This window comes from Parasteatoda tepidariorum, chromosome 1, assembly GCF_982258835.1.
Source record: "Parasteatoda tepidariorum strain Cologne lab strain chromosome 1, Ptep-v5.0, whole genome shotgun sequence".
NCBI lineage: Eukaryota > Metazoa > Arthropoda > Arachnida > Araneae > Theridiidae > Parasteatoda > Parasteatoda tepidariorum.
Genome location: NC_141755.1, coordinates 62,838,389 through 62,952,134, shown reverse-complemented (window position 1 = coordinate 62,952,134; position 113,746 = coordinate 62,838,389). Strand labels below are relative to the sequence as shown.

Genomic DNA, 113,746 nt, shown 5'->3' with positions numbered 1-113,746 from the left:
TTCAATGACTTCAGGATGTGAACCTGTGATATTTCTGTATCTGTCCGGGGATGTGTTACTATATGAAGTTTGTCTTGCATCAATGTTGTTGCTGTTGTTGCTTTTCACGGTGTTATCAGACGTTACATTAAATCAATGTACCTTGATGCCTTAGAAATGATTTTCAGCAATTGTTTTTTCTATGTGCACTGATTGTTTTATTAAGAATAGAAGTTCTTCTGATGAACTTACGAAGCTCTATGTCATAGTCGAAGTTTTGCTCTCTCAGCTATACTGGCTTAACCAGGGGTCTTTGATTTTAGGATGATCTGCTTGCTTATTTACTTATTATTCCTTATTTTGTTTGTTTATTTACTCATTACAAAGATGACTTATAGGGCCTTGACATTTTCAAAAAAAAAGCTGTAACACAAATTCGAGAAGGATATTGCAATGACATATTCAGGGTTACGGTATGGTTCGAGCACTATACGGAGCGTTTAACGGATCGGATCAGTGGGATTGACACCGCTCGTTTAGTTGTTATTTCTGTTGTTGCAGACTAGAAGGTAGGTAGGTAGGTATTTTATTTACTTCGCACTGAAACTGAGCAACGGGCTATTTGGGAAGGTTTGTGCAACTTACCTCAGGATGATCCAAAGACATGCTTTCATAATTTGTATGGTCACTTCTTCAATTTAGACATAGATCTGAAGAGGAAGGAAATTTTCTCTAGATCCCTGGTCCCATGGTACTGCTCAGCGACCGACAATAGGACTTTCTATTCTACAGATTTTACGAGCACGTACATCGCATGTACTCTGTGGGTCTTAAAGCAGTCGAGGATTGAACCCCGGTCCTCCGGATTGGAGTCCGATTCTCTAACCCCTGGGCTACCACAGTCCATCGTTTAAGACTTGACAAGTGACTAAAATTTTAGACTGGGACTCACGCAGAAGATAAATTGTTTGGGCCTCGAAGTTACTAAAGAACTTTAGCGCTAACAAAAGAACATACAGGAACTTATACAAACTATATATAGTGATGTAAGCAAACTAAGAAATATGAATGTGAATGCAGTAGCATAAGTTCAATTTTCTTCCTTTCTTTCTTTTATTTATGTCACACCAGCGTTGCACAATGAGCTATTAGCGACGGTCTGGGATACCTCTCTGAGGATTATCCGGAGACAACATACACACGTTACATCCCGTTTCACAGAAAGGACACATTCACACACCACCCATACATCCGCAGATCATAATTTTAACCTGATCCAGAGCACGATCAATCTTCCCCCAGAGGTATTGATTTGTTTTGGAAACTTTAAAGGCCTTGTGACTTCGACAGATTTAACGGGCACCAGTCACCATTTTGCACATGGCGGAGATCAAACTCACGACCTCTCGGAAATTGGCCCAACGTCTTACCAGCAACGCCATCTCGGGCCCACTGAAGCTTATAAAATTGATCCTTGATTATGGGCATGATCAAATATACGATTCATATATGTAAAAAGAAAAAAAAGGAAAAATTTGATGCAATAATTGTCAGTGCTGTATGTAATAATTCATGTAAGTTGTTGTTGTTGTAGGTCATTTACGTCGCACTAGATCTGCACAATGGGCTATTGGCGATGGTCTGGGAAACATCCCTGAGGATGATCCGAAGACATGCCATCACAATTTTGATCCTCTGCAGAGGGAATGGCACCCCCGCTTCGGTAGCCCAACGACCTGCACGCGAAGTCGGGCACTTTACGGTAGAACAGTTTAACGAGGACCAATACCGCACACCCTCGGCCCCCACGCAGGTTGATCCAAGTGGTCACCCACCCGCACACTGACCGCAGCCAGTGATGCTTGACTTCGGTAATCTGTTGGGAACCGTGTCTTAACGATCAGTCCACTGCGGGACTCATGTAAGTTGAATGGTTTACTTTTGATGTGATTTGGAAACTTTGAAAGCATGAGAAGGGTTATTAACTCAGACGCGATCGTTTGACCACTTCATTTGATCGGAATCAAAATTATCTATTGCAACGGCAGTGTAAAACGATAATAAGTTTAACAGTAATAAGCAGCCAGAAATGTGTCCAAATAACATAAAAATGCACCCACAGGAAAGATTGTGTGTTTTGCAAAAGTGATATAATGGGTTAGTACAAAACTTTTCCGACTTTTCAGTTCTATTTGTTCTTTTACGAATGTACAGACTTTCCACCTCTTGACGAACCCACTGAATATAACACAGTGAAAAAAATATTTCTCCCTGAATGCGGTTTCTCCCTGTTAGTGGTTCGTAAAAATCTTTTCAAATTTTTCAGTTTAATTCGTTCTCATATAATCTTATGAATTTTTCCACTTCTTAACAAACTTTTGGTGATTTGTAACTTCGTACTTAATTTTCCTACCATTTCTGCTAAAACACCCATGGTCAAATTGTCATTGGAAGATCAACAAAACATCTTCGAAAATTTAAGTACGTCATCAAATTATTGACAATAGGATTTGGAAATATCTACTTTTTCATAAAGCAAAGAATTTTTTACAACTCTGTTAAGATTACAAAGGCATTTTGCGAAAAAACATTGCTCATAATTCGGGAATTTGAAATATGAAAATCATTAATGAACAGTACAGAAAAGTAAGTTCAATTTTGATCATAAAAAGCCTTAGTTTTTATAATATAACAAAATATTTAGAATTTTATGAAAAATTTCTTCGTGCAAAAAAGATTCTTATCTTTTATTGTTAAATGAAATCAAAATATGGTACCATTAATTTTTATTTATTAAAGCCATTCAAAATAGAAAGAAAAAATTTCGCTACTGATTTTAAAGTTTATTGTCCGAAATTTGTGGTTCTAAAGTTTCTAATTAATTTTCAGTCAATTCTGGATTTCTCTATCAATTATTAAATTGCAAATGAAAGTATAGTAACAATAAATAACCTACTTTTAAAAAGGCAATTACAAATCTTCATGCTAAATACTGTAACATAATTCCAACTAATAACAAGGGTATCTATAAAAAAATTTTTCTTTCGTTAATTTATAGAATTGGGGAAAAAATAAGATACGGATATTTATAAATCTTGCTATTAACGATTTCTTTTTGATGTGTATAGACATTAAGAATTGTGTATAGATATTAGATGTAGTTATTAATATTTTTATGAACAAGTAGTGCTCCTTTTAAAAAATCGTCCAAATGAATATTTCATTTTATTTTCTTGTAGTTTCAAAACAACTTTGGTTGTTCGAAACAAACAAATTATCGCAATCATGCATCACCGCAATCAATAATCGCAATAACTTTTGATCTGATTTTTTTCTAATTATTAGGACCAATCTTAATGGTTCAAAATTGTAACCTCAAATATGCTAACTAATTATTAGTGTTGACTGTTGAGTTAGGGAAACAGATACAAAAACGCAATTTCTCTAAATGAATGTGTCTTTTTTTTCAAGATTTCTTCCTTTTTTAGATTTTCTGAGATGGATTTGTTTTGGATTTTTGTTTTGAATGGAGATGGTCAAGCCTTTTGGCTAGACCAGTTAAGATAATCACCATGAAAAATTACAACCTTTTTTTCAACGGAATGTGATTTTTTTTTTAATATCAAAATATGGGGAATGACTGCAATTTTTGTTCCAAAAGTGTTAAAAAAACAAATCACCCTTAATAACTTTTGATCTAACGATTGGATCTTCGCAAATTAGGACTCAATCATAAGGTTCAAGGTGGTGACTTCAAATATGCTAATTAATCACTGCAGACGATATTTTAAGTTACGAAATCAGACACAAAAATGGACTTTCTCTGAATAAACATAACTTTTTTTTTTATGGATTTCTAACTCTCAAAATGTAGGAGATCGACGCAATGTAGGAAATATAGTCCCAATAGTTTAGTCAAGAGGGCGGTTCAAAGTTTGGACCTCTCAATGCTAATTTTGCTTTTTACGTATTTCACCAAATCTCGAAAATTTCTTAAGCTAGTCTAAATTTTTTTTGCCCACAATTATAAAATTTGTTTATCCAAAGATATTTTCATGCAATAATAATAATAGTTTTAGTTATTATTATTTTATTTAATAATAGTCAAAAAAAATTTGAATTATAAGGTATATAAATTTTTGCATCATTTTAAGGAATGTAATTTTATACATCAAAATAAATAGTTGGAACGAAATTGGTTGAATGGTTCGTGAGAAATGAATTTTAAAAATACAACTTCTTTAACTCAACCTTAATTCGAAACCTTAAAAAAGGAGGTGGTTTCTGTAATTTGAAAAATATGGTGACAATACTTTTGTCTCATTCTTATTAATTTTACTTCTTTCGTTTTTAGCATAACTACGGAATTATAAGAACTATTTCAGAAATTGTTTTTTCTTTTGCACAGAATAATAACTCTTTTCAGCGATATTTCCATGTTAAATATATATCCTCTTTCAAAATAATTGCTATTTTTCTTATTTTATTTTAAATAGTGATCGAAAAGGAAAATTGGATTTTAAGGAATGAAATTTCCTACCTAAATGAAATTTATGCTATTTTGGATGAAAAAATACAATTATTTTGAACAGAATCGGTTAAATAATTTAATATTCTTGGGAATCATTCGACTGATTTTACTTAAATTTTAGATTTTGTCGTCTCAAAATTACATAATTCGGAGAAATTTTTTTTTATTCGTTAAAATAATCCAAATATACAATGAAACATGCAAAAAGTAAAATTAACATTTAGAAGATCAAGCTTTCGACCGTTCTTTTGACTATATATTTGTATATTTAGATACTTGGAAATATTGTGGCAATAGTTTCCAAATAGGTATGCTTATTCAGAGCGAGTACGTTTCTGCGGTTAATTTCTTAAATTAAAATATTTTCTGCGTAAATTAGTATATTTAAGGTTAATCATTAATAATTAAGATTGCACAGAAAAAAAGCATTTCCGCTACAGCCTATTATGGGGGGGGGGGGGGGATAATGGATGTTATAGCTTTGAAATTTCGTGATCAACATGATTGTGGTTTTGTGGTAAGCATTCCGCACCGGCTACTTTTAATTCTCAGAATAGCTGGGTGAGTTTCAAGCCACGGCTGAGGAGCGAAACTCCAGTTCTAAAAATGCCTCTAAGTAGCTTAAAATCCCATCATTAAATCAAAAGCTATAACGACGTTTCATATTTAATCTCCGCTCTATTCAATAAATTTTAGTAGATGTTACTCCACAGTTACATTTAAAAGAAGTTCATTACTTAAAGGTTTTGCCAATTAAATTTTCTTATTTTCTAGAACTTCTTTTATCACAAAAAAAAAGAGGCTTAATCACTGTCAAACCAAAGAATAAAAACGTTTTTCTTTTATTTTTAGATTTACTTCTCTCTAGGATTGCTCATGATGATTGTTTTAAGAGTTACACCAGAGGCCATATTTAACCAACGAACAAACAAATATATGGATAGTAAAAACAGAGATTTCTCCTTAAAAGTACAGAAAATAATGGAAAAATCACAAATCCGTCCAGTACGAGAGGTTAAAAAACAATATGAAAGTAAGTTTTAGAATTTAAAAGTGTCAAAATTTTTTTATTTTCATATATTTTTTAGGATTTAAAGTGAACTTAATGATAATATAAAATAAGATAATTAAACTACTTTCGTCTAGCGAAAGAAAAATTGAGATACCAACATCAATATGGAGTAGTTGTTATCTTAAAAACATATATGGCAACGTTACTTTTAAAAAGTAACGAGTAAAAGTACAAGTATTTTTAAAAAAAGTAACGAGTAAAAAGTAAAAAGTTCTTATTTTAAAAAGTAACGAGTAAAAAGTACAAGTAAAAGTACAAGTACTAAACCAAAAAAGTAACGATTTAAAAGTACATTTCTGGGAAATCGAAAATTCAAAGTAACCTAAAATTTTATTGAATAATATTGTTATGTTCTTTAATGTTTTTGCAAAATTGTTGTTATTTATTTAATTATTTTTAATTTTGAAAGTTATGGACATTAATTTATTTTTAAATTCGGAAGAATATTATAATATAATTTTATAATATAATCGTATAATATAATTTAAAATCAAATATAATTTTAATATCAAACTTTTTATGGAATTGCACGGAAAAAAAATTTTTACTATTGATTTAAATTTTTAGTTTATTATTCTTATTTATTTAAATTACCATTGATTTAAAATTGTTTTACTCTATAGAAACGCGTTTTAAAAGCACAAACATAAACAAAGCAAACACGGGGTTTCAGAGAGCTTTGTGATCTTTGAGCTAGTTTTATTTGTAACAATGGCTAATGCTGAAGTCGTGCGAGAAAATCATTTTCCGAACATTTCTGCCCAACGGAATAATTAAAATTTGTAAACGAATTTTAGTATCAGCGGCTAAACTAATACCTTCGAGCTTTCAAGAGTTAAAATAGTAATTATAATAGTTTTCAATAGCACAAATAGTTCTGAAGTTCTTAGAGATCTGACTGGGCGTTGTTTGACAAGGTCGGGCATAAACATAATTTTAGTAAAAAATGTACTAGGTAAAAATGTATTTAGTAAAAAATGTATTAAGACAAAAATGTATTATTAGTGAGTTCAAAAAGAAAATTGAAAAACGTAATAACAAAATCCAACATTTTTTATTTAAAATGTATTAAATATATGCATAAAACTCAAAAATGAATGAAAATAACTTGTAGCAATAAAGGAAACGAAGGAAATAAAAATAAAAATATGACCACCGAAGCCGACGTCTTCAGGGGGTACCAGCCCCGGTAGCCATAAAACAAAACCTTTTCTATTGAGGGGGAGGCAATTGTCTAAAGTAACACCATAAGTACCCCGAAGGTTTTGTATAGAAGTCCAAGAAAAAACATGAAATACAAAGAACCAATTAATTTAGAAAAGAAACTCAAACAAATTCATCAGAAAATAAAATTATTGACAATCCAAAAAAATTCACCATAAATACTAAAAATTAATTATTTAAAATTAAATAATGAACTTATATTTGGAAAAGATCTATTAACATCAATTGTCATCCACTACAAGTTAAATAAAATGTATTTGAGCTTGATTGGATAAATAGAAAGAATTATTATCTGTCACAATAAACCAGAAGGGAAAGTAATAACTTTATTTAAAAGAATGCGTCGATTTTAAATGCTTAATTTCTTTTAAATGGTATTTTTTTTCTAAGCATAATACAACTGTATTCTTTATAAATTGAAGTCGAATAAATTTTTTTTAATTTCTACTTTTGATACATTTGTTTTGTTTTTCGTTAGAGGAACTTGGAAAAAATATCTTTCTTTTTTTTAACGATAAATTTCAACAAAAAATTTTTTTTATAAGTTTCATCTTTAGTCAGTGTTACACTCATGTTATTTAAAAATCTTTTTCAATTCTAGTGCATAAATTTTCAATGCCAGTTTGATAAAAATCAATTTATTTTAAAACAAAATTTCTTGAGATGACATATTGGACATCTCCCATATTTTCTATTCTATATGGAATAAAGTAAAGTAAGGTGGAAATCCTATAGCGCAATATCGGTTGAGTATGGAGGCTAGTACAATACCTCCATCCCAAATCCATTGCTTTTTTACAAGGTTCATCTTCCCCATCAATGCTAATCAGAAAGATTAAAATTATTGAATCTAAAATTTGAAAAGTGCTTCAAAGAAAAGAAATGAACTGATTAAATATTTACAAACAAGCAAGTCCCTCTAACTTTAAAATATCGTTGGCGCGACTTATAGTACACAATTATAATTAATAAACCTCAATAATGTTGATTAATGAGAAACGAATATCAAAATTTACGGAAACGACAGTTCTTTATTCTTTCCCTAGTCTTATTAACTATACCCTAGTTTATATTAATTTAAAGAGAGTCTTTTTTTTTATTTAAATAAAAATTTATATTTGCTAATTCAAAATAAATATTTGTTAATTTATTTAAATAAAAAAAAAAGATAAAAGTGGTAGAAATCATATTATTGCGGAATAAAATCTCATTCGGATGTTACAAAGCTCCTTCAATAGTGAACATTTAAAATACCCAGAAGCCAAACCAGAAATCAAAATTATCTGTTTACATATAAAAAGGAGTCTTTTTGATGTCAGCAACAAAGGCAAATTGATGTTTTCTAAACCTAAGCATGATGCACAATAAATCATCCTGAATTATACCTCCGTTGTACTGTAAACAATTTAATGATGTTCCAGTAGAAGTTAATGCACTTGCGTTAAACACAAATCTCAAAGGGGTACTTTTGGATTCAGGAATATAATGCTGCACATCTGGTTCTTCAGACTCTTGTACTTCCTCCATATGACCCATATTTAAATACTCTAGCATAAATTCTCTAGCAAGGCGATTCCATAACGAATTCACACTACTTTTACTTTTACAAACACAAGATTTTTTCTTAGATTCACCCAGACACGACGGATCTTCTCTAAAGGGCATTTTAACAACATATTTTCCACTCTCTGTTCTTGAATAATTTTCAAGAAAATGCTCTTCACAAATTTCAGCTTTTTTAGTTTTAGAAATTTTAGACTCTCTCTCTCTCTCTACATTTTCTATTTCCCAAAAAGTTTTTAATGTTTTTTCTAACTCAAAATTATCTGTAACGAGCCCACAATATATTTTATTTTCGTTTTTGGTCGGAAGACTCCCACTGACAATATACCCGAAAACGCTATTTTGCAATCTTAAATTTTGTACCCTGAAGGAAAATGTGACCCGATTTTAAGATTTCACAAAAGTGTTCTGCTCCTTACAACAAAACAATAGGACTCGGAATAAATATTATTTAGTGATAGAATATTTACATTAAGAGGATTAGCTGGTGTAAGTTCTGTAATTTTAGGAATTACTACAAAATTTAAGTTTAAATCAAAACTCGTATCTCTATTTAAAATAGTAGCATTAACTTTCGATTTTATGCTCAGAAACATATTATTTATTCCCGATACAGTTATATTTGAACTTGACCTATTTAAATTAAGAGAATCTGCTAACCTTTATATTCATAAAATTAGAATTCGCTCCCACGTCTAATAATCCTCGAACTTCAAAACACTTATTTGATTCATCTTTAATTAAACAAATAAAAGTGCTGAGTAAGATTGTTAATTCTTTTCCCATTGTAGTAGAAGAAGATATATTTTCCCCACCCTCACATACAAGCGTCTCGTAATACACAGGCATTTGGAAAATTGGTGCCGAAGAATTCAAGGACGATTGAATGTTTCTATTTTCATTATTCATTTGATTCCAAACTATTTATTTTTTGCTCTCGCGGAAAGTGAAGAGAAATATGATGCCTTTTTCTGCAAATACAACAAAAGATTTTGTTTCTACACTCACTTACGTTATGATTATTTAAACAGTTAAAGCATAAATATTTTGATTTAACGAACTCAACTCTATCACTTACGAACATATTTTTATAAATAGTACATTTATACAAAGGATGAATTTCATCATATAAAATACATTTAGTATTTTTTACATCCGTTAGAAACGCTTTTGACATAGTTTTCGAGTTATTTTTATAACTCATTGTAGCATTATCAACTACGGGTTTTCCCCTAGAAGTATAAAATAAATCAATCTCCCTAGCTAATTCTACAGGTTTAAACCAAGAACTTGCTTCTTAAATTTATAAAGCACATAACCTCTCTATCGAGTGTTTGATTAATTTTATCAGATACTATTAATTGCTTTAAAGTTTCGAAGTCAGTTACATTTTTTAACTTTAAATAATATTCCCAACTCGTTATTAATCTAGACGCGAATTGCACGTACGTTTCACTCGTCATTTTTTACGCTTTCCTAAAATTCTCTAATCAGATTTTTTTTTTGGGGGGGATGGCTCGAATTCTCTCAAAACTATAGTTTTAACTTTAGAATAATCTCCTAATTCGTCATCTTTAATGTATGTAATTATATTTGTGGCTTTTTCCCATAACAGATTTAGAAGAATTTCAGCCATAAATTTCTCAGGGACATTTTTTGAAATAAAAGCTCTTTCTAATGACGAAAAGAAATATCCCCGTCCTTCTGGTCTATTAGGGATTTTATGAGTTAAAGTCTTCACTCTTTTAATGAGAGAGTCTAAAGATTCTACACTTTCGTTTTTCACACTATCAACAGGTAGTTCACTTTTAGATTCAATTCGCAATTTAGCGAGCTCAAGTTCCGATTTCACTCTTTCAGCTTTTAATTTTTCAATTAATCGGATTTCATCACTTTTTCTTCCTTCGATTATGTTATTTGCTAACTCTTCAACTAACTCAATGTTATTTTTATACGTATCACAACTCTGAAATGCTGTAATTAGATCAACAATAGTTTTCATATTAGAAATGTCTACATAAACTCGACAGCAAGCCGAACATAGTCCTCTTTTTTAGCACTTTTAAACATATTGAACTTCAATAACTAAATAATAAATCACGTACCTTTTATTAGGTATATTATCCACTAATTTCACTACTGATAGCTCTGATAGACAGGACCAACAATGGCTCTGACGATAGCTCAGTTTACACAAATTCTCGATAAAATAAAAGTTCTCAAAACTCAGAAAATGGGCTGTAATTATTAGTCACAATACTTTATTCACCTAACTCATTTCTCCCATCCGAGCTCTTCGGATTCATAACACACACTAAAATTTCATAGATGGTGCTTCTGGCCTCAACAAGGAGCTTAGATTTTGGTTAATTTTAGAACTATAGAATTTTTTTTAACATTTTGTTTTTATTTTCGGAAACTTTATTTTATAAATAAATTAACCTTGTTCGACAAATTTGATAAACATTATAACTTATGTTAGAAAATAAATTTTAAAAAAATACATTCATATACAGGAAACCCCTATAAATCCAATAAACTACAAATTATATTTTGTTTTTAAATATAATTTTTTTTTATTTTAAAATATTTCATAATGGCAATTTTCGGATTTGTAATAACGATGTGCAAGACTAAATCCACTCATAATCAAAAATTATGAACAAAAGTTTGATTTTAAAATTTTATGATATGAATAACTAATACGTTTACGTAATAGTATATATGTTACGTTTAATATAATTCAAAAAAAATATTTTGTTGCAAAATAAAAAAAATTATAATATTTTAGATTTTTTTTAATGCATACTACATTTCCATTAAATAAAGCATTGCTTTTATAATTAATTACATTAACGTTAAAAAATGTAAAACTTGTGCAAAATTTTTTGCAATGGTAATATGAAATTAGTTATTTAAATTATATAAAAAAGCATCCAATGCGCACACAATGTTAACAAAATTTTTAATTAGCATATTTAAATGAATGAAAAATGATTCAAATTAATATTAAATGCTATTTTATAAATAGAGAATAATTAGATATTAAAATATTACTTATTTTTTTCAAAAAAGATGAAGTCTTCTCAGGGGCCCCATCAGGGGGGAAGGTGGGCGCACGATGCGCCCACTTAAAGCTTGGGGGGGGGGGATTTTTACACTAAGTAAAACGAATAGTTTGGGGGGGGGAATTTAGAATTTACCCAAGAATGCGCCCAAGAGCTTGGGGGGGATGGGGGCTACTGAGCCTTCTTAAAGCAAAGTTTCATAAATAAGGATTCTCAATCTATGTGTAGAAATACTTGTTGAACCACCGATAGATGGCAGCGTTTATTGTAAATTAAATTGTAACCGCAACTGTAAAAAGATATTGTTAAAAAGAGAGATATCTACGCCTTTTGAATGTAGCCTTTTGTCCTGTATATCACATGTTATAATATATTTTTGTTGTTACTTACTCCTTTGTGGTTATTGAGTAGTTTTCCTGTTTTTTAAGAAAACGAGAAAAATGATAAATTCACTAACAGTTTAGATAAATCTTCGGTGTATTTCATAACCCATTGGAATTAATTAAACTCGAAAAGAGAAACTATGCACATTAGTATAGGTTTCCGCGAATAAAAAGAGAAAGTTTTTTTTCTTTTCTTCTTTATGGTTACTTTTTGGAGGAGTAGCAAAAACCAAAAAAATTACATCTTTGTGTCAATAAGACATCAAAGATACAGTTCATTTGTTATTTAGACAAAACTATTTTTTAAGACGAAAAAAAGCATTCCATCACATGCGGTGATAACAGTATTCCATAGATATAAATTCCCTATATTAGTTATTCCCTATATTAATCCCTGCAGTATTCATATGGTTCATTCCAACCCCCCTTGAGACGATAACCACTGGTATTCAAAACTTTTGCTATTCATGTCATCCTTTATCACAGGCAATTTTCAGAAGATGAATATTCTGGACACACAATTCTGGAGAACACCACATTCACAATGATAGTTGCAGTCAAAAAAAGATCAAAAGAGCCGTCTTTTCCCTTTCAGGAATGACAATTTTAAAAGGTCAAGGTATTTAAACACGAAGTTAGCTGTGAATGCATATATATTGCACATTAGTTTTATAAAATAAAGAAACGTAAGCATTTTTTTAATAAATTTTTTTTTTTAGAAAGCTTACCGAGTTTTAGAAAAAGTAACGATTTTATTCGACATTTCCGTTACAAATACTTGTACTTTTTCCCTAAAAAAGTAACGAAAGTACAAGTAAAAGTACTAAATTTAAAAAGTAACGAAGTACAAGTAAAAGTACGTACTTTTTACTTGTTCCGGCGGTACAAGTAACGAAAGTAAAAGTACTGCCATATATGCTTAAAAATAAGATCTTCGAATATAATTGATAGTAATAAAAATGACTTACAAGTGCGTAACAAATTTTTTTTCTTCGGGAACTGACATTAAAATTAAATTAAAAATATATATATATTTATACAATACAGACTTTTATTCACTTGATATACAAATACAGATTTTTATTCACTTGATGTATTGGATTTTAGCTCCTTTGCACAATTAAATTTTGACCGCTATTAGAAAGCTTTAGTTTGAATTCAGAATTCTTAAATGTGCATATTTTTTCATGTTTTTGTTTTAAATTATTAGTGTATTATTTTCTGATGTTTTAAAATATGCCAAATTATTTTTATAACTTCCTTAAAGTGAAATACTGAATTTCTGTTCCCCCCCCCCCTCACTCGTCATATGTACACTTAAACTCAAGATAACTTTTTTCAGTAAATGCTGTTTTAGGAAATTAATAGTAAAAAAATACCTGCGAGGCCATAATTTTATGAATTAATTTTAAAACAAAATGATTATCGGTACAAAATTTTCATCGCTTTTTGATTCAAATAATAATTTATTTTTCTAAGTCTATGGTCCATTAGAGTCACTGAAGTAGTTTTAATGCCACATTTATAACCAAATAAAATAAAATAAAATAAATAAATAAATAAAAATGAAGTTTTTAAAACGATTTTAGATAGTGTTCCTAGGCATGTTGAGGAACGGAGAATTGTAGATAATAAAAAGAAAAACTGATTTTTAATTTGTATAACTAAATTTTCTTACAAGTAAAACATCCTAATAAGAAGGGAAGGTATTTTAAAGCTCAGCTGTTGAAACAGCATTCACCCCCCCTTTAAATATAAGTAGGATAGTTGATAATTTAACTAATTGGAAGGCCATAGGCGCAGAATAGATCAAGATGGCAAAAACTTATTGGGACGGCCTTGGCCTGTCATAGGCTGTAGTGCCCAAGAAGAAGAAGAAGAAGAAGAAGTTGATAATCACGTAAAATATGATTCTTTTTCCTTTTCTGACTTACCGTAGCTTTTAAGCAACAAAATTTAATGGTCCCGTTATTTAAGTTTCCGTGGTGTGAGCAGAATTTATTTTTAAATAACATGACAAAGCTTCTTTGCACATTTCATAATAAACATATCTATTTATTTAGGAATTATTTATTGATAAATTATTATTTTTATTTAAAATTTTTTTTTAAACATTTCATTTAATATTTTGTTTCCAAAAATTATTTTATTTATAATAGGGCTGTAGTGGCCTTTCGGAGAATTTATCTTTTTTAAATAAATCCTCTTTCCCACCATCGTCAATTTTTACATAAAATTCAGCTCTATTTTATCATTAGAATCCAACCCTAGAATAGGGTTTTTACCTCTGCCCTAGAATATAGAACGAAGCAAATATTTCTTCCCTCCTATTTGCATTTGAGAGAATGAGATAATTTTTTATCACCTTAAAAAGAATAATTTCCTTAGTAATACTTTTGAAAATATATAGTAGGTGTTATAGTGACAAAAGGAGTTTGAGAAATATTATTTTGGGTAACAGTATTTACAGTAAAACCTTTTTTTGTGCGGTGGATAGGGACCGCATAAAAGAAATCGCACAAAAAAAAATTCGAAAATTTTATAAATTCTGACATGTAATAAACAAGTTTGTACCATATACCACCAAAAACTTTTTTTATGCGGTTGATAGGGACCGCATAAAAAAAGTCGGACTCAGAAAATGCATCAATGATTTATGAAATAGATAAGAGAATGCTTTCAATAGAATTAAATAATTAAATTAGACCTAAAGAAATTTTAAAAATATTTAATTCTTCATTGTACATATAGATGTAGAAGTTTTCAAATTATGCATTAAATAGTTTGCTGCTACTCGTCGTAATCCAAAACGCGCATCTTCTTGGAATGAATTGGTTGAAAATCGCTTGAAGATAGGATTTCAATTGATTTGTTTTTTGGTACCAAAAAGTCAGTGATCAGATAAAATAAAATAAAAATCATAAAAACTACATATAAATAGAAACAAAAGTAATTAATTTTTTTACCTTTAATCTCACTATAAAATGAATCCTTAATCTAATGAATCGTGTATAAAACTCTGAATACGAAGCGTATAGTATTTGAGATACACGCAGACCAGAATTTAAACGGGTTAATTTTAAAATACTAAATATTTTAACACAGCAAACGATTTTTTACTGATTTACTTCAACTTGTTTAGCGCAGAATAAATTTTAAACAGAAGAGAAAATGGAGTTGACGATAATAAATGAACTAATGAAAGTAAATAAACAGAGCATCGCGAAGTTCAGATACATCGTTGTCAAGGAGACCACGTAATCAGAGTTCGTTCACAACATGCATATGCACATTGATAGGAAACATTAAACTGGTGCTAACGCCGTTAAGATTCATATACCGCATAAAAATAATTCGCACAAAAAAAATCGCACAAAAATAAAATCGCATAAAACCAATCGCACAAAAACAGAATCGCATAAAAAAGTACCGCACAAAAACAGGTCTCACTGTATTTTACAATACTATGCGCAATAAAAAAAAGATTGCAACTTTAAAATTTGAACTCTCATTAAAAAAATGAGCTTAGATAAGCTTTGCGTATATTCTTCGTCCAAAATATGCTTTTTTAAGGGGTCTAGTATATCATTATTTCATCAAGTTTTGATTATTTCATCAAGAAGGCAATTATTGTATATAACTTTTTTTAACATCTAATCTTAAATCTTATCTAAAATTTAACTTGTGAATCTGAATTAATTTATTACAGAAGTTTAACATAAGTACAGATACAGACATTATTTAAATGTAAACATTTTAGTGAAATATTGCAAAGAACTGTTATAATTTAATTTTTTACAGTTAAAATTTGACGAGAAAAGAGATCCTCTCATGTACGGCGCGCGTGATAAAAGTCAGAAAAATCATGTTAATGATTTGAAATAACTTTTAATAGGTAGTCAAATATGCTCTTTTTAAAACTATACTAGTTCAAAATAATTATAAAATATTTTTTAAAAATAAAACGTAATTTTTTGAATTTTAATACGAAAAATTATTTTGTCAAAATATTTACCAATATTCAAATTTAGTTTTAACAGGTTTAAAAGTAATTGAGTTAGTATCTTGAGGGAGGGATAAAAAATTGTATTTAAGAAATTGAATAAGACTTGAAGAAAAATCTTTTGAATTTTAAACATGAGTTTGCAGACAATTCCAATTTCGAAAACGCGACGCTGTTTTCTGTATTTTTGTTTTAATGTTGGAAGTTTTTTTAGTATTATCTTATATTTGGTGTCGAATTTTCCAAAATGAGACAGGTTTTAAAAAAAAAATTTCTTTCAAAAAACGCAAACCCTCTGGACCCCTAACGAATTTTACCACCATGGTGTGAGAAAGAGAAAGTAGTAAAGAAAAGTTAAGTGGATTAATATAGAAAAGAACGTATATTGTGTCGATTATTTATTCTTAGGAAAAAAAACATTAACATAACAAAACATCATTATATATGGCAAGAATGACAAGAAATTGTTGTCTACGCTTATGATTGCTTAATTGATTTACTACCTCGTGAACTATTTTAACCAATTAGAACTGCGATGACGGCTTCCGTAATGTTCAACATTCTATTCACAATAAATAGAATGAACTGTTAAAAGTTACAAATAAGATCAAATATGTAATTTACGTACATGAAATTGAAAATCCGATTGAACTTTGCGCTATACTGCGCAATAACTTTTTGGTTACTTGTTTTGATTTCCATTTCCTTTTGATGTAAACATTTATCCCTGTGCTTCCTTTGGTACTGATAATGAATTTATTCCTTATATTAATTTGTTGATACCATGATTTGATTAACTTTTTTTTTTCTATTCTGGAGAATTCACGGGTAAATGTAAAGATAGACTGAAGTGCTTGGAATTATCATATTACTTTTATTATTTTCTTTTTATAATCGAAATGTGAACAAGTTTATATTTAATAAGCAACGGGTCCTATTAATGATTTCATGACATGCTAATCTCCACTTCATGAGTTTATTAATAAATAAATAACGAACTGAAAATATATAAACAAAAATTTACTTCTCATAGAATTCGAAATGTATCAGCAAATACGTAGTTGTGCTTGTAGTTGCATATTCATTCATAATATGTAAATTTTTACGAACGAATTTCGTTAGCTTTAATTTACTTTGATTAAAAATGTTTTTTTTTTATGCTATTTCAGAAAAAAAAACTCTCTTATGATTTCTTGAACTTATTTTTTTCAAAAGTTTTTTTTTCTTCCTTTAAATACTATCTTTAATATCTTTGAATTTTCTTCAATTTTTTTTATTGAAAAAAAAATGTATAGTCTAAGAGTGCGGGCGTAATTTTTTTTTGTATGAAATTTAAAAAAAATTGCTGTAATTGTTGTTGTTGTTTGATATTTAAAAAAAAATGTTGTCTTAATTAGATTTAAGTTTTTGAATTTTGGCTTAAAAGAGAAAAGTAGAAGCATTCTAAACTAGTTTATGGAATATAAATTTTTCTGGTACATTAATAGTTCTAATAATAATTTTTGTGTTTAAGTTTAATTCGAAGAATATATTTTAATAAATAATGTGTTATAGCTGGATTATTTTGAGTGAATACATTTTTAAGATTGGTGTTCCAAGCTCAAGGAAATTTAACAATTTTATAAAATTTTATCTAACTTTTTTATTTTACTTAATTTTTAAAAAATGTTTTAAAAAAATTGATAAATGTCTATGTTTTTTGGCGATTTTTCACTTGCACCTAACCTATAAGTAACATGTATACTTTGTAATTTGTATTTATAGTTTTTATTTACTGACTAAAAAAATTATATTGTATCAAATGTATTGTTTTTCTTTAAAATAAAATTTCTTTTGTAGACTCTGATGTTTATCACAACAAGGGTTCTTTATTAACATCTCCAGCTGTTGCTGTGTGGTTTTTTCTGGAAATCGATGGCTTTGATTACCTATTTGCTGGTACAAAAGATGGTTACATCTGGCTGTATGACAATTCCAGTCTCATTCCATTATTGCAGTTTCCAAGAGAGGAACCACTATATGATCTTAAGGTGGTTTTATTTTGCAAGTGTTTCACTTTTATTTTTCTATTTTATGTTATTTTAGTTTGTAATCGATAGGAGTAACGTAGAGAGCAAATTTTAAAATTACATTATAAAAATGTTATTATGTTATAGCAAAAAGGGGAAATAGGATCAAGGTACACCACTGGTAAGTGTACCTTGGTCTTTGAGATGGTGAACCTTGCACCCACTTGAAAATCAATTTTATCCCTCATTCAACAAAAATGACATATCTGCTGCCTCTGGATCAGTTTTGGGATCAAGTACATACTTAGCAACCACATAAGTTGCAGGATCCTGCCTTCTGAATTTTTGAGAATTAGGATCCCTTTTGAGATATTTAACTTTTAACTCCTTTTTTGACTTCTAAAATATGGAATAGAATCATCATATCTCTTATATATTTCTCTTTTACCTATAACTATGCTAGCTGTATTAGCATATAACAGACATTATTTATATTAAAGTGACTTTGCTAGGTAACTAAATCCTGTTAACCCACCAGCTCTTTTCATGTTTTTACAAATATTTTTATCTTAACATTCATTAATATTTTGCTAATTCTCTCTAATATAAAATTAAGATAATTAATCTTGCTGTGTGAATTACAGGATCTTTATTTTACTTTTCTACAATTTCTGATTAATTTTTGATCTGTATTTTAAGATTGCCTTTTTGTTTTATTTTCTACTTTGTGGTTTCACATATAAATATATAAATTAATTTCTAGTAAGGTAATCGTGTACTTTGAACTCATCCATAGTACACAACTTTCAGTAGGTTCAAGGTACACCACATGATCATCTACTCAAAAAATTCTGATAACATGGAGCTCAAACCTAACTCGCTATAAGCAGTACTATTATCACTCAAACAATAGTAAATTTTATGTTATTTACTCACAGCATAACAGACTTTATAGATTATAAAGTATTACCCAGGAAAGCATGATGAAAACTGACTCTTGATCGGTGAAACTGATCTTTAATTAATATAATTTTAATACAACAGTTCTTCAAAAACTAAGTTGGATACACTGAAAGTCCTGGGGGCAAGTACTCAAACAACACATGTTATGTTACCACATCACTAATAATGAAGCACACCTAAGTCCAAGGTACACCACCCTCCCCTACTGACAAGCCACAGTTTAAATATGTGAAGAAGTTAATTTTTTGTGAGAATACTTTGATTTCTAAGTAAACAACAAGCTGTTTTTAGGTATTACTTCATTATTTAGCTGAAACTTATAGAATATCTATCTGAAAACAATACTAAAAATATTTGTTCTAATAATGCTGTTCTTGGAAAAAGTGTGACTTAGTGTCCTATAGTTTTGTATTTATATTATGATCTGTTGAAACTTATTACTCAGATTACATGCAATATATGTATATATATTTTAATTTGTTATGTTAAGTGATTCAACTCTAAGTATTTTCTTTGAATGATGCATTATTATATTATGTTTAAGAGTATAAATATAGTGTTCTGCATAGTTACTGTCAGATAAAGAAGTAATGTTTTTATGTGGCTGAAATACAAAAATAGATAAAAAAAGGAAAGCAAATTCTAAAATATATTTTTAAAATTTTCTGGCCTTATTTGTATGGTTATAAGTTTGTTGCAGGAAAAAAGGTTCAGAATTTACAGAAGATTCACGAATCTAGTTGGTCTATTGCCTGGGACAGGAGTTGGTGAAAAGAGAAATTTGAGTCTTTAAGTTTTTAAGTGGACTCAGAGGATAAGTTAGTAAGAATGTTTAAAAATGAAAGAACGAATCATTGAAAAATATATATCTTTGAATGATGTTTAATATTTTTCATGCATATGCACTTTTCTTTTAAAGCACAAACTTTATATTGAAAGTAATTTTTGTTTTTTAGGGTTTTAACTATGGGAATAGTTTATGGCTCATTGGTTTTCATCAAAGTGACCAGAAAAGTTATGTTCAATTATACCAGTATGATTTTTCCAACTTAGAAGCAAGACAAAAAATTTTAATTCATCAAATTTCATTAATAGACATAACTCAGTTTGAAAATTCTTTGTTTCTCATTATTGCATCTGATGTTTCAACTCCTGTGTTACAGTAAGTGTAATTAAAGAATTTAGGTTTAAAATAGCATATATTTTTGCCTTATTACCTGAATGTGTATTAAGTTTAGTTTAAAAGTGGGGTTATAGTTGGATATGTAATAAGCTTTGTTCTAATTTGGTGTGCAATAACCTACATTACAGCTCACTTTTCAGAAAGTTATTTCTGGTTTCAAAGAGTGCTAACTTTTTATTTATTTATTTATTTTTTAAGAATCAGCTGTTTAGTTAGAAAAATTGAAGCTTTTTGTTTCTTTGTATACCCAATTACATAGTTTTTATTTTTTTGACACTTTTACATTTAAAGCAACTAGATCCCACTAGAAATAAACCATATAATTTTGAAATAGTTTTACTAATACTCTTTTTTGTTATTGGTATCTGTTTCTCAAGCGTTAGCTTTTAGGAACTAATACCAAGTGTTTTGAGATTTGTGTTATGTATATATAATAATAAAGAACATTCAGATTTATGAATTAATCTTTCACAGTGTTAATATTTATTAATCGATTATAAAATGTGAATAATTTTTTTAGTATGTTATTTAATTTATCGCACATAAGTTTTCTAACTTGAATATGTTATAATAACAAAAACTGTTGCATTTATAAAAACTAAGATTATAATTTCCAATGTTTCTGAATATTCTGGCTTATTATGTTCTATTCAAAGTCAAACCGAGTATGAAAACTTTAGGTGATAGAGTCTTAAAGCATTTTAACTTTTTGCAGCTATTTTTTAATTATTTTTCTTCTTAAAGGGGTCAAAGAGCAAAATTAGTGGGATCTAATTATTTTTCTTCTTAAAGGGGTATAAAGCTAACATAATAAAATATAATGCAACATGTAAAAGCACAAATATTGATATTTAACCTGATATATGTTTATTGTATTGCAACATAAGAATACACATTGGTATTTTGTTTCTTCTTAACAATTTAATGCTATTATATTGTTTATGGAACTACAATGGTTCAGTGATTAAAGCTATTTAGCTGTCATTTTGAAGGACTGGGGTTCATTAATCAATTGCGATTTGAAGTCAATCCAGTTTCAGTTTGACGGTTACCAGCCTGTGTCAGTTACGAAAAAGCAGCTTGCGGCAATACTGGCCACATAGCCTCAACTATGTAGTTAGTCACAAAATTATGAAGTTTTTACTCCTCTCTCCATTACCTCTCTGGCCATGAATGGGTTACATGGGTTGTTGCGGGAATGCTTTATGTATTCTTATATTGTTTATGACAATTATTGCATATGATCATTATGCTAGGGATATTCTATTATGACTTCTTTCACATACAATTAATGATTAAATTAGTAGAAGGCTTTTATATTATGCTTTTATTAATCATATTATGCTTTTGTTAGTCATATTAATCATAATTATGCCTTTATTAACCGTTGTTGTTACTAATCTCCAAAGGTCTGACGGCATCAGACCAGATCCATAAATTCGTTGATGAGTAAAAAGTCGGAAACAAGAAGAGAAGTGTAAATTTCTTCTCGAAGAAGTCCTAAGCAGCTTAAAATATGTTCAGCTGAAGCCTGATGTTGGTGGCATTTTGGGCAAAGAGGGTAGGATCTTATACCCTGAGAACAAGTAAGACATTTTAGATGTCCACTGGCAAGGCGTGAAAGGCAAGTATTTGTTATTCTGTCGCATGAAAGAATCAACGACCGTCCTGGCTTACTAGCCCTATACCAATCATGAGTGGGAGGCACCGGCCAAATCCTCCCATTCAAGTTTTTCATCTGAGAAAAAGTTCTAGGTAGGTAAGTTCATCAGATGCAGAAGTTGGCAGGCTGCAACCATCCTTTACTAGACAGTCTGCCATCTTGTTACCAAATAGGTTCACATGGGACGGGATCCACTGGGAATAGGATCCACTGGAAATCAGTTATTAATCATATTACAATTTATTTCAATATTAATTGTTATATTTTAAAATCATTCCTTATCTCATTTTAAATTAACAAAATAAAGAAATATTTTTTATTCTAGATTATTTAAATGGAATGGAACTCAGTTTGATTATGTTAGGTCATCGCCGTTACAAGGGAAGCCTAAAAGTTTATCTACATGGCTGACTGAGAAATATCTGAATGTGGCTGTTAGCTACACTGTGAGAAGCTTAACAGATATTCCAAAATTTACTTTATGTAAGTATTTATTTGTTTGTATATTCATTTGTTGCTAACTCGCAGTAGTAACAAATGAATGTATTAACTGTTGTGGTTATTTGGAATTTTTTGAACACAAAATTAAAAACATTTTCTTAAAAACATTGAACATTTTATTTAGCTTTCTTGTAATACCTACAGCAATAATACCTGTACTTCTTTTAATACCATAAGTAACAATACCATAAGCAGCAATACCAACCTATGATATATTTACCTCTGAATATAGTGTTATTTTTATACTATAAAAACTATTGATATATTGTTATATCATATCTTATTTCGTTCCAGCATTTTAAAAACTTTTTATCAAAAACTTATAGGCATTTTTAAGTTTTTAGAAATATTTAAACTTAGTAATATTTCTCATAACTAAAATTAAATATTTCTCATTTAATTGTTTAGCAGCAAATTAAAAGATTTTTGGCTTGTTTTTCATTTATGATTTTGTAGTGGCTGTGATTCAGGAAAAAAAGACGTTTTTTCAACACAAACTAAGAAATATTTATTTTATACAAAACAATGAATATTTTAATTGAGATTTTTTCAAACTTTTTAATGTTATTGAACTTGCAATTAACTTTATTTTATCATAATTTTTTTTATCAGACCTACTACAAATAGTTAAAGTTAAATTTTATATTAATTGTAGTTTTATTTCTGAGAAATAAAAAGCACTAGTATTTTATACTATACCTTATAAATTTGTTGCTCCATATTTTAATTTTTTTTTATCAAAATGATATTTAAACATTTGTTTCAAGTCTTTGGTTATAATTGAAATATTTCTCTTTTCTTTGCTTAGCAACTAATTCAAGAAATGTTATAACTGTTCAAATATTTGAGTTAAATTGCATAATTATGAAGTATTATAAAACTGAAGAAGATCATTATGTAGTTTGTGGCAATGAAAACAACTTTATTCAGTATTGGTGGAATGGTAAGTATTCGGAAATAAATTAGATTCTGTATAAAATTCTTTTTTTCTATCTTTTAATTCAGATTCAAATTTTGTATTTTTAAGGTATGAAGTTTGTGGAGCACAGAAATATTTCTTCTGATACTGGAAATATAGTTGATATAGCTGTTTTAGTTTACCCTAATAATACTTTATACATAACTGTTGCTAAAAAAGTTAGTAGGTATTTACATTTTATTTCTCACAATATTTCTTCTATATTGGGATTAGTTCTCAAAGATGTTAAAAAATTTCTGGTGTTTTGGATGCATATCAGTTAATCTTAAATGATGTTTTTGATTTTACTATGTTCGTAACAGAAAATATTAATCGCTGACATATGTCGATCAAAACTTATGTATTATGGGGACAAATTGTGTAAATTTGGAAAATTGTTTGATTGTACAAATTTCTAAAAATCAATATAATTTGGATAACTTGCAATTTAAGTAAGTTTTGATCTTAAGCTCAGAAATAATTTCTAAATTTAAATTTTTTTTTTAAATATAAGTCTTTGTTTTCCACTGTTAAAATCCCATGGTTTCTCGCTTTTGCACACATCCACCATGTTGGTCAACTATGAGGGGATTGAATTCTACTATAAGTAATGTATAATGTCACTTAAGCTATCATAGATCCAAAGTGTTTTACCGCACTGCATTCTGTACTAGTTTTAATGTTTAAGCTCAAGCTTTGTGTCAAGTGCTCAAGCTTTGAAAGAAAATGTAAGCCAATATTAACTCACTAACATGGTGAATTAAATTTTTTTATTTGATTTATTTTTTGCTTTATTGTTTCTGCAAACATTTAATTTTGATAAAAATAAATTACATAAAATATATTTCTAAAATAGTAATTAATTATAATCGTGAGCTGAATGAAAATTACATTTTTTCATCTTATTTTGCTTTATTTATTATGCTATTTGAAATTCTTTTTCTGTTGTTGCTACACATGTTAATTATGCATGAACTTAATTCAATTTATTACATTTTGTCGTTAAAATATTATCATTTAGTTTTGTTTTCCCTTGTGTAGAATATCTTAGAGTTCTATATGCAGACAAAGTCAGTTCCTCTGACACGACTAGACGTGATTAAACTTCCAGCTTCAAAAACAATCAAAAGTATTCAACTTTGTCGAAAACAACAAGAATTTTATTTGCTGCCTGTTTTTCAAGATTATATGAAACCTTTAATTTACCCAATTGATTTTGACATATACAGCTTGAAAATTGGTATGTGTGTGCATTTTTATATTTTTATCACTTGCCTGCTTTTTAAAACTATTTTCTTGCTTGAAACTAATGTAATCCAGAGTATAATTATTTATTAGTGGAAATCATGATTAAAATAAAGATTATTTTTAATTCTTTGTAGCATCCTTAATCAATGCTCCAATTTTAAAGAAATGCATTTCAAATATGGAGTTGAGAATCCAGATCATGAATGAAAAGCTTAATGAAGTTCAAGATAATTTGACTTTTGCATGGATGAAAACAGATTACATTAGTTTGCTTACTGTTAATGTTAAAGGTATGTTTAATAATTTATTTATGTATTAATAAAAGTTATAAGAAAAAATGTAAAATGATCATAATAATTGTAGTCAAAATTAATATTTTCTTTTTTTACAGCAAGATTTTGCATTTATACAACAATTTGTTACCTTGTGGAATTATTTTAGTTTAATTTTAAATTGAATTTTTTATGTTCCATAGATAAAATACAAAGCTCAATAATAAAGAATAATTTTTAAGTGTTTATGCCTGCATTTTTTTTGACAATTTATTTAAAAAAGTATGTATCTTAAATACATCATTTCTTATAAGCAAAAATGACTAGAAAAAACACTGAATTAAGTATGTAGAAAGGATGTATTCAAGAAATTTAGATAATGTTATATTGTTTTAGTTTGGAATTAATTTATGATAAATTTAAATAGATGAAAATGCTGGGTGTATTTCTTATGCTATTTGTCACTGAAATTTGTCATTATTTGCGAGTTTGCTTGTTTATAAAATATATTTTTTATTAAAAATATTATCTATGTAAAAAATTTAAGATTTTTTTCTTTAGTCTTTGAATTAACCTGTGTAATTTTCAAAAATTATTGTAGAATGGTTAGCTTTAAATTTATTTACTCTTAGTATTTATCATTGCTGCTTCATGTAGGTCAACAGAGTATATCTATTTTTTTAAGTACTTCATATTAAATTATTCATATATTTCTACTCTTCATATACTTCAAATGCATTTCTGACTTTTTTAGTTGAGATTTTATTTGAGTCTAGCTATGTTTAAATTGTGATTCCATTGCTAATCTGATCAAATTATTTGCGAAATACATTATAATTGGTGCAAAGAGCTATTCATTTATACTTTGTTTTCAAATGAAAATTTAAACAATGAAAAAAAGTAAAACATTGGAATATTTAATTTAATTTTGACTTTTTGCATAGTAAAGTATTTTCAATTCGACCTTGTTTCTCTTTTTATTTTATTTTCATAAAATTATTGAATAGAAGAAATTTGTATGCATTCCACTCCAAAAAATTGATGTCATTAGTGCATTTTTCTTTATTCTGCCATTGATGCTGATTGTTTTTTATATCTTTTTAAGGACTAAAAATTTTCTACTTTTTGTGTTTATATTTATGATTGAATTATTTTGTTTCTATTATCCCTAAAAAAGGAATTGTTTTTATTATAACTTATTAGAACTTAGCTCTATTTCTAAATCTATGTTTGATTTTTATGTTATGAGTTATAATTGATTCATTATAATGTATTATGAACTTAATTTGAGAATTAATTTATTAATTTAGATATTTCTTTTACTTTCAGGATCAATATTTTCAAAAGCAAAAGTTGATATAGAGGAAATATCTTTCTCAAATAAATCTGATATTCCTAAACTTTTACCGACTATAGACTTCTATAAGAACTTAACCGATAAAGTGTCAGTATTAAAATCACTTTTGGAAAAAGTAGTTATGAAGAGAAAGACACAAACAATACATGGTATACATTTCAAAATAAAATTTTTCTCACATTTTCGAATTTCTTCTGATTTAAATACAGTATCATGCTTAAAAATGGTGCAATTTAAATTTCTGCTGATAATTATAAATTTAATATACTGAAATAGTAGGAAATTAGAAAAAAATGATAGTTTGCTTCCAATGCTACAGAATAAGAGTCTGATTTCTTCAATATTCATAGTTAAAAAGGTTCTTAAAAATAAGTTTTTAGTCATGAAACTTTTTTTACCTATATTGTATACTTAACTTCTTATTTGCTTGATTTATAAATTAATTATTTTACCAATATTTATTAGCCAAAAATTGTCATGGCATATAATTTTTTTTAAAAATTTGTGAGTACTATAAAATTGTAAAATAAACCTGAAAATGCTAAAAAAAAAAAAAAAAAAAAAAAACTGTTCCTTTCCAAATTTTTATTTTATTTAAGTAATGTGAAACATATCAAGACATATATTTGGTTAAAATTTGGTTTTAAAAATTTTTTAAATTGTGCAGAATTTGCAGTATTTAAAAATTTATTTCATGTAAAAAGTATAACCTATTTTAACTTCAGAAAACACAGCCTTAAAACATAAGTGATATTATATTGGTTGAACAATAATAATTCTTAAAATATTGAATTTAGTATTAATTGTATTAATTGAATGATCATTAATTCTCAAAACAAAAATTTCTATTTCATAGTTTTTAGCTTTTTTTTATTCTTCATTGTAACAGTACATAATTGTTCTAGTCTACTTCCTTTGATAGCTAAGAAACAATGTGAGAAATACAAATTAAAATGTTGGTAGCAGACAGCTGTTTTTATACTATGAACAATTATCATTGCAAGTAAAAAATAACATTTTCTTTTTCCTGATATGCTTTAAAATATATATTTAATTATTGTAAGTATATTATGTGGTCAAAAGATAAATTTAGTGTTTGTTCATTAGAAAATTTTCATTCAAAAGTAAATTGAGTTAGTCACTTAAGTTTGTTAATATTTGCTTCTCAGAAGGTTTATTTCTAGTTAAAAATTAATTTCTTGACTTCAAAGTGCTCTAATAGTTTTATTTTCATTTGTTGTTTAGTTTTTATTGTTATATTTGGCCTTTATCTAATTTATATTTCGGGCAGATTCTGGCTCTAAGTAATCCCATGTATCTCAGGTTTGGGTGGGTTTGGATGGATTAAAATTCTTCAAGCTCAGAGTTTGCTCCGAAATTGAACCCCAACTCATCTCTATCACATATGTCTCTTCTACCATTAAACTCTACATTCAATTCAATCCAGTCACCAGTTTTGTTGAAACTTAAATTAATCTTTCGAGATGAGACTTTTTATGTATTCATTGTGTGGTTGATATGGTTTTTTGATATTTCTTTAATTTGATTTTTCTTTTTTTTTTGTGTGGCAATCAAATATTCTAATTGATGAAATTATTTGTTTCTAGGAAATATTCATTTTTCTAATACTGTTAGAGGGATGCAAGTAAATATTTCAAATTTGGAATCACATGCTAACTTGAATGGAGTAAATACTGTTGATTTAAATTCTACTATTAAGATAACTGGTTCCCATGTGTTTTTGTCTGAAGTGCTTATTTCCAGTGGTTTATTTACAACAGTGAATACTCATACTTTGAATAGTGTTCCGATTTCTGGTTAGTAATATTTTATAATTCTCATTTATTATCTATTTAAATTGCGAAAATCTTTCTTTTATTGCTTGTTTTATTTCTAAGTATTCCTCAAATCTTAATCAAAGTATTTGTTGTGATTTTTTTTTATGGTTTTGTAATTTACACATTACACTTATATTAATATTACTTATTGAAGAGTTTCTAAATTTATTCAATTAAGACATTTTCTTTTTTAAAAAGTTAAACGTTATTGACAATTATATGTATTAAATCACATTATTTTCAAAAGTTAGTATCTAAATTTTTTAAGACTTGAGTATTCAAAAAGAGGATATTGTATACTTTGTGCTACAGTAACTAAAGCAAAAAGCGTGAATAAAGAACAAATAAAGTATAGAAATGGACTTATTATAGTTTCAGTTCTCTAATTGAAAACCTTTATCAGTGTCTAAACACCAAATGGCAGTAAAAAAGAAATAAACACATGCAAAAGGATTTAACCCATAGGGGCAGAGAAACAATTTTGAACAAGGTAATGAAAAAAATGAAAATGAACTGGTATGATGGGGCTTAGTGAAATCCCAGGGCACAATAGATATAATTTAAATAGATTTCCAAGCATTGAGAAAAGGTGGGATACTAGAAACATCATTAGAATGAAATGATTCTTAGATCAAGAGCAGTGATGACTAATTTTAGCAGGAAAAAAAAATCAATCCTTTGATTAGAATTCCAACTATGTAGGGTGATGAAATAGTGTTTAATATCCTGATTTTGAACAAATCTGGAATGTTATTTTAGTCGAAATATAAAAATATATTTAGTTTGTCCTATCTACACAAGACCACACTGACAAGAAATCAGTTGAGCTCTTTATTTTATTTAATTGCGACTATAATAGACTTATCCTACAACTGAAGAGGGACCTCGAGTTGCTGTGTGAAACAGAATTTTTGCCTTCTTGCCCTACTGAGACTCAAGATTTTAGAGAGAGTCTTGACTTTCCCCAGAATGTCTTTAAGAAGGTCGCAGATTCAGATGTCCTAAAAGCTCTCACTTTCGAGGCCATAAACCCTTTTTATCTACAGCCAGATTGACTGAGAGTTTACACTGATGGTCCCTGGTTGCTAAAGAAACCCAACATTGAAACAGGTGCACTGTACCCTTTTTTCATGTGCAAACCCAGCTGGTGTGTTTGTAACTACATTTGATGGGGAATTGCTGGCTATCAAGATTGCTCTTTCTGCCAAATAAATAAATTATACAAAGCTGTCATACTTAATGACTCACGGGCTGCAAAACAGTCTCTGATGTTAACCTCGAGTTCTTTATCCTTGAATGTTGGAGACTGTTACAAATCTTATTTGTTAGCAAAAAGTATATTGTTTTACAATGGATCTTTGGGCATTGGGAAATCTATGGCAATGAGATTGCTAATTCACTGTCCAAAAAGAGTGCCTTGACTCTACAAACATCTCCTTCTGGTATATCTTGGAAAAATAAAACAATTAATTGAAAATATTATGCCTCAGGAGTTTATAAGGAACCTCCCTCTTAGAACAGTTCAAAAGTCTTGGAAAGACAATTTATCCATAGTCTCAAAATAGTCCAGATGTAAAATGGTGGCTGAGGACTTGCCTTGGCCATGACTGTCTCCCAAAGCACTTTTCCGCTTATATTTAATTGCGATTCCACTGTTTCCACTTATTTTCATGTCTTATCTGCATTTTCTGTTATCTGGGATGAGTCATGAATGATGACCATCTCATTCTTTACCAAGTTTTAAACTTAAGTTCTCTTGTGAACAGATTCCAGGAGCTTTTAGGAATCATAGATTATCGCTACAGCTGCTTCTTTAGTTCCCTATGTTTTTTCTTCTTTCTATATTAGTTCTCTATGTGGTTCTTTGTATTTATTGCTGAAATTTTATTTTAATCTTGCCATTAAAAATTTAAAAAAAAAAAAATCTTAAGACTTGTATCTTTTTTTACAGATATATTGCTACAATGTTCTAAAGATTGCTAGTTAAGTGTTATTGTTTTTTTTAAACTTTTAAATGAAGTTCGATTTTTGTTTTAAGGTCTTATAAATAAATATTTTTCATTTGTAAGGTGATTTTTTCTTAAAAAATTTACATTGAAATGAAACTAATTTTTTATTAATTATATTGATAACAAATTTTATGTATTTCATTCATGTTTCATTTATTTACATTCATTTGGTTTCAGATTACATGATGTTAAATGACAGCCACTTGCATGTAAATGGCAGCTTCAAATTGTCACATTTGACTGTGCAAAATATAAATCTCAGAGCTATAAACACCATAGACCCAAAAACCTTTTTTCTTTCAACTGGTAACCAAGTTGTGATGGAACAAAAGACATTTAATTATTTGCTGTGTGATGTTATATCAGCAAAAAATTTCATGCATAATGTAAGCTAATGTTCTTAAACATTTTTAGACTTTCTTATAACTCAAACAAATAACATTTACAACTAACAATGTTCTTGTAAACATCCCTATTTTATACTATAAAACCTGCTCAGTACAACATAATGTTCTTATTAAACTTTTACATATTTTCTTATTAAGCATCAAACAATTGATATTCTCATCTAACGAAGTTCTTATAAGCATTTGTATTTAATTTAATGAAATCAGAATATTATAAGCTAATGTCTTTATAAAATGTTATACTTTCTTATCAAACATCAAATAAATTCTGTGTTCATTAATGACAATGTTTGTATAAACATTTTAATTCTAAACCTTGAAACCTGAGTAGATGGTATTCTTATAGAATTATTTTTATAATATCTTATGAAACATCAGAGATAATGATGTGCTCATAAACATCTTAATTTTACCACATAAGGAAATGTTGTGTGACGTATGAATAAAGCACACATGAAGTTACCGAAATGGACAAAAAATAAGCATTTCTGAACCTTAATTTGTGTTTTATTCATCTTCATTTTGCACTATGAATCCTTAGTGTAAGAACTAAAGCTTAACTATATTAAATTTCCATATTAAGCATTTTTTTTTATACTTTCTTATTAAACATTAAACAAATAATGTGTTCACCAGTAACAATGTTTTTATAAACATCTTAATTATGCCTTTTTAAATGTTTATATTTCATTTCAGTTAAATATTACAGATTATGCAAAGAATGTCATTCGAATAGGCAATATGATGTATAAAGAAATGATTATTGATGGTGACTTTACCATTTTGGATAATTTAATTGTCAAACGCATAAATGGGAAGGATTTATCTAAGTTGTTTTTGGCTTCTGTCAAAAGGAATAAAATTGAAACTATAAAAGGTAATTATTTTTGATCTTTTTCTTTTTAATACAGAATTTCTTTTTAAAATATATATTTTTATTTTATGTGAAAATTTATTCTGAGATAATTAAATAACTTTTAAAAACCTCATTTCATTGTTATTAATATGAATTATGGGATATCAATCACTTCCCTGGTTTTAAGGAATTGGCCTTCTTTGTGAGTTCTGTTATTATCAGGATGTCCGAGTTTTACCTCCTTTTCTTCGTCAGACTATAGTGCCTAAAAAGGAAATGTATTTAAATCAAAAGTGACAAATTATTTAACGAATCAAGTTTCAAGACTATAATTATCGAAAAATTTATTTTGTATTGTTTCTTCCTGCAATTAAAAATGCCCCTTCCAAAATTTACTGTCTTCAGGTTAATATAGATTTAAAAACTCAGTATACCAGTGATTTTTCAAATATTTTATTTTATTTCCTATTTTTTCCTTTCTTTTTATTCTTAATTCCAGTTATAGTTAAAAATACTATTTGATTTCATTACCTTGTACTTAATGAAGTTTCAAGACTATAATTATCAAAAAATTTATTTTGTATTCTTTCTTGCTATTAAAAATGCTCCTTCGAAAATTTATTGTCTTCAAGTAATAGTGCATACCTGTCAACTTTTACTCTTTCCAAGAATGGATTTTCCAAGTGGTAGTAAAACAATTGCCTAAAAACTATCTTACTCTTAAATATATTTATATTTTGACCAGGTTAAAATTAGCTGTTGTAAAGACTATTATGATTTTAAGTATTTGTTGTAATTATTTATGTGTAGTGGTGGTAAAACTCATTTATGATTATTATTATAATTCAAAAAGTTTAATGAAATAACACGAGTTTTGCTACCACTTTAAATATAAAATCTTCTGGCAATACAGAAGCATTGGCAGCTATGAATGTAGATTCAAAGATACAGTATACCAGTGATTTTTAAATTTTTTTAACTTTGTTTCCTATTTTTTTCCCTTTTTTTTAATTCCAGTTTTAATTTAAAATACTATTTGATTTCATTACCTTACAATTTGAATATTATTTGAGTATGGCAGCAAATTGGGCTGTTAAACCTCACATTTAATATAATCCAATTCAAATAAAATATGTTTAAAATATTTGAGTTACATGACATAAGAACATTCTCTTTTATGAGAATTAAAATATTCCATTACTTTTCAGCTTTTATGTCTGAATGCTTTCAAGACTGAACATTTTATGCATAGAAGATGGAACTTTTTATAGCTATCAATAGTTTATTATAGCCATATGAGTGTCTTAAACTATTTGCCTGTTTTGTAAATATAACATAATTTTTTCATGGAAAGTATTTAAAATGGATTCATGTGAAGAAAATATGTTACTGAACACTTCCAATAATACTAGTTATCATTACTATTATAAGATGGAGTAGAAAATACCATAATCAATGTCTTCATGCTTTTTAAATTAAATTAAAATAGTGAAAAAAATATTTCTTTTAAGTGATGCTGTTTTATTTTCAAGCCTCAAATGAAGTTTCCCATATGAAGGTGTTAAGTATTTTTTCTCTGAATATTTTATAATAACCATTAAGTGTTCATTTGTAAGTTTTTTAATTTATGATTTTTTGTTGAATAATTTGTTTCATTTAGTTTCTAGTAATTAATTTTTTTTCATTTCAGGGAAGAAGATATTTTATGAACCTGTGAAAATTAAGGATATGTCGATTCTTGGATATATAAATAATTTTGATTTTAATCATCTCTTTACACTGAAAACTTCTCAAACTCTACCTGGTACTTTCTTTTTTACAAAGTTTTCTCCTAATAGCATTGCTACCAACTCCATAAATGGTATTGATTTTAGCCAGGATGCCGTTTTAATGTTCGGAATGTCTGTTGTTAAAAGGAAAGTACATTTTTTACAGCCAGTTATTGTTCTTGATATAATAGTTGAGAATAATGGTACTATCAATGCATTGAAGTTATCAAAGGAAATACAGTACCTTCCTCAGAAAAATTTCACTGTGTTTACTAAAGACTTCATTTTCAAAAATTTGATTGTTGAAAATAGCATTAACATAACTGATTCCAGAATCGAGAATATCCTTCTTACTCTTAAAAATAATGTTTGGCTCAAGAAAAAATTTCAGGTATCTATGATTTTTAATATTCTGAATATTATGAATTCCTTTTTTGAGTTTCAATATTTCTTTCAGTTTTTTTAATTTTATTTCGTAAAATACTGTGAAAATACGGCTTTGTAATGTAAACTACTTCCATAAAACTGACTATTAGTTAATGTTGCTTGTTTATTTGTTGTTCTAATGTTTAATGTTTAAATGTTCTTCTTTTAACTATAAGTTCAATTGGCAACTTTTTAATCTCTTCTCACGTTTATTGTCCTAACAAAATTTTGTGTTTTAAACCTCTTTCCTTTACATAGTTTGTTTCATAGCAATACAGCATACATTTAGATAAAACTTTTTATCATATTTAAGCTTCAATTTATCGTACACTTTTGGAAGCGTGTGATTGATTAAATATACTTTCAAAACCTTCTTTAGGTAAATGTAGATTTTACAATCGCAAAGCCCCATAATGATATTTCTTCCTTTTTATTTTGTCCATTTGTTTGTGTTAAATTCATCTTAGTTGCAAATTATCATGCAGTTAACATTTTTTTTATTCATTAATATTAGTTTATATTGTAAAGCATTCTTAAAGAAATTTCCATTTTCATTTGTTGAATATTAAGCTGAATAAGAAATTACATTAAACATTTTTAAAACATAAAATAGTTTATAAACTTTCGAATTTCAACAGATTAATTGATTCCAAACCTCATGTTTCATAACGAAGTATATTATAATTGTAAGAATTAAAAATTGCGTTTAAGGTCATGCAAAAATATTTATCTTGCCAAATCTAACTGAGTAGATATTCTTAGTGGTATCATTTTTAATTTCATTAGCATTTCATTAGACTAGTGGTGCTTGTTTGACATTGTGTCATTGTTTAAACATTTGTCCAAATGACTAAATCAATTTATAAATTTTTTTGTTCACAAATTAAAAATGTATATTTATTGCACATTATGTAGGATAATTGTTATTTCAAAACTTAACAAATAGGTCTTGAAATGTTACTATTACTAACTAAAGTTATGTTAAACTGTAAATAAATTGTGCATTCCTATTTTTTATAATTAATATTGAAATTATTTTTCCAATTTGCATGTAAATAACATAATCTTAGAGTTTTCAGATGTTAACCTATTTTTTTAGACTATATGTATATAGAGTTCACCTAGTTTTAATTAACTTCTCTTGTTTAACAATAGGTAACAGCAAGAATAAATTTAAAATAGAGTCATTAATTATTTTTAAATGATAAATTGTATATTTTAATTAATAGCCATTGGTTTGGCTTTAGGTAGAAATATAGGAGCAAGTACCACCCCCATAATTTTCCAAAATTTCAGATATTTTTTTAGTCATTTCATTTTTTAAAAGAGGTAATTAAACAAACTTTTTGGTTATAATTCAACGAAATAATATCATGATTATCACTTTCCTGTTAGTGATAACCATTTAATGATTTTTTAAAAATATTTTTACCATTGGAACTCTATAATTTTAATGAAACCGAATTTTTAAGCTCTATCATTAGTATATAAATGCATTTAGTAGTTTTTATAATGTAATTCATAAAATAGTATAATTTTTTTCCATTTATAATAATTTTTTAAACATAGTGAACAAATTTTTAGGCAATTTTTTCTTTAGTCAAAAGATTTGTGGTGTATTTTGCCTAAAGTATACAAATTGAACAAGGAACTTACAGCATGTTTTGAATTTGAAATTTTTTGGAATCCTTAATTTCTGGTGAAATTAGGACTGGCTATGTTTCAAATTCTTATAATTCTCAATCTTATTGTTGATATAAGTTTCATTTCATTAGTGTTATATTTATTTAGTGTATATTTTATTTATATTTATTGTAAACATTTATTTAGTGTTTAGATTTTGCTAAATCACAAACATAAAAACTTGTAATTTTGTATTATGGCTGTTCAGATACCTTTTTTGTTATTAGCTTTCAAACAAAAATACTTCTATTACTCCATTTTAAAAGTTTGCAAAAATGTTTTGTAAATAAAATAATAAAATACTGCTAATGACAGGAAAAAAAAACTTAGCTGAATTAAAGGATTGACAGATTGTACAACTATCTGTTTAAAACTGTCATTGTATCAATCCAATCCATTCTAATTTTACATAAGCTTAAAATTGTGCTCTAAAATGGATTCTAACTTAGATATCTTTATTGAAACTGAGTTGACCTCTCTGTAAAAAAATTTTTTAAATAAAATTTTTTTTATTTGCATTTTTAAAATTGTTATTGTGCTATTTATTTTTAATTTAGTATGTGTTGATTATTATTCTGAAATCTCTTTCTTTATATGAATGTGTATAAAAAGAAGGTCAAAAAACAATGTTTTGAGTAGTGTTTAATTTATTTATTTTGACCTTAAATTGACAAAATTAGCTTATCACAGATATTAAAATGTTCAATGGGTATGTTCTCAAATGTTTAGCAATTTTGGCAATAATTGACTTTTGTAATTCCTGGTACTTTATAGAATGTTTCTGAAGGACGTTACAGAAGATTATTAACACAAAACCTACAAGTGCAAACAGTGAATGGAATTTCTCTGCAAGACATTGTTTTAACAATTTCAGATTCTCATATTAATTCAGAGAAAATATTTTTAAATGATGTTCATTTGAGCTCTATGGCATCAACCTCAAGAGAAAAGCTTATCAACATTGATGTAAGTATTCTTTCAAATTTGATATTCAATACAATTCAGATTTATGTATTTATTTATTTATTTTAAAATGTGCACAAAGATTTAGAAATAATATGAAATTTTTATATTTAAATAACATTCTCATTGAAGGGTAGCTAGTAGAAATTATTTTGTATTGTGAAAATCTATCTCTCTTTGTGTGGTAAAAAATAGTTAGCCAAAATGTTTTTTTTTTTAAAATAGCAAGTAAGCTTTTTGTTAGTTTTTAGACTGGTTAAGGGCAACAAAGATACATTAAATACCATATAGCCCTCATCATACTGTTGATGCAAAAAATTGCAGAGCCTTAACTTCCATGACCTCCTTAGCAGGAGTGAAAATAATTTATTTATATTCCTTTTGTGTCAAGAAAATAAAATTAATCAAAGTTCCCCCCGTATAAGACTTAAATTTTCTCTGCTGTACTTGGTAGAATGCAACCAAATCTGGTTCTTGTATCATTAAACTCTACATTATCCATTCCTTAAAGTTTTCACATCTGCTACTCGTCAAAAATATGTTTTGGAATTTGTTAGTTTTGAAGGGCAAGGTCATTGTTTGATTAAAAATTGGATATATATCAAGGAGATTCTATTTTTTAAGATTACTTGCGATAGTCTTTGTATATTTTTCTTTCATATTACAGATTAGTTTCATGATTCATGCTTCCTAACTGTTTTTACTATGTTTAACAATAAATTTTTTCTAATAAAATGTTTTATTAACTACAAGGAAATTATAAATTTGATTTTCTATAAAGACAAATGAAACTTTTTTCACACTTTTATTGTTACAATACGGCATATATTGATTTTAATGCTTTTTCTTATGTATAATGTTTTATTATGACTAGTTACCTTTATTTTTGTTTTACCTTTATTTTTGTATTCAACCATTTATTTATGATTTATGGATATTAACTAAAATGTAAAAATTAAAAAACTGTCTTAATAAACAGATGATATGTAAAAATGTTTTGTTCAAAATTAAAAAAAAAATTTAATCTGTTTCATTATAAAGCAAAAATAGTTATTTTCTTCCCTTTAATTTATTTAGGATGCTTTCGTGACCAAGAATTTTTCATTCATATTTAAAGATATGCATGTAAAAGGTAACATCGATGTGCCTGTTTTGAATAATGTTTTAATGTCTGATTTAATGCATACTAAAAAACTTCAGATTTGCAAAGGTAAGTAGAATATTTTAGTAAACTTATTTATCATATTTGCAAGAATGTCTTTTTTGCTTTTAAAATATTTAAATTTTAATCTATTTTTGCTTAAATTTGAAACCATTTGTTAAAAAAGTAAGAATTACTAAAAATTAGTGATGCTAAGGAGTGCTAATTACAATAACATTGGTTTTGTTTAAAATTGTTCAGTATTCTATAATGGCAGAGCCCTCTGCATGAGAGTGTGTGTTAAAAATAACTTGTGGTGGAAATAACGTGTTTGTCATCCTTTGTATTTTGGATGATAAATTCTATCTCATGTTTCTTGCTTTTGGCATAAAGTTCTATTGTAAACAAGAATTTTTAAAAAAATAAAATTTACATAAAAATGAAGCTAATGTTGGGATAGCCCTTCTTTTGACCCTTGAGTTTTGATTCAAAATTGTGGATTTTGTTTACATTCTGTACTAGTCTACTTTTGTTTAACCTTGCTGGATATTGATTTTTTTATTTATAAGTATAAGTAACAGAAGGACTGAATGTGAAACTATTTGAAAATTGAATGGAAAATAAATGAATGCAAATGTTAAATTGATTGTCCCCTTATGCATAATATGATGCATGATCATTGGTATTAATGTGTGCACTCAATCAAATACTATTTCCTTTACTTTCTTAACATGGCCTTTCATTGTTCAATATATGCTGCAATGTCGAATTGAATGTTGTTACATATGTTAAAAAAACAAAGTTGTTAACCCAAGAAAGTTCGTCTTCAGAATTATCTTGTTACTTTACTATGTTCTGTCCTCATTTTACAATCAGTGATTCTTCCATTGTATTATTGATGTTAAAATAGACTCCCTATCTCTCATTGTAATTTAAGAAAGAATTACAATAGGAGCTACAGCAACATTCTGGATAATCTGATTAAATAAATTTATGAAATTTGAAACCATTTTTTAAAAAAATAATTTTGTTGACTTTGATGTGTAATATTTGATTTGTTTGTTCAAGTAAATAATTTATACAAATATGATTATAAGAATGATTATGTGCTTGAGTGTAGAAAATATTTCATTCAATTACTAGAGAGGAAATTGTTATAAATAAGGTTTCAGTGCTTTTTTTTTCTAAATATTTTCTGTTTATTATTAATAAAATTTCTTAGGATATTTACTATTTGCTCTGCTTTATTAATTTTTTTGAAAACTTATTTTTAGGCAGAACAGCTTTTGATAGAGTCCAGCTGAAGAGTTTACTCTCAAAAAATCTTAAATTTTCTACATTTAAAGATAAGAACATTGATAATTATTTTTTATCTACTTTGATGCCACAAAAACACATTCTCAGTGCAAAATTCATGAATATAAAAGGTAAACATTTCTAAATAACATAGATTCTAAAATTAAAACAATGCAAAATTAAAAATGTGTGTAATAAAATTAGTTAAGATACAATTATTTTGATGCCACGAGCAAAAAGAAAATAATATTCACTATCTTAACTCTGATTGATTCTTCAGAACTGAGATTGCGAATAAGTTGATTTCCTTTAAAATTTTCCAGAGGCAGTTTAGCTTCCTTTTATTTATGGCACCAAAATATGCTTCTAACTATTCTTATTTATTTATGTATGCTTCTATTCTTATTTATGATTCTATGTTGTTTTACATTCTATAATATTCCAGAACAAAAATAATCACTCTTTTTAAAATTGTTACTTGAACAATTTTATTCTTTTAGAAATGTTCTATTTTAATTTATTTGTATTGTACAGTAATTGCTTCAATTTTTTCTAGCAATGAAATTGGTTGTTACCGGCTTCTTGAATAGAAAAGATCTCAACAGATTGTATGATTCTGTTGTTACTTTGGATTCCAATCAAAAGATTTTAGCTACTTGTATGTTTTCAAGTTCATTAAATCTTAAAGTACTTAATGTATCAAATTTAATTGATTTGAATTCAGTTGTTCTACGTGATGTTTCAAGCTTAATAATTTCTCGCAAGGAGTTTATTGGGTAAGCTTATTTGATTTTAATAATTATTAGTATTATTAAAGATATAGTCAAATGATATATTTATTCTTTAAAAAAAAGTTCTACAAAAGAAAGTGTTGTAAGTGCTAATCTCATTACTGAGTTTTTTTTTTCATTGATCAATTAACAATGAAGTTTATTTAACCCTCTAACATTAGTTTTGATTGAATATTTAAGCTTCAGGCTTTCCTGTTAAAAAACAAAACAATTTTCCCCTTGTTTTTCATAGAGGAGGTACTGCATTGCACGGAAATTTCAGTACAGTTTTCTCCTGAGGCTGATCACTTTGAGGGTTAATCTCTTTTATTTATTCTTTTATATATTTTGAAGTATTTGTTTTAATATTTTAGAACTCTTTTATATAACATGTATTTCAAAATATATTCAAAGTTTTTATAACGATGAAATTACAGAATTAATGACGATACTGATAGTAGAAAATATTTTGTTATTTTTATCAAACATTTTGATTGAATGATTTTGCAGAAATAGAAAAATATTTATAAAATGTTAATTTGCAAATTGTTAGAATGTATTAAAGTTATTCCAGCAGACATTGTTTGAATTGGTTTTCAACTGAACATTGGTTTTCAACTGAAGGTTTGTCTTTAGGGAATTCCCCCCCCGCAAATATGTCATTTATATTATGATAAATTTGCGTTTTGAGGATAGAGGAGTAGTGAGGTTTTTTCTTCAAGATTTGAAGGTTATTATTAATGCACAAATTATTAATTAAAAAAATTTCTTGAAATGATGGAAATAATTTAAACCTAAGAATTAGATTTTTAGGTGTTTTAATTTGTGGGAATAATTTTAACACAATTTAATTTTATAACACAACTGGATAGTATGTGGGGATGATGATTTTGTATTAATAATGTTGCATATAATTAAATTTTTTCTGCATTTAAGATTTTATTGGTGTTTTTTGTCTACTAGTATTATGTTCATAATTTATTATAAAAAGTATTATAAAAACTGGGAGTATTATTATTAGAAGTAAGAAGGAGGTAACAAATAGTTAAAGTTAGTAATAATTATCCAATTATGCGGCAGATTTTATTTTTTGATTTATCCGATTCTATTGTGATAACACTTTCTGAAATTTATTGCATGTATAGAAAATATAAATGTATATTAAAACCCTCCATAAAAATAAAGCATATATACATCATGTTAAGAATTCTTTTTAATATTATTTACAGATCTTTCTCTGCTGAAAACTTGTGGCTAGATGGTAAAATAAATAATGTTTCAATCAATGATCTGAGTATGAATGCTTTTCTAAAAAATTCTCGAAATATCATCCAAAAAGTGATTACTTTTCAGTCAAATTTTTCAACACCCTCTTGTAAGTAAAATAAATCATTTGTTTTAAGTAATCTAAGTACATTTATGTTTACTTGTGTCTTATGTTTTCAAAGCTGCTTTGTCGTTCAAAAATTTCTGCTGTTAAAAGTTTTGATTTTTTTTTCTTGCCTACTTCTATTTATTGAAATACGCTTTTATTTTTGAAAATGTTCCTTTTTTAATAATCATTACATTTAGTTTTTCAAATCTGATTTAATTGACAATATTAAAAACATGATTGTGTTAGTTGCTTATCATATGTAGATAAAGAAAAACTGACTTCCTTACACATGTAATAAACATGTGTAATAGCGCTGTCTATTCCTTACACATGTAACTTATTTAAAACCTTTTTTTTCTTGAGGATGCTGAAAGCAGTGATGTGACTAATTGACCCCAAATCATAAGTTTGTTGTTAAAAGAATGAAGTGATGCAGCATAATACTAAATATTAACTTCTTTTAAAGATAACTCTGGGACCTCAAATTTTGTTCTAATATGTCCTAATGTTTTATAGAAATAATATATAATTAAATATATTTGAATATTGTGTATTATTGTTTTTAATACTTATACACTTTTTTTTCCTTACTATAAATCTGTTTCTGCCTTATTTCATAATAAGAATGTTCACTTAAAAAGCTATTATATTTATATTGAATTAACTTTGTCTGCTTGGTGTAAACTATACATTTTTCTCATCAGAAAAAAATTCTGTTTTTAACTTCAATCTTCATTTTATTTTTATTTTTTTATAAAATCTCCATGTTTTAATTCTCAAATTTTTGATTAAAGATTAGATTACAAGTACTGTGTGAAAAACTTATAGACACATTTTGTAATTTTTATTTTAATATAATAACAATAGAAGATGGTGAAATTTTTTAAACTTATTTTTATATATTATTTTGTTTATTTTCACTGCAGCTCCAGACTTTTAATTTTGAAATTTTAGTGCCATACAATCAATTTTTATAAAAAGAGCCTCATTTCTGTATTTAAAATTAAAAGTTAGTCTCATAAGTCTTCAACTTTAAATGTTTTCAAACTTTTTTTTATGGTTGTAGTAATAAAAAGTACAAAAAATTTACTATTAATATTATTATAAAAACATCAGATATTCAGTATTATTACTGTTACAATTAATTTTAAAACCATTTTTTGCTAGTTTGACACATCAAGTAAATTTTATATATTTGTGCACTTAGTATATTTGATTTAAAATATTTAAATAATACTATATATAAGCTGTAGCATAGAGAAATAAATTGTCTATCCTTACTATTATCTAAAATTGTTATATTTAAAACATTTTTGTATTTTATATGCTCATTTTTATTTAGTAAAGGTTGATCTGAATGCTACACTTGATCATGTAATGTTTTCTGAGCTTCTAAAAGTTGAAGATCCACTGCATGCTGATGCATTCCAGATTTCTTCTGTTTATGTTAAAAACTTAACGTTTAATGGACAGATAAATCAATGTGGCTCATTTTCGGTTAGTAATAGGCTTGAAATTTTTCTTAAGCATTTTTATTTCAAGATTTTTATTTAGAAGATTTTTAATAACTGAAACAATATTACTTTCAGGAATTATTTGAAAGTGCATTACAAAAAAATAAAGGACAAACATTCTTGATGAGCAAGAACTTTAATAGTTTAAACATTGATGGAAATTTATTTCTAGAAAAAGATATTAATGGTTTATCAGCGCATGATATTAATCATAAATTATCATTCCTTGAAGGAGAGAATGAATCAAAGAATTATAAGTTTTTTAATGTTCGTGCAATCTGGTTGAGAGTTTCGAATTATTTTAATGGCATTGATGTGGACTTTATTTTAAAAGACTCAATTACTAAAGAGGGCACTGAGGTTAGTAATGTTCTTTTATTTTTATATTTTATATATTTTTATTATTTCATTTATTTAAATGTGCTACATATAGTACTTTAAGAGTCTGCATGCGAGATTTTTTAGTGTAAAATCCGAGAAACCACTCAATCTTTTTAAAATGAATTTTGAGAATGCATATAGAATTCTGCCGAATACATAAAAAGCTTTGAAGACATTGGGAAATTAGTTTTTTATTTAACATAACTTTACAATTGTTTTTCTTGCAAAGCTATAAAAATAGTTTCAACTCCCAATGCATATCTGAAAATATTTAAATAATTGAGCATACAATGCATATCAAATTTTGCTAAATTCATAAGAAGAAAGGATGCCTTTAGATATTTAGTGGGAGGTGAAACTCCGTATATTAGTATATACCTTTAGGGTAATAACCCCTTAAAATAATAAAGCTCACTATCCAGCCAATTCCAAGAAAAAACACATTTTAATATTTAAGCATACGTTATGCACTAGCTATTGTCTCATTTTTTACTTATTATACCCGACATTTACATTATATTATTTTTTCTTGCTTTCATTTAACTAATAGAGATTTTTTCCGTTTGTAAATAGTAGTATATAAATATAAAATATTTTATTTATTAATTTTTTTAGTTACTAGATATTATTTGACATTTAAATTACAGGTATAATGAAATCTTTCAATAAAAGGATATAAGTTAAAATAATTAAAAGCAGTGGTTATAATAATAAAAAAGTTAGATAAGGTGATTCCTTCAAATGTATTAATCTGTTAATCCTTGTGTCATTTATTTTTATAGACAGGAAAAAAGTAATAAAGTATTTATATAATTCTGCATAATTGTTTAAACAAATTCGATGAATTGATTTTCATGAAAACTACATTAAAATGTAAAAAAAATCTTTTACCTACTTTTAATAAAATGATAAGATATAATCGATACAATTCTAAGCTTTTGCATGTTAATGAAGTAAGTTTTTCTGCAGACAATTTTTGAAAATGTTTATGTTGAAAATTATCTTTTGTTTAATGTGTAGGATGCCAATTAATTTTTCGTTTTTAATGTTTTTATTACAATTATAAACCAGATTATTGTTTGTTTATAAAGCAAAGTGTTTATACAAAATTAAAAAAAATAACTATTTAACTATTATAAGCTCTATTTATAAATATTATTTTAACCTTTTCTATTTTGTTGAAAAATTAAATAAGGACTGTAATTTAAGTATTAAGAAATATCTAATAAAATAATAAATAAATTAAATTATATTTAAACTATTTGCAAACAGAGAAAAATTTGGGAAAGAAATAGTTCTGCATGAATGTTCCGACTCTGGACTACTGTGTCACTAGTGAAGAGAAGATTTGAAGATTGAACTAGTTTATTAAATATGCTTGAATTTCCTCAAAATTGCCTGGTTAGTGTGCTGTATTATTTTAAAGGAGGCCCACCATTAGGATATACTATTACAGGGTGGCCACCCACTTGGAAAACCTTGAAAACCTGGAATTATCAGGGAATTTTTCTATGCTGGAAAAAACCTGGAAATATCAGGGAAATTTGAATAAAAACCTGGAAAAATCAGGGAATTTTAAAGAAGACCTGGAAATTTTTTCTTTGATAATTTTTTTAATTTCACTAATTTAAATTATTTACTAATTTTCTTAATTTAAATTATTTCAACCCTTTTTTTAAACGGAAATGTATTGCCAAACAGTTGAAATATCAACTTAGCAATACTTTGCTTGCATCAAAATTTGCTCCATTACAGCTCTGTTAAATTAGAATGCCACATAAAATTCTCCCACTGTTGCTAAACGAATATAGAAACCTTTGACCGCTATGGGACTATGCAATTTAGGAAAGATTCTGGTAGAGGTGGAAAAAGGGATTGGGATATTAGCTTCTGTTTTTAAATTCTGTCCTTGGGCTTCAGCCCAATTATGGCTCCATTTATTTCTCAAGTTTGTTCTGATGCTTTAGTGGTAGTTTTGATAAAATGTTTTTGTATTTTCAACTTTATAAATTCTCCAAAAGTTATTTGGTTATAATTTAATAATAATAGATTTTATATTGCCCTCTTTTTCTGAAAGCTTTTCTACTCCCATTCAAAGAAATCTGTGAATTATTTTTTCTCAGCAAACCAACCCATCGCACATTTTTTTACAATCGCTAACAGCAATGTTTGTCGACAAATCGTTACAATTGTTGCAGTAATGCTAATTTTTTTTAATTTCATTTTAACCTTTTATATTATATTTTAATTTAAGAAAAAAAGGTTTTTTTAAGAACCAATTATATATTAATATTTAATTTTACTCTTTTGTTGATCAATATATGATTTTTGATTCAAAATTTTGTACCAAAACATTAAAAAATCTTGCCAAATTGTCAAAAATTATTTTTTTCAAAATTGTATGTTATAAAAATAATAACATTATAAGAAAAAAGAAACAAAAACCTGGAAATTGTAAGATTTTTGTCTGGAAAACCTGGAAAAATCAGGGAAATTTGAAACCTGATTTGAGTGGCCACCCTGTATTAATATACCAGGCTTCATCCCGAAGTGGATTACCCAAGCCGTGTTCTCTCCTGGATAATAATTTTAAAGACATTCTGAAATTTGTTTTCAATTTAACATGCAAATTTGCGAATTATATGTTTCACAAGTTATTTTTCTTTCAAAGCTATGAGAATATTTTTATACCAAGTATTATAATTTGGCTTATATAATGCATTTCGAATTCTGCCAAATTCATGCTAAGAAGTTGTGAAGAAAAAGTGAAATCATTTGTACATGCTAGAAACAAGTCATTGTGAGAAAGCAAGCCATTTCTTAATAAAAGCTATAAAAATATTTTTAAATCTTTAAGCCAAAAAAAGGGTAAAATTGCACAGAATTTCCCCTTTTATGTTTTTGTTTCTTATTGAATAACGCACGCAGCATCTCTTTGAATAACTAAAAAAAAAAAAATAAAAAAAAAAAAAAACGGCCTTAAGTTTATATTAAGCCTGAACTAATGTTTAAATTAGAAATGGAAAAACAATATTTGAAGCTATTTTAAGTAAAATTTATACGGAATTCATCATTTTGAATATTGAGTCAATATTCTATGTTTTTTAAAATCCCTTCTGAAGCTTAATTATTTTCATTTCATTTAACATTTTACATGAAGTTTCGTTCAACTTTTAAGCTGTTTGCTAAATATCTTTGAGTATTTATTAAAAATGTTTAGATATTGGTATTATTTGAAAAATTTATTCTAATGATCTATTATATATAATTCTCTTACGTGGCTCCCAAATTTTGGCTGTATTTCTTTTCCGCCGGTGGCAACGTTTGCTTTGTTTTGAAAACACCAAAGAATTCTACCTTTTAATGATGTGTTTCTGATTTAATATATATAATTCTCTTACGTTTCTCCCAAATTTTGGCTGAAGTACTTTGTACAACTAAATAAGATTCTTTTCACAACAGTTAAATATTTACTTTATTTTCTTCATTCATAGATAAAACAGTCGGCAAAGAATTCTGTTAGGTTAAAAAACATTTCGCTAAAAAAATAACGAATTCTAAAAGAAATAAAAATAAACAACTTAAAAAATAAAAATGCTGTTGCCAGCCATAGAATTTTTTGAAAGTTAAGCAACATAAATCAAAATGACATAGAAGCGCAACTAGATCAAAATTATGATACCTGAGCGATTGACGTAACAAATCCTTCAATTCTAAAGGTGTTGTATTGCCAAATGCCCAAATTAACAATTATGTACTTAAAGTAATTCTATAAAAAGTTTTAAATAATCAACTTACTTCTACAACTGCTTCTTGAAGAACTTGACTCATTGATTAAAAATATTGTTTTAATTTTACAGTACTAACTTTACTTCTACTTTCATTATTGCTATGACCCTCTTTCATTACATTTTACAACTTCATGCTAAATTTGAGGACTTTAAGTTGTTTTGTGGTTGAATACTGACATTTAGAAATGTGTACATAAAAAAAATAATATTTAGAGGATAAGAGTTGCTTCAGAAAAATTTAAATCGTTGACATTGAACTTAACAATGGAAACAATCGTTTTTGTGAAAAATTGAATTGTATTGTTGACATCAAAACTAAAAATATTGTGTTTCAACTTAACAATACTACCTTAATTTATACTTTAGAATTGCCTCGGAGAAATTTGAATTGTTAGCAATGACTTAAACAAAAGGTTTTATTTTAACTGACAAATACTATATTATAATTTTAACTTTTTCTATGACTATACTCATTTTCTTACTCTTTTCTTTGTTTTTCATACATTTTATTTTTTTGTGATAAAATAAACTTATAGTTGTTCTGCTTGTGAACACTGATGAAAACACAAAATGATGGGTTTCATCAACAATCAAAAATATCTACATTTATTTTACAAATTCCATATTATTAAGGTGGCGCCCTTCAGAGAATTGAAAATACAAAATTATCTTCATCAAAGCCGATGCTTTCCATCCGGCATTCAGTGGCTGACTACTATTTCATATTGTTTTACAACACATGGCTTTAGCCCTCTGGTGGGAAAGACTTTAAAACAAAACTTACAACAGTTACTTTTCTCAACAACTGAAATTTAGAATAGTGTGATTAAGAAAAATATCTGAACTGTTTGCAATTTCAAATGAATATTGAAACGTACAGGTTTAGAATTTTTTACAGTGAAAAGTTTTCGGAACTTCAGTATTAAAAAAAGTATACAAAAACTAGACGTTAAGAACGTATCCAATGAGTGAGCAAAGCGAGCATTGGATTGCGAAGCAATCCTAAATGAACTGTGAAAGCAGTTCCGGGGGTTGGTGAGCGCCAGCGAGCAGGGGGCGAAGCCTCCTAGTTTAATATATTTTACTTAAACATGCATGAATGGGTTAAACAATAAATGTTGCAAATTCTGTTCTTGTGTTTATTTTCACTTTAGGAAATTGCTGGTAGAAAAAAATTCACAAATTTGTTTCTGAAGAGTTTAAATGTGTTAAACATCAAGTCTGATGCCATTTGTGGTGTTGATATTGTATTGCTTGCAAGCAACTATGTAAGCAGAACAAAGAGAAACCAGAAGTTGTTTTTATCGAAACTTCCTGAGATGTATGTGAAAAATGCTATTTTTGAAAGTGAGTTAAAGTGATGTATATTATAAATTATTCATGAAATGTGTGTGTTAAACTTTAGATAAAATTTTATTTTTGTGCAGTAATAATCAAAAACAATATAAAAATCAATATGTGACATGAACAGAGATGGATCTAAAATCATTCAGAAACAGGTATGCTTAAAAAGAAAAGGCAAATTTTTCGTAGTTTAATTATGGTTGAGATTTAAGTTACAAACATTATTTTAATTATGGTTATAAAATTCAGAGATGTTATTTCAACATTTGTATTTTTCAAACATTTAAATTTTTCGGAATTAATAGGTTTGTAACTGTGACTACTTGCTCAAATCTTTTCATTGAATCTCTGTCTATGCAATTCAAATGAAAAACCATAAAATCACTGAAATTTTTTATAAACTGAATTGATTACTTTTTAGAATATTTTTTCTTCTTCTAGTTAAAGGGTTAGTTTGATGTCATCAAGTTTCCTTTTTATAAATTATTTTTATGTAATATTTTCTAATGTTTGTAAATTAGTAAGTAATCTGCTAGATCTGTTATTAGAATGTTCTGTTCTGTTATTAATAATCTGTTAGTAGAAAAATGCAGGAAATTGAAATTTCAGTATTTGCAAGTGTTTAATATGAATTGTGCGTTATTGCATACAAGATATTTACAATTTTTGAAAGTGTTAAAAAAGCATTAAACTATAAAATTAGTGGTTTTTTCCAACGATGCTTTGTAAAAAAAAATTACTGCATGTAATTTTAATAGAACCTTTATCACTTGAAAACTTTAGTATATTTAATAGTATAACTATTGTTAATATAAACAATATTAACAACATAACATAAATAATGTTTTAAATTTTGAAAGGAATATCTAACTATCAAAAGAATGGAGCAATTTTTTAAAAAAAAGTTGATTAAGTACCTTTAAGTACCTTATAAAAAATTGATTAAGTACCTTTATATTATTTTATTTTTGTAGAAGTGCAGGTGCATAAGACTGTTCTATTCCTTCATTGAAGAGATAAACATTATTTTACATAGTGTTTATCATTCACAATAAAGTTATTCAACATCAAAAGATACAGAGAAAGAATAAACATGTTACATAGTACACGTTACATATAGAATAAACTTGAACTTGGAAACATCTTAAACTTGGAAAACATGGAACTACAAGACCTACAGCTATATAAAAACAGAAAATGACATTTTGATTAATTCATTTTGTGGCATTGTTAAGGAAAGAAAGATATTTCTTACTCTCAAAACAAAAGTAATTCCCTTTATGTCTGATAACAAAATGACAAAAATTATCAATCATATTGTTTTTTTCTTTACTTATGAATACTTTTCCGAATTCTGACAAGGTTACCACTTCTATGAATTTAATGTTATCTGTTCTAAAAAATTAATATTTTAATTATGTTCTAAATACTGGCAAATATGCTGGCTTTTTATATACATTTTCAAAATGAACATATGTATGAATATACAGGATGATAATAAAATAACTTTGCCTATATTTGTTCCCTGGCAATCTTACCATTTTAGTTAATAGAATAAAATTTTGAATAATTTTACTATAAGGCATACAATCACAAATAGTGATAAAAAAGATTATCTAGATTTCAGAGTAATTTAACTCAAATAATGTTATGTTTAATTTTTTGCATAAAATATATTTTTCATTGTTATTAAATGTGAACTTCATAAATCTTTTCAAACTTAGAATTTTATATAAATTGACTTGGAAAAGTCAGATAATTTTTTTCCTTCTTGATTACGAATTTTGAAAATAAGTTGTGCTACTAATTTGTAAACATTGAAATTCTCTCATTGTTATCGTAACAGTGATGGATATTTCATATCATCCAACATTTGAGATTTGTACAAAATAATTTCTGAAGTAGTAGTGAACTGAAACAAAAAACTTTAAAACAAATAGAATTTTTACAATTTTACTTTTATTAGGATTTAAAAGCATGACCTCTTGTTTACCTGATCTTTTATATACCTTATTAAAATTATAAGTGATGGACAAAATACTTTTAATTCTAATTTATTACAATATTAATATATTACCTTTACTACCACCAGGAAAAATACTTTTAGTAGTAGTAGATGGATAACTGTTTCTAACAATATTCTTGAGTAATTCCTTTATGCCCAATCTGAAACTATATGTTTGCCAATAGGTCATATGTTAGCAAAGTTATTTAATAGTCATTCTGTATGTAAAAATAGATATAATGCATATAGAGTTATATGTTCTTATGTTATATGTTAGTATATGCATATTATGATATATGTTGTATGCATATAGAGTCATTCTCATTGTTATAATTTTTTCTATTTTATAGAACAATTAAATGGACTGAAATTGCCTGAAGATTTAGTCTTAACAAACAGTGATGAAATAATAGCTTTCCCTGTGTACTTTCAAAATGCAACTAGAATGTCTTCTGATTTAATTGTTTTTGGATCTTTAGATGGTGTTAATATTTCTCAGTTGTTAAGAAATAAGGTATCTTTAAGTGATTTCAGTAATCTACAGTCAAGTTTAAAATTTCTTGACAATACCAATATTTTGGGTAAGAAAAAGCAATTATTTTACTAAATTTACTAATTTTTTAAGAATTTGGCCATTTTTGATTAAAATGAGGTGCGAATCAAAGGGATGAATAACGTCTTTAGTACATGTTCTACATTGAACATTAATTTTTTATTCATAAAGTTAAAATATCTTTGTATGTCACGCAATCATTTAATTTTTGTTAAAATAATATGTTAAATTTTAGCACGTCTTTTTATCATACTTTCTTTTGGATTTTGTTTTGTTTGGTATTTTAGTGTAATGAATAGAATGTTATGCAGATTAACAATATCACAAGTATTCAAATTCTTTGAGACAGCTTTGTGCTTGAAATCTTTTCATTTTAAAACGTTTTATTTTCGTTATATGATAGAGAAATTATTCGAAAGATTTAGAAATTTGAAAAAAAATATTGGTTATTTATTTTTATTCTAAAATGGTTTTAATTCTTAAAATTGTGAAAGTAAAAATTTTTGTTTCGATTTGAGCACCTTTTAAAAGAATATTTAATCATTTAAAATTTGAAATTCTTTCTTCATTCTTAAGTTATATCATACAATTTCATTGTAGATTTAATTAATTTATTTGAATTTAGTGCCCCTTACTCCTTTTTTTTTGTTGGTGTTCTCATTTGCCTAATTTTGTTTTTGAATTAAATATAGTTTTTAGCACCATTAGTTTTTTTATTTTGTGTAGAGTACACGTTGTAAGTTTTTTTTTTTTTCGTGAATTTTGTGCAGTATTGTCACACTTGGTTTTTGTGTCAACTATAATTTTTTTCTTCTTCATTCCATATAGATTAACCCAATAATGGGGATAAGAAAAAGAAACTAACTTCTTTCTTTCTGGTTGGCGTGTAGAAAGTTCGTAAATTATTGTAGAGTGTGTCATGTGTCACATAGGAATATCATAATCGGGCAAACTTTAAAAGTATATACCTTCGTTCAAAAAATATCAAGCTGTTCTAAAAATTTTTGATGAAATAAATCTTAGTGTTATTTGCATTTATTCCAATTTATAGTAAATTTCATTTGTTTATAAAATTTTTCAAAATTAAATACTGGGTGTTGCTGATATAACAGAATATGTTATGTCTGTAAAAATCATTTTTCCAATTTTCTTAAAAATTTTAAAATTCTACAACTTTTGAAAAATTGGGAGTAAGTGTAAATTGCTCTATATTATTATTATAAAATATGTAAACATTACATACTTTATAAAATATTACAAATTGTGTTATCAAAATATGTCAACAGATGTTTGTTTATAAATTTTATTCAATGCAGAAATTGTTTTGAATCTTCTAATTGTAAATTACTTTTTAGGAAATTTGGCTATCAATGGATTGGTGAATAACATTCATTTTTCGAACGTTATAAAATTGTCTGGATTCTCAGTTGTTCATTCTAGAAAAGCTTTTAACAAGCATTTGTTCATACCAAAAATCACAGTGCTTGGATCTATTAACAATAAATCTGTAAAAGCTCTTTCACAAATTGTTAGTAAATATCATGAAGCTGCAAATTTTTCAAAATTGGTAAGTATTTATATCAAAAGCATCTTGAATTTTATTTTTATTTTAAAAAAGTTTCCTTTAAATGAAGTAAAAATTACATTGTTTGAAAAAGAGAAAAAAAATTGAAGTTTAAATAATTGTTTTTTTAAAATCATGACTGAATCTCAGTTATCTGCGGAATAAATATTTATCGAAGATAACCAATTTTTTTAGAAAAGTTCTTCTGTATTAGTTATGGAATAACATGTTTTTTTTTTAATATTAACTTTTTTAAAGTCCTATAACTTTTCCTTTTACTTTTGAAAATTATTTTAAAGCGCAATAATTTATGATGTCTTTAAATTAAATTTTTGTATTTTTAGGGTTTGAACATTTTACTTGAATGGTGTGCTTCAATCATCATTCTTATTCTTTTTATCAAATATCAAATTAGTATTTAAATTTAAGACTTCCATGAAATATTTTTTTACACACTAAGAATCAACTAACTACTAATCTATACTATATACCTACTAACATATTAGGTTCAAATCATGTGGACAGTTAATTCTGCTGTAAAACTGCCTATTGAAATATTTGAATTGTACTTAGCCAAGTGGTTTTATCAATGTCTTTTAAAGTATTAAGAGTTATTTATTTGCATAATAAACATGTTTTAGGTTCAATTTTTTAACTTGAATCTGTCATCTTTATTGATAACTGATGATGTAAATGATGTACCAATGACTAATTTGTGGAACTCTGTCCATATTGTTGAAGAAAAAGTGTATGAATCATTAGATAAATTTTCAGAAGTTATTAATCAGCACAACAAAGATCTCTATGATATTGAAGATGGAGTTAATTGTAAGTGCATTATTTATTTATATATTTTTTCATGATATTTTTTCTGTATTCATTCTTTTTTTACATTCTTATTTTATTCATTTTATAAATAAATGCTTACCAAGTGATTTTAATGGTCATGATTCTTCATAATTCTTATACTTTGTTGGGAAATTTATAGTTCAAAAGGTTCTTAAAAATTTATGAAGCTCTTTTTTTTTACTAAACTATTAAGTGTGTATAAGGTTGTAAAATTTATTTTTACTTGTTTTAATGCAAACTTTATAGTTTTTATTTTTAGTCCATGAAAAGAGTTACTTTTCGTTTTTAATATCAATATTATGTGACTATAACTCAAGATTTTATTTATTAACTTCCTTGCTTTAAGTTTGTTTATTTATTATTTTTTGCTAGTAACTTGCTTTACTTTTATGAAATGAAGTGAATTATCAGATCTGATTTATATTAGGTTTTAATTTTTAATGACAAGTGTATTTTCACAAGCCTAGTTGTTATATATTTATATTTTCTCATTGAATTGAGTCTTAATTCAGTGAAATCTGTTTAAAACGTATCTTTACAATGCATAAACTTCATATTCTACTTAGGCTAGTGTTTGACTTATAAAGAGTTCATGCTGTGTTCTTCTTAAAGCGTTTTTGGAAGTGCAGTCGCCCTAGCTGTCCCTTGATCCCTATAAGTACGACCTCTTTAAACTTTTTCTAAAAATGAGCTGCCATCCCTTAAATCCTTTTACTCATATAACATTTTTAAAAGAATTAATTACTTACTGTTCAAATAATAATTACACACTGGTAAAATTATCTTTTTATAGGTTTAATACTTATTAGTATTACAAATATTTACTTCGTTTAGAATTATTCTCAACTGGTTAAATTTTTATAAGTTTCTCTTTTTTTCAGGGTGGGGAGGGATATATTAACTTTTTTAAGTGATTTTAAATTTTAAAATTATTTTTTAAATAAATACCTTTTTTTTTTAAAATGTGTCTTTAATAATTTTTTTTTTATTTTCAGTTTAAATTATAGAAAAAAAAAACTTTAAAATTGTTTATCAAAAAGTCGTTTTTTTTCTTTCAGTTTTCTTTTCTTTTTTTCTTTTTTTTCTTGAAAAAAATTGTGCTCGGAGATCGATTTTTATTTTTTTAAAAATTGAAAATTTTCTCCTGTTTTGATAATGTGTGAGAATTAATTTTTCTAATATATACATAAAATAGTTTAAGAGAGCTATTAAAAGACTGTTGAGGATCAAACTTAGTTCTTACATAATATTACACAATTTGATAAATTTTTTCTGTGTTAAGTGACTGAATGCCTTTTTTTTGTGAGGAAGCACCCTGCCCTTTTCTATTCCTAGAGAGAACAGTTGCATAAACTTTATGCAACTGTTTTCATCAATTTGATACTTGAGACTTTCAGACAAATTAGGCATATTTAACTATTAAGGTGGCCAATTTAATATATTGTTGCGTATTGTACTTTACTTTGTTATAACTGGTGGGCCGATTACAGTGTGCATGCTGAGAAAATTTTCATGTTTTTGATTTATAAATCATAATAAAGAGAGAAGTAAAAACGGAAGTACGTGATCTGTATTGGCTGGCAAGCTGTTCAACTTTCAGTCCTCTATTGTTATTTTCTAAGAGATATTTTGTTGATTATAATTAATTGTGGTTTTTAAAAATGGCTATAAAGTGTATATTAATCTTTTTTTAGTAAGATTTTTAATTTTGAAAATTGTTATTTACACTTTGATTCACTGATTTCAGAGTTAGAATAAATGTTAATAAATGTATATATTTTTTTTTTGTAATTTTGCTAGTTTTCTCTTTATAAAGTATCATTTTTGGTTTGTTTTTGTTATATTTTTTATTGTTTTGATTTTTCCCTGCTATAGTCATTTTATATGGAGTTTGAGTTATATTCTTCATTTTAAAAGCATTATTTTACTTGAAAATTAAATTTTTTCACTTCAAATTAATGTAAATTTTGCATTGAATCTTGTTATTTTAAATATTTTCCCATAACAAGTTTCGATGTTCAATGTAATTGACATACAGCTTTTGGACAATAGGCATTCTTTTAGTTTAGAGAATATCAAAAATTTTTGAAAATTCAATGATGGTTCATGGATATTGTAGTTTTTTTTGCATTTTATTTTATTTATAAATTACATATGCATTCTAATTATTACCTTGTTTTTCATTAAATTTATAAAGGCTAACTATATTTTATAATTTTTTAAAAAAATTTCCTTTAAACCCGTTAAAAAATTTTAAAAGCATTTTTTTTAAAATTATTTTTCGTACGTAAAGAATTTTAACATCCTATCTCTGCTTTTTATCTGTTTTCATACTAAATATTAATTTAACTAAACTTTAACTAAATATTAGTACTAAAATATTAATTACCACTTGTTTTTTTCATTCAGGTTTATTTCTACTGAAAACTAAATGTTTACTGGTTTAGATTTTTGTTTATATGTAATCTTGCTTTTTCATATTTTTTGAAAATAAATATGAAAATAACTTTTTTTTAAAAATAACATTATAAATTTATAAAGCATAACTAGTTCTTGATAAATTTATATGATTTGTTACATGTTTATATTTATTTTAATTATTTTGAAAGACTTTGTAAAAACATTTCAAAAACTCTACAGTCATGTAAATATTATTTTAAGCTAATTGAAACTCACATAATTGAATTAAAAATAAAGATGAAGTTTAAAAATATCTTCTAAGTATAATTTTTATAATTTGTGGCTTAATTTATTTACTTTTTAGATCATCCTTCTTCATTTGGTTTCTTTATATTACATCAGTTGTTGAATGTTGGTACCTCTGTCCAGGCATTACCTTTTTATGAATCTGGAGTGTCTGGGTAACTAAGTTTTCCTTATATAAAAAATAATTTCAATTTTATATTTCTTATATGTGTCTATTATTCTCAGAAATAATTTAATAAATATGTCAAAATCAATACTATTAGACATTTTCAAGAATTTGTGAAAACTTAAATTCAATAATATTTGCAAAATAAGAAATAAGTAGTTATTAAATCATAAAATTTATAAAATCGATTTCAGTGAAGGCTGTTTGATGCTTCATAGTGTGGGGGCAGGCCTACTATGATGGCCAGAATTTCATTTCAAATGCGGCTGAAATTGGAATTAAATTATATTTTTCTAGAAAACTTTTAAATTTATAATTAATGGTATTTTTTTAAAATTTTATTATTTGAATTTGTTAATTTAACCATTTTTAAAATAATTTAGTGTATATAGACGTACCAACTTCTTTGAAAACAAGGTTTTCAACAGGAACAAATTTATGCTTCATTATAACAAAATTATGCCAATTTACGCTAATTCAAAAGTCAAAGTTAAAAATTTGTTTTGAAAATTCCTATGAATTTTTTCATTGGCAGAGAAAGAATATAACAGATGTGACCTGTCTAACGAGGTAAGTTTCTTCAGTGAGCAAATTTTTTACTTCAAAAGTGACCTAATGTTACAGTTGACTTGCAGAAATTGCCTACGGTCATATAGTGTTAGAAGAGGTACTAAAGATTTGAGTTGAAAGAGCCTGTTTCTGTTTCATAAAGGTGTAACATGTAGTTTGCCAAGAAGTCCACCATTCATGCCTTGAGAGACAAAAAATTCAGTCTCATTGGTGCAAAACTGACCTTGAAAATTTTTACAAAAGTTTGCATTATGCTAGCAAAACTGTGGAGGCCATTTGCCTGTTATGCTAATCTATATTAAACCTTATGCTGTACACTTTATAAATCAATTAATATTTTTTTATCAAAATTTTTTTTGTGAGTTTTGTGACAGCCTGTATTTGTATTGTGAATAATTTTCTATTTGAATCAAATATAATTTGTTGTTCAGGGACACAGAAAATTTTGTTGGAGAGTTAATCCAAAGTACCTATATTATGCTATGAAATTTTCATATTCTTCTTGTAGTCTTTATACACTAGCGATTTTTATAACCTTAAAAAATAGCATAATTAATATTTTTTTTAATTATTTTTTTGGAGTGCACAGTATATAGTTTTCTCTGTTAGCTATAAAATTCAACTTTTCTGTTTTTTATTTTTAAGTTTCAATTAATTTTTTAACAAGACATGTTCCCAAGACATGTAACAAAATTGTCCCAATTTACCACAATTTTGCAATAAAAACTTTCTCTTGTTTAAAAAATTATAGTGAAGGAAACTATAAATTGTATGTATTTTCTAAGTTTTGTAGCTAAGATGAGAATTTTGTCAATGTTTTTCCTCTTTTAACTCTTTAAAGACCAAGTGGCCTGAAGAAGTCCGGACTACTTAACGACCGACTGGGGTCAGTGGGGAACTCTGAAGGGTGAATGGGTAGTAGTGATTGGGAGGGGATGAGCTGCTTGACAGTGATGTATAGGAACTCATCGAAAGTCAAAAGGAAGAGGTGTGCGAACTTCACGCTTTATTCAGAAACACTTCCCCCTGTGGTTTTAGGGAAACACAAAATCCTCTTAATTTGTAACAGATTTGTTTGTTGTTTGAACTGGACCATTTTATTCATTTATTAAAAATTCGGGAATGGCGTTCTTTTGGGAATTTATTTTTGAAATATCAGAGTCCATTAAAACAAATATCTTTTTAATAAAATTGTAATGTGCTTACTGTTGACTACCAAACGTTAATTTTTTGTATAATTACAAATACATTATCATAAATACCGAAATTACTGAAAAAAATTTGAATAAAGCCAACATTGTATAATGCTTTCTGTTAATCATTGATATTTTAATGATAATGTTATCATTAAAATAGTATCATTAAAATATCATTAAACCCGTTCATGGAAATTTTGATCCCTGAATAAAATAAAAGGTTACTATTTTTATCATTTAATAAACTTTTTATAGGTATTTTTTTATCAAATATTTTATTTCTTTCCATTTTGTTCTCCACTAACCTGTTTGGTATTTTTCAGTAATCAATTTTATTACAGTGTGCTTTTCATTAGTGAATGTTAGACGATAGATAAAATAATTTAAAATACATTAAATTAATAATATATCTTTTAAACTTGAGCTAGTGCAGATATTTTAGACTTTGTTTTACTTTAACAAAAAAATTTTTAAATCTTAAAATTCTTATTAAAATTTCTATTTAATGCTTTATTAAAGAAAACTAAATTCCATTATATCTAAATTTATGATTATACATAATTTTAAATACTATACAAATATTTAAAAAAAAATAATCCAGCTTTTTTTTTCTAATTTTTTTTACATTGTATTATATAATTTCGGTATAGTAATTTCGTTCTTTTTGGTATTAATTTCCTATCAATTAATATATAAATTATCTTTAAGGATAATAAGTTATATAAAATTATTGTTTAAAGGAAATTGCTTTCACACATAAAGGATTTTTATAAATGTCATCTCACTTATATGTAAGCAGTTTTGATAATGCAGTTTTTGTATATAAGTAATTCAATAGGTATAGTCAAACAATGTCGCAGATCTTTCTGAATGAAATGGTTTTTCTGATTTCACCTGTAAGGTTTTTAGGTAATTGTTATGAAATAGCTTATTAAATTTGAATACATTTTCTTTACGCAGCAAGTTATATATTCTAGTTGTAAACCAGAGCTTTTTAATCATTATTTACTTTTTCACTGCAATTACAATTTCCAAATCAGCTTAAAATTAAGTTTATTGTTTTGTTTATTGTTTTAATTTGGTCCTTTATAGCAAAACATGACTAATGCAAAGTTATTAAATGACATTGCTGATATGAATTTAATTTAATTGAATAATCTTATAGTAAGTCTTATAATAAATAAATAAATTTGTATAAAATAAATTTGTGTCCTGCATCAGATAGCAGCAAAAAACATCCCGATTAAAAATTTATCTTCAAGTCACGATACATAATAGTATCTGTTATCTGGATTTTTTTAATGGTGTAATTTTAATTGCTATTCACTCATTTAAATACTTAAGTCAGTTTGCTAGATACATTAGTTGACTTAAAAATTAAGCAAATTACATTAACTATTTTAATAATTATAATAATAATAATATATATATATACAGGGGAAAATGTCAAAATGAATAGATTTATAAGAGAAAAGTTTTATAGTGAACCTTTTAAATCATTTGTTGCTAAAAACGAGTTTAAATGCAACAAATTGAAGATTTCAAAAAAAAAAAAAAAAAAAAAATCATCAGTCAGTACAATTGCTGAAAGCGATTTTCCTTGATCACCGTACGGGGAAAGGATAGTAAATCCAGTTCTTTTGTGACAAATCCGAAAAGGGAAGCTAATAGGTAGGCATTGACAATAGCAACTTATCTTCTTTGAAAAATACTTGGAATCTATTTCCATTCACTAAACGCTGCAACTATTTGCTGTACCATTTGGTAGTACTCTCATATGATTAGTAGGTAAAGTCTGTAAATGAGTGCAGGTGGTTAAATAGAATTGACAATACGCTCATTTGTAATGCTAAATCTAACCCCATCAATAGTTTATTCAAATAAATAAATTATTTAATTTAATAGTAATTTTAAAAGTTAATCTCTATTTAAAGAAAATAAAAATTAACCCACCAGCTAAAAAGAACCATACCTTATTTTAAACGTTAATTTTCGAGTTTGATTTGATACTCTTCTGAAAGCAGTATTATTATTGAATTCTAAGAACAGTATTATTATTGCTGAATTAATAGATATTTATTTGTTTATAAAAGGAATTTGTTTATAAAAGAAAAGTTTATAAAGGAAGTTTTGTAGCTACATATGAATTTCATACTATAAAGAACTGTTTAAGTATTATTTTTTTTCTTGTTTTAATATGTTTCAGACATTTTATGTTGAACAAAATATAGCTTTGAAGGTGTAGCATATTTATTGATAAAACTAGACATCATTCAATATAATTCAGACTGGTTCAGATTCATATATTTCATTTATATGCATTTCAAAGAAAATATTTTATCCATACTATTAAATAATACCAAAGATACCATCTATTAATTTCTAAGAGAAATCTAGGCTTCTTAATTATTTAAAAATATATAGATTTTTACCCCTTTGATGAGTATGATATAAAGAGAAATAGCTAACATACTTCCATTTTCATTACGCGAAACGGATAAACTTCTAAATTAATATAAATGGAGGAACTCATTCTTTTTTAAATTAAATGCATATATTAAAATAATTGTGAAAAGAAATTTTTCTATTTAAGTAAATTTTTTTGTCTAACAATATTATTTGTTTCCGCTGCAGGCTTAATTTGCTTGATCAATGAATTAAAATATTTCATTTAAATAGTACTAACTCTGTATAGAATGACACAAAAATCTGTAATTAATAAAAAAAATTAATTTGAAAAGTAATCCATCTTTTTTAGTTAATTTCTTACTATTTCAAACAATCGATAAAAATTTAAATTACTACACAATATTTGGTTAACGTTACAATATTCCTCATTCAAAATTGCTGTCATAATCTCATTAGCTCTAATAATACGATGTAGAGTCGTTGTGGCCCAGGTTACAGATCATTCGCCTTCCAATGAGGTATACCAAGTTCGAATTCTATAGCGATGGCTAGTCGACGCGAATTTCGCATCCGGCTCGCATTGACCACAGTGCTGATAACCACAGTGGTAAACGGATCATGACTTAGAGTCCCCCGCAATCAGGCTAACCTTAGGATGTTTTCGCGGTTTCCCTTACCATGTGACGCACATAGGGATCAGTTCCCTTCAAATAGTTCTCCACAAAGGCAAACTTGATCCAGGAGTTCCCTTGTCTTCTGGATCGGATATAAAATTGTAAGGCTACGGAGCTGAACATTACTTGTCGTAAGCCCAAAATTGGTCGGCTGTTCAACGACGGTAAGAAAATAACATGATGTGCAAGTTAAAATATTAAATTTAAAAAACTTATGGGGAAAGTACTGAATGCAAAGTCTTTGTGCTAATATTTGTTTTAAATTATTTGTAAATGAAATTTGTTATTTACCTTTATTAAATATTGAACTATGGAAGTAAATATTAAAGTTTCATTAAAAAATACTTAAAACTAGTGACTAACTTAACTTGTACATTTTTTCTCGTTTATAGTTTTGCTTAGTTATTTTATACTATTTTCTTAATTTTGTTTACACTATGGTGCTAAAAGATAATTGCATTTAAATAATTGAATATTACACGTTGAAACGAGGAGATTTTGAGTTGAATTTAATGCAGGGTTTACTGACACAAGTTCAGAGAAAAGATATGCTGCGCCTAACAAACGGTTTTAAAACAAATCAAAAGGTAAAATGCGCGCTACAAATTTCTCTAACTAAAATGCATAGTAATTGATATAATAGTATAATACAAAATAGGTGCATCAAGAAGATTTCGAAAAATTTATTTACTATGAAATATCAAAATTTGTAAACAAAATCAATTTCACGGGAATTTATATAGTTCTTAAAAACTGGAAGAAAATTTAGTCAATAATTATTTTTGTAAGTCATTATATAACACATTTGCTAAATAATCAAGGATAGATTATCTTTGCATAGCACTCAATAATTAGGACTTAAGTTGGTGGGTTACTAAGGCTTCCTTTGTCCCTTTCAAAGAAACGCTTTCAGCTAAACAGGTGCAATGCATAGAAAGGATATTTTACTTTTCATTCTTCTTTTGAAAACACCAGAATTTTAAATTGTTTTGTACAGGGAGGTGTTAAAGAAATAGCTAACCTTTCCTTGTAGTGGGGAAAGAAAGCTTTTCTTATCTCAACTACAATAGTTCTGCTTCAGAAAAAGCTAAAAAAAAGAAGAAAAAAAAATATTTTCTTCGATAAATAGCCAATTTATCCTTTTAATTCTTTTTCCTTGATTATATGTTTATGAATAAATTCTTTTTCTTTGCATTTATATAAGGGTTTTCATAGGGATCGCTATTTCCCTGATTCTAGTACACAGTAAAAGGATTATGCATGATTTCTTAATTCAAACTTGTGTTAGCCTTTTGTTAAATAGTAAAATGGGTAATCATTGTGTAATCATGTTGCTTTTTTTTCGGTATTTTGGGGTTTGCAGAAAAAAAAGGGGGGGGGGGGGATAACCAGCTGATAGTCGGCTGAAGAAAAAATATGCTAATTTTTATTAAGGATAAAAAGAAACCTAAGAATGTGATACCCTTTCAAATCATTAGGCAGGTGAAAAGGAGTCTGAATACAATAAATTGAAGATTTCAAAGGAGTATTCATTCAAAGATGAGCATAGATTATCTCCTGTCAAAAAGTGGGACTAATGCCCTTCCCTTTTGTGACTAAACTGAGAGGTTGAACTGAGATTGCCAATTGAATAATCGAACAAAACTATCTTGTTTGCGCAAAATTGTTTGTAATTCTTTTATTACCTAACTGCAAATCCAATGTTAACAAATTTAATTTGCACTCAGTTGCTAATATCCAATTTGGAAATGTAATTGTAATTTATTTTAACTGTTAAATTATAATTCAAACTAAAAATAATTTTTTTCCCATGTCATTTTGATGCATTATTGCTCTTTTACTTATAGTTCAATGTGCAGAAATACCTTTTACGTGATATTTCTGCACATTGAACTAGGTATTATCCGAAATAAATATGAAAATAAAGTTTCACTGCAACAGAGAAACTTTTTGTTCATTAATAAATTTAGTTAAGCAAAGTTTCAATAAATAAAAATGTGCTTGTATGAATTTAAAAAGAAAGGATTTTTAAAGTGTTTAAAATTATGCTTGGAAGATGCATACTTTACTTTTACGATGGTTTATCTGCATCTTTAAATGTGAGAGAAAAAAAATTAAAAGAAAAAAAAATTAAAAAAAAAAAACTAAAAATTAATGATAATAATAATAAAAATAAAAATTTTTTAAACTTATGACTTTGAAGATTTAAAAATATTTAATTATGCTTTCTTTTTATCCAACGAAATTAATTAATGAAATTATGTTATAATTAAAAAAATATATCACTGCAATTGCAGCCTCTATTAATTTTAATAATAAAATAATTTCCTTTTAAAAAATTCATAGTTAAAAGGGAAAAAGATAATTTTCCACATTTTTTTTTGATAGAAAAGATTTTACAAATGAAATATTTTTTGTCCATCTGAACCAAACTGATCCCATTTTACTTACAGAGCTAAAGTGTGCCTACAAGACCGCTAAAGTGTACGTTCAAATGAAAATAAATAAATACTGAATGAAGACAGGTACAGACAAATTGTAGAAACTTGATGTTGACAACCGACTTGATGTTGGAGAAAACAGATGAAGTTAAATAAATAAAATTAAAAAAAGATATCCGATAAGTCAGACATAAGATGTAATTTCCGTTGTTACTAAAGAAAACACATTTGTATATATGCTAAAAAATTTTCTTTACAATAAATTGAAAAGAAATGAATTCATTTTTTACCATATCCCATAAGCATTTGCTTTTTCCTTCAAAATTTACCTTAAAAAATTCACTTTTTCTTAAAACTCAAATTCTTCAATTTGCAAGTTTTTAACAGTATTTTAAGAACCAGTTCCAGCTTCTCTTCTTGCAGTTACACCCAAATAACGTTTTGAAAGCAGCATTTGAAAGTTATCTGTTATTTTTCCAAGTATTCAATTAAATCAGAAAAATAGCTCAAGGAAATATTTCTCTAATAATTAATGCAAAAACATTTCCATGATCAAACTTCAATATTATTTGAACTTTATTTGACTCATAAAGTTAAAAAAAAAAGCGTGAATTTAGTTAATATTAACTGAAACAAAAAATAACTAAAAAAATTGTTCTTGTTACTGAATTTTCGACACATTTTCAAGAGGATTTTTTTCTTCTATTTTTGCATGATATAGGCATTTGAAGATAATCTGTTTTAAGAAAAAATAACCCCAAATTTAAAAAATAAATAAAATAACAAAAAATTTATGTATAAATAAAAGGAAGATATGGAGAAAAAAAATCTCATTATTTACTTAATTCCTGCTTTTGAATATTTAACCAGAAAAACGTTCCAAGGGGAAAAAATAAGCAAGCCGATTGTCAGTTTGAATGCCATGAAGTTTCACTGACAAGTAGAGCACGCCTTTGATTTATTAGTGACGTGGGGGAGCAAATGACCTGCTGAGAAGCAAATGACTAAAGAGAACCCCCAACAAAGAGGGTGAGTTCATTTGTGAATTTTCTCTTCTGAAAAACTGAGGATGTTAACGGTGGTAAAATTTCCACTGCTTCGGTCTTTAAAGAGTTAAAGTTGTACTCAAACTTTGGGAGATAATTTATTTACACCCTATTACAAAAAAGAAAAGATTTTTCTGTTTTATTTATAATGTGTAAACATGCAGGGGAAAAAAAACTTGCTAATTTTTGAAAAAAATACTTGTGTGTTAAAATGTCAGATACTTTATAATGTCATAGGAGGGAGGGGTTATGACCCCTATGTCCCCCACTTTTGTTATTCACCTATTGATGTTATTTTTAAAACGAACACTGATTCAATGGATGATATTTTTTCTAGGAGTGCCTCTGATGTGTTTAGTTTACAAATTATAATATGGACAAAACAAAATGCGACATGTAGTTATTTTAAATCCATAATCATGGACATACATCCAAATGGCACCCTTGAAAAAAGTGACACAGTAAATGGAAGGCTATTCCCTTTTACTCTTGGACTGTTTGAAGAAAATGTTAAGGGTCTCATGTTTCATTCTGACAGACGTATACCGTAAGCTGTGTATTTTACTTTTCTTTTAAAAAAGAATTTATTTAAATTGCTTTAAAAAGGCATATTTTAGTTTTTCCTGGTTTGTTATATGTTACCTCTTCTAAAGAGTTTCTTTCAAAAATCTTGAATCAATAAAGATAAAAAATACTGTAAATCTTAACCATTTTTGGTCCTACTTTTATTTCTAAATTTTCTGTCATGTGTGTGTTTGCATTATATTCTACTCAAATTACCTTGATCACTTTATCTTTTAAAATTTTTAGTCTGTATTTTGTGTAGCAGTTTTAATCTCTTAACTTCATCTTTCCTTTTTATGCATATCTAATTAAACAAGTTTAAAAAAAAAGCAGTTTTATTGATGCATTTATGCTTTATTAAAAATAATTTCATTAATTTTTCTAGCACTGAAGTTTTCAAAAAATTTACGCTTCAATATTTAATAAAAGCTTAAGTTTGATAAACATGAAGTTATTAAATAATATTTTTCTTTTCTTTTTGTAATGCCTAAGTAAAATGCAAGTAGTGGACAGTTTTATAAGTCTGTTATATTGTAAATCTTTTAATAGTCATTTTTATGTATTATATTATTATTCTTATTAATCTACAAAATGTAGATATAAGTTCACGTTTGTTTATTAGTTCTGTTCATTATTTTATGTATAGAGTATTCTGAATAGAAATTTAATAAAATTTAAGATTGGGTTTTTCTTATTTTTCTATTGACGGTTGCTAACTAGCTAGCTTTTAATTGTGTACATGTAAACATAATTTTTTTAAATATGAAAAAAATAATCACTTTTTTAAATACAAAATATTAGAATAAATATTTTGCAACAAAAGTTATCACAAGTTTGTAAATACTTACTCAAGTTTACAAGTTAATCAAACAGTACAATAAGTTATGTAGAAATTGTTGAGTTGTAAGTTTTGTTAAATTTGTTATTATAGGTGCATTGGAGAGGATAAAGAAAATGTAATTAAAACTATATATTTCAATGGAGATACACATCCCAGTACAATCACATCACCTCATAACTCTGAAGTTGTAGATGCTAAATTTATTGAATTAGACACTGGTGTTTTTCTGCTAGTTGCATACAATATGAAAAGTAAGTGTTAAAAAGTACATTTTTTAATGTTTAAGCAGATTTGTTTACTTTTGAGAATTAAATGTTTGTCGTAAAAAGTGTTTTTAATCCTTAATTTAATTTTATAGGGGACGGGGAAAAACTTTACTTATATGAACATGACCCATTCAAAGATATTTGGTCCATTCATCAAAAATTTCATTCCTGGAATATTTCTTCTGTTGATATCATGTATCTTGATGATTTTGATTCAAATGAAATATATTTGGCTGTCACTGGAGATGGCACAGAGTCTGGAATTCATCTTTATACTTGGGATTTTGATGACAATTTGGTATATTAGATAATAACTTAATATGTGTTCTTTGTGCAGCGAAAAAAAAAACAGTCAAGAATTATTAAAAACTATATTAAACAACACTATGCAATCATACACAAAACTGAAAAACATATACCAAAGCAATTTAAATAATTGCAATTTTTTTAAATTACTATTTGTTCTCCTACCTGATGGTTAGATGTTATTAGATAATTAAGCAAAATACAATTTTAGAAGTTTTCACAAATTGTATCTGTGGCCAAAAGCGCATTGACAAAACTCACTCTTAAACTTCGCAAAAACACTGCTGATCGACTTTTTATTTCAACTCATAAAAATAAAGATTAACTAGAATTATTTGATTATACTTAGAATTATTTGGCCACAAAATTATACTAATGATTATTTAACATAAGCAAATAATTTTCCCGATAAATTTGCCCTTTAGTAAATAACTTAATTTTTATATTCCAATTGATTGCAGTTGATTTTCCATTATTTATATCATTATATTATATATCATATCATATATTATATCATTATTTATATAAATATATAAATGTGTATGTTTATTGAAACAGATTTTAAAAGAGTAAGTACTAACAAAATAATCACATAGTTTCAGATATCTTTCTAAGAAATGATTCGTTGACAGAAATTTTGCTTTAGCTTACCTGACTTTATGAATCAAAAATGAATAATTATTAAAAGCGCGTCAGTAACTTTGCTTCTGATTAAACAATACTGTAAGAGGATAAATGTTACTGATATTTTCTTTAAAGTAAGTGAAAAAAAAAAACTTTGCAGTTTAATTTGTAACAATCTAGTGATAAATTAATGCGAAAATTCATTTTTAAATGTCCTCATTGAAGGGAATAATTGTAATATTTTTTGACCATTTTCGTAATCAGAAAGCAAAAATTGTTCTTTTTACTTGCTGAATCTGAATTTCATGACGCTAGTACAAACAGTGCTCAAATAATGTCAAATAAATGTAGGTTCGTTTTGGCACTTTAATGCAGTACCTTCTTCAGAGTCAAAACACACAAATTCTGAGTGTCAGTACTGTCAGTTCAAATGGCACTTACCCAATTATGTAATGAAATTTTATTAATGTTTTTTTGTTTTTTGAAATGATTAGTTTATATGATTTATGAATTATGTTTAAAACTAGTTTAAATGTTTTTTTTTTAACAGTTTGGCTTCAAGTTTGACATACCTGAGTCTACAGCAGGCATTGTGTTGTGGGTTAGAGTTGACAAAAGCATTTATTTACTCCATGCTGAAGAAAAAACTATGGTCCAGCAGAACCATGTCTGGGTTGATACTTATACTGAATCAGTTAAAGTATATCTTCTAGATGATCTTGATGATTTAATTGTTGATCATACTATTAATGTTCAAGGTATAAGTTCCCTAGAGCAGTTCAAGTTATTAGGTATGCTATTTGTAGCTCATTACTCCAATTTGTTTCTTAATTTTTATTTTTCTGCAAGTATTTTATAGTACTTTAAATCCTTTAAACATATTAATATTTTTCTTCTTAAACTTTCTGCTAACTACTTTGTGTTTAAAAATTTTAAAACACTTAAATTTTAAAATTTGAGAATGTAATTTTAATTGTTGTTGAAATACTCATATCCAGAGAAGTCTCAAATTTCTGTAAGCCACATTTTAAATGTGAATAGCATTTTAAGAAATAGTTTTTTTTAAAGAATATATTTAATGGTAAGTTGTATTATTATTATTAAAAAATTTTTTTTGTTGCAAACAATATGATGTTGATGTATTTAAATTATTGTGTGTTTAAATTTTAAGACATTAAAAGTTTTGGAAATTTTATAGTTAAATTTTTAAGGAATGTAATTAATTTTATTTGAATTAACTTTAATTTTGATCTAACAAACTTGCATTATTTTTTTATTGATGTCCAAGTTATCCGGTCGCTTGTACAATATCAATGTCGCTTGTACTTCCTAAAAATATCAATGATTTAAAAAGAAAATTAGTTTAATTTCCTTTTACCAAATTTGCATCGTTGCAAAATTCGTCAACAGATTGAACTGCTGATGAAAAAACTGTAAAATCATGTCTTTGAAATAACCACAATAGTAACAGTGTAGCAAAAAATATACGTAGGGGAAGAAGGCTAGCTTACATAGGCATAATGTAAACCAGTCCCCCAAGGTTTGGTGTGGTCCCTGTGTATAAAGGAAGAAATAAATATTTAGAAGCACAGCAGCTGAAGTTCTTGAAACATGTTCCCACCCCTCTTCTCCCCACCACTATTGGGGTTGAGGAGAAGAAGATTTTTTTTTTATTTATTTATTATTGGTCTGCTCTATATTTTTACACTATTGATAAATGGTGCTGTACTGATAATAAAGGTATTCCTTTGAGAAACCATTTATATCATCCATGTTGATTAAATCTGCTAACTCATTTTGACATAGAAAGAAAGAATAAAATGGGGGTTGGCGGGAGGTAGCCTACCTATAGTTTGTCTAAAATAAGAACTCCCCCAGACATTCGCCTGGACCTGTGGTCGTAATGAGGTATGACTATTTCAATTAGTGGTGCGGGTCACTGTTTTGGAGTGGTTTCGGCTTGGGCGCTTGAGTTGGTGAGAGAAAGGGAATCTCTTTCTTTAGTCTATTGTGTTAGTTCTAGAGTTAAGCTACCCTCCCTTAAATGCGCCATTCTTGTTTCCATAGCACCAGACGACCTCAGACTTTGTGGCGGGAGGAGTTCTTAGATTAGACAAACTATAATCATACATTTAGAGTTGCCCAACAACTGGTTCACAGGTGACGTACCTCCTGACAGACACTTTGCTTCTTAAGTGCATGCGCTGGATCTTAGTACATATGATGCTCTCTTAAATCTCAGTATGTTGTTCACCTTGTAAGTTGTTTTTCTAGTATAGCATACCAAACTGAGCAGCTCCTAGTGTTAGTAGAGAGTCCCTCTAAGAGCTGGACTTCTTTTCCTTTCTATATTCTTTGAATGTGGGGTGACCTGAGAGCAAAAATTAACAAAGTTATGTGCAAAGGTTTTAGTTGAATGGGTCTGATAATCAGCAGAAAACATTATTTTATAAAAGTTTTTCTCAGCAGGGCTATTTATTAACAAAATTTGTAATTTATTTTCAAATTCCAAAATTGTTTGCGTTTCCTGAGTAGAAGCCAGCAATAATTATTTTCAGTCTCCTTCCATTTTACTTCAGGTTTCAAATAATCGGTCATTTTTGGAGGCATTCTATTTTATTATTAACTAAGAATTCCCTATGTAAATGTGTTTATTGAGTATTCCAGAAACGTTATTTTTCATTTTAGGAGAAACATATGTTCTTGGAGTCAGTCACCATTCACAAATGGTTTACATAATTCAGCATCGTGGTTTTAATGGTTTTGAAGTTATTCAAGAAATAAATGCTCCTGGAGTAGTTCATGCAAAGATATACGTGACACCAAATCACGATCTTTTTATCATAATAAGTTCAACAACAGGCCATACACGCATTCTGAAATCTGCTATTCGAGGCAGTGCTCATGTGGAGTAATTATAAACAAATTGTCATGCGAATGTTTTAGTTTAAGGTTAATCAAATAAATTCATTTAATATTTTTTGTCCAGGTTTTTTTATTCATTTATATATTATTTGTTTGAGTTTATTTCAGTTTTTTGGTTTATACAACGTTTTTTTCCAGTTATTACTTTTGTTCTATAAATTATTAATTACTTCTGTGTATTGTTTTTTTTTATCAATTTATAAATAAGACTGAAAATTATATCTAGTTTTTTTTTGGTTAATTATAATTAATTTAAAATAAACTTCTGTTATTAAAAGTATAAATTATGGTTTTGATTTGTTAATTATATTTTTATTGAATTTAAAATTTTTTTAACTCTAAGTTAAATGGGCATGAAATTAATGACTGAAGTATATTGTTAAGTTTTCTTTCTTTAATTGTGTATTTTGTTATAAAATAAAGTTTTTAACATGTTTGTGGGTTATATTTTGTAAAAATATAGCTGCTCTAAAAATATTTTAAGAAATAAATTTTTTTTTCTGAAATGTTTAATCATAGTTACTAGATGTTGAAGATGTTTGCAAAAATATAGAATTGATATATGCAATACTCTTGTGGGCGTATAGCTATTGGTCAGCATCGGTATTTAAGTGACGGATTGGTGTCAAAACCAATTTGTTACTTGGACTGCGTGGTGGGTGGTGCCGCTGTTAGTGGAAGTGGTTAATGTTTTCTCTGGTTGAAAATGACGAGGTGCTCAGTTCCGCACACCAAAGCAAAAACATTAGAAAAAACTGCGAGCATAAGCAACGTCGTATGCTTATGCTCGTTTTTTTTATGATGACTTTAAATAATCCTTCTGGTCGAAATATATCTTTTAGTAAGATATGGCCTTCTTAATACATAAGGCATTTCTTCCGGTTTTGAGAGAAGTAACTATGATAAAGAAACTGTGTTCAAAAACAGTTCCAAAAAGCAGGCAAAAATTGACAACATGCACAAAAATCTGCTCATTTGAGGTCACCGTTATCCCGCATAAATCTCTTAACACTTCTCGGGATGTTATATATGAATTTGAACTTCTGAATGATGGGGAGGATATGATATAAGAAAACCTGAAAGACTAGCATGTTGTAGAGGTTTTTAGGATTAAGATTTGCAGGGATGGTGATGTCAAAATTGCATGGTTTCACTGTCCTGTACGACCCTAAGTTCTAAATCCTTTGAGATGCTTTCAGTGTCACAGGTTTAGACATTCGAAGTTATCCAGCCGAAGTACATCTGTTTATACTCGCTGCTCTTCTCCTGGCCACTCAGACGTTTCCTGTGAATTACCGCCCCATTGCAGGGCAACATACTCCAGAAATTGTTCAAGATGCTCGCAGGAGAAAGAAATACACTCTGTGAAAGTCTCAGAAAATCTGACATTTCATGAAGCCCGCTGATTAGTTATCATCTTTCCTGGTGTGTCCTACAGTGGCAACTAAGATCTCAAATTGCCCAGTAAGTACGCAAACAGATACCTTCATTATCTACCTCACAACAGACTAAACAGAAATGTCAATTGAATTTCACTGGACCATCCACTTCTCGTAGACCTGTTTCCAAATCTCCCCCTCCGAAAACATCTCGCATCTCATCCCCAGATAAGTCTCAGCCTGCCCTTAAGCAGAGTCCAAACATAAAACTTCCACCTAGTCTTAAACCTGTCTTAAAAAAAAGATCCAAAAATTTTCACATCTTTACTCTTTTAATGTTTTACAGAGGATGGACGATGCTGTAGTGTTACATCTATTGGATAACAAATCTATTTTCGTTGACCCACCAATTTATGTCTCCTATAAATCAAAACCTGAAATACAAAGGTAATAACAATTTAAATCGCTTCGATTTGTAACATGCGTTATAAGATCTCTGGCATAAGATATTAATATCACCCTTTGTGTTTTTCGCTTCAAGCATCATCTGACAATTTTAACTTGACTATCGCTGCCATCGAAGTGATTTCGTTGTTGGTAATCGAGTTAACAGTGGTATTGCGCTTTTAACTTCGACATATTTCCCATCAACTTTCGTTTCCTTGTCAATTTCACCACACGTAGCCTTTCAAATTCATAATATCTTCCTTGCAATCTGCTCTGTGTATTTACTCATAGCCACCGAGAATCTAAGCCTCTCAATAACTGTGACGTCATCCTCAAGAAAATTATAATAGTTCAAATCTGACACTTAATTTAAGCGGCGAATCTTTAGTTCTTTATTAGAGTAACTCAATATGTATCACGTTATAACTCAATAATATGAACATGCAGAACTATTTGATGTTTTGAAGCAGCTTTATTTGCATTTCATGATGGAAAAGGATTTTAAAATAAAAGTTTTCCTTTGACTTTTAAATCATGATTTATCAAAGCTATTTTTAATATCAAAAGAATGAGCATCATTCAAATGTATTACTTCTTATTTTCTAATGTGTAATGAATCATGTATTAGAAAATAAGAAATGATACTTTTGAATGTATAGACGATTACGAGATTAAAAAATACGACAGATTATGTTAGAAAAGAGACAAAAAGTTATTGACACATTCATAAAATTGTTATTTTAAAATAAGCTCTAACGAATTATTTCAGAACCATGCGAAAAACATTGAAATTCTAAGTGGAAATAATGTAAACAAACACAACATTTATTTACAAATAAACGATTCATATATTAAAATGAGGCAAAATAATTTAGCAAAGTATTTTACTCTTAAGATTATAAAGCTTTAAAATAATATTTTTTATTTTCAAAAATAAATTTAACTTTTTGTTTTTATTTTTCAGTCGTCAACTGGTATAAAATGTTAATTATCAGTAAAAAACAATTTTTTTTAAAAATTACTCTTGTTAAATATATATTAAACAAAATGTTTACTCATTTGAAGTTGCAAAGAAATTCTTAAGGGAGGAAAAAAACAAAAATGTAATCGAAATCTGCCAAATTACATTTAAAAAAAGTACCTACATCTACATAAAAACCTGTTTGATTTCAGATTGAAATATGGAGATGTTTTTAATTAACTTTTTTCATCTTCTCTATCCTTCCGCAATCAAACAGGTTTAAGTATTTTATTCAACTGTGATTTGTCAGATTTTGATAGTTTTTGTTTTCATTTGTTAAAGCATCAATTTGCAATCCATAATATGTTAACTTTCTAAACTTCACCTTTGATAAGGAGTAAATAAAATTTTATTATGGGCGATATTTATGGAATACACTGTATCTAAAAATATGAGAAAAAATTCTTACCAATAAAATTCTAGAACTCATCTAAATTTTAAAAAATAACTTCTCACTGACTAAGAAGTCAAAGTATTCTCAAAACAATATATATATATATTTTTAAATAAAATTAAAATAAACATCTTTTCAGTTTTAGACCTGCACACATTAAACCACTGACGTTTCTGCATGCAAAAAGTAATTTAACCTGCAGTCTTCTCCTCATAGCAAAACCGGGTATTCCATGTTATTACTTGTAGATCGAGAGATAGTGTAATGGTGAGAAACATTCTACCAATTTTGCCCATTTGCTAAGCCGCCTGTGGGTTGGAAAGTAATTTTTTAAAAATTAGTAGTATGGCTCAGATCTTTGAAATATTCAGACAAAAAAAATACGTATAAAAGTTTCCAAATTTTCAAAGCTGTAAATTACAGCGATATTGTTCGTAAAAAATTTTTTTTTTCTTTCTTTTCAGCATTATAGTTTTTGCAGTATTTTGTTGCATTCATTTACTTGTATATCAATTATAACACTTTGTATGGTTCCCTATATGCAAAATTAAAAAGAAAAAAAAAATATCGAATGCAGATATAAATAAAATGCTGTAAAAATTTTAACTTTCAAAACGCTTATTCAATGTTTAATTTTATCTTGGGCTAATTGTGAAAAAAAATTAGCTTAAAGTTCTTTCTTCAACAGAAAAAGAAATTCCTTGGGATTCTAATAACATGCTATCAAAAAAGCATACACGTGAAAAAGTTTTATTTTTGATGGAAAAACCACTGTCTTTTTTCGAAAAAACGTTAATAACTTAATAAATGATACAGATAGAGAAATGATTTATTTCCAGTGTGTTTAGAATTATGTGAAAATTTAATGTAAGCAATAAATTATGGTTCAATACTTTCGCTTATATTTGACTCCTTAAAATTATATTATAAAATCTAATAACTAATTTTAATGTCATAAGAAATCATTTACGACATCATCATAAGATACTCTAAAGCAATTTATCTGTCTAAGAAAGAACCGTGCTAAATGAAGCAGTTTGATTAAAACTAATTTAAATTATTACCCAAAACAATTTAATTGACAAACTATGACTTAAGTTCCTATTTTTTATTATTATCATTGAATGTGCAGGAATTTTTCTGCATTCAAGTAAAATATTTATGAAATTTAAATGAGAATAATAGTATACTATCATTAAGAATATATAAACTTCAAGTGCCAATCTATATTCTTATTAGCGTGTTCTCCTTTCTTTTAAAAATAAAACTAAACTGTTCATTTTACTCGTTCTTAAAAAAATAAAAGTTTCAGCTCTTTAATGACATCGGAAATTTGTTGTTGTTGTTGTTAATTTACGTCGCACTAGAGCTGCACAATGGGCTATTGGCGACGGTCTGGGAAACATCCCGGAGGATGATCCGAAGACATGCCATCACAATTTTGATCCTCTGCGGAGGGGATGGCACCCCCGCTTCGGTAGCCCAACGACCTGCGCGCGAAGTCGAGCACTTTACGGTAGCACAGTTTAACGAGGACCAATACCGCACACCCTCGGTCCCTACGCAGACTGATCCAAGTGGTCACCCACCCGCACACTGACCGTAGCCAGTGATGCTTGACTTCGATGATCTGCTGGGAACCGTGTCTTAACGATCAGTCCACTGCGGGACACATCGGAAATTTATTTTCGAGAATAGTTTTATTTTTGGTACGAATTCATAAATATTTGCCCAAAACAAATGATATTTAAATTTATTTTATTTCACGGCCAAAAGTTTTACAAAATTATAAATGTTTTGTTAATCTTATAATATCTGCTAACAAACACTAAACAATACCAAAACATTGCAATTTTTTAAATAGGTCTTTTATTATGTAATTAAGAAGCTTTTACGCTGCTGCTTGATAAATGTCGCGTTTAATTGAAGATATCCATTTTTGTATAAATTCATTTTTGGGGAATTTATAAACCAAAATCTTAGGCCCATTTTTATAATTACCTTTACATTTCGGTACTATACATACAGCGTGCTTAAAATTTAGTTAATAATAGATATAAAAAATAGCATAAGAGACGGCAAATGAAGCTGTTGTTCACTGTTCAATGACAAATATTTAAAATAGGTGGTTACTCACATGGCCCGACATAGCTTGATTGGGGCCGGGGCAGAAACTTCTTTTGGGCCCCCTATTTGCTTCAGTAATGAAGAATCGAATTTTATAGAAGTATTTAAATTTTTGACCTCATTATAGATATATAACCAGAAAATTGACTAGAGCCTAAAATAGCTATAAAATCCCCTCCCCCCACCTTCAATCGTCAGACAAAAAATCGTTCTGTCCATTTCATTGATTTTCTGATAATTCTATGTTCATCATGCGATGGCAGTTTCCTAAATGCAGTTTTCTGATTGTTACTTCATCATTTAGCTGCGAAAAATTCATAACCTTGCTGACATTTAGGCGGAATTCAACAAAATTTTTACAATTACGATAGCTCAATTAAGCCAATCAGAAACCTGTGTTTTCATAAACATATCGCATTTTGCGATATCTGAAAATACAGGGTTTTAATTGTCTAATTTTGCCCTAGAAAGCCATGGATTTACGAAATATGGATTTTTTGTGTTCATACGATAGATCAGAGGTCGCCAAAGTGGTCTATATGGACCCCCAGGGGTCTATTTAACAAAAGCGGGGGTCGATCTGAGACAGGGGGGCGAATGGGGGTCGATCCGAATCGGAAGGGTCGATTGTACGTCGAAAAAAAAAACAGTTCTCAATACGCAAATCACACATGCCGAATTAAGTATGTAAAATTTGCGAATTTTTTTTTATAATTGACTCAATATCAGTTTCTTTATAAAACATAAATTAATAAACCTATATTTATTGGGGTGAAACAAGTATTTACGTACCACCGCGCAGTGGCACGAACTCAGCGCAGTTTATAAGTCATATGCATATGTGCGCTTGTCCAAATGTCACGTGTGACGAGCATTGACGTTACAAATGTAAATATCATACGCAGTTTCAGCTATCTTTGCAAACTGTTTTGAATATTTGCAGTGTCATTATTAAAACTTTTATAGCTTTGAATAATTAGTTATTGTTTTTATAAAACCATTCGTTTAGTTTAGATATCAATTTTAATTATCAATGCACAAAAAAGAAGGCAAGCATTAATAATATGGATTAGTACAGCCCGCGAAAAAACTATAGCACACTTTGTATTTTTTTTTTTTACGAAAATTACAAAATTGACCAATTTTGACGAAATTTGAAATTGACCAATTTTGAACCCAATATAGCAAACCTTGCAAAAAAAATAAAAAAAGCACCAGGCACACCCATTTCATTGATTAAGAAGCAGTAAATCTTTAGTTACTTTACTTATTATATCTACTTATGCATAATTACTTATCATTTAATAATAAGGTATTTGAATTGCAATATTAATATATTTTTCATAAAACTATTGTTGCACAATGTACTATTACTTTAATAAATGTTTAAAAATCATAAAATAAATGTACAAACTCAGTATCTAATAGAGTTTTATTTAAATTAACAGAAAATTACTTCTGTGGGGGTCGATGGAGATTTCGAAAAATTATATAGGGGTCGATGATCAAAAAAGTTTGGTGACCCCTGCGATAGATTAATGAAAAAGCTAACAGAAAACTGACGGATTTTACACTGTACTGATATTTTGTTTAAAAAAAGTTCGTCCCGAAGTGGACTGATCGTTAAGACACGGTTCCCAGCAGATCACCGAAGTCAAGCATCACTGGTTGCGGTCAGTGTGCGGGTGGGTGACCACTTGGATCAGTCTGCGTAGGGACCGAGGGTGTGCGGTATGGGTCCTCGTTAAACTGTTCTACCGTAAAGTGCTCGACTTCGCGCGCAGGTCGTCGGGCTACCGAAGCGGGGGTGCCATCCCTTCTGCAGAGGATCAAAATTGTGATGGCATGTCTTCGGATCATCTTCAGGGATGCTTCCCAGACCGTCGCCAATAGCCCACTGTGCAGCTCTAGTGCGACGTAAATGAACTACTACTACTTAAAAAAAGTTCGATAAAGAAGGAATCGTAAAATAAATTTTCTATCCGATTTCGCCCCCCCCTCTGATGTGAGGGCCCAGGGCTACTGCCCCTTATGCCCCTGCCTTAGTCAGGCTCTGGTTACTCAGTTAAAAAGTACATAAAATTTTATCGTTCGTAAAATGTTATTGAATTGACAATTTTAACTAGTTTTTATTTAATTATCACCTTTGATTGTTCCTGCACCCTATTATGAATGTTTAATGTCTTTTTTTTATGGAAGTGTATTATGCACTTTACTCTTTGACCTGTAAAAGCATGTTGCTTGGCGTAGCATGCCCTCATTTAAACCTTGTCTTGTGCCATAAGACCCTACGTTCAATTTAATTTAGCGTTCCAACGAACAGCTGTCTTGCAACTATTCTAGGAACAATGGAAATACTTTGTTTTAACCCAACAAAATATTATTAAAAAAAAGAAAGTAAAATGTTTTATTTTTGTGAAGCTGCCTTTTGCACTTTGCGATGTTTAATGTGTTGAGTGTCACATGTATTTTTAAGGATATTCCGTGAGACCACATGCGCTGCTTGGAAGCTCTCGTATTATGGTGTGGCAAAGCACACTATTAACAGATGAAAATAAATAAAGCTTTTATTTGTAATAAATAACAATTATGCAAATTTTAAGTAAATTTTCATTAATTTCTTAAAACGATATTAATTTTTTCAGTTTTATATGATATTTTACACTGTCAGTCATCGATTACTGCCTAAACAGAAAGTCCAGCATCAATCACCTATAATTGGCATGTCACTCAACATATTAATGCAAATTTTGTCAACAATCCAGACAATTGAGTTGATAGGTAATTGAAAAGATATTGCTACTTTTTTCTTTTTAAATTTTTTCCTTATAAAGAATTTTTTTTTCGTGATTACTGAGCAAAAACAAACGTCTTGGAAAAAATTTCCCCTACACCTTGGAATGTTCTTTTTAAGACCCCTATAAGACCCAACTTAATTCGAAAAATCTTACTCTTTATAGAACTTATTTTATCAATGTTATCTATGTTTTTATTGTAAGCTTTCATAACCATGCATTATCAAACAATTTAGAGAAAGGTTGCATCATGTGACATACGTGTTTAGATTGAAATAATTTTGAAGAATTTTATAACCAATATATATCATTAACTATGTCGGCATATAAATAATAAGCAATTATGAAACAAATTTAGAAAAAAAAAATTGCAAAATGGAATTTAAGATCAGAGATAGTTTTCGGTAATAATTTTTTTAGGGTTAAAATTTAGCATCAAAAATTTTATGGAAAAAAATGTTCTATGCTTTTTCGAGACAAATTTTTTAAATTGTCTGCATTTTAGTAATTAAGCCTTTTTTTTTCTTTTTATCTGTTGTAGATAGTTTATTTTTACTTATTCATTTTCTTTATCGTATTTTAGTTTATCCTATTGTTTTTATATTTATCATATTTTGTTTGTCATATTTTATTTATCGTATTTTAGTTATTTTGTAAACAATATTTAGTAATTTTAATAAAAATGAATTACCATTATTTATAATAGAAAATGAGAGACTCAATAATTACCCTGAGATAATTCTTGAAATTTTTCTTTATTATTTGATAGCATATTAGTGCAGCCTAGTATGACGTTAGCAACCGAATTAAAACCTCATCATTTAAATTTTAAGTTAATTTAGCTTTAAATTGCAAAAACGACAATTACACATACTTTTCTTTCGATCGTTTTATTCCAACAACTGGAGACATTCATTGATACATTTACAAATTTACAGTCAAGAGGAACATAACAAACATTGAAAACATTGAAATTTAAATAAAATAAATAAGTTTTTTACATTTTCAGTCCAAATTTTTAGTAGGGAGCGTAGCTGTCACTTGGGGGGCCTGAGTATACAGGAGGTTGATATGCTGGAGCAGATTCTTGGTAGATTTTTGGTTCTGGTTGGTAAGGTTTGTATGCAGGTTCAGGTGCTGGCCTGTATTCGGGTTCAGGAGCGTAGTGAACTGGAGCTGGTTGGTAGGCTGGCTCAGGGGCGTAAACTGGAGCTTTGTATGCTGGTTCTGGAGCATAAACAGCTGGTGCAGGTTTGTATGGTTCTGGAGCTGGGGCATACACTGCAGGTTTGTATGGCTCTGGAGCATAGACAGCGGGTGCTGGTTTGTAAGGAACTGGGGCTGGTGCGTAAACTGCTGGTGCTGGTTTGTATGGAGCGGGTGCTGGTTTGTATTCTGGAGCTGGTTTGTATGGAGTGGGTGCTGGTTTGTATTCTGGAGCTGGCTTGTATGGGGAAGGTGCTGGTTTGTATACTGCAGGAGCTGATTCATATTTGACTGGAGCAGCATCTGAGTGAACATCAGTATCAGCAGAATCTTGGTTGTCGGTTCCAGGTTCGTTAGTTTTGATTACAGCGCGAAATCCTTTTTCATCAGCTACGTAATCAACTTGTCTGTAAATGCCATAACCATCGGTGTATCCATAAGATCCTTTCTTGTTACCATAGTCATCACTTTCTTCCTTTCGGTTTTGTGTAGCACCATACTCATCTTTAACGTCGTATCCAAAAGCATATGGTTGGGGCTTTTCTTCCTGTTGATAAAACATATATATTTTTTAAATAGAATTTTTTTTATGCGCATTATGATTCTTGTCATTTCAAAAGAAACGTAAATAATAATGTAATCACAATATTATTTGTGCCTGAGTGGATCCTCTGAAAAAACTTTGTTTATTGACAATTATTTATCAAAATTTCTCAAGGACCAGGCAGACATTGAGATTATGGTTCTGAACTAAGACAAATTCGATTCGTTTCTTATCAAAATTTGCAAACGAATAAGCAGAATATAAGCGATTATTTGAATATGGACTAGTTTTTTGGTTTCAAAATTTTTATAGTTAAGAACATCTCCTGCCGAGGGTATCACCGTGCTGCCAAAAGCTATGAAGTATGGAGGTAGCGGGTTCGAATCGCACCGTAACCCCTGATGTATCTTAATACTTACGGTTCTTCTACTTGAGAAGCCGTTCTTTGTATTTAACATTCAAACTCACATTCGCGATGAAGCCCAAATTATATACTCGCATATATAAATCAGGCCTTACTGATGAGCAATTTCATCCGCCTGATGCTCAATAGCTTGGAGGTAGCGGGTCCGAATCTCGTTGAGACCCTGGATGTATCTTCGGGCTGTCCTTTAATTTCTGCCATATGTTCTACAACTTGACAATGACTTATGAGCTGTACTCTATAATGAGATCATAAACCTGCGTGCGTATGGGTAACGATAAATAATTGAATAAATTAATAAAAAAGAGTAAACTAATTAGAAAGGATTGCTTATCGAGGCTTAGTTTTGGTAAAAATCTTTAATTCTCGTCATATCTATTGTTGCTACTTCATAGGATTGTACGAAATGTAAGTATACCTTTATACGTGATTGTTTCCTTCATTTTAAATGTATGTAGTTAATTGTTTATTCTATTTAAAAGTGTAAGCTGTTTTTATCTACTTCTGATAAACAAAAACTAAGCAAAAAACTGTTATGTAAATGTTGTGAAAAAGTATTAAATTTAAGTAGCAGTTCTAAATTTTTATTAGATAGTACCGAATTCTTTGAAACTTTTGCCTTCATATTTTCCTTTTGATTTATTATGCTAGATATTTCGAAGTCTTAACTATTTATAGTATTTTGAAGATCGAACGAATAAACTTATGTGCATTAGTTTCAATTTTTTTTCTTCTTTAAATCAATGTTTGAACTAAACTTACGTATTGAGGTGCATAAGGTTTTGGATATGCTTCAGCTGCGTAAGGTTTTGGGTAAGAAGGTGCAGGTGCTCCGTAGCTCGGTCCGTACTGAGCTGCAGCCAGTGAGGCGAGACACAAAAGTATTACCTATTAAAAAGAAGGAAAAATAAGTGTTTTAAAATGGAGGAAAGAAAATGGCTTCTACGCAATCAACTTTGTTTTTTTTCTTCCTTATTTGTTTATTCAGAAAATATGCAAAATTTCTAATTTTTAATATAACTTTCATAATAATATTTATAATGATAGAAAAATATATAAAATATATGGTAAAAAATATGTGATAGAAAATATATATATATATATATATCGATTATTTCCATCGATTCTTATCAATACAATTGTTATTTTGCTGCTTAACAGTGCGCATGTAAATTTGTTTTATAACCCTGTGAAAACATATTTTGCTAGATTATCGTTTATTTATAATTAATTATTTATTTTCAGATATATATTTTTTTAAATTTTATAATCTGCGTCGAAAAGCCGGTTGCGATTCTGAGTTTACGACGATGGATGTTCAACTCAGTAGCCTTGTAATTTTGAACCCAACCCAGAAGACAAAGGAACTCCTGGACCAAGAATTAGCACAAACTAGCAGCCTTCGCGGACGATTTTTTGATGGAACTAGCCAGCATTAGCGTTACTTAGAGAAGAAAATCTCACACGGTTAGCGAGACGGCAAAGGGATTTTAACCAATGATCCGTCTACCACTGAGGATATTTTACACCAGCACTGCGTCGCTGCGAGCCGGGAGCAGATAATGTATCGATCAGCCAAAACTCAGATTCGAACCTGGACGCCAAAACTCAGATTCGAACCTCATTAGGAGACGAGGGATCTATTTCCTGAGCTACATCGCATAAATTATAGATTGTCATTATTAATTTCAATGCAACGCAAAAGACAGATTGACTTGGACGAAAGAGAGCTCGACTCCTAATGAAGTCCCCGGGTTCGAATCTCAGTGGTGGCTGATCGATACAAATTCCGCACCCGGCTCGCACCAACAACTGTGTTGACGTAAAATATCCTCAGTGGTAGATTGATCAGAGGTTAGAATCCCCTTGCCATCCTGCTAACCATTTGAGGTTTTCGTTGTTTTCCTGTACATGCAACTCAAATGTGGGATAGTCCCTATCTAAAAGTCCTCCACGAAGGCGAATTTTTCCCAATACTTTATCCAGGAGTTTCATTGTTGTACTGAGGATTGTGTACAAAATTACAAGGCTATGGAGTTGAAATGTTGGGAGTCGTAAACGAAAAATCAGTTCAACGACGGTTATAAAAATAAAAATTACATAAAGAATTAAAATTTAACTATCGCAAGACGCGGTTTTTGCCTAAGGGAGGTCTTTAAATTAAAAAAATAATATTCAGGAAAACTTTAAAAAATGCATAGAAATTTAAAGGATTCTTTTTCAAAACTTGTGAGAAATGAAAATGTAAGTCTTGATATTAAAATAAGCTCCTAATGAAATAACAGATGCAAAAGACAAAAAAATAAAAAAAGAGTTCTAAAAACGAACGAAGCAAGTTCCAGAGTTCAATGTGGGCTTCGACACGTTGTTTTCTTTGGTAAAAGGCAGACTAGCTTTTCCTACCTCTGTAAAATTTAAATTTGTTGCATTTTCTTTTACTTTTTAGTGAATTTTAAACACTTTTTAAAACAACGCGGCATCTGTTTAACTAAAACTTCTTTGATACAAATCTGAATAGGTTAATAAATTAATAAAGATAATTTTACAGATTAAGCGCCATTTTTTAAAATAATATCTTATACTTTTGGTATTGAGATTGATTTATAAAAAAATCATTTAAATTATTACTTAAAATTTTAATTTTTAAGACTGTTATTTTGGTTAAAAGGTGGGCGGGATTTTCAAAATTTTTTCTACTCACAGAATTGCTCGTATAATTGAATGTCTGTGCTTATAAATAATTGAATTTTTAAATTCTGTGTTAATAGCTACAAATAAATTTGATAAGATGAACAAATAAATGAATGCATCATAATATATTTAAAATTATATCATATATATATATATTTAAAATGTTTTTGAAGTTACTAGCTGTGAAGATTGAAAGCGAACTGAAAACGATACTTACTATGAAGAGAGGAAGGGGGAAGAAGGAGAAGGGAGAGAGGAGGGATAAAGGTTGGTCGTTTTTAGAAGAAGCGGGACCTTTATCGAGGACTGACATGTTACTTTTCTTTGGGATAAATACTCTCGTTATATATGTGTTTAGAATAGTTGTGTAAATAATGTGCTGCATAACTTTCAATAAATTAATTAAGCAGCTGAAGATCTTCGTTTAATTTAGATGATGTGTTTAATTATATATATACACACCGTAAGATATTCGGCCACGAGGGGAAAAGAAGAGATTTTCACTGGCGCACCCGACAGGTAAGAGCTCATTTTTATGTAAATGTATGCTCCCACAAATTTAAGTAGTAATTGTAATTATTTGGGCGAAATTATACAAAATGAAAATTAAATGTTTGTGTTCCAACCTGGAACATTAGTTTACTCGTCAGAGAACGAACACGCCAGTGTTCTAAAGAGAATTCTTTTACTCGCCAGAGTACTTAGATAGCATATTATAAAAAGAATTTTGTTGTATTAATTTTCGTCCCAGATAATTGGAATTTTTATTTGATTAAATTGAATCTATTGTGGTTTTTTAAATTCTGTTTTGATTATTATTGGAAGCACGGCAGTGCATATCACATAACGAAAGAAAGTTATTCATGTTATATTATTGTCAGAACAAAAGCGTTCAAGTAGAAATTATTTTAGAGTGTGTTCTTGTTGTTATTAATTTAGAGTTTCTCACTCAATAAGAAGCGTTATGATAGTAGAGAATTTCCTCATATTCTATATTTTTTTTTATCCGAATGCTTATTGATGGTTATATATTTTTTTTTATTTAAAAAAAAATGGAGTTCAGCTTGGAATAGAAAATTTTACTTAAGTATAAATACTATTGTGCCGAAAATCGAATAACAAATTAAATAGTAATCGTCAGCTTCATAAATATTCAAAGTGAATGTTCATCAGTTTCGCTTCCGGCTTCAAGGTCGGAAAGAATAGTTCAGAAGACGATTTTTTCTTTCTGCTTTGTTTTATTTATGCTGGCGTCAGATTTTTTTTTTATGATTGAGAAGTGTATGTTATTCTTTCTGCAGACATCTTGTGCTTGTTAAGAAAAAGAAAAAAGAAAAAATGAGGATTTAATGTGTATACATTTAATAAATTAAATGAATAAAAAGGGATAGGTTTTAAAACGATTTCTTTATATTTCTTGCGGATTGTAGAAAATATTATCGTTTTAATTGAAATATATATATTTTTTTTGTGGTATTGATGTGGTAAACAAATTGTATTAAAAAAAAATGCATATATATATATTGTTTGTTTTTTTTTTTTTCTCCTCAACTTATATTCATAGTGTAACAGAAATTATAATATAAGATAAGAGTTGGTTTTCAATCCTTGATTTCCATATTATATTGTTTTCACTTTTAATATGTAGAACATAGAATATGTTCTTGATGGTTAAAGAAATTTATATGAGTGTGATAATTCGTGTCACAGTTTATCACTGCACTAATGGTTGAACCTGTATATCATATTTGTATTGATTTTGTTATGAGTGCATTTTTTTGTATGTATGTATAATTAGAGGGTACAAATACATTTAATTACTATATTTTACGTAATATGAAACAGCAGTGCTAAAGTATTTTTTTAGAAACATTGTTGAGGTTGGAAGAGTAATTAACGTTTAAGTTTCGTTTAATAGTTGAATTTATTTTTCTTCCCATAAGGCAATACTCTGAAAGTTATTTTCATTTTAAATTGTAGTAATTTGACAATTTTACTGCCTAAAATTTCAGATTCTAATTTTGAGTTTAAAAAAAAAAAAAAAAAAAAAAAAAAACATTTTAATAAATTTTGAGGTTAAGTTTAAAATAAATAAGGAAGCATCATGGCATTCCTTGGCAAGGGCAGAAAGGAAGATTTAAGATGTTTGGCAGAAGAGTTGGGAGAAAGTATAGACCACGATATGAAAATAGTAGATTTAAAATCTGTCATAGTGGCAAGTAAAGCATATGAAGAAAGCTTTGTGAAAAATTTATTAGAAACGATTATCAATACTAGAATGGAAGGGGAAAATGAAAAGAAAAGAGAATTAGAAGCCGAAGAAAAGAAAAGAGAAGTAGAAGCAGAAGAAAAACGAATGGAATTTGAGTTAAGAAAACTTGAACTTGAGACTCAGTCAAAAGGAGCTACAGTATCAAACTCAGTTGAAAATAGTAGCCAATTCAGTCATGAATTAGTTCGGTTGATGCCAAAATTTAAATTAAATCAGGATGACATAGTCCTGTACCTATCGCTATTTGAAAGACAAGCAAAACGCACAAAAGTGGAGATAAAAGATTGGGTGTCTGTTTTATTGACTTTATTGCCGGCCGAAATAGTGCAAATGATTGCCAGGGAATCCGAGGAAAGTTTCGAAGACTATAATTACATCAAAGCAGTTTTATTAAAGCGGTTCAAGATGAACGCAGAAAGTTTCCGGAAAAAGTTTGTTCTACATCAGCGTAGTCCTGATAAATCTTGGAGGGATTTCACATTTGAATTAACCAATTATTTTCAAGAGTGGATCGATGGACTTAGCGTGTCCGACTTCGATGCTCTAAAGAATTTGATGATCACGGATCAAATCAAAAGAAGAGTGCCGCATGAAGTGCGCGAACATTTCCTTGATGAATGGTCAAAGTTGATATCACCAGCCAAGCTAGCAGATAAGCTCGATGAATACGAAAGTGTTCGAAATACGCAAAAACGAGCTTCGAAAGAGAAATTGCCTGACAAGAGCTGTCCTCATACTCCACCTATAGAGCGACCTTTTAGGAATAGATTTCCTCAAAATTCCAGTAATCATCAGAAACAACAATTTCCAAAAACTTCAAGGTACGAAGGTCCAAGGCGATCATTCAAGCCGACTTGTTATTCGTGTGGAGTAGAAGGACATTACTCCAAAACATGCCCAAAGAATGATAATAAAAGACATTATGGTCCAAATGCTCAAAGCAATTTGGTTTTATCATCCACAACTGAAAATGAAGTCAATTCTTCAGTTCTGACAGCCAGAATTACAGCACCGGTGTCAAAACAAGCAAAGGACTGTTTCGATGTAGATAAGCTTCAAATGGTAAGCATTAGGTGTGGTGATCAGACCCTTACGGGGATTATAGATTCAGGTGCTCAGGTTTCAGTGGTGCGAGAAGGACTTGTTAGAGATATACATTCCGACGGAGAAGGAGTGATTGAAATTTCATCTGCTTTTGGGGAAAGTGAAATGACACCTCTAAGGAATTTTTCAATGAAATTAGATGATGAGTTGCATGGGAATGTTACTATCTCATGTGCAGTATCGAAAAAGCTTGTCAACGATTTGTTGCTCAGCATTAAAGCTTACGAGGCATTAAAAAATAATGTGCAGATTCATAAAATGGCAATTGCCGAGGTTATTTCAAAACAAAGTTCCGAGAGACCAAACGAGCCCGAGGTGCAGTCCTTGGAAAACCCAATGAGTAATATTTCTATGATAAATGGTGTCACCAAAAACGGGACGGAATGGGAAAACGAAAATCGAGCTGAACTCATAAGGCTACAAAAGGAAGATGCAGAATTGAGGAATGTGTGGATTTGGGCGAAAGACAATGAAAAGTCTTATAAAATACAAGATGGAATATTGGTGCATTCCGAAACAATGTTCGGTGAAAAGGTGGACCAGGTTGTTCTTCCATTGAGCAAAAGACAAGAAGTGTTGAAAATGGCCCACGAAATACCACTTGCTGGTCACCTAGGTGAACGTAAAACGAAACAACGCATCAAGTATTCATTTTATTGGCCTACCATAACACATGATGTCAAGGCGTTTTGTGAGAGCTGTGAGACATGTCAGTTACGAAGACCGATCACCTATCGAGATAGAATCCCAATTCAGCCGATCGTAAGACCGGAAACACCATTCGAAATTTGGAGTGTGGACTGTATTGGTCCTCTAGAATCACCATCACGTAGAGGACACAAATACGTCATTTGTGCAATTGATTTGTGCACAAGGTGGGCTGAAGCTATCCCAGTGAAGGAGATAAGCGCGAAAACTACGTGTAATGTCCTAATGAAAATTTTTGTACAAACCGGGTTCCCGAGAGTGATATGTTCCGATCAAGGAACCAACTTTACATCGAAGTTAACAAAAGGGTTTTTAGATGTCATCGGGGTTTCGCCGCGATTTTCAACTCCTGGTCATCCGGAAAGCATGGGTGCCGTTGAAAGATGGAACAAGACCCTCAAGAATATGCTGAACAAAAATATACAACAACATGGTAGAGAATGGGACTTACATTTGCCATATTTATTATTTGCCTACCGTGAAGTTCCCCACAGCACTACCGGTATTTCCCCATTTCAATTAGTTTATGGAAGGTTACCCCCTGGACCTTTGGCTCTGTTGAAAGATTTGTGGATAGGTAGAGAAACAATTCCATCTAATGCATCGAAACCTGTAGAGACTTATTTACAAGATCTAATAAATAAACTCAAAGACGCCCATGAACTAGCATCTGAAAACTCGAAAGTATCCCAAGATACTTATGTTTCTCAATACAATCTTCGCTCAAAAGAGAAATCATTCAAGGTTGGGGATAAAGTCCTCGTGTTGATACCATCATCCTCACATAAACTTCTTAGTACTTGGAGTGGACCCGCCACACTAATTCAAATGACTAGACCCCATTCAGCCAAAGTAGAAATGGAAGATGGAAGTATTCGCGAGATACATATCAACAAACTGCGACCGTACGTTACCCGAGTAAATTATGTTGGTCTTGTATTCGAACAAGACGATGACTTTGGAGACTTGCATTACGCTCCTGCTGATAAATTTAATGTATCAATTGGGGATATTGATAAACTAGATAAGGGACTTGAAGATTTGACGGTTGAACAAAGGAGAGATTTGTCAAAAGTTTTGAAAAGATTTATGGATGTATTTAATACCAAACCTGGACATGCTAGAGTGGACGGTCACGCGATTCGAGTCACAGCAGATTGTTCCGCCAAGAAATTTAGACCTTATCGAGTTCCTATCCGATTGCAAGATGAGGTCGATCGACAAGTAAAGGAACTCTTGGACTGGAATCTTATTGAACCAAGCGAGAGCGAATGGGCTCATCCCGTAGTGTGTGTAGCAAAAAAAGACGGAAGTGTCAGGCTATGTGTCGACTACAGACTTTTGAATAGCTTCACTATCCCCGACGCGTATCCCATGAAAATAGCTAAAGAACTCTTGTTTGAAATCGGAAAAGCCAATTTCATAACAGTACTTGACCTTACAAAAGGTTATTGGCAGATTCCGATGAGAAATGAAGATAAGACTTTCACAGCTTTTGTCACCCATTCGGGACATTTCCAATGGAAAGTAATGCCCTTTGGTTTGAAAAATGCTGGAAGCACGTTCCAGAGATCAATGGACAAAGTATTGGCACGACATAAAAATTACTGTCGCTCATACATCGACGATGTAGCCATATTTTCTGAATCCTGGACTGATCATATTTTTCATATCAGTCAAGTTTTGCTCACATTAAGAGGAGCTGGATTAACGATAAACCTGAAGAAATGCGACTTTGGCAGATGCCACGTGAAGTTTCTAGGACACATTATAGGTTCCGGAAAACATACTCCAGATCCTGAGAAAGTGGAAGCGATTCATAGTATAGCCAGACCATCTACCAAAAATGAGGTCCGAAGTCTGTTAGGACTAGCATCATATTATAGAGATTATATACCCAATTTCTCCGAAAAAGTGCTGCCTTTAACAAATTTAACAAAGAAAAGCGTTCCAACGAATATTCCATGGGATGATATATCAGAGCAATCCTTCCAACAGCTCAAGCGTGAACTGGTAAAAATGCCCTCTTTACATACACCTAATTTAGATAAACCATTCCAATTATACACTGACGCCTCAGCGACAGCTATAGGAGCTTGCTTAGCTCAGACCGCAGATGATGGCAAAGAAATGCCGATCGCCTTTTTCAGCAAAAAATTAACCCCTTGTCAAGCCAGGTGGTCCACAATAGAAAGAGAGGCATTTTGTGTTTTGGAGGCATTAAAGAAGTATGACACGTGGATTTTTGGCGCACAAGTACAAGTCATTTCGGATCATAACCCTCTGAGTTTTCTTACAAGCAGCGTGCCTCATGGTGCTAAGCTTTCAAGATGGGCTTTGGCACTGCAGAGGTACAATATGACTCTCACATATCGTCGTGGTTCTTGCCATGGAAATGCCGACGCGTTGTCTAGGATAGCAATGACAAAGTAAATGTTGGTTTATGTAGTAGGTTCATAATTTACGTGCATAGATTTATATCATTGTTATAAGCTTTATATATTAGTTCATATTTTACATAGTTATTAATATATTAGTAGTTCATTGTATCATTTGTAATTGAATTAAAACATCCATTTTGGGAGCTACATATTTAAGAGCTCCTCTGCCTGCGTGATTTGTGTTTGTTTTTCCCATTTTGCTTTGTTTTTTTTTTATATCTTTGGCAGGTTGTGAAGCAGCATTGTCGCTAAGGCGACGAATGTGCTTCCTTTGAAGGGACGTGTGAAGATTGAAAGCGAACTGAAAACGATACTTACTATGAAGAGAGGAAGGGGGAAGAAGGAGAAGGGAGAGAGGAGGGATAAAGGTTGGTCGTTTTTAGAAGAAGCGGGACCTTTATCGAGGACTGACATGTTACTTTTCTTTGGGATAAATACTCTCGTTATATATGTGTTTAGAATAGTTGTGTAAATAATGTGCTGCATAACTTTCAATAAATTAATTAAGCAGCTGAAGATCTTCGTTTAATTTAGATGATGTGTTTAATTATATATATACACACCGTAAGATATTCGGCCACGAGGGGAAAAGAAGAGATTTTCACTCTAGCAGATAGCTGATCCTAGGGGAAAAAAAAAAAAACTTCGCATCAATGTTTAAAAATTAACGATGTTAATGGGAAGAATTTTAGGTTGTCAGAAAAAAAACTTCGAAATAAAGGATAATCCTATGGTGAAAGGTCGGGGCTACATTAAAGATGCGAGATCACTTCCCAACTAAGCTCCAATAATTTCGTGAGCGCTGCTAAAGACGTGTGAGGCCTTGCATTATCGCGGAGGAACAAAATTCCTTTGTGACCCCACATATTCCACGACTTTGCACCATCAGATTATCGTTCATTTCATAGATTTTTAAATGATAAAAAATTCAGTAATAGCGATGGCTTCAAATTGCACTTGCTTGAGTGTTTTGCTGACAGGTCCAGAAGTTCTACAAGCACGGGTTCCCGAAATTTATCAGAAAAGTGTGAAAAGTTCATCGAATGAACGATATTTCAGTCAAATAATTTTATTGATTGAAGTTCGTTTTTGCATAGGAAAAAAATTTATTTTTATTTCACACTAAAAAACCGGAACAAATTTCTTGCCAACCTGATACTTCCCACGTTTTCAAAAAGGATCAGTTAAAAAAAAATTTAAATTTTTTTAAACCATTTATACATAATTTGAAAACATAATTTTCTAACTGGATCCTAACTATTTCAATTCAAATTTATTTTTAAATTTAGTTATTTCTGTGTTAAAAATTTTAGTTCGTGATCCAGCGTCATGAAATATCAGTCATTTTAATGTTTTCTTTTTGAATGAATAACTCGTAAACATAACGATTGCTGTTATTGATCTTCTAGAGGTCTGGCAAGATACCTTGATGGTTAAGAAACAAAATTTTTAAAACCATTTTATTCGGTGTCTGATAAAGTCTATTTATAATTAACTATGTCTGAATATATTTAATTTTTAAAAGTTTGTCTCTCATGAATAATTGGAGAGTTGGCAGATTATGTTTTAAATTAATTGAAAAGCTTTTCAGTTAAATTAATGATAACATTTATTGTTTTGCTTCACGAGTATAAAATATGATAACGTGAGAATTTTTTTGATAATTAGTTTTAACTTGAACTCTGTGAAAAGAAAAATTATGTTGCTAAGATTTATAAAAACTGATGCAGATTAGACGAAGTTACTTTATATGTCAGGCGTTTTTATTAATTTTACAGCTTTTTTTCATATTTGTTTCAAATTCTAAAAAAAAAAAAAAAAAACCCTGATTTTTTCAGTAAAAAATGTATATATGTTGATTATTTCCGTAGCGGATGCACTTTGAAATAAGACAAAATATTATTGAATCAAAAGTATTTTTTTCCCTGTTTTAATAATTTAAAATATTTTTGGTTGAAATCTTATAATAACTTGTATTTTTCCATCTTTCATTTTCCTTACCAAAAAATATATCTATACAAAAACTCAATGCACAATATCTATGCGCAATTTGTGAATCTTTTAGAAGAAATACTTTGAATGTATATTTCGTTATACTATATCTTTAAACTATTAAAATCTTATTTAATCTATCATTTATCTACAGAAAAGGGAGAAATAATTTTGATGTAGAATCAGAATCGGACGGAATCAAGACTATCATAGTTTGAAAATTATATATATTACAGAATTTAATCATTAATAAATAATAATTAATTCTTAGAATATATTAAGAAACAATGAACCTTAGAAATCTTAAAAGTTAGGCTTTTAATTTTTGATGTCAATAACCTAATTGTTTTGTGTCAACTATATCTATACTAGATACTTTTTCACCAATTTTCATGGTAAAAATTTTGAAAATTAATGGAGATATTAATCAAAATATTTTTTTAATTTCACGTGAATAATGTATCTTGCGCAGTTCCTATAAATAAATTATTTATTTCTTAATTTTTATTCATATATTTAGAACAGAATTAAGAACAAAATTGTTACAAAAAATTTCAGAATTTCTTATTTCAAAATTTTTTGCCCGTTTGTGACTGTTTTAAAAAAACATTTTTTTTCTTTAAATATCGATAAAAAATAAAAGTGACTGATATATATATACAATACTTAATTTACAAATATTTATATTTCAATATTTTATATTGCAATCATCATAATTTTACAACTTTAAGGGTAATTGGCTATTTAATGAGCTTAATTAGCACATATCTTTATAATATAATTCTGGAATGTAGGTTAAAGAAAATATTCTACAATTTAGGAAATAAAAATATTTATAGACAGTTTACCGAAATTACTAATCAAAAAATCGTATTTTTTATGCTACAAACTTTATACGCTGAAATAATAATTTCAGTTGTAGCAAATCTTTTGTATTATCAATTCGGGTAAGATTTACTTCTTTGAACTATCCAATTTTTCTAAGTAATGCATTGTTAATGATTTTCCCTCGATTTTATAAGTATATTACATTTTGTTTTAATCTTTTAAAGACATTAGAAAAAAATATTCAAAGATAATAAATGTTTTAATCCTTCATGGTATTTTAAATAACAAAGAAATAGAAAATTTTTTGCTATTTTTTTAGTTTTAAATTTCGAAATAATTTTGATTAATTTTCCCTACGAGAAAAGTATATTTGAATACTAATATTTGAAAATCGAAATATTTTTTAATTCTCAATGGTATTTAAAATGAAAAAAAAAATACTTTATCTTATAATTTTCAAATTTAGAAATACTTTTTAACTTTAATATTTAGCTGCAAGAGAAGATTATTTTAACAAAACATTAATGGTAAAAATAGTTCAGATATTTTAAAACAATTAAATAAGCCAGTTGTGAAGCGTTTTTACCTTTTAGATTAAAATCTCCATGTGTTTTCAAGTTTTAATTATATTTAATAAGACTGATTTAAGTTATTTTAAACATAAAACGTTTTAAATTTCAAGTAGAATATTCTAAAAATACATTTAGTTGTAAGATGATAAATATAAATATTTTTTTATAAAGGTAACATAGAAACTTTTATATGAATCACGAAAAAATCATGCTAAAAATAATGATTCCCGAGGAAAGTATTATTTGTTAAATTTAGAAATAATTTTTAACTTACATTTTCTGATGCATGAGTGTAAGTATATTTTAACCAAACTTACTTCGTAAGTGTAGCTGGAATATTTACAACAATTACACAAATCAACAGGAATACGTTTTTTTTCTTTCAGATTGAATTATGTTATGTTGAATGAATAATAATTATTGAATTATTGAACATGTTTTCAAGCTTTAATTTATATTAAATAAGAATGGTTCGAATTTTTTTTAAAAAAGACACATAAGTTTTAAATTTTAATAAGGAAATTCTAATAATGCATTTCATTGTAAGATAAGAAATTTAAATATTTTTGCTTTAATATAAAGGTTTTAAATTTTTAGTAAGCCAATTTTAAATTTTTTTAGTTAAATGATAGTAAACAGTATTAATAATGATAACTTTTAAATAGAGCTCAAAGTGCAATTCATCAATTTGTTACGAAATTATAAATGGAAAAAACCTGAAAGTATGTTAATTGAAAATTATATTTTTCCTTAATATATTTTATTTATATTAATATATTTTATTTATCTTAATATATTTTTTTTATTCAAATTTTATAAGACAATTTTAACAATTTCTTAATTATAAGTTAGTAAATTTGTGTAATAATGTTGACTATAGTTAAAAGCTCCAAGAGCAAATTCTTCGATTTTTTTTTTACGAATTAATAAATGGAAATATCTGTACAAAAAAAGTATGAATGACTACTCTACCTTTGAGATCATGTTGAAAATTTAGTTGCTGAACCTTACCAGCCAAAGATCAAACTATATTCCGATGAATCAGTAGGAGATGTTTAAATAGTTGAAGATTAACCCACTTTTGATGGGGCGTCATGGCCTAATCAAGCCTTTTTTTGCCCTTAAGGCAGGGTAGAGAGTGAAAGTTACTAATGTGACACACATTGAATGAAACCACTTTCAAAAATCTTACGCGAGTTCTCGAAAAAAATATCGAGGATATTTTTTTTCTTTTAATTGAGATTTCTACAGATTATAGTGTACAAATCACCCTGATTTCGATATTAATTACGCGAATTTTTTTCTTCACCTTGGCATTAGTTTTTCGATCTTAATTAAAAATCGTTCTACTCTTTGCCCTTGATTATCGTTTGACTTTGAAGAAAATATTCTTTGCGGGAAGGCCGGATCGTTTGCAGGTTTTGGACAATCGGAACTTATGAGGAATATTAATTAGATTTGAAAGTTACTTAGTATTCTTTGTGAAGAACAAAGGTCACTGATTAGGGGGGAATGACTTTTTTCAAGTTGATTAGTGCAAATAAAGTGTGACTTATTAGTCGTCAATTAAAGAATATGTGAAAAATTATAGAGAGAAATACAAAGTTTAGCGAAATACACATTTTGTTTGTAAAGTGAAGTTTGTTTTATTAAAATTATTTGCTAAATTTTTTAGTTTTAACAAATTTAAGTTTCTACGTGCATATCTCACACTTTGTTAATTTTCCTTTAAATTTTAGTTACATAGTTTATAATTTAGTTATATTGTTAAGTTATATAGTTATTTTAAAGCGGCAAAAGACATTTCTTTATTTATCAAAACAAAATGTAAAAAAAAATGCAATTAAACTGACGAATTTTTCGTATTTAATAGCTGTGTTAGAAGGAATTATGATTTTAATATTTTAATAGTAGTCTAAGTAATATTTTTCACCGTATTAAGTTAGTAGTCTTAGTAAAAATAGTAGAAAATAGTAAATTACTAATCCCAATTAACCGAAGCGGTAAGATATACTTGATTGAAAACTTCATTCTCTTCAAAAATATGCAAATTGAAAATAACAGTCTACATGTTTCAAGCGCTTAAAAACAGATGCTCATTTTCAAAACTTGCCAGACGCAAATAAAAAGAAACAAAAGTGATTTGGAAAATCACTTTTGTTTCTTCTCAATCACGCACAAATCACTTTTTTTCTTCTCATTCACGTCTGGCAAGTCTTGAATATCGGTCCCTGTTTTTGAGAGCTTGAAACATGTCGACTGTTATTTCAATTTGTATTTCTTTGAAGCGAATGAATTATTTAATCAAGTTGTTGTAAACAACTTAATCTATAGTGAAAACATACGGAATGTCTCAAAAATGACAGACTGTTTGAAAAATTAATTAAAAGAATACGGCAACAGATGAAAACGTACGGTTTGCTGCGTTCTGCTTTGGGAACAACATAATTATTTTCCAGGTCTAAATTAGCTATAAAGTATGTTAAGAGTTTATATAAAGTACGCTGTCGACTATTAGCAGCTATAAAACATTGTTTTTCGATAATTATGATTACCTACAATAACATGATGCAATCTGAGAATAAAATCTACATACGCATATGGAATTATTTGCGGTGGAAATGGTTTGTTCTGACATAGTAGACATTGTTTTAGAATTTTTTGTTTCAGTTAGAAGTGCTCTCTGTTGATGAACTTCATAGCTAATTTTGATTGAAACTTGAGGAGAATAAAACCTTTTTTGTTCTAACGCAGGATTCAGCAAATAGCAAATCGTACATTTCTATTTTTTTTCTAATATTTATTAACTAATTTTGTAATTTGTGGGAAAATCGATACTTCTCATTATATAGGCTGAGACCCCATACGGGATAGCGAAATTAGTTCCTTCTAGAAAAAAAAATCTTTCTAGAAAGTTCTGTGTCATATATGAATTGAAGTATAGATCCTTTTAAAACAGCATAATTTCTCTACGGATTCGTAGAATTTGAAAAAAAAAAGAACGTTAATGAAAATAGAATAATTTCTTTGATCCTATATTGTTCGTTTTTGAATGAAACAGTTTAATGAAATTGCTGAAATTCATCATTATTTTATTATTTGCTAACCATGTACAGCATGGAAAATATCCTTTATATGACATTATATGTTTCTTGCATATTTTTTGCTGGGAATAGAAAATCGGTAATTAATTTTTTGATTACTAGGCTCCATTTCACCAAAATCCACTTCTTAGCTTTTTACATATTTTAACAGCCCTGAATAATAACAGACAAAAGAAAACCGATCTCATTGGCGGTGTGATCGTCGCCAACTTAGGCGGCTATTATGGTGATCTTGATAGGCGACTTAGACACAGGGCTCGAAAAAACTCAGAAATTTTACCCGTCCCCGAGGACGACTTGCCCAAGAATGTACCCGTCCTCCTTTGAAACTAACCCGTAGTTTCTAAATAAATAAAAATATAATTTTCTCTTATTTATTACAAACATTTATTATAATTTTCTCTTATTTATTACAAACATTTATTATAATTTTCTCTTATTTATTACAAACATTTATGTAAATTTACACAATGAATTAGTAGTAACTTGGATTACATTATGCAGTAATAAACGAAATACTAGGTTAATAATAGTAACCTAGTACGAGTATTTCTTTATGAAATAATTTAAATGATTAAGGTCAAGTTATCTGGAATGTCAATTTATCCGAGGGTACTGCGTTTTTTAAATGAATCAAATATGACGTTTGCCAGTTCTACAATCAAGCCAATGATTTACAGAGGTTTCTGCACAGAAATCGGAAGGGGGTTTTTCATGTAGGTAGATGTTCATAATTACGTTTAACGCTTCTTGTTTAAGACCAGTAAGTAATGCGGGATTTTTTCTGTAAGTTCATTGCTGAAAAGCCCCTTTCAAACACTGCAGCACTCCCAGACAGAGAAAACATCATTTCTAATAACAAGAATTGAAAATGTATCACGAAAATTAACGGGAAAATGGCCGTCCGCGCGGACGTCGGATTCGAGAAATTCGTTGTCCGCGGGAAATTTTTGACCTCCGAGGACGGGCGGACGGGCTGTTTTTCGAGCCCTGCTTAGACAACAAAATCCTTTATTTACCTTCTCGAAGTTTCGTGGTTCTAGTGTATGTACAACTTATAAAAGAAAATTATTTAAAATATCGAGTGCGCATTAAAATTATTTCGCTTGTCATTCGTCGTTTCGTTTGTTTTGTATCGAAAAGCTAATATATATTTCTGATATATATTTTACTTTGCTAACATTAAATGTTATTAAAGCAATTATTAATTTAACAATTTGAGAGAAGGATTGCGAACCAATTATTGGGAAGGTAATACTTTGCATGATGTTCTACAAAGAAAAATTTTAACAAAATACTTTTTTTAGTTCGATTTTATTTTATTTCAAAATTCAAACTATTTCTTTTCAATTTTTACCAAATTGCTTCGATATTTTTTCATTAATCATAAACATAATGTTACAATAGTTTTTAATTTTTGAACTAACCTGTTTTTAAGTTATTTTATATTCTATTTATAGTTTGCAGCAAATTATTATTTGCCTTTGAAAAGTATACCTCATTCTTATAATAATGTAACGATTCCTTTTTTTTTATATTTGCATAGCTAGATGCAGATAATAGACGCTGCACTTAAATTAGACATTTAAATTTAATATTAATTTGAAACATATAAAAATTAAGTCTGCGGACATTTCATCTAACTTCCATGCAACTCTTTCTCTAATTCTAATTACCCTAAATTTAAACATGTCGCATTGATGAGCAATTCTTTTCTGTAAAGTATTTCCGAAGCAATTAGATTTCAAAATCAGCTCTTCTTAATTTCACATTTTCCAGTATCCACTTAAAAATTTTGTAGTATTTACATCATGTTGAAAGGTTCTATAATATTTGTATGAAGCTAAATTTTTTTCTGTTCGACTCTCGTGAAAAATGGAATACAATTTCACCTAAACAAACTATTATGCCCTTTGACTTAATGAGACATATTTTTTCGCAAAAAGAAGCAAAAAATATCAAGTTTTTCTTTCTAAATAGATATAAAGTATTTAAACTTTCCTCACTCTCTTTTTTTTTCTATAAATTTCGAATTTCTTACTGTTAGTTTACAAATTATAACTGTCAAAATTTTTTGTTAAATATGTTTGACCATTTCATCATTATATCATTTTTATTCATTATTTTTGCAATATCTATAAAAATGTGTAGTTTAGTATTTAGTTGATTGTTTAATTTAAATTAAAAGGTGGTACACAGATTTCTTTGCCTCACAAACGCTTATACTTTTTGCGTGATGACTACTTTAATAAAAAATTGGCTAAATAAAAGTTGAAATATAAATTCATTGGTCAATAAGAATTTTGAATAAAATAACGATATGATTAAGAGGTATCAAGTCAAAAATGTCAAAGAATGAGGTTTTTTTAATTGTTTTTTTTTAATTTAACTAAACAATTAAAAAAAAGAGTTTTTTTAATTGTTTAGTTAACTTTTGTTAAAAAAAAACTCTTGAGCTAAGAAATGTTGGGAACCTATGCTTTAGACTTTAGATGCATCTGAGAATGGGATACCTGCAAGTGACGCAGTATGGGTATCTCGATCCTGATTGGTTGTTGAAACGTGATATTTGTTTACGTTAGCAACTATTCTTTTCATTCTATTTCAAGTAACCCAAGCCCGTCAAGTATTAATTATTTTAAGTGACACATTCTAAATTCTTTCACGAAGATTCTTTCTCAAAAATTTCGATTCTTGCGTTAGATATTTATTTATACAAAGACTTAATGCAAAAACAGACATGAAGCCATGTGGAATATAAACAAATTAATTATGCATCGAAGTTGGCAGGCATACAAAACAAAAATATATCACGGTTACTATAAAATAGATAAACAAATAATAAATCTAAGTTAAGTAAAAGAAGTAGACGAGAAAGAATTATATTTCAACTAATTCGATGTGCTATATGGTTCTGTATTTAATTAACTTATCGTTGATTAACGTTCTAACTTAAGTAGAGAAACTTAGCTCAACTTTAATACGACCACTCTGCTGTAAAGATTAGCTGGCTCTAACGTCATAGGTCACGTGAGTAGATATGAGAGATCTTCTTCTTAAAGTGAAAGTACCCAATTCACTAGAAGGATGGCGAAATTTCTGAGCATTTTTTTTCAACAAAAAAGGGTTTGCGATGGCATCCTTTTTGGCTTTGATGTATGAATTAAACATATTTTGTTTATATATAATCACATAGCTTTGTCTAAAGAGCGGAAAAAACGTTCAAATTTGTTGTAAAGTATAATTATTATTCATAATGAAGATTTTCTGATATCACATGTATGAGAAACAGAATAACAATTAATTGAAAAAAAAAGGCATTTGAATAACAATTTCGTCATTAACGGCGTTTGCATGAGAAAATACCGCCAGATGCCGTCTTGAATTCAAAAGAACTGGAATCATTTTGTTAATTATATCTTGCTCTCATATTCTTCAATCAAAGCATATTTTCTTTAGTAATCTACATTGTTTGAACTCTTATTTATTTTTAATTATTTTATTTTTGTATTGCATCAAATATTACGCTTTCTTTTTCTTTTTAATACGTTTTGATTAACTCGTTTTCATGCGTGCGTCAAATACGTGTTAGATTGCAATCAAAATTTCAATCATTATACGCTTAGCTTAGGAAATCGCATTTTCGCTGGAGCTTTGAGCCTGATGAGAAAACAAATTTCAGTCGTTTATTCACCACTATAAGCAGAGTTTGTAAAGACATTGCAAAAAGGAATTAACCTTACTCTCAATTCTATTCATTTTCTGCTTAACTAGAGAACTTATATTTTACTTCATTTCATAACCGTCGTTGAACAGCCGACCCAATATTGGGTTTACCACTACTAATGTTCAACTCCGTAACCTTGTAATTTTGAACTCTATCCAAAAAATAAGGGAACTCCTGGATCAAGTATCGGGAGAAATTTGCCTCCTGAAAATTGACTTTTTGATGAAACTAGCCCGCATTTGAGTTACATGGTGAGAAAAACCACGAAACTCTTCCGCGGTTAGTCTGACGACAGGGGAACTCTAACCCATGATCCGTCTACCACTTAGGACATTTTAGGTCAGCGCAAGCCAGGTGCGGAATTGGAATAGAACAGTCATCGATGGGATTCAATTCTGGTTCACCTCATTGTTACCTAAGTTTCAAATGTTACCTAACCACTACCAGCTGAAGCAGAACTTACATCGCTATTTTACAGCCACAAAGAATTTGCTAAAGAATTTGCTATCAATGGAAATCTCCACAACTTTCCAACTATCTAGAGTGTACTAATTTAAACTGCCGCTAAGTATCTCATGCTTATACCCTTTAGAATATCCTAAATAGTGCAAGAAAAAACTATCACCAAACGAAATTTCGACATTACGAAAGTAACAGAGCAAAATTTAAGAAAAAAGAAAAAGAGAATAATTTAAAAAAATGAAGAAAAAAAAAAACGTCAAGAAGCGTATTTTTTGAAAAGTCTTTAAGTTTTATTTGAGTTTATATGCTGATGATTCAAATTCCGGTGATGCTGTCATTGTATTCTTAACTTGAAAAAGCTGCATTTCCTATTAGTTTACCCTAAATATTCTCTCATTTCAATTGTCAAGAATTGTTGAATTAATATTGAGTTGTTAAGAGATACGATGACAAAGAGTTGTTTTAAACTCTATTCGTCCTACCTGTGAATAATATAAGAATGCTATCAACAAAAAACTGATAAAATATCGCAGTACTTAGCAGGTCAAGATGTCTTTAATGGTTTTTAAAGTACGCCAACGTAAAGAGAAAGTTAAAAATACTTGCCAACTATTTACACAAAGCATTCCTCTGAACGCCAACAAGCTTCTGAGGATAAATATTAAAAAAATCCGTACTTTTTAAAAAATGTTTTTCAATTGATCGAAACATTTATAGGTGTTGTTGTTGAAAAGTCTTAAGGAGTTTGAATTTCCAGATTTGTTATCTAGAAATCGTGCTCTTGAGTCTTTTTTATCGACTGCAAAAAAACTAAAGTGCATAATTTTTTTAAAGTAATTTGATTGAAACCCTTTTATTATTTTAATTATGAGGCGTAGTTTTTAATTATCCAAGCAGTTTGATTTTGTTTGTGTATAGATTTGGCGAAATGAATTAATATTTTAGCTTATTATCGATTATAACATAAGATTTCCAATCTGGAAAATTCAGCAAATAGTCTTTTAAAATTTTCTTCCTTCAGTGCTTCAGGTCTGCGCTTTTAAATTTTAATAGATCTTAATGACCGTTGTTTGTGTAATTTAAGGTTAGCGTCTTAGCTTGGCAATGATTATTCACGTTCCATCGTTAATGCTAGAGGGAAAAATAAGATGAAGCGATACTAAACGATCTACTAAAATGTTGATAGTAATATTTGCTTGCAAAATAATGCGATTTTATAACTTCAAGAAAATGATTGTTGTCTCTTGTACCATATAACCTACTCTTTGTTTTTGAAATTAAAACCTGCTACTTTCAAAAGATTCACCTTCGAGTAAAGCATTTCTTGAAGTCCCAAAACTCGAATCCATCCTTCGTAATGACCAAAATCCAAAATCCATCATACTTTCATCTGATAAAATTAAAGAAGACTTGGCGCATGCGCAAAAGCTTTGAAAGTCTTCGGATATGAAAATGTATAGTAACTACAATTCTGTTCCAATAAAATTTTTTTAATGTTATTCTTTAAAAATCTAATACTAATTGTGACAATGCGTATAACTGCAAAAGAATTAAAATTAGAAAAAAATAAGTAATTAAAAGAAGCTACGGAACTAATATACACATTTAGAGAAACAAACTCAGCCAAATTGTGATTTTTAAAATTTTTAACCTACATATTTTGTTATGAATACTGTTAAAAGCTAAGTTAAAACTTTAAGCTTAGCTTCTATATATAAATAATTAAGAGCTATCTATTATAAAAAGCAAATATATTGTTTCTAAAGAAAAGCTTCCTTGTAAGTGACAGAAAACAAAAGGAAGCTCACCTTGTGAGCGGTAGAAAGAAACAAAAACCTAACTAAGTCAATTCTTAACTAGAATTTTATAAAAGATTAAAAATAATACAAACGATATGATAATAGACATAAAATATTCTAAATAATAATTATGCTTAAAATGTTGCAAGCGATAGTTTCCTGATACAATACTCTGCGAAAACCATGTAAATTGAACTGAAAACAAACTAACAAGTAATGATATTTTCAATGTTTTATAATGATTTAAATTATATATTTTCTGCATTTAATCTCTATATAAAATCGTTGAAAGTATACGAAACGGTAAGTAATAAAGTTTTTATGTGTTGTAGATTGACAACCCTTTTAAGTCACTGCTAAAAGCTTGTCAATTTCAAAAAAAGTTTTTCTTTTTATGGTGCTCTATTAGTACTTTGATATAGTGTTTTCAGTTCACGCGGCGAAACAATATGCAATTATGATGTCAGGAAGTTATGACAGATTTCTTTATTGGTATTTCCAACAATTCCCAATGTAAATAAACCAATTTCTCGTCAGCTTGAAGAATACTGTGTGATTAAAAGTTGAAAGGTTTTCGACTTCAAGTCTCTATTATGTCACTGTTTCTTTTAACAATACAACGTTCCTTTTATTGTAATAGTTAGGTGAGGTTTTAAACATGTATGTGGGTTTATGGATCCATTAATTGTTACGTATCGATTAATATTTCAATAGTATTTCAAAATTACACACTTAACACATAAAGTAATACTTTATTGCACAAAGTTATATTTTAGTGAAAATAGAAATATTGTGCCAAAATAAATATTGCGCCTCAAAGAATATTTTTAAAATCATTAGTTTTACGAAACTTTCTGTTTAAAGTGATTATTGTTGTTTCATTTCAAAATTTTAAATTTCTTTCAGTATGACAGAACAACAATTATAAAACACTACTTAGAAACTTATTACTTTTGTTGTTTTACTATAACCTGCTAAATTAAAAAAAGTTTACAGCCTTAACAATAGTAATAGATTCTTACTTTAACAATAGTGAGTTTTCATCCTTCGGTAAACTTTTTGAGGAATAAAACCACAGCGCAGGTGAAATGCGTATCTAGATCTGCAAATTCTGCCAAAGACCCGACTTAATTGAAGTATTAAAACAATGCAACAAGTGTTTTTTACTGAAACAACAGAGACCTGCCTTAATGTAATCGAACCATGTGATGGAACAATAGTTATGACTCTCCACTTAGAAACTTACTGCCATTTTATTATTAGTTGCAACATTTGATATTTGAATTAAAAAAAGTATTATTTAAGTCAAGCAATTATTTTTAGATTCAACATATGAGATTTTGACTTATTAAACGTATTAGAACGATCTAGTTGAGCCATAATTATTATGAAACATTTATACATAGAATTTTATTACTTTCGCTGTTTTATTAATAGCTGTTACATGTGATATTCAGCATTATAAATTCCAAACATTTTCATATTTCTTATGGTTTTTTAAAATGCTCTACTTACCTAAATTTTTATCAGATTTTCCTGTTTCTTTCATTAAAACGTTTATTATGAAGAGCCTATATCTATTCGATATATTTTTGCCGATAGATATTTTTTTTAAAAATTGTTCTAAGAGAAAAAAAGTTGCGTGTCTTATCGTAATTTTGATAGTTTTTATTGCATGCTTCCTTGTGTTTTTTAAATGTTACTGTCAGGAAAGCAATTATTAAAAGATTGTCGCAATTTTTATGATAGCCATTATTTTCCTTTTTTAAAATTATTTTGAGAAGAATTTCAAACGTGTAGAGACGTTTAGAATACTAATTGGTTTATTAAAGCTTAAGAACGCTTTTTAAATTTTCGCTGTATGTAACTTAGGCTGTGTTATTTTTCTTAATGTAAGTTTTATTTAATGCTAGTTGATATGCAAGATACAATTTATAGGCTATTGCATCTATAATACTAATAAGAAATATATAATATGTACTAATCAGGAAAATATTGGGACACAATTACAAAATTTATTCTGAAATTTCAGAATTCAAACTAAAAGAACAGAGAGAAACAAAAAAAAAACAAAACAATTTGCTCAAAAATTTAAAAAAAAAAATTATATTCAAGAACTGTTTTAAGCAAAGATGACACTCAAGATCGGCAGCGGATATGATTAAGTCTGTAAGTTTCTGACTAACTCCTGAATCAAGTATTGGGAGAAATGTGCCTTCGTGGAGGACATTTTGATGCAAATAACCCACATTTGCGTCACATGGAGAGGAAAACCACGAAAACCTTCCATGGTTAGCCTGACGGTAAGGGGACTCTAATCCATGCTCCGTCTAACACAGATGATGTTTTGCATCAGCACTGTGGTCGGTGCGTAATTCAAACCGACCAGCCATCGCCGGCATCGAACCCGGGTCATCTCATTCAGAGGCGAGTACTCTTTCCCCTGAGCCACCACGGCTCATGTTGTTGTAGTTTATTTACGTCTCACTAGAATTGCATAATGGGCTACTGGCAACGGTTTGAGAAAAATCCCTGAGAATGATCCGAAGACAGGTCATTACAATTTTAATCCTCTGCTGAGGAGACGTAATATTCGAATCTTCTTTTCTTATTTTTTTTCTAGAGCCAACAGAAAACGCGTGATCGACGGAACCTCTTGACTGTTTATTTTTCGATATAAAAAATAGCCTCAATGTCGGTAGCAAGAAAAAAGGCTTCAATTGTTTTATTGTGCACTAGTTCTGTTTGTATATGTCCGAGGAAGAAAACAGTAGTGCTTACCCACATCACGAGGAAAGAGGTTTTGATTTCGAACAAGTTTAAGGACAATGTTTCTGGCTATAAGATATGGATTTATTGTTAGCTTTATCACGTCACAAAAAGAAGGAAAAAAATCCGCGTTGTCTATTTCTTCTCACTCGTTCTGGCATTGATGTTAGCATGTTTCACAATTCCTGATCGAATCACAATGATTGAAATGCTGACATATTGGACTACTTCAGAAAGATCCCAGTTAGTGATACTAGGTAGCCTCAAAGAATACAATTTAAGCGTTTAATTGATGCAAAAGTTTTGAAACAATCGCTAAATTTTTCACGTCATTCCTCCTTTCTTTTTCACCGCCATTTATTTTATTCGATCCAGAGATTGTTTTATTTAATTTCCATCGATAAACAGATCATATAAATTATGGATTCGAGTCTATGAATATCTCCTGATCCTTATAACTTCGAATCTAAGTCTCAGTAAATTAAAGGGAGTGATTCAAGTAAAATCAAATCACTTTCTCGAAAAGTGCGAGAAAATAAACGTATGCGTTCCGTTGAGAAGAGAACCAAGTAACTTATCCTCCATTACTCCAAATACAATCGAACTCAATTTCATAATTCATCTATGGATATCTACTGTCGAAGCTGTTGTAGAATAGGAAACGCCAGTTTCCTCCAAGGTTGCTCAGGTCAAAATAAGCGACTGTACTTCCTTGGCCATCTCGAGCTATTCCGGTTCCTATGAATAAAATATGAAATAATATATTTTTTCTGTTTCAAGATTTGTTCTGAAAATAGAGGAATTAACCTTCTACACCGTTTTTGTTGCACGCTTTCGCGTTTGTCAGGGTGGAAAAGGTGGAATCCTGATTCGATTTTTCCCGATTCTGTCAGGCACTTAAATCTTTACTGGAGCTTTGTGTCTGATTCAGAACAAATTTAAATGGTCTTCCAATCTCTATAAAACAGAATTAATTGTAAATGAAAATTTGAAACACTTCCCGACTAGCTAGAATACTCAAATGTCCACTGGAGCTCAGTGTCTGAGGTCAATTTGTTTTCTAAATGATCGCTTGAAATTTTGACCACTTTTCTTCGAAATTTTGACATATTTATTCAAAATGAAAGAAATTAGAGTTAAAAAAAATTCACAAAAAAAAACACCTGATTAATACTTAATGAAACTTGTTTGCCGACATCTGACGGCCCTTTTGTTCCCAACATCATTTATTACATCATACAGTGTCACAGAAATAAATATTATCTTTTCTTTCCTTTTTTTAAACGAATAATTAAAAAAAATAAAATTTTTTAAAAATCACAAAACAAATTATATTGTTTATTTTGCTAACTAAAAAAATGATTAACAGCTTAATAATTAGAATATTACCATAAACATTAAAAAAGAAAAAGAAGAAAGAAAAAAAAAATTTAAATATAAAAATGCGATTCTTCGATCCAGTTACATTCATTTGTAAAAAAAAACGCCGAGAGGTTAGGTTAATCTAATTATGTAGATAGTGCAAGAAGAAATGTTTGTCAGAATTCGATTTCATAAAATAAACTGAAGATTGTTGTAAAAATGGTTAAAATTTAGGGCACGCTTATTCCCGCTCTGTAATTAACTTTTCGCATCTTATATTTACTTATGAAGAAATTCGGCTAAAAAGTCTGACTGCTTTTTGTTGCAAATCATAATAAGAGATATTAATTTGAAACATTAGTTTTTAATGCTGAGTGTTATAATAAGAGTAGTAATAAAACTGGTTTCATTAAAAAGAAATTTTTATTTTCCATTTCCTACTATTTATTATTAATTGTAACTTTGATTTTTATTGATATGCCTCTAGTATTTCTCAATAGCTTGGTTTCACCCTAATAGTTTAAATTATGGTAATAAAAATACCTGATAATTTCAGCAAAATTTTTTTTTGTATGAAAAATATCTTTTATTTGTCAATACGGAGTTGCGTTTGTTAAAGTAAAAAACATATAAAAATAAAAGCATTTATTTTGTGACCTAGATATTTTGTTAAAGGGTAGTCGGATTTTCCACCCCTGTCTACCTTAGGAAAAAAAAATTATGTAAGTTTTTTTTCTCCAAAATCTACTAAATCGATTTGCAAGCTCTTTTTATTTCTATTTTGTTTCTCTTCATGCGGCCATGCGACATTTTAACTCGTTTTTTTTTAATAATTTTAACTGTTAAGTCTTAAGTCAGCACAGTTTAAAAAGTAATAAAAGTACTCGCTTATGATTACAGTTTTTTCTTCTTCTTTTTGTTCGTAAACATATACTGTTTTTTATCAATATAGAATTGAGTTTTCCAAAATAAAATGTAGGAAATAGAGGCGTTAATCGTGACCAAGTTTTCTCGCTTAGGGAAAGTCATATCTTCCATCGTAGCTTTTGTAAAAAGAGTGTGTAAAAAATATTCTCAGAAACTACTAAATTGGTTTTTGAAAAAATCTTGTATAAATAAATGTGCAGCTCTCCGCGAATATTTTAATTCGAGGTTTTTCAATTGTTTTTAAAATTTGCTTATTGAAATTGAAAATTGTTGACTTTAAAAAAATTAAAAACACAAATTTGGAAAAAAACCGCTTTGGGAAAAACAGTACAACACAAATTGAAAAACGTTTTTGAAAATTAGCGACGTATGTTGTTGTTTTGGTTATTTATTCATTCTTCTTAACCCTTTTACTCCTGTGTTAGATATATTTCTTGCAGAACTTAAAATTTATTAGCTTGAATATGCGATTGTTTAGCGTCGTATAATCGCATCTGGATGTTGTGCACTATAATTTATATTCACCCCAAACTAATCGCAATCTATACATACTAATGCTACTCCCATAGCAATTCATGTTAATAGTTCCTAATTTTTTTTCCCTGGAGTAATTAGAGCTGCAAACTGCTCTGTATTCGACAAAATATTTTAAAAACGGTAGATAGCTACAAATTAAAATTTGCAGATATTTGATTAAATTTGCTAACTTTTTAAAAAGCTCAACTTAGCTGTAACAAAATGGCAGATCACGTAAACCGTTGAATTATTTAGAAATTGCAATGAGTAAAATGAGTAATAAATTGAATTTACTGAACTAAGAATCATAGATTAAAAGACCACCACTCGAAAATACTTATCCGCTGTCCGGAGCAAGATAACATCTCTGTCTTTAATCTCTGAACCATGTATGCTGGTTTATGTAAATGAGTTATTAAACTGTAATACCATTAGAATAATACATTCGAAATATATACACATTACGACATAAAATATATTTGTGACTTTTTAGAAATACGGGGTAATAAATGGTGTTACGAATATTAAATGCCTTATTACGTTTACGAGACAACCAAGAAATCTGTAATGTAAATTTTTTACGTTTACAGACATCTTATGAATTTTTATGGCTTTCAGGCTAATCTGTATTCATGTTTCGATTTGTTAGAAAATATATTTTGTAAAAGTATGAAGTTAGATTGTATATTTATCTCAAACTGAAAAAAAAAATTAAGTTGTTCTGTTTTTTACAAAAGATGTGAATTTTAAAAGGAAATAACTGACACAAATCAAATGACTTGAAATGTTTTCCATTTATTTATTTTAAAATTAGTCTGAAGTTTTATCGTTAAAGTTATTGAAGTTTTATCGTATTTAATCTGGTAATTAAGTTGCATGTGTTAATAGACTCCTTTCAGTTTCTATTCTTTTAATTCCTACTATTAGTTCACACTCTCACTATATCTTGTTCAAATTTTCAATCGTTAATAAAATACTTTTTATTTATCCACTCACGTTCAAATACATTTTTCTTAAACTTGTAGTAGATGACACTTGATGTTAATGTAGTTTTTTCAAATATTAATTCATTAATTAAATTTAATTAATTAATTTTAGTTTTATATGTGAGAAAAAATTTCTCTTATAAAAGGTATTTGGCAGGATATAAATTTCGGAATAAATACCATCAGTGCACTGTGGGTCAGAAGACTATGTTCTTTAGCCAAAAGTCAAAAATTAAATTTTCAACTAAAATATGTGAAGGCAGTTTTAATATAGCCCAAATTAAGTATTCATAATCATTCCAAACATTAAAATTTATTTGTTGGAATGACGAGACTACAATGAAATGAAAAATATTAAAATTTTTTTTTTTTTAATGTAACTTTTAAATTTTTATTTCAGAAATATATATGGGGATATCACCTTTCTGTTACATTTTTATCAGAGTAATTAGTCTGAAATTATAATACAATTTTTCAATTTGTTGGATTAGTTAATACTCTTGACAAACTTATAGTTTATATCTTATCATTTGACATTTTACAATGTTTGAATGACTTTCAAAACTTAGTTCCAAAAAGTTCCACGAGGTAATTAGATAAACTTTTTTTTGTTGTCTTCTTTGATGTTTCTTCTTTCGAAAAAACCTGCCCCATTTTGCCCGTATTGCAAGGGTGGATTAATTATACCGAAAAACAAAAAGTAAGTTTTTTTTTTTCATGTTTTCGCGTTATTTTGTAATTAATTCGCGTTATTTTGTAATATTACTTCGGAAATATAACTTGCTTTTTATTTTTACTATAAAATAACGAAAATTATTATATTTTCATTACTATATTTAATTATTTAAATATACTATATTATTATTTTTTATTTTTGCTCGACATACTTCAGCCGCCATTTTGTTTTTTGGGGTATTTTTAGTATATTTCAAAATTTCAACTGTAAATTCAATTTACCTGCAATTATTTACAAAAACTCCCAAATAAAATAACCCAAATTTTGAAACAAATTTTATTGAAATACTAATTTTGGCCACAAAACCTTGGTTGCTGGTCCACCGTGCTTTGGCGGAGCGAGTACTGGAAAAACATTCGGGTATACATGGAAAGGAAAATGGAAAATTGCAAGGAAAATCGCTTTTTATTTTGCCACTTAATATTGTGATTCTCTCATATGTATATACATATTTATATTAAATATAATTATTTAATTAAAAGTAACTAAAATAAAATTTATCTTTGTTGATCTAAGTAGGAATTTACTTAAATTTTTTTTCTATATTACTTGTTTTGAAAGCTCATTTTTCTGTAATTCAATAATTCTAATTAATTAACAATTTAATATTTACAGTAGTTTCTTTTTTTTCAATAAAGCATAAATATGCTTCTTTATTATAACTTAGTGTCACAATGTGACTTATGAAATCACTACAACAAGGAAATTGAAATCAGGTTTAAATGACGGAAATGCTTATAAATGGATTTTAGAAATGAAAGAAAGTCTTTCATCGATTAGTCATATTAGAATTTCAGTCTGTTGAAAAGTTCAGTAAAAGTTGCGAAATTTGTTGGGCAAGTATTTTAAAGTTACAAGCTTCTTGCTATGAAAATTTCAAGAAATAGGAATTAAAAGATGAAATAATTTTTATTTTATTTTATTTAAAAAGGTTACAAAATAAATTATTTCTTGTCATATTCAAAATTAAACTGTTACTTATTTACACGAAGTTCCATTAATCTATAACTTACGCAACGTATTATAACACTACGTTTTTTTACATTTTGATACGTTTACATTACGTTTGATTACATTGAGTATTGAATATCTATTTGGCTCAGTATGGCCTCCATCTGCATCTTGTGCGATTGAACGAAATATTAAATTTATTTCAGTTCTTTGTAATAAAAGGGTATTTCGATTTACCCATTAAATATTAAAAAAACTCAAAACAGATATTTCGTGAAAAGTTTTGTACATGATAAAGCAAACGTTGAATAAAAATTATCGAATAAAGTATATCGCATGAGCATTGAGATTAAAGTGATTTTAATGCTAATGATCAGATTTCATACCCTTTCTTCGAAATGATCCCTGTACAATGTTTAAAAAGCTAAAGTAGGTGTATTCTTTGTGGCAAATTTCAGTTATCAAAAAATAGAGGGTCTCAAAAACTAAGTCAAGGCTAAATGTGACTTCCGCGTATGCCTTAGGATATAAGACGTACCCCCTCATTTCTGTTCACCGGTAAATGGTTTTTATTTCGCTTTAATGATTGTGTTCAACTCAATAAAACTTCATCATTATAAACTTTTTCTCTCTCTTTTATAACTTATTAACGATCTTGCAATCATTAAAAAATACTGTTTATTGCACATTAAAACCAATCATGTTATATTAAACACTGATGGCACATGTAATTGTTTGCTACATAACAATATTTTTAATACAACTAATAAAGATTGAAATAGATAAGTTAGAGATGCCGCACCCCTTGAATACTGACTGAATTGACTGACTGAATTCAAACGAATGTGCATGACAGACACAGGAGACAATTTTTTTTCTTCTGTTGCAGGAGATTTTTTTAATAGATCTTAGATACTTTCGTTTCGCTGATTTCGAATCTGCAATCAATTTCTCTCTCCAGGCTATAGATTCTTTTAAATGATATTTTTCGTCAAAATGTGCAAGTTTAAAAATGTCATTTATAACAGGAGGTTGCATAAAAGTGGCGACTACATCTAGGGAAGTTAGGACACTCATCAGGAATAAAACTAAATAAGAATCCATTTCGGGAAATGTCATACGCCGCTGGGGGTGCTCTCTGCTATGAACTATTTCTTCATGTGCTACAGAACAAGTTATAAAGGGCAAGCGTCTTTAGCTCCTTGATCAAGTATTGGGAGAAATTTGCCTTCGTGGAGGACTTTTTGATAGAACTAACCCGTATTTGCGTTACAGGGAGATGAAAACTACGAAAATCTGCCATTGTCAGCCTGATGGCAAGGGGACTTTAACCCATGCTCCGTCTACCAGTGAGTATACTTTACGTTAGCAATGTGGTCGGTGCAAGCCGGATGCGGAATTAGTATCAACCAGCCATGGCTGGGATTCGAACCAGGTTGGAAGGTGAACGCTCTATCCCCTGATCCATCACGGCTCCCACACCCGAATTAGAAACGATCATGTATTTGTATAAATGCAACAAAAACTTTATTAGATGCCACTCTAAATTCCGCAAGAGATTTTACACCCTTTTTTCCGGGGGGGGGGGGGTTGCTCTAGTGTTGCTCTAGGCATGGCACAAATTTGAATGAAGTTTAATCTAAAAATATCTTTTAGATCTGTTATTTATGCTTAACTATATATATTAAGATAGACTTATCACTTAGATGAATTGATCATATTTAAGGTAATTCGTATATTCTAGTGTCTCTTTTTAAATTTATTTTGATTTTTTGGATTTTTTCTTTAGTGAGAATTTATCTGAAAGTGAAAAGCACACTGAAAATATCCGAAAGTCAATTTGATCTTTTTATTTTTTGTGCTTCATGAAAACTTAATTTATGCAAATAAATGAATACTAAAATGTTTTTCTAAGACCAATACAGAATCGTGTTTTTGTTATTTCTAATGACTCTCGGACAAGCTAAGCTCGCGAGCCATTGAACTTTTGCGAATGAAGTCAGGAAAGTGCATCTTGCGTCTTACAAAAGAGCACCGCGGGGGTGAAAGTACGTCTTAGCTGAGAAGCCCCACGTATAGATAGCAGCGCCACTCTTGATTCAGCAAATTTTACGAGCACGTATACCACATGTATTCTTGCGGTGTTCAGGATCGAATTCAGGCCTCTCAAGACTGAAGTCGGATTCACTGATCACTGGGCTATCACGGTCATAGAATTGCGTAAGACATTCGAGCAATTTCAATCTTACTTTTCGGGGAATACTTTTTTTAGACTTATTTCATCGATTTTTCAGAAATTTTCAACCTGATTCCTTTTTTTCTTTTTATGACATTATAGATAATCACATTCTCTAGTAGTTTAATCTAGCAGTTAGGTTTTTTTACATATAAATTTTGTATAAGCTTCATAATATTAATTAAATTTTGTATAAGCTTCAAAAATCCTCTTTTTAAACAAAAATGGAAAAACAAACTTTTCAAACTTCTATAAAAGTTTTTAAAAAAAATCAGCATTTTTGATTTTTCTTTGAATCAAAAATTGGCAAAATGTGTGTTAGTATAGTTATATTTCATTCAAGATATCTTAACGACATAAGATGTTTCAAAAATGACTTTAAACTATTAAAAATAAAATTTGACTTTTCTTTTTCATTTCTTATGGTGTGTCGTAACAGAAATCTACAGTATGCTTGTCCAAACATGTCGAAGAAGTCATTAAATTAGGTTGTACTGGAAAATATTTTATAGCTAAGGAAAACAAGATAATAGCAATAATAATTAAACTTTTAATATTTATATCGAAAACAATGCGTGATTAGCATGGTTTGATCAATTTGCATTGATCGATTAGCATTGTTTGAAATTAATTCATAATCACCCTATTAGTTACTTAAAGTTATCCCTATTAGTTATCAAAAATAAAATTTCAGAATTTTTTTATAATTTCTTACTGTGTGTCGTAACAAAAATCCGCAGTATGCTTGTCCAAACATGTCGAAGAAGTCATAAAGTAAGGTTTTACTGGAAAATATTTTATAGCTAAAGAAAACAAGATAATATTTATAATAATTAATCTTTTAATATTTATATCGAAAACAATGCGTGATTAGCATGGTTTGATCAATTTGCATTGATCGATTAGCATTGTTTGAAATTGATCAGTAATCACCCTATTAGTTACTTAGTTTAAGCAATAGACTAAATACATATATTTATAAAAGAGCCAGAATTATCATATACATTGTTATGAGTTTGTGCTTTTTAATCTTCTTTAGCAAGTTGAAAAATTATTAAAATTTCAAAGTTTATAATTTAAAAAAATATATATAAGTATAAACTCATAGTACGGTGTACTATATTCATAAATCTGTTATATTTATAAAACGAATATAAAAAGAGGTAATACTTTCGCATAGCAAAAGTTACTACATGTATAAAATGCAACGAAAAAATTATTTTAAACTAATTCGATTATGTTTAATTTAGCAGTTTTATACACTAAAAAAGACACATCAAAGTATTACATATAAATGTGATGTTTATGTTTATTTCTGAATTTATTATTTATTCATATCAAAATAAATAACAATAATAAAATTATTTAACACGTGAAATGAAATTATTTGAACAATCACAAAAAATATTCAAACTGAAAGTTGCAGTAAAGAGTTGAAGAATTAAGCAATTTTTCAAGCTTAAGCAATTTTTCAAGCAAAAGATTACTTCTAGAGTAGAAGAAACAATTCAGTAAATTAGTTCAGCAGAAGTTTTATTCGTTTGTAATAAAAACCACTTTTGGGTTCTCATTGATATCTTATGTTTTCATGCCTTTTCAGCATAAAATAATTCAAAAGTAAACTGAATAAGATTTGCACATCATTAACGGAATAGTCATTGATCCTTTTATGTTCTGAGTTGACATTATTCTGTGTTTACACAACAACAAAAGAAAAATTAAATTAGCATACACCGATATTGTTCTTTTCTATATCATACTTTGCAATTAAACGTTCCACAAATTAAAAAAATTGCAAAGCAAAGCCTTCCAACCCACTAAATCGCCCACTGATGCGTTAGTATAACGCCAAATGAGAACAATTTTCCATCATCCATGTAAGCAATCACACATCTACAATTATTTTTTCGCAATTCTATGATAATTCGAATCGAATTGCTTGCCATTTGAATCATTAGCTGTCCTGCTGAGAAGATTAAAT

The 113,746-nt window shown here is 28.5% G+C and overlaps 2 protein-coding genes and 1 long non-coding RNA gene across 7 annotated transcripts; 2 read left to right on the top strand and 1 right to left on the bottom strand.

Moving 5' to 3' along the window:
* Positions 1 to 1,881: 1,881 nt before the first annotated feature.
* On the top strand, positions 1,882 to 69,302 carry LOC107452930 (uncharacterized). 4 transcript variants are annotated; one of them, XM_043056104.3, is made up of 31 exons: positions 1,882 to 2,136; positions 5,363 to 5,543; positions 17,663 to 17,853; positions 19,752 to 19,957; positions 21,967 to 22,124; positions 22,951 to 23,085; positions 23,170 to 23,279; positions 24,142 to 24,340; positions 24,483 to 24,638; positions 25,950 to 26,126; positions 27,585 to 27,794; positions 30,002 to 30,210; positions 30,928 to 31,108; positions 32,778 to 33,247; positions 35,740 to 35,931; positions 37,006 to 37,138; positions 38,344 to 38,496; positions 38,922 to 39,141; positions 40,365 to 40,510; positions 41,853 to 42,007; positions 42,100 to 42,384; positions 47,351 to 47,543; positions 49,896 to 50,126; positions 51,454 to 51,665; positions 52,304 to 52,490; positions 55,276 to 55,372; positions 64,057 to 64,266; positions 65,215 to 65,375; positions 65,483 to 65,688; positions 66,871 to 67,111; positions 69,009 to 69,302. In XM_043056104.3, exons 2-31 carry the CDS (start codon positions 5,387 to 5,389, stop codon positions 69,233 to 69,235), a joined length of 5,808 nt encoding a protein of 1,935 aa, XP_042912038.3. In that variant the 5' UTR covers positions 1,882 to 2,136; positions 5,363 to 5,386; the 3' UTR covers positions 69,236 to 69,302. The 4 variants fall into 4 exon arrangements, with proteins under 4 accessions (XP_042912038.3, XP_015925047.4, XP_087021385.1 ...); XM_016069561.4 differs by lacking the exon at positions 1,882 to 2,136 and adding an exon at positions 2,456 to 2,625; XM_087165259.1 differs by lacking the exons at positions 1,882 to 2,136; positions 5,363 to 5,543 and adding an exon at positions 16,350 to 16,564.
* Positions 69,303 to 78,282: 8,980 nt separating this feature from the next.
* LOC122270777 (uncharacterized) lies at positions 78,283 to 93,317 on the bottom strand. 2 transcript variants are annotated; one of them, XM_043049501.3, is made up of 3 exons: positions 93,163 to 93,317; positions 80,345 to 80,470; positions 78,283 to 79,161 (listed from the first exon to the last, which is right to left on the bottom strand). In XM_043049501.3, the coding sequence occupies exons 1-3, from the start codon at positions 93,172 to 93,174 to the stop codon at positions 78,427 to 78,429; spliced, it is 873 nt and encodes a 290-aa protein (XP_042905435.2). In that variant the 5' UTR covers positions 93,175 to 93,317; the 3' UTR covers positions 78,283 to 78,426. The 2 variants fall into 2 exon arrangements, with proteins under 2 accessions (XP_042905435.2, XP_087021384.1); XM_087165258.1 differs by lacking the exon at positions 93,163 to 93,317 and adding an exon at positions 82,736 to 82,804.
* Positions 81,637 to 89,314, top strand: LOC147816482 (uncharacterized). Its single transcript, XR_015434479.1, has 2 exons — positions 81,637 to 82,792; positions 89,027 to 89,314. It is a non-coding gene; the product is annotated as an uncharacterized LOC147816482 (long non-coding RNA).
* Positions 93,318 to 113,746: the final 20,429 nt, after the last annotated feature.

What these genes read in the sequence shown, in the direction of transcription:
- LOC107452930 (XM_016069561.4), top strand. Translation starts at nt 2,596, where the DNA reads ATGAAAATCATTAATGAACAGTACAGAAAA. An exon ending in AAAGACACAAACAATACATG is followed by an intron (nt 26,127 to 27,584) that starts GTATACATTTCA and finishes ATTTGTTTCTAG; the next exon opens with GAAATATTCATTTTTCTAAT. An exon ending in GAATAGTGTTCCGATTTCTG is followed by an intron (nt 27,795 to 30,001) that starts GTTAGTAATATT and finishes ATTTGGTTTCAG; the next exon opens with ATTACATGATGTTAAATGAC.
- LOC122270777 (XM_087165258.1), bottom strand. Translation starts at nt 82,804, where the DNA reads ATGAGCTCTTACCTGTCGGGTGCGCCAGTGAAAATCTCTTCTTTTCCC. An exon ending in TCGTGGCCGAATATCTTACG is followed by an intron (nt 80,471 to 82,735) that starts GTGTGTATATAT and finishes TCTTTTTAATAG; the next exon opens with GTAATACTTTTGTGTCTCGC. An exon ending in AACCTTATGCACCTCAATAC is followed by an intron (nt 79,162 to 80,344) that starts GTAAGTTTAGTT and finishes TTTTATCAACAG; the next exon opens with GAAGAAAAGCCCCAACCATA.